This window comes from Ictidomys tridecemlineatus, chromosome X (assembly GCF_052094955.1).
Source record: "Ictidomys tridecemlineatus isolate mIctTri1 chromosome X, mIctTri1.hap1, whole genome shotgun sequence".
NCBI lineage: Eukaryota > Metazoa > Chordata > Mammalia > Rodentia > Sciuridae > Ictidomys > Ictidomys tridecemlineatus.
The window spans coordinates 69727133-69871311 of NC_135493.1; the positions used below are offsets into that span (position 1 = coordinate 69727133).

The window sequence follows — 144179 nt, forward strand, 5'->3', positions numbered from 1 at the left end:
CACAGGGTTCAGCATGTTGGGGACCCTCAAGAAATATTCTTCCCTTTCTCATCTTCCCTGCAGGGAAATTTTGTGACACTGTCAGCACATGGTGCAAAGCAAAAGTCAGAGGCAGTGCCCTGGCATAGCTGGTGCCCTGCTTTATCTCGAGACCCTTGGATGAGCTTGCGCTTAGCAGATCTTGAAAAGAAGGCCTGCGGGGGGGAAGGTGGAGGGGCATGGGGAAGGGGCTGTGCCCCAGAAACCTCACCTCAGACTCCACATGTCTGAAGCCACAGCCCTCCCTTTTCACGCCCCATCACCACTCCTAGCCAGCGACTCCACCACACTCTGAAAAGGCTGCTCTCCATGGCTGTGATGTGTGACTCTCCTGGGCTCCTCTGGGGACCCTGGGAACACTGTGTGGTGCTTGAATTCCACTTGCAGCTTCCTCCAGTCCTCAAGGCAGTGGGTCTCAAACTTGAGGGTGCATCAGATTCCCTCCAGGCTTGTGAACACCCCAGGCTCTGCTTCAGTGGGTCCTGGGTGGGGCCAAGCAATTGCATTCCTCACAAATCCCCAGGGGCTGCCTCAGCTGCTGTCTGAGGACCTTGCTTGAAAGGCCACTGTGGCTCTAAGGGACCCTGGCTCTCAAGCTGCTCACTGCATCTGCAGACTGACCCTTGAGCTCCACTCTTCTGGCCTTCAGGTGTCCGTTCTTTGGGCTTGGGTCCAAAACACATTTTCTTCCTTCCGTCTCCTGGTTCTTCATTCATGAGGAGTCTCCCCAGGAGTCCTCCCTACCCGCTTTGGCCCAGCCCTTCCAGCCTGCCTGAGTGAACCCCCCTTCTCGCTGCCTGTTCAGTGGCCATGTCTTCCTTTCCAGCTGCCTGTCTCTAGCAGCTCTCTGAATCCCTTCAGCTCCTCTTTCCAGCTCGCCTCCACTTTTTTATCTGGCTTCCTGATGGTGGGTTCTGGCCATGGCAAGCCTGCTTTGGAACTTGGCTCTGCCTCCCCCTAAAATGTGTGAAGTAGGGGAAGTCACAGGGTTCTCTGAGCTTTTGTTTTGTCATCTGTTGAATCCAGCTGTGAACATAAAATGGAAGAAGGTCTGTAAATGGCCTGGTGTGGCACATGTCACACAGTGTGTGCTCAACAAGTGCTGGTGTTTTTTTCCTCTTCTTCCTCTAGTTCCCTTCCACCTGCCTACCCTCCCTCTGCCACACCCCTAAAGAATTCACAGCATGCACACATGATAAACAATGCACAGTACAGGTTTTAATTAGTATGTGTAGACATGGAGGAAGAAGTCATTTAAAATGTACATTAGAATAAGTTTTTGGATGACTGAATCACATCAATATCACTCTAACTCCCATTTCAGAAACCTGTTACCCGAGATTACTGCCTTCTCTCACTCTCTCCCCATTTCATTGGCAAATCCTATCATATTTTATTCTAAATATCTTTTGAATCTACTACTTCTCTCTGTCTCTGCTGCCATACCTTTGTTCCATCCACCATCATCTGTTAATTGGAGCATCATAATAGCCTCTTCACAGTTCTTTGTGAATCTACCCTTATTTCCTCCCATAATGTCTTTTTTTAAAAAAAAATAATGACCAAAGCTATTTTCCCCAAAACACAGATGTAATTGCAAATCCTTCTGGCTGAAATTCTCCAGCAGTACTTACCTTATTGACTGAAACGACAGTAACATTTTCTAGCAGGGTCCTTGGGTTAAGATAACATTCAAATTGGTGAGATATTCCTTTTGTGTGTACATGAGCACAAACATGGTAATATCAAGAAGTTTTATTAAATGGGGGTGTTGCTCAGTGGTAGAGAACTTGCCTTACATGCTTAATGTCCTTGGTTCTGTTACTGACAGCCTAACCCAGGGACCCTGCCTGAATTCACCCTAGTTGTATTTTGTTTTCCACTGGCATAGCAAGTAGATGGTAAAAAGAAAAATGAATATTTCTGCATATTTCATTGGTGCATTATAGTTGTACACAATGGTGGGATTTATTGTTAAAATTTGTACATGTACACATATATCAATAGCATTTGGCCCATTTCATTCCTCAGTATTTCCCCTTTCCCTACCCTTCCTCCTCCCTCAGGTGTGTTTCTCCTACTTTACTGATCTGCCTTTGATGAGAAGCAGTTAGGTTTTTTCTTTACAGGTTCCATAAAATTTATCAAAACAAAAGCCATGTGATATACATATGCAGATTTAACTAAACTGGGCTAGCCACCCTGGCAGAGAGCAACAAGGACTGTCCTCCCCTAGGGGATGGGGGTGGAGGTTGGGGGGAGAGGGTGCAGAGAGGGCTTTTGTTCTTTACTCTGAGAAAGTTGCTGTCAATTTCAGAGGGGTTCTTAATTCCTGCCTGTTTGAGTTCCATCCCTAACCCTGTAAATAAATAAATAAATACATACATACATAAATAAATAAAGGCTTGTCATTTTGCTAAAATAAAGATCAAACTTCTTAACATGATGTACATAACCCTTTGTGACCCTGTCCCTTCTGTTTTTCTAGATTTCTACTTGCCCTTTACTCCACACTCTAATCTCTGCTCACACTAGAGGGTTGTCAATTTATTGGTTTCTGATGTACTATGTGCTTTCTCTTACCACTACACCTTCTTACATGTTCTTCCTTCTGGCCCATTTATTCCCTAGTCCTCTTTCCACTCAGCTTATGTCAGTTTAGAAATCTCTTTTTCCATATTCCCTGATTTCCTGTGCTTCTGAGGTAGGTACTCTTTCTCTGTGTTCCTGAGGCACTCTATATCTAGAACCACAATTTTAAAAACTTGCTTTTTAGCTACCTCTAGCCATAAATTCTAATCAAAGCTCTGTGGGATCAGAGGTCATGACTTTCTTGCTTCCCACTGTAACCTCAGAACCTATCACAGCATTTGATACAGAGACAGTGCTCCTTAAGTATTTATCTGATGAACGAGTGCATGCATGATGCATGAAAAAAATGAATCAGACTTTGAGCTGGTCTTCATGATTGGAAAAATCATACTAGAAAAGAAGCTACATTTTTAACTGTCACCTTTGTAAAGATGGCTTAGGTGAGGTTTTTTTTTTTTCCATTTTCAAGATTCACTTCATTGTAACTGATAGTTTTACTATTTTACCGAGTCCATTTCTAAAAAGCCACTATGTATGTCACAATGAGCCCCTGAATTGTTAAAATCAATCCATTATAACTGACCCGGTCTCTTTCTCTAAGCATCTAATCCCTGAAATCTTGTAGGCCATGTTGTTTAGAAGAATAGAGAGCAAGACTAGCCATGAGCATGGAGGCATTTCCTTTTAGAATTAAGTTGCCTCACAGAGGCTGGATTTACCCATATTGCATTCTGAGTCAGGCAACCATGTAGTAAATTTTCATGTGAAGAAAGAGTTATTAGCAAAGTAAATCTAAAAACTTCCAAATATAGGGCGGGGGTGTAGCTCAGTGGTAGCATACTTTCTTAGCATACAGGAGGCCCCAATTTGATCCCCTGAAATAGAAATGACATTAATTTCCATGTACCTACATTGTTATAGTTACTGTTCTTGTCCCTGAGGCACTGGGGATTGAACCCACTGAATTACATTCCAGGACTTCTTAAAATTTTGAGATCGTCTTGCTAAATTGCCCAGGCTGATCTTAAAATTATAATCCTCCTCACATTACAGCACTTTCAAATGACTCTACAAACTCTGCTTGTATCTCTAGTAACTGAGACTTCATTATCTCCCAAAGCAACTCATTTCACTTTCAGATGATTTTTCCTTATAGTAAGTATCCTAACACATGCCTTCTCTTACATTTTGTTCATTATACCTCCCTTTTTTTCAAGTTAACTCAACACTCCTCTGCAAAAATGCCAAGCAGTGTCACCTCCCTCCTCCCTATTTTTTTTTCTTTTGGTATCAGGGATTGAACCCAGAGTACTTTTCCACTGAGCCACATTCCCAGCCCTTTTTATTTTGACACAGGATTGCTTAGGCCCTTGCTAAATTGCTGAGGCCGGTCTTGAACTTTTGATCCTCCTGTCTCAGCCTGAGTTGCTGGGATTACAAGTGTGCACCACCATGCTCAGCATGGTGAGATTTTTTTAATTGTTCTTTTTAAATTTGTTTTAATTAGTTATACATGACAGTACAATGACCTTGTTATACATTTGAATCAGATGGGATATAATTTCTCATTTTTCTGAATGTACAGGTTGCAGAATCACATTGGTCATGCAGTCACATATATACACACAGCAATAATAATGTCTGTTTCATTCCACTATCCTTCCTATCTCCCCAACCCCTCCCATCACTTCTCTCTACCTAATCTAAGGTAACGGTATTCTTTCTATTCTTTTTTTCTCACATGTTCATAAATGTATTTTGTATAACAATGAGGGTCTCCTTCCATTTCCGTGCAATTCCCCTTCTCCCTCCCTTTCCCTCCTACCTCTCTTCCCTATCTAGAGGTAAGATTTTTAACAGCAAAAGGAAGAACCCTCTTGAGAAGTGTGTGTGTCTTCTTTGGGGCACCTACATTTTAGTGTTGGTTCCCAAATTTTTATAGGTAACCAAGCCCAGGAACCCTGCTTGGATCTCAGCTGGCTGGATCCAGACATCTGCCTGCATAAAAAAATAAGCAAAAGATGGAAAAAGTAAAAGAAAAAAAAAGAATTTTACAGTTTAACCAAAATGGAGAGAAGCAGCCAGATTGCTTCCCAGCGCCCCCCCCCACCCCCCAGCATTCACAATTTACAGAAACAAAAGCCAGGTTATGTACATATGTAGATGGAGTTAGCTAGTGTCAGACAGGCCTGCCAAGGGCTGTTTCCGTTCTCATCTTCCCTGTTGTTCCCCAGGCCAGGGGGGTAGGTCTTTAGCCTTTGCTCTCAGCATGAGGTAGTTGTCTTCAATTGCAGAGGGGTGCTTAATTTCAGTCTGTTTCAAAGCCTCTTCATTGTTTTGTGTTCAAGCCCAATTCTGTTTTCATTCCCAGAGAGATGTAGTAGAAAACACCATTACAGTGGCTGGCCTAACCACAACATGGAGGAAGTGGTCATAGAGGAAGTAGCTATGATTTAAGAGGCAAACAACAACATCAAAAACCCCACAAACACATGCCCACTTTGCTATCAAACTGATAGTTTGCTTTGATAAAATCGGATCCAGTAGTGAGAAATTCATTCCAGTCAAACTTCTGGCACAAATCCATGTGTGACCTGAGGTGGGCTGTATCTTTTTTTGGGGGGGGGCGTGGGTCAGTCTTCCCACTGGTGAAATGAGATCCTTATATTAGCAGATCTTTGAGGCCCCTTCTAGCTCTACCACCCCATGATTCTATGACTCAGGCTTTTGGATTAGAGTCCACAAACATCCAGAAGGCATAGGCAGGTGTCTGAACAGAATTACAGGCTTCCTATATTGCATGAGTGAATTTATGGCATGTTTACCATTTGAGAAATGAATTGTGCTGGATTTCAAACTCTGACTTTCTTTTTCATGTGCAGAAAACTCAGATAGTCTTACAACTGCTCTTCCATGAAATGAGAATACAATGAAAGCGCAGGACATACCCCAGGCAGTGGAAGGTGTGTATCTTCTTAGCTTTATTTTCCAAACCAATTGATCTTAACTCTACTACTACTCTGGTAATTAGTCTGTTAAATGGAAAAAGAGAATGGATTGGAGAGTTGAACTAGGCAGAATAATGCCTCCCCCAAAGATTTTATGTCCTAATATCTGAAAGCTGTGAATATATTACATTACATGGCAAGGGAGAATTAAGACGCAGATGGAATTAAGATTGTTAATTAGCTGGTAGTAAAACAGGGAGAATACCCTAGATTAAATGGGAGGGTCCAATGCCATCACACGGGTCCTATAAAGTGGAAGAGGGACACATGGGAGAAAATCAGTGAGGAATTGAGAAGGAATCAACTGATTATTGCTGCTTTTAAGATAAAGGAAGGGGCTGTGGTCGTGGTTCAGTACTAGAGCACTTGCCTAGCATGTGTGAAGCACTGGGTTAGATCTCAGCACCACATAAAAATAAAGTAAAAGTATTGTGTTCATCTATAACTAAAAATATTTTTTAAAGAAGGTAAAGGAGAAGGGCTATGAACCAGAGAATTTAGATCTCTAAATTGCAAACAAACAAATAAGTAAATAATTTTCTAGAGCTTCCAGAAGAAATAGACCCCTAATGACATATTGACATTAGACTGGTGAGACCCATTTAGACTTCTAACCTATTAAAATTGTAAAATGAGTAGCAGGGGGCTGTGGTGCACCCCTGTAATCCTAGCTGCTCAGTAGGGTAAAGTGGGAGGATCCTGAGGTTCAAAGCCAGCTTCAGCAAAACCAAGGCATTAAGTAACTGAGTGAAAACCTGTCTACATAAAATACAAAATACAGCTGGGGATGTGGCTCAGTGGTCTAGTACCCCTGAGTTCAATCCCTCATAGTAAGATGATAAATATGTGTTTTTTAAATTACTAAATTTTTGCTAATTTGTGATAGCAGCAATAAGAAAATAATCAGGGTCAATAGCCCTGATTCTACCTGCTGTGTTTTTTTTTTTTTTTTTTGCTACCCAATAGGTTTCTTTATCTTTCTTAGATTTAGAGTCCTAATCTGTAAAATGAGCATAAAACCACCTTGTTTGCTAATATTACAGGTAGCTGGGAGGATTAACTAAAATAAAAGTGCCATATAAATGTAATATGGAATAATTCTCTATGACAAACATACCTCAAGTGGAAGAGTAACAATAGACCAGGAAAACAATCTCCCATATAAATTACAGACAAGGAACTGGCTCTGGAGGCACACACCTGTAATCTCAGTGACTTGGAGACTGAAACAGGAGGATGCAAGTTTGAGGTCAGTATTGTAGCAATATCTTGTCACAAAATTTTAAAAAACCAGAGCTAAAAAGATAGACAGAGCTGGGAATATGGCTCAGTGGTAAAACACCGTTGGAGGTCAAACCCCAGTACAAAAAAAAAAAAAAACCAGGTAAAAAAAATGCTAATAAAACAATATTATGGGCTGGGTGCCATGGTGCATGCTTGTAATCCCAGTGGCTCCGGAGGGAGAGGCAGGAAGATCATGAGTTCAAACCCATCCTTAGCAATTTAGCTAGGTGCTAAGCAACTCAGTGAGACCCTGTCTCTAACAAAATAAGGCTATGGGGATGTGGCTCAGTGGTTGAGTGCTCCTGAATTCAATCCCTGGTACCCCAAAACAAAAATTTTTGAAAAACCAAAATTATGCGTTTTCTTTAAGCAAAACATATATACATACTTGTTCAATTATAAAACAATAAATAAAACTGTATAATTACATATTCTGTCACAAAAGACAAATTATTTATGTAATACACACAAGCACACAGAGACAATGTAGTAAAATCATATCAAGACCCTAAAGGGTATGGGACAGTGTATATATATACTAGGATTGAGGTGTTAGTCAAAGAGGACTTTGTCTCATCTGCAATGCTTTGATATTTTTTTTCAAAAATAATGTTGTCAGAGATTACTTTAAAATAAAAATTAAAGGCTGGAGATGTATTCAGTGGTAGAGTGCTCACTTAGCATACAGGAAACCATGAGTTCTATCCCCTATACTTCAAATAAATTAAATAAAAATTTAAAATATATTAAAATTATATTTATAAACATCATTCTCCCCTTTAAGAACCCAAGCTATCTGTGGCTGGTGTAATCTATGAATATTTGTTGCTCCCTAACACTGAGCCTTCCCTCAAGTATCCCTCTCCTTCTGAAGCCTAACACATGGTCTCTAGCCCTTAAAGATGAAACCTTTGTGCCTTGGTTAAGAGACACCAACCTGGAACTGAATCTTTTAATTTCACTTTGATGTTCTGCCACTTCCTAGGTGTGGACTTTATGCAGGTTTTTTACACCTCATTTTGTGCTTCAGTTTCTTCATCTATGCAATGGACATAATAGTATTACCTATCTCAGAAGATTGTTGTGAGGATTACATGAAGAAATACTTAGAAGGGACATGTAATGTGTGCTAGCACACAGAAATTTCTCAACAATGTTAGCTGACATTATCTGTGAAATCTGCCATAATTTTGACTACTAGTTCTGACTGCTGTGTTTTAGTCAAAAGAAGCCATTGTTATTCATATGATTCATTTTGGTTTTATGAGAAATTTTAGCCAGGTGAGGTAACGCATGCCTGTAATCCTAGTGGCTTGGGAGGCTGAGGTAGGAGGACTGAAAGTTCAGGGCCAGCCTCAGCAACTTGAGGAGGCCCTAAAAGACTTAGTGAGACCCTGTCTCAAAAAAAAAAAAAATTAAAAAGGACTGGGAATGTGGCATAGTGGTTAAGCACCCCGTAGGTTTAATCCCAGGAACCAAATTAAGAAAGGAAGGAAGGAAGGAAGAAAGAAAGGAAGAAAGGAAGGAAAAAAGGAAGGAAATTTTAGAACACTTTCTTTCTTAGACATTGTTTATATATAAAAATAGTGTAAGTAGTTCTGGGTGTAGCTCCGTAGTAGAGTACTTCCCCTGCATATGTGAGGCCTTGGGTTTAATTCCTAGTATCAAACACATATTAAAAATATAAGAAAATTTTATATATAAAATATAATTTTAATAACCAGATCTTAACTTAGTGGTGTAAATATCTTTGCCCTACTATATCCATCCCACCTGAAATGCTTTTCCCTTCAATTTCTACTAATCCAAATTCTTCTTTTTTTTAAAGAATAAATTGAAGTCCCACTTTTGTTCCAGTCTTCATTACATGTTTCCTTTGTCAAATTCCTAGAACACTGTGTTTTGTTTTGATATGGGGTCTCACTATGTTGCCCATTCTGGTCTCAAACTTCTGGGGTCCTCTGGCTTTGACTCCCAAGTAACTGGTACTACAGGTCCAGGCCACGGGTCGCTTCCTAGAGTATATTTATTTATTTATCTATCTTTGGGGTGCTGGGGATGAAACCCCAGGTCTTGAATGCAAGGCAAGTGCTCTACCTCTGAGCCACATTCTTAAACCTTTTTATTTTTATTTTGAGACAGGGTCGTGCTAAGTTGCTGAGACTGGTTTCGACTTGGAATCCTCCTGCCTCAGCCTCCTGAGTAACTGTGATTACAGACATGTACTCCTGTGCCTGGTGCTTCAAGTCTTTAAAATAACAACTTTTTAGTAGGCATGGTGGTGCACACCTATAATCCCAGCAGCTGGGGAGACTGAGGTGGGAGGAGTGAGAGTTCAAAGCCAGCTTCAGGAACATAGTGAGGTCCTAAGCAATTCAGGAAGACCCTGTCTCTAAATAAAATACAAAAAAGGGCTGGGGATGTTGCTTAGTGGTTAGGTGTCCCTGGGTCCAACCCCCTGGTACTAAAAAAAGCAAACAAACCACCACCACCACCAACACCAACAAAAATACTTTTTAGTAAATAAATATTTATATAGAGAAGTTTTTGATCTACAGAGTGAAATTTCTACAAGTAAGGCTGAATCTCTGCTATGTTATAGTTTTGATCAACACAAGGAACTTTCTGGAATGAAAGGACTTTTATATGAAATAGGAAGGATTATCAGTGTAAAATAGAGAATCCAAATTCCCATCATACACTCAACGAAACACTTCATTTCATTAGAAGACTGGAGAGAAAAACACTGATGTAATGTATAAATACATATAACAATGACTTGCATTTTTATACTAGTTTTTCTTACAAATTCTCTGTGAATTCACTGTTTCTTTAAGAGCTTTCAACTGAAAATAACAAAAGGAAAAGGTTATAAACTCTCGGCACTTGAAGTAAGTAATTTCTATGAGATAATGTGTTTGCGGGACTTTGTAAATTTAAAAGTGATAACTTATAGTGATATATAGACTCAAGGGACTTTTATTAGTATTTTTCCACTGTTCACTACCCCTAGTCACCTATATGCCCTTTTGTGGCCATGGTTATAAACAATAATTCAGTGCCTGATTACATAGCTCTATGTCTGAAATGCATTAAAAGATAAAAATAAAAAGGACCAACATATTTTCTTTTTTGGTACTGGAGATTGAACCCAGGGTCACTCATTTAACCACTGAGCCATACCCCTAACACTTTTTATTTTTCATTTCGAGACAGTGTCTCCCTAAGTTGCTTAGGGTCTCGCTAAGTTGCTGAGGCTGGCTTTGAACCTGTGATCCTCCTGCCTTAGCCTCCCAAATCACTGGGATTATAGGTGTGTGCCATCACACTTGCCCCCATCTGCCTCTCTTTTTCCCCCCACTTATTCCTCTCTCTTACTTTTATTCCCTACACCATTTTCTTTCTTTATTTGTTTTGGTACTGCAAATTACCAGTACAAAACCCTGGGGCATTTTACCACTGAGCTACATCCCCAATCCTTTTTGTTTATTTATTTTTTAAATTTTGAGGCAGTCTTTCTAAGTTACTAAGGCCGGCCTTGAACTTGTAATCTTCCTATCTCATTGTCCTGAGTTGCTGAAATTACAGGCATTTGCTACTGTGCCTATATCCCTGTACCACTTTCTATGTACTTTTTCTTTTTTCTCCATTTTCTCTTTCTTTTCTCCCTGGATTCTTTGTGTGTGTGTGTGTGTGTGTGTGTGTGTGTGTGTGGTGTGTGTGTGTGTGTGTGTGTGTGGCGTGGGGATACCGGGGATTGAACTCAGGGGCAGTCAACCACTGAACCACATCCCCAGCCCTATTTTGTATTTTACTTAGAGACAAAATCTCCCTGAGTTGCTCAGGGCCTCGTTAAGTTGCTGACATTGGCTTTGAATTAGAGATCCTCCTTTCTCAGCCTCCCAAGCTGCTGGGAATACAGGCATGTGCCACTGCAACTGGATCTCCCCAGACTCTTTTTTAAAAATATTTATTTTTAACTTTTAGATGGACACAATATTTTTATTTTACATTTATGTGGTGCTGAGGATCAAACCCAGTGCCTCGTGCATGCTAAGCGAGCACTCTAACCACTGAGCCACAACCCCAGCCCCTCCCCGGATTCTTAATTCTCATTTTCTCTTTCTTCAACCTTGTTTGCTATCTCAGTTCATGCTATTCTGTCATCACACAACTCTCATCTTTTTCTGTCATCACACAACTCTCTTCTGTCTCCAGGTTTTGTGTGTATCTCTGCCTCAGTTTCTTTGTATCTCTCTTTGGTCTCTCTGCTCCAGTCTTTCTTTGTCTGTCAATTTCTCTTTAACCAAACCAGTATTAATATCTCAAATACTAGAATACTTACTATGAAGTATGTACTGTTCAAGACTTTTAAAATTGTAATTTTTTTTCTAATATTTCACAGCAATGTCCACACCTTAATAGCCTACTTACTTTTACTTATGGTGATTTCATAAGGATTTCTCTGTAAAAAATTAGCTTTATATTTTTGCAAAGTTTGTGACACTAAATGGACTTGCTCTGGGTATTGACATGGGAGGACAACAAATAGCTGCCCAAGATGCAACAAATCATTCGGGAAGGCTGCTTCAGGTGAGTAAGCAAACTTGTTTCAGTGGTGCAAGCCTGTAATTCCAGTGACTCTGGAGGCTGAGGCAGGAGGACTGCAAATTCAAGGCCAGCCTCAGCAAGTTGATGAGACCTTGTATCAAAATTAAAAGGGCTGGGCATATAGCTCAGTGGTAAAGCACCCCTGTGCTCAATCCCCAGTACTCTATCCCTTGCCCGCCCCCCCCCCAAGAACCAACACAATGAAACAATGATTTAAGGCATTTCTGCTTGATTTTCCATCTTTTGTGACATCACACTGAAGTAGAATGTTGTGGGTCTGTATTCACTTCCTGACTTTGACATTTTTTTTCTCTTTCATTTTGACTTTTGAATTTTTTTAAATCAAGTGCAAACTTTTATTTATTTATTTTTTAGTGGTGCTGGGGTTTGAACCCAGTGCCTTGTGCTGCAAGGCAAGCACTCTACCAACTGAGTTATGCCCCTAGCCCATGACTTTAGAATTGAATAGCAAGAGCCATGAGGAATAACAAACCCTGGCTACCAGACACACATTCTAAGATGTCTTAAAGTCAAATGAAATGATGGATATGAAAGTGTTATGAGAAAACAGACTTTTATATAAAATTTCAAGATTCTTGTGAACTCGAACAATTTATAAAACTTAGAAAGTTCCTAGGATTCTTACCTAAAAACTTGAAGTTCAGAATGGAAATTTAGCTCAATGGTAGAGTGCTTGTCTGGCATGTGCGAGGCACTGGGTTTGACTCTCAGCACCACAAAACAGAAAAGAAAAAAATGAATGTTCACCATCTGTGAGACTATATGAAAGAATTTTGAAATAGAGAGAATGGTGAACTCTGAGCTGAGCATATTTCCAATCCTGAATCCACACCCAAGGCTGGAATGCTGAAAGTCTCCCTGGTGACTGTGACTTTGATGAATTGGCTGATGGTTAGTAAATGGCTTTCTTAAATAGATACTTGGAAAGTAAATAAGCCTTTGCTCTTTTTCCTTCATTTCCCTGAATGTGTGTCACCATCATCATCATTTAAAGGTAGCAATTGTATTACCTTGTTCTTCCTGGTGCTATATCAAGCCTAGTACAAATGAAAGTGTCCTTTGATTACTTATAACCTAAGAAAAAATGAGTTTTTGAAATGAATACATTTGCATTTTAAGATAATAAAGGGCAAAGATGAGAGAGGCAGAATATATTAGTGTAAAAGGGCTAGGAGTTCAAATGCCTGGGTTCTAATCACAGGTATTGGGGAGGCAGCTCAGTACCATTCCTCTGGCATAGACAAGAGATTGATCCCCAGCACTGATAAAAAAACAAAGAAATAATAATAATAATAGAAAGGAGCTCTGGAGAGTAGAGCAAATGAGCACATGTGGATCACAGGGATAGAAGACAGGAGAGAAAGGCATGGTAATGGCAATGATATTGAGCAATTATGTTATATACATGTATGAATATGGCATAATGAATATCACTATTATTATACTTTTAATGTACCAATAAAAATAATGGCTTGATATTCTTTTTTTTACAATACTGGGGACTGAACCTAGGAGAATTTATTACTGAGCAACATTCACAACTTTTTTAAAAATATATATAGCTGTCAATGAACATTTATTTATTTATTTATTTATATGTGGTGTTGAGAATCAAACCCAATGCCAAGCAAGTGCTCTACCACTGAGCCACAACCCCAGCCCTCCACAACTGTTTTTAATTTTTATTTTGAGAAAGCATCACACTAAATTCCCCAGGCTGGCCTTGAACTTGCCATATCAGGCCTCAGCCTCCAAAGTCTCTGGAAATTTGGGCCTTTTTGTGGAGGGGGATCTGGGGATTGAATCCAGGGTTACTTCACCACTGAGCCACATCCTCAGTCTTTTCTATTTATTTATATTTTAAAATTTCAGACAAGGTCTGGGTAAGTTGCTTAGGGCCCCACTAAAATTGCTGAGGCTGGTTTCAAACCTGAAATCTTCTTACCTCATGTTCCTAAGTCTCTGGAATTATGAGGGTGCACTACCACATCAGGGTAGTTTATTATTCTTTTTAAAAAAAGCAAAGGGAGATCTTGAGTCAGACCTTGGCCCAGATAAAGGATATTAATGAGACAGTTGACAAAATTTGAATATGATCTATTTATAGAATTATATCGTTATTAATTTCTGGTTGGATAACTGTACTATGGTTATGCAAGATAATACCCTTAGGGAAAACTGGGTGGAAGGTACAGGTACATAGAAACTTCACTTAGTATTTTTGCAAATCTAAAAGTATTCTAAAATTAAAATAAAAAAGAAGAAAAAACAATTGAACAGATGAGGCATCTATGAGCCAAACAATACCAAAGACTGCCAGCAACCACCTGATGCTTAAACACACAAAGGAGGATTATTCCCTGGAGCCTTCAGAGACTATATGGCCCTGTTAACATTTTATTTTCGGGTATCTAGCTTCCAGAACTGTGAAAAATATATTTATATTATCTTAGGTCAACGATTTTGTGCTACTTTGTTATGACATCCCTGGAAAACTAATATATGCCACTTTCTCAACCAACAACAGCGTGGAAAACAAATTTACTTAGTGTCCTTGGTAGTCTTAGTGTTGACAATAGTTTACTTCTTGACAATAGAATATTCAGTCAATTTTTCTTGCACTGGAAAGAGAGAAAGAGAGAGAACACACATTTGTGTGGCTGTTTGTCACCTCAATCACTATTATGGAGAAATATTTGAAAAAATGATGATTAAATGCCTGAGAAATATTTTTTGTAGTACTGGGGTTGAATGTAGGGCCTCCCACATAGTAGTCAATTGCTCTAGCACTAAGTCATATCCCCAGCTTAAGTACCTGAAAAAAATTCAGACTATTGTAAAAGTGATTCTTAATTTTTGTCCTTATAGATGGACAGACAACATACCTTTCTTAAAAAAAATTATTTTTGTTTAATGTGGTGCTAAGGATCAGACCCAGTGCCTCACACGTTCCCGTCAAGTACTCTGCCACTGAGCTACATCCCCAGCCCATAAAAGTGACTCTTAAAAGATTTCTTTAAAATATTTTTTTTAGTTGTAGACAGACACAGTACCTTTATTTATTTATCTGTTTTATGTGGTGCTGAGGAAAGAACCCAGTTCCTCCCACATGCAAGGCAAATGCTCTACCAACTGAGCTACAAGCCCAGCCCTATAAAAATGATTCTTGATCATTACAAATGATCTGTATGAATGGTTCTACACATGTTCATGGGCTGAAATTTTATTGTTTAGCTATTCATTGCTTTTGCCAATAAAAATTAGGAAAACACGAATATTACAGGTGAAATTTGGGAAACTTTAGGCCAAATCTGAGTGAAAGCTATTAATTCATCTTGTTCCTCCTCCTCCTCCACTTGCAAGTCCTGCTCTAACTTAAATCAGGGATGAAAGAAAGGACTGAGGGCTGCCTGTGACAGCTCTATGGTAGATGAGTTATTGTAAGAAATATCCAATTAAGGGACTCAATGATGACAAGTCAATTAAAATACTGATATAAAGACTTATTTATGTTTACTCTACAATAAATGTAAAAGGGAAGATCTCTAGACAAAAGCAGGATGAGGAAAATGAAGTGAGAAAAAACACCCTGTAATGTAAACTTAGAGGAACTGTATCTAGCATGCAGGAGGTCCTGGGTTAAAACCCCAATAGGGGGTAGGGGAAGGAAGTGGAATTTTGTTTAGTTTTTGTGTTTGCAAGGAATTAAACCCAGGGATTTATGCATGCAAGGAAAGTACTCTACCAACTGAGCTATATCCCCCACCAGGCAGTGGAATTTTTAAACCTTTGTTTTTGTTTTCAGTGCTGATGATGAAACTCAGTGCTTGAGGCATGTGAAGCAAGTGTTCTACCACTAAGCACTACCCCCATCCAGAAGTGGGATTAACATAAATAGAATGGGACACTTCTTTACTAAGGATCCAACAATAGGTAGTTGGCTTATCTGGAAATCAAAATATTTAGACATTAAAAGGACTTTTCTGAGAACTAAATACTGATAGATATTTGCAAATAGCAAATATATATATACTGAATGTGTAAGATGAATGGATGGAAGGGTTATTGTACTGCAAGTGAATGAAAAAGTTCACTGGAGAATTTTATGAGGAGACATCAGGAGCACCTATGAAATGATTACATAAAGCTTACTAAAAAAAGAGGAATGGAGGTGTAGCTCAGTGGTACAGGACCAGACTAGTGCTTAAGCAAGCCCTGGGTTTGATCCCCAGCAATAAACAAACAAAAAACAGATCCCTGGCCGCGTGATGTGGCACAGGCCTGTATTACCAGCAACTCAGGTGGCTAAGGCAGAAAGATCACAAATTCCAGGCCAGCCTCTGCAATTTAGTGAGACCCTGTCTCCAAACAATAATAAAAAGTGCTAGGGATGTAGTTCAGTGGTAAAACACTCCTGGGTTCCATCCCCAGTAGTGGAATTTGTGTGTGGCAGGAAATCTATAGGGAGAGGCCTTAACAGAATAGCCAGCTGGGATCCAGGCCCTATGCCTATAATTCCAGGGGACACAGGTGCCTAAGGCAGGAAAATCACAAGTTCCAAGCCAGCTTCATCAATTTAGCTAGGCCCCTAAATAATGCAGTGAGTCAGGAGACCCTGTCTCAAAATAGAATATAAAAAATGATATGCCAGGTATGGTGCTGCACGCCTGTAATTCCAGAGGCTCTGGAGGCTGAGGCAGGAGGATCAAGAGTTCAAAACCAGCCTCAGTAATTTAGCAAGGTCCTAAGAAATTTAGCAAGACCCTGTCTCTAAATAAAATCCAAAAATGGTCTGGGGATGTGGGTCAGTGGCTAAGCACCCCTGGTTCAATACCTGTTATAAAATAAAAAAAAAAAAAGTATCGGGGAGCTCAGTGATAAAATACCCTGGGTTTAATCTGTAGTACCAAAACAAAGCAATACAACCAAAACCATCCAAATGTAGGTTACCTATTGATCACAAACTCTTTGTACTTGGAAAAACAACAAGCCCCCCCCCCCCCGCAAAAGGAAAAGAAGTTGATATCTACAGAATGAGAAGTAACCATGGGCTCTGGGTTTCCCATCCACTCTTTTTCACTCTGTATTCTGCCTCTCTCTGAAAAAAGTAACTGCCAAAGCAAGTTGTTCTTATTTAAAAAGTCTTTTAAATCTGTATTAAAGCATCCATTTAAAAATCAATTACCTACTTTCTTTTTTATTTTTACAATTTTTATTGGTACATTATAATTATACATACCAGTGGGATTCATTATGCCTTATTTGTACATTCATATATCTTTGTTTCTTTTTAGTTATATATAACATTAGGATTCATTTTTACATACTTAAAAACATGAAAAATAATTTGATCAAATTCAGTCCCCTAGCCACACATGGAGGCACAAGTCTATAATCCAAGCAACTTGGTAGGCTGAGGCAGGAGGATCCCAAGTTCAAAACCAGCCTCAGCAACCTAGTGAGTTCCTAAGTAACTCAGCTAGACCCTGTCCCAAAATAAAAATAAAAAGGGTTGGGGATGTGGCTCAGTGGTTACGTGTCCTGGGTTTCATCCCTGGTACCCCCCCAAAAAAATTTAGTTCCCAGTACTTCCCCTTTCCTACTCCTCTCCCTCTGTCTGTTCCCTTTCCTCTATTCTACTGATCTTTCTGCTATTTGCTTTAAGATTTTTTTTGTTTAGTGTCTTGTGGATGTACATGATGGTGAGATTAACTGTGGTATATTCATATATGTATACAAGAAAGTTAGATCAGATTCATTCCTCTGTTCTTTCCTTTCCCCATCCCTTCTCTCTCTCTCCCTCGTTCCCCTTTATCTAGTCCACCAGTCTTTCTTCTCTTTTGATAGTTTCTCCTTTCCTTTTTGTCATTATTCCTTACTTATTTTGGACTAGTATTTGCAAATCAGAGAGAACATCCAGCCTTTGATATTTTGAGATTGGCTTATTTCACTTAGCATGAAACTCTCCAGTTGTATACATATATACCAACAAATGCCATAATTCCATTCTTTCATAAGGAGGAGTAATACTTCATTAGTATATATACCATATTTTAAAATTTTCTGCATCATTTAAAAATTTTTGTAGTTGTAGATGGACAACAGGATCCGAATACCTCACAAGTGCTAAGCAAGTGCTCTACAAACTAAGTTACAGCCCCAGCTCTTTCTGCATCAATTAATTGCCTTGAAAAACAGGTATCCTTCTTTATGATATTTTTTTCTGCCTATAATTCACATACAACTTGAAAGTATCTATTGAAAGCAGTAAGGAATTATAAATTGGCTATAACAATGCCAGTTTTTGTCAAAAGGAACAGAATCCCAAAACACATATCTGACTTAGTAACCTTACTGTTATCCTTGAAATTTAAGTATTCAGAGTACACAAGAGATGTTTATATAAGGTAAAAGACCACCAGCACTTGTTGAGCACACACTGTGTGACATGTGCCACACCAGGCCATTTACAGACCTTCTTCCATTTTATGTTCACAGCTGGATTCAACAGATGACAAAACAAAAGCTCAGAGAACCCTGTGACTTCCCCTACTTCACACATTTTAGGGGGAGGCAGAGCCAAGTTCCAAAGCAGGCTTGCCATGGCCAGAACCCACCATCAGGAAGCCAGATAAAAAAGTGGAGGCGAGCTGGAAAGAGGAGCTGAAGGGATTCAGAGAGCTGCTAGAGACAGGCAGCTGGAAAGGAAGACATGGCCACTGAACAGGCAGCGAGAAGGGGGGTTCACTCAGGCAGGCTGGAAGGGCTGGGCCAAAGCGGGTAGGGAGGACTCCTGGGGAGACTCCTCATGAATGAAGAACCAGGAGACGGAAGGAAGAAAATGTGTTTTGGACCCAAGCCCAAAGAACGGACACCTGAAGGCCAGAAGAGTGGAGCTCAAGGGTCAGTCTGCAGATGCAGTGAGCAGCTTGAGAGCCAGGGTCCCTTAGAGCCACAGTGGCCTTTCAAGCAAGGTCCTCAGACAGCAGCTGAGGCAGCCCCTGGGAATTTGTGAGGAATGCAATTGCTTGGCCCCACCCAGGACCCACTGAAGCAGAGCCTGGGGTGTTCACAAGCCTGGAGGGAATCTGATGCACCCTCAAGTTTGAGACCCACTGCCTTGAGGACTGGAGGAAGCTGCAAGTGGAATTCAAGCACCACACAGTGTTCCCAGGGTCCCCAGAGGAGCCCAGGAGAGTCACACATCACAGCCATGGAGAGCAGCCTTTTCAGAGTGTGGTGGAGTCGCTGGCTAGGAGTGGTGATGGGGCGTGAAAAGGGAGGGCTGTGGCTTCAGACATGTGGAGTCTGAGGTGAGGTTTCTGGGGCACAGCCCCTTCCCCATGCCCCTCCACCTTCCCCCCCACAGGCCTTCTTTTCAAGATCTGCTAAGCACAAGCTCATCCAAGGGTCCCGAGATAAAGCAGGGCACCAGCTATGCCAGGGCACTGCCTCTGACTTTTGCTTTGCACCATGTGCTGACAGTGTCACAAAATTTCCCTGCAGGGAAGATGAGAAAGGGAAGAATATTTCTTGAGGGTCCCCAACATGCTGAACCCTGTGCCAAGAGCTCACACAATTGCCAGCATTTTGAATCCTCAGAAGATTCCAGTCATGCGTGTATTAATGTTCCAGTTAAAGAGCTGAGGAACTAGGGACAGAAAAGTTAAGTGACTTTCCCAAAGTCACAGTTCAGGACACAGTCAGGATATAACCCCTGATTTTTCTCTGTCTCTCTGTGTGTATGTGTGTGTTTATATATATATTTACACATAATAACATTTGTACATCAAATGTGGTATATGGTATAATATGATATTTGATACATTTATACAATGAGTAATTACCAAATAATGGTAATAAGCAATTTCCTCACTTTCAACATTAATCATTTTTACATGTTGGGAATTTTGTACTCTCCTGTTATCATTTTCTTATATCTACTTTTTAGTTTTAGGTGGACAGAATATATGTATTTATTTATTTTATTTTTTAAAGAGAGAGTGAGAAAGGAGAGAGGGAGAGAGAGACAGAGAGTTTTTAATATTTATTTTTTAGTTCTCGGCAGACACAACATCTTTGTTGGTATGTAGTGCTGAGGATCGAACCCGGGCCGCACGTGTGCCAGGCGAGCGCACTACCGCTTGAGCCAAATCCCCAGCCCTATTTATTTTTTTTTATGTGGTACTGAGGATCGAATCCAGTGCTTCATACTTGGCAAACTCTACCACTGAGCCACAACACACCCCCTTATCTTTTTTGATCCTTCTCATTCTCCTTCTCCTTTTTCTTCTTCCCAGAAATTGAACCCAGGGGGCGCTAAAATACTGAGATACATCACTTCCCCATGCCTTTTTTAAAAATTTCATTTTAAAAATTTTGAGACAGGATACCTCTAAATTGCTCAGGGTCTTACTAATTTGCTAGGCTAGCTTTGAACTTTCGATTCTCGTGCTTCAGACTCTCAAATCACTGGGATTACAAGAGTGTGCCCCTTTGTCCAGTTTCCCCTGGTTATCTTGAAATAAATTACAAAAGGCCAGGCTTGGTGTTCCATGACTGTAATTCCAGCTACTTGTGAAACTGAAGCAAGAGGTTCACAAGTTCATCTGTCTCAAAAGAAAATATATTTAAATGACATTGAGATGTATCATAGATTGTTGTAATCAATAGTTACCTTACTATGTTATAGAAAATTAGAATTAATTACTCTTCTCTGTGGTTTGATGCTGTTTATCCAACTTCTTTCTGTTCCATCTCCCCCTTGCCTTTTGCAGTCTCTAATGACTATTATTGCTCTCTATTCTATGAGATCAACTTCTTAGTTTATATAAATGAGTGTGAACATATGGCAACCCTAGTCTTTCTAACTCCAAACCCCACACTTTTCTCACCAGTCAGTGTTGCCCTAATTATGAAGTTTCTGGGATCATCTTGTCTTTGAAGTTACCCTAGGGCCATGCCCTTCTGATGGTCTATACTGGAGTAACCTGGAAATGTTGATTAAATAGATGAATAAATGAAGGCATTGATTAGTGACAGACTTAAGACTTGAAGCCCCATTAAAAACCTTCTGATCTTGTGCTTCTCATAATGTGCTTTCAGTGTCCTGGAGGTTTATTTTTGGGGCATCAAGTTTAACCACATTGTCTGGGAGTGCAGGCCTACCAAGTATGCTGCTTACCTGGGTCCTTTTGGTCATACCCATTTCCTCTCTCCCTCCCAGGTTACTAGAATAACCCTGCTTTCATCTATTTTGTTTGTTTATTTACTTATATTTTTATTTTTGTTTTAGTAGTGGAGATTGAACCCAGGGGTTATTTACCACTGAGCTACATCTATAGTCCTTTTTAATTTATATTTTGAGAAAGGATCTTTCTAAGTCACTGAGAGGCTTGCTAGTTTGTTGAGTCTGGCCTTGAATTTGTCATCTTCTTGCCTCAGCCTCTCTAGTTGTGGGGATTGCAGGCCTGTGCCATCATGTTCAGCTACCATGGGCTCTTTAGTAGCATAAGTAGAATGCAAAGCCAACATTCTTAAATCATTCTTCCTTTTAGTCATAAATTACAATAACTTGCATTAATAAGGAAATGATAATTTAGATTTATTTATTTATCATCAAAAATTAAGCTGGGTGCAGTGGTGCACACCTGTAATCTCAGTGGCTCTGGGGGTTAAGGAGGAGGATCACAAATTCAAACCCAGCCTCCGCAACTTATTGAGGCCCTCAGCAACTTAGTAAGACCCCATCTCCAAATAAAAAATAAAAAGGCTGAGAATGTGGCTTAGTGTTTAAGTACCCCTAGGCTCAATCCCTAGCAAACCCCCACAATATTAAAACAACTCCAATTTTTATCTCTTTATTGTGCCAGTCATTGTGTTAATATGTAATAGTATGTGTATAATTTTATTTGTTTCCTCAAAATATTCATATGAAATAGTTATTTTTATCCCCATTTTACAGAAGTTAAAATTGAATTTAGAGAGATAAACTACTTTTCCAAGGTTGTAGATTCAGGAAATGCCAGAATTGGATTGCAATCCAAGATGTCTCATTCCATTTTATTTATTTATTTTTAAAAATATTTTTAGTTGTAGATTGACAAAATCCTTTTATTTTGTTTATTTATTTTTATGTGGTGCTGGGGATTGAACCCAGGGCCTCACATGTGCTAGGCAAGCGCTCTACCACTGAGCCACAACCACAGCCCCCTCATTCCATTTTAGTGATAGTGATGTCATATTTCAAATGGCTATATTATAAAAGAAGTCTATGAGGAGCTGTCAATTCTTGCCTGATGCTTATTTTTTGTAGTGAATTTATTATTATTATACATATATACTTTATGGGTTACACTACAGATTTGAGTAATTATGACATATAGAAACTTTATGTTCTCCAAATAAAATATTTACTAAACTACCTTCTACAAGAAAAATTTTCAACCCTTCATCTACTTAAAAATGCTTTTCAAGTGACTCCTGAGATCAGGCAACAGACAGGTGCCTGGGATTTACAGAAGAGGTGGGCACCATGTGTCCTTTCAATGAAATTGGTGAATAAATAATACAAGTCCGGAAATCTGGCCTAGCTGGCCTTCCGCAGTCTTCCCTGTGTTGACTCAAGAGCGTCTATAATGACCTGTTTCTTGTTGTCTTTCATGAGTCAGAGGAGAGGCCTTATCCCTTCCCCTCCCTGTCATAAATGCCTTAGAGCCTGGACTTGGATCCTAGGTTAATGGGTTTGGTTCTCTCCTTCCCTCTTCAGCTTCAAGGTCCACATCTGTGCCAGGCAGAGATAATCCCAGGCGCTGCCGTGGCCTGATTCAGCTTCCTTTGACTGACCACTGAGCTTTTCTGAGGGCTGAGGCTAGTGGCTCCTCCCTTTTCTTTACTGGAGTGTTCACTTTATTTGGCCTGGGCTGCAATCCATGGGGCAGCTCCTAAGTGTCTGAGCACTCTTAAGAACTTCTAGAGTTTTATTACCTAGACTTTGCCCCACCAGCTCAGTCTTCTTTCTGAAAGTCCTTTTTCCCTGGACCCTGCTCCAGACTCTTTAAATCTGGGAGACGAAAATGTGTCGGCTTATCTGAAGAACAGCATCTGTTCCTAGCCAAGATCTCTTCATTACAAAGTAAGGATACGAGGTGGTAGGACTACCATTATACCTGTCATCTTCCTAGACCTGTGTCTGGTGAGTAAATGCTGTTCTTTCCAAAGAATGGGGTATTCCGGCTTATCTCCATGAATTATTCCCCACCCATTCTTTCCTTATACCTTGCATCTTTGTACACTGCTTTCTCTTCTACTCTTAATATTTTAGAATGTGCCTTCTTTATGGAATCTGGGATATTTAATTTTACAGATCTGGGAGTCTCCATATCTAATTCAAAGCCTTCTTTATATAAATAGAAATAGGCTCAGAGAAGAGAAGGTCCTGGGCCAAAACCACATAGCAGTATTGCCAAAGCAAGATCCCAAAGCAAGCTGGGACCTAGGTCATTTTATTCAGGCCAGTCATTTTTCACTAACTTTTCTTTCTAGCAGGAAGAGGGATGACCTCGGAGTTTAAATAAATCCAGATTTCAGTTTCACCCTAAAGTTTTAAGGCCTATTTTCTTTTTAAAATTATTTCTAATTTTATTGGGATGTCTTAGTTTTCAGGCTGTTGGCAAACCTATTAATCTGGGATATCTTCTAGTTCCATCTGATTCCATCAGACAGAAAATGTTATTAAACAAATCCAGTGGTGACTGGTGGTCACTCAATAATTAAGTAAGCCACCTCAGTGGAGCTATTTCTCTCCCTAGTAGCACAGTATGGTAGTGCCAAACCTAAGAGTCTAGTCAGATTCAGTACAAGTTCCCCCTTTTACTTCTTAAATGTGTGACCTTGAACAAGTTACCTTTCCTCTACAAGCTTCATTTACCTCAGTTGTAAAACATGGAGACTTACAATACCTAGTTCACAAGATAATTGTGAGACTTAAATGAGACAATGCACATATATTGGACCAGCTGTTTGTTTTCTTGCTAGTTTTATTTTTATCTATTACTAACCAGCCATGACTATGGATAATAGACAGTGCTGTTAATTGTTCTTCTGAGCAAAAGGAAGTTGAAGCTGATGGAGATTCTTCCCATATCTAGTAATTCTTATAAAGGACCCATTTCTCTTTTTCTATCTCTTCTTGTGTTAGCTGGGGCTTGAACCGAGGGCCTCCAGAATGCTAGGTAAGCACTCTATCATTGAACTATATCCCCAGCACAGCCTACTTTTTAAATGGGACTGTTGGAATCTGCCTGCGGGCTTGGCTGTCCCCTCTGACTGTGCATTCCCTTCCTGGCTCAGCAAAAACCAACTAGTAAGCTGCGATAACAGAATGCAGCCCACCTCCTTGTAATTCCTCTTGTTCAGATCCTAACCAGGATTTGGAAAACACCCGGATATGGTCAAAGAACCATCCCGGGTTTTGTACCAAACCAGGCCCCGGAACAGGACATTCCTGTAGTTTAGTTTCTGGAAAAGAGGGCACCCAGCTCTGTCCCCTCCCCCATTCCACACACCCCAGTAATCCCCGCCAAACTGGAGTCCCGGACTTAATTTATGAGAAAGGCCCTGTAACCCAGGATACTGAGTGAACAGGGCTGGCAGGCTCAGGCTGGGGTCTGCAGTTCAGCATCATTGGGCCGCTGACATGAATATGGAAGGGTTTTCTCTAGCAAAGGTAAGCTTTCTTTGCTCTTTCCAAACAACCTCATCGGTCTTCCTATGCAAAAATCCTTATTCAGCTGGGGTTAGGGAAGTCCTGGGCTGGTGGAAGAGAAAGTCAGTTGGAAAGAAGTTAGAGGAAGTTTGGCTGGGTGCAGAGGGAAGTTACAGGAGACAATAGGCTCCTTTTGTCTCTCCAAAATGGCCAGGATCACACTGGTTTGACTGTTTCTGGGACAAGTCTGGAGTCATACAAAAGAGATCATTTTCCTGTCGAAACAGCTTGCTCATCTTCTGTCTCCTAGGTTGGGGAGACTTTTTTTTAGGGAAAGAACCTAAAGACTACGTAAATGGGAGGTGCAAACCCTTGAAATCATTCATGCTTGGTTTCATATTTTAAGACCAGTTAGTCACAGAGTAAGCCAATAACTGATAGTTGAACTAAATTAAAAGTCTGAACTAATTTTTCACTCTTACTGTCTAAATAGCAGGGATCTTTTAGTAAACATGGGTTCAAATTCTGGCTTTGCTAGTAACTGGCTGTGTGACTTTGAACAAACCCCTTTATCACTCAGTTTTCTATATATATCATCAAAAAAGATGGTTTCTAAAGATTTATTTGAATGTGTGGATCTATAATGCATTCAGTTTCTCATCACTGAGCGTCTATTATATGACAAACAAGTCCTTTGTTGGGGGCTCAAATATCCATTATTTTGTTTGAGCCTCAAAACTACCATTTTTGGGATGAGAAAACTGAGCCTCAGATAGATGAAAATAATTTATTGAAAGATCATATAGCTCTTATAGACAAGAGATGGTATTTGAATTAAGGTCTTTAAATTCAGTATATTTTTTATCACAGGGTGAAGAAAGAGCAACAAAGAGTTAAGAAAGCAGAGAACCACAAGGTGAAACTTTATTTAACTTTTTTAGTTGTAGATGGACACAATACCTTCATTTATTTATTTTTATGTGGTGCTGAGGATCCATCCTAGGGCCTCACACATGTGAGGCAAGTGCTCTGCCACTGAACCACAACCCCAGCCCCCTAAAAGAAATCTTGATGGAGAGTGTTATTAGGAAGACTTCTGAGAAATTGGAGACAGGGTCCCAAGGGTACCTCAGCCATCTTATTTACTTGAGTGGTCTTTTGTCTGAGATGAGCCTGTTCAGTCCAGTGTACCCACCTTAGAAAGGGAAATGGAGAGAGAGGGAAAAGAGAATTGTCACATTAAAGGAACAACTTGCAAATTCTAGGGAAAACAGTGATGCAAATCATGATGAATGATGATGACCAGGCCCAGGTGACACTGGGGATGGATGACAGGAAGGAAAAGCTGGGAAAGGCTTGACTTATTGTGGTTGACCTTCTCTCCAGGTTGAAATAAGGTCTCAGTACACATTATTTAAAGTATGTCCTATTCCCAGAAGCCCAGAAATTCTCTTTAGCTTTTCCTTTCTTTGAATGTCTCTTCTTTCTGCCTTCATTTTGAGTTTAAAATTTTTCCTTTTACTTTTTCTGAGGATTCTTGCTCACCTTACCTATTTCATTTTTCCTTTTCTCTTGCCCTTTTCCTTTTCTAGGGGTTTAGAAAAGAATAGTATGCTTGCCCAAGTGAAAAGTTTGGACACAAATTTCTTTTTTAAAAATATTTATTTTTTTATTTGTAGTTGGACACAATACCTTTATTTACTTTTTAATTTATTTTTATGTGATGCTGAGGATTGAATCCAGGGCCTTGCACATGCAAGGTGAGTGCTCTACTGCTGAGCCACAACCCCAGCCCGAGGAATTTCACATCTTTCATCTCATTTGAACTTCATAACCTTCTAATGAGGGGCCTAAGGTAGATATTATCCCCATTTAAGAGATGAGGAAACTTAAGCTCAGAAAGTTAGATGACTTGCTCAAGGTCATATAATGAATAAACATTGAATCCAGAACTGGCACCAATATATTTTCTGGTGCCTGAACTCTTTCCACTTTACTATGAAATAACCAAGTATTTCTCAAGGAGTTTATGTATTCTTTCTTTTTTCTGCTCTTAAAGTGTATGATTGTACCAAATTAAACAACAACAACAGCAGCAGCAGCAGAAGCACCAGCAGCAGCAGCAACTATGACAAATTCAGCCTTGGGGAGAAGAAAGGAAGTCATTAATTAGAAGGAAGAAAAACCAATATTTATCAGGTGCCTACTAAGTCCTGGTTACTGTATAAAGTTACCACATATAAACACAACTGAAAACAGTACTCAAACCTAAGTTTGTCTGAATCAAAAGTTCTGGCTTTCCCTCCTCTTCCATACTGAGGATTGAACTCAGGGGTGTTCTACCACCAAGCTACTTCCCCAGCTCTTTTATTTTACTTTTGGTACCAGGAATTTAACCCAGGGGCACTTTATCACTGAACCACATCTCCAACCTTTTTTAGTTTGAAGACAGGGTCTCAGTAAGTTGCTTGGGGCCTTGCTAAATGGTTGAGGCTGGCTTTGAACTTGCAATCCTCCTTTCTCAGCCTCTGGAGCCTCTGGGATTACAGGAGTGCATCATTGCACCTGGATTAATTTATTTTTTTTTTTTAATTTTGAGACAGGATCTTGCTAAGTTGCTAAGGCTTGCCTGGAACTTGTGGTCTCCTGCCTCAGCCTCACAAGGCACTGGAATTACAGGTATGAACCACAGTGCTCAGCTTGATTGTGTGTATTTTTATACCCATATTCATGTGTCTGTATGGCTAGAATGTTTCACTGTATATCATAAATTTAAGAGTATATACATATTTGTGACTGTTCATAAAATGGCAAAGCTCTGGGCTAGGGTATATAGTTCATTGCCTAGCATGCACAGACCTTGAGATTGATTCCTAGCACCACAAAGCAAAGCAAAGCAAAACAAACAAAAAGGTAAAGTTTTTTTTTAGCTTTGACAGGTTCCATTTCTATATCGGCTCTGTCTCTCTCTTCCTCTGTTTTCCTCTCTCCCTTTCCCCCACTCAACCCCATACTGGAGAGTGAATCTAAGCATGCTTTACCACTGGCTACATCCCGGTCTTTTTATTTTATTTTATTTTATTTTATTTTATTTTTTTAATTTTAAGACAAGGTCTCTCTAGTAGCACAAACTGGCCTCAAACATAGAATTCTCCTGTCCCAGACTCCTGAGTAACTGAAATTATAGGCATGTGCCACTGTGCCTGGCTATTTTCTTACTTGTAATAGTAACAGCCACTAAAAATTTTTGGCCACTTGTGCACTTAAGCATTTATTTGTGTTTTTTGCCCTTAGAGGTATTAATTCATTTTATCCACACAACTTTATGAAACAGCTAATAGTATTAAAGATGAAGACTTCTATGGCTAGAGTAATAAACCATAACTAGGTCACAGTGCTAGGTAGTGTGATTTTCAAGCCTGTGTCCAGGATACAAATGTGGACTCCTTATCTCACAAGATTTTGAGAATTAAATAAGATGGCAAATATGAGGAACATTGTTAAGTGGAAACTGCTAGGTGAATGCTAGGTAGCATTTTCCCCAGGTTCTATTGCCTAAGCCCTTTGGACCCTTAGTCACCACCTATGAATGCTTGTCCATTGTATGCTGCAGGTCTGTACTAGTTTCTCCTGGGAATATTTCCAAGCTTACCATGTGCTTCTCCAATTGTGGAACTCTTACCTGGGCCAGTTTTCTCTCTAGATAAGTAAGTTCAATGCACAACTGTCTTGCTGATACCTTTCTGAAAAGGAAGCTTGAATATGGTCATGTTGCATTCAGATTTATAATGAACAAAGAACACTCCTTCCTGTTGAAGTTTCCAAGGAATGGCTATTTGTGTGACCATATATGGTCCTGTATGTAGATGCATGTGAGTATATCTATATTTTATTAGTGAATATGAGTATTTTACATCATGTGAGAGCTGGAATAACTCTGAGAACTCATTCTATATTATATTATTTTTGTACTAGAGGTTAAACCAGGGGTGCTTAATCACTGAGCCACATTGCCAGCCCTTTAAACATTTTTTTTTCTAATTTTGAGTGAGGGCCCCAAAAGTTGACGAGGTTGGCCTCAGACTTGTAATACTCTTGCCTCAGCTTTCCTAGCCACTGGGATTACAGGCATGTGCCACTGTGCCTGACTAGACCACATTTTTTATATTTCTATATTTGTGCATTTTTGTGTGTGTGTGTGTGTATATGTGGGGGGGGGTACTTGGGATTGAACCCAGGGCCTTGTGCATGTGAGGCAAGCATTCTACCAATTGAGCTATATCCCCAGACCTCATTTGTGCATTTTTTTAGATTGTAAAATTTTGATAACTCTCAAAAAATAAGAACTATGTCATTTAGCTATATATATTCCATTATTTATTTATTTATTTAAATTTTGAGTCAGGATCTTACTAAGTTGCTGAGTCTGGACTCAGATTTATGATCTTCCTGCCTCAGTCTCCTGAGTTGCTGGGATTATTGGCATATACCATCACACTTGGCTATTGTATTATTATTATTATTATTATTATTATTATTATTATTATTATTAGTTTTGGTACCAGGGATTGACCTCAGGGACACTTGACAACTGAGTCACATCCCCAACTCTATTTTGTGTTTTATTTAGACAGTGTCTCACTGAGTTGCTTAGGTCCTCACTTTTGCTGAAGCTGGTTTTGAACTCGTGATCCTCCTGCCTCAACCTGCTGAGCTGCTGGGACTACAGGTGTGCACCACTGCACTTGGCTATTGTATTATTTTATACATGGGAAACTTAGCTTAATTAAGGTGAAAAAACTTGCCTAAACTCACTCTTTAAACTAGTGGCAGAACTTGGACTAGAGCCAACATTAGCAATAATTGTTATGGCCCACTACTGGGCCTTCATCACCACATCTGGCAATAAATACACAGAGATCTCTATGACATGATATCCACTCTCAAAGAGTTTGTAGGCCAATCTAGGAGATGAAGATATTTATCAGGCAGCTCAGAAATGTAATGATAGAAAGTCTGGTTTAATTCAGTTGAGTGCTATACAGAGTAAGTAGCTTTTCAAAGGGCAGTGATATGGAGAAACTGGAGATGACCTTCTGGAATAGTTGAAAAATAAGTTAGCTCTTGAAGTAGAAATACAGAAATTATGGTTTGTGGGAGACAGTAAGGAAAAATTAATAGACTGTATCCAGGATTGAGAAGGTACAGAAGGAAACTAGTAGTGACTATCTACCACGTTCCAAACTGATTTCACCAGGGGCCTTTCATGTAAGTTTTCTGATTTGTTTCTCCAAGGTTGATATTATTATACCAACTTCACAGATGAGAAAATAGTTCAGAGTTGTAAAATAATACCTAAGGCTAGAAAAACAATCAGTTCAAGAGCCAGATTTTAGAAAGAAGAACCCCAAAACAGATCCTCCCTTACATTAAGGGCTTCCCTCCTCCTCCTCCTCCTCCTCCTCCTCCTCCTCCTCCTCCTCCCTCTTCCTCCTCCTCCTTCTTTTTTTTTGGTACTGGGAATTGAACTCAGGGGCACTTTACCACTGAGCTACATTCCTGGCACTTTTTACTTTTTATTTTGAGAAAAGATCTTGCTAGGTCGTTTATGGCCTTGGGAAGTTGCTGAGGCTGGCCTTGAACTTGCAATCCTCAGCTTCCTGAGTTGCTGGGATTACAGATGTGTGCTACTGTGTCGTTCATCAAGGACTTTCTGAAAAATGTAATTTGGAGACTATGGAATAATACTTGTATGATTGCTGTATATGGAGAGACCTGAGAGTTTGTAAGGAAGTCTATTGTTTTTTTTTTTCAATCAGGGTAAATAAATGGGCCTAGCTGGGGTACATTTCTGGGACTTTCCTATCCATATGTAAATCAGTGCATAGCTTTTAATTTCTTACGGTGTGTGTGTGTGGTGTTGGGGATTTAATTTCTATTTAATAGTCACTATTTCTGGGCTGGGCAGGTAGCTGACTCTCATGTATAAGGTCCTGAGTTCCATTCCCAGAGCCAGAAAAAAAAAAGTCCCTCTTTCATGTGCTTGAAGATTTAGTGAAATAATTTTTATAATCCACTGAACATGGTATTTTGTATGTGGCAATCTTGCAATGAATGGTAACTATCATCATCATTATTATTATTATCTCTATGTATGTATGTCTATTTCTAATGTGATCCCAATCACATGTAATTGTGTATTTTAGAGGGTGTGTATTTTTTCCTAGATATAGCTTGGATTTGGGCATATGCATGTTTTCTGTGCATATACATGAGTGTCCAACTACGGTTTCATGGAAGGTAGTAGGACATGGCAATTAAGATCATAGGTGCTGAAGTCATACTCCCTGGGATCAAATCCCAACTCTACTGATTGTTAACTAGATGGCCTTGGGCAAATTACTTTACACCTCTGTTCTGCAGTTCCTCCACTGTAATATGGGGATAATAATAGGCATCTATTTCATAGAGTGGTTGTGAGAATTAAGTGATTTAATCTATGCAAAACACCTAGAATTGTTGTACCATGAACACACAAAAAATACTGATTTATTATTATTATTATTATTACTCTGAAGGTGACTAAGTCTCTTGTGACTGTGGTTCTATATATTATGCAAATGTCTTTATCTCTACCTTTAAGTAATACCACATATGCCTGAGTATGCAAATATGTGTATATGTGTGTTTATGTGATGTTGTTTTTGTTTCTGAGTTTGACTAGCTATGAAATGATATGAAAGCTTTATTCAAATATAATATATAATTTTTTTCAAAATTTGATTTTGAAAAAAACCAAAATATAATTTTCTGGTTTATAATGCTGAAATAAGGGGTTAGGAAGCATGGGTCTAATTCTGAGTCTGAATTGGACCTGTGAAATGGGTTTATACATAGCCTTTGGGATCAGCAAAGAACATTTCTTCTGAAAAGTTCAATATATTTCCTGCATATACTCTTACTTTTTTGTACTGGGGATTGAGCCCAGGATTGCTCAACTGCTGAACCATATCCCCAGCCCTTTTCATTTTTTAATTTCAAGACAGGATCTCACTAAATTGCTTCAGGGCTCACTAAATTGATGAGGCTAGTCTTAACTTTCGATCCTTTTGCTTCAGCCTCCAAAGTTGCTGGGATTACTGGTGCCACCATGCTCAGCTCTCTCTTTTGTTTTTTATTTCATTTTAAACTTTTAAAAATAACTTTATTTATTTTAATATTTAGAATATTTTCTTCTATTATTTTTATTAATTAATTAATTTTAATTAGGTACATATGACAGCAGAATGCATTTTGATTAATTGTACAATTGCAGAACAACTTTTCATTTCTCTGGTTGTATACCATGTAGTATCACACTATATGTGTAGTCATACATGTACCTAGAGTAATGATATCCATCTCATTCCACCATCTTTCCTGCCCCCATACCCTCACCCCTCTTTTTCCCCCCTTTGCCCCATCCAATTTCCTCCATTTTCCCCATGTCCCTCCCATTATTGAATCAGCATCCATTTATCAGAAAGAATATTTGGCCTTTGGTTTTTTGATATATGCTTACTTTGCTTAGCATGATATTCTCCATCTTCGTCCATTTACCTGCAAATGCCATAATTTTATTCTCTTTTAATGCTGAGTAACATTCTATTGTGTATATATACCACCATTTCTTTATCCATCATCTATTGAAGGGCATCTCGGTTGCTTCCACACTTTAGCTATTGTGAAATGAGCTGCTAAAACATTAATGTGGCTGTGTTACTATAGTGTGCTCAGTCTTTTGGATATGGACCAAGGAGAGGGATAGCTGGGTCAAATGGTGGTTCCATTTCAGGTTTTCTTTTTTAAAATATTTTTTTAGTTGTTGATGGACCTTTATTTTATTTATTTTTTTGTTTATATGCAGTGCTGAGGATTGAACTCAGTGCCTCACACATGTGAGGCAAACACTCTACCACTGAGCCACCACTTCAGTGCCCGCCCCCCGACCATTTCAGGTTTTCTAAGGAATCTCCATACTGCTTTCCATATTGGCTGCAGCAATTTGCAGTCTCACCAGCAATGTATGACTGTGCCTTCCCCCCCACATTCTCACCAACATTTATTGTTGTCTGTATTATTGATAACTGACATTCTGACTGGAGTAAGATGAAATCTTAGAGTAGTTCTGATTTGCATTTCTGTAATTACTAGAGATGTTGAACATTTTTTTCATATATTTGTTGATCAAATGTGTATCTTCTTCTGAGAAGTGTGTGTTTAGCTCCTTAGCCCATTTATTGATTGGGTTGTTTGTTTTTTTGGTGTTACATTTTTTGAGACCTTTATATACCCTGGAGTTTAGTGCTCTATCTGACTTTTGTGTGGCAAAAATTTGCTACCAAAATGTAGGCTCTCTCTTTACCTCATTGATTGTTTCTTTTGTTGAGAAGAAGGTTTTTAGTTTGAGTCCATCCCATTTATTAGTTCTTGATTTTATTTCTTGAGCTTTAGGAGACTTGTTAAGGAAGTCAGGGAAATGAATGAAATTTAAACAAAAGAAACAATTCAAAAAACTGACAAAACAAAAAGCTGGTTCTTTGAAAAAAATATATGTATTTATTTTTATGGGGTGCTGAGGATCAAACTCAGTGCCTCACATTTGCTAGGCAAGTTCTCTACCACTGAGCCACAACTGCAGCCCTCATTTTAAACTTTTTTGAAGTTTTGCATGTTAATGCATGCAAAATATGCATAAATCCTAACTTTATAGGTCAATATATTTTTACCAAATTAATATACAATCTAACTGGCATATAGTTCAAGAAACCAGATATTAGAAGCATTACCCTCTTCCATGATGCTACCTCCTCTTCTTCCTCCTCCTCCTTTTTCTTTTGTGGTGCTGGGAATGGAACTCCAGGCCTCACATATGCTAGGCAAGTGCTCTGTCACTGAACTACCCTCCCCCTCTACCCCCATCCTTAATTCTAATAGCATAAATTACTTTTCTGTGATTTTGTATTTTATATCAAATAAACAATACAGTATTTATGCTTTTGTGTCTCATTTGTTTCTGCAACATTACATTTGTGAGAATTATCCATATTGCAAGCAGTTGTACTTTTGTTTATTATTATTGCCATATAGAATTCCATTGTATGAATAAAATGCAATTTACTCATCATTTTAGTATTCTTGGACATTTTGGCTGTTTCTATTTTGGGTTTTATAAATGTCTTTTGATGAATTTTTATTTGTTTCTCAACACAATTTACAAATGATGAGAAGTGGCAGCAATGAGTCTTCCCTTTTTGCCTATGGGAAACAGGCAAAAGAAGAATTAGTGACTTGATATAAGTACCAAGTGAGTCTATGTGACTTAATCAGACATTTGGTGCCTCTTTCCTGATCCCTGGGCCAGGGCATATTTTTCCTTCTATATTTTGAAGGAACAAAATCAAGATTTCTGTTCTGAAGGAAGTGATACATGACTTGCAGTACAGGTGACTTTTTAACTTTGTCCTCCAATATCCCATCTTTAGAGATCACTGAACATTTGTTGAATTGAAAGGAATCAGGTAAGATCAAGAAACTGGGCTAATTGGGATTTGCTCTTTTAGTCACTCCATCTGGCCTTTGTCTTTTCAGTTTTCCAGACATATGCAAAACCCTTTTCTTCTCTTTCTTTCGTACCAGCAGCTTTCATTTGCCAGAATAATGTGGCCCATGGAGCCAGGTCACCTCCTTTGGGCTCTGTTGTTTATGCAATCCTTGTGGCCTCTACTGACGGATGGGGCCACTCGAGTCTACTACCTGGGCATCCACGATGTACAGTGGAACTATGCTCCCAAGGGAAGAAATGTTATTACAAACCAGACTCTGGACAGTGACTCGTAAGTTAAATCTCTTATGGTATTAGAGTTGGAGTTGGAGATGAAGGGGGACACCACTGATGTTAGGCAATGGCCTATTGTTTGTTTGTTTTTGCTGTGTGTGTGTGTGTGTGTGTGTGTGTGTGTGTGTGTGTGTGTGTGTGCGCGCATGCGCACGTGGTGCTAGGAATCAAATCCAGGGCCTAACACTTGCTAGGCAGGTACTCTACCAGTGAGCTACATCCCCAGCCCTTTTTATTTGTTATTTTATGACAGGGTCTCCCTAACTTGTCCAGCTGGTCTTGAATTTGTGATCCTGCTGCCTCAGCTTCCTGAGTAGCTGGGATTACAGATGTGTAATACCATACCTGGCTAAGAGGTATCCTTTGTCTTTTTTTTGTGTGTGTGTGTGTGTGTGGTAACTGTGGATTAAACCCAAGAGGGGATTAACTACTGAGCCATATCCCCAGCCCTTTTTTATTTTTTATTTTGAAACAAGTTCTCATTAAGTTGCTTAGGACCTCACTAACATTCTGAGGCTGGTTTTGAACTTTTGAACCTTCTGCCTTAGCTTCCTGAGTTGCTGGGATTATAGGTGTGTGCCACTACACCCGGCAGAGATGCCCTTTTGAGGATCCTTTCCCAGGATGTGGTAGCAGCCAGCTCCCAATTTCTCTAGGCCATACACAAAGAAGCTGGCTTCCTGGGAAGAGAGCTACTTAACTCAGGATCCAGCATGTCATTTGAAGTCTACTTTTCCATGCCAAGGTGCCTCAGCATTTTTAGACTCCTAAAGATAATTCCATATTTCCTTGATTCTAATAGACTTATTAAAAACATGGAATACATATAGTTTTTGAGAGATGTATGTGGTGGAGTAATCCTCCCATAGTTTGTTAAAATTATTCGATTTTAGATATGTGAAAATATCAAAAAATAAGGGAAGTCTTTTTTTATGGTACTGGGGATTATAAGGTAAGTCTTATAAGGAAGGAAATGATAGTAATAGTTATCACTAATGTAACACTCTGTGGCAGGTACCATACTAGACATTTACAAACTCTGAGGCCTTTAATTTCTACAACTCTAGAAAGTAAGTATGAAAAAGTATATATATATATATATATATATATATATATATATATATATACACACACACACACCCACACACACACATACATACATATGTAAGTATGATATGTATATAGGTATATGTATGTATATATATTTATTGCAGTGTTAGGGATTGAATCTGGGGCTTTTCATATGCTAAGCATGTACTATATCACTGAGCCATATCCTCAACCCCAGTGTCCTCATTTTATAGATAAGAAAACTGAGGCCCATTGGGGTCAAGTGATTTGTCCAAGTCTTACAATAATAAAGACTTAGAATTTGAAACTAGGTAATGTAGTTTCGAGGCTGGTATTCTTCTCACTGTTCTGCCTCTCACAGGATTAATGACAGACCAACCTTTCTTTTACTTTTATTTTATGGTACTGAAGATTGAGCCCAGGGATGTTTTACCAATGGGCTACATCCCCATCCCAACACTTTTTAAAAAAAAAAAATTGAGACAGGGTCTTTTTGAGTTGCTTAGGTCCTCACTAATCATGGCTGGACTTGAACTTGCATTACTTCTGCCTCAGTCTCCTGAGTCATTGGAATTACAGGCTTGTGCCACCAAACCCAGCCCTGGCTAATTTTTTTTTTCCGTACAGGGGATCAAACCCAGGGCCTTGTATATACTAGGAAAACACTCTACCACTGAGCCATATCTCCAGCTCCTTGGCTAACTTTTCTTGATCTTAGAAACTTGCTGGTTTTCCACAAATATCTGTTGGAAAGTATTAATGAATGTTTTAAAGAATGTTTTGTTATCATGACTCACTTTATTTCTCCAAAGCCTCAGAGTTTTTTAAACTTCACTATAACTTTTCTGAGCTCTCTTGAAGAATTATAGCGGGAATAGCAGCTCTGCATTTTTTTCTTTTCTTACTTTACTTCTTTTTATGATGCTGGTGACTGAACCCAGGATCTCATGCATGCTAGGCAAGCACTCTGTGATAACATCTGACCCAAGCATTGTCTTTTTTGACACAATCCACCCATTTAATTTTGGAGTCACAGTCATTGTATTAAAATTTTCCTTGAGGGAATAACTTTGCTGTCCTCATCCCTGAGGCAATAGAATTTATTGAGCTATTGCAGTTTTCCAAGGACTGTCTGACTCTTTAGTATTTGTTGTTATTATTATTATTATTATTATTATTATTATTATTTTGTGATACTGGGAATTGGACCCAAAGCCTTGCCAATGCCAGGCAAATACTCTATCAATCACTGAGCTACATCCCAGCCCTTTATTTTGTGAAGGGTCTGTCTAAATTTACCAAAGATGGCCTTAAATTTGTGATCCTCCTGCCTCAGGCTCCTGAGTGGCTGAGATTACAGATTTGCCACCATGTCCTGCTCCTAAATTCTTAGTTTTTAAAATATATTTTTAATACCAGGGATTGAATCCAAGGGAATGTAATCATTCAGTCACATCTCCAGCCCTTTTAGATTTTTAAAAAAATTTTGAGACAGAGTCTCACTAAATTGCTGAGGCTGGCCTTGAACTTGTAATCCTCCTGCCTCAGCCTCAGGAGTCACTAGGATTACAAGTGCGTCATCATGCCCTGCTCCATAAATTCTTTATGTATTTTAATTCTTTTTTCTTGTTGGGCTAGGAATCAAATACAGAGTGCAAAGCATGATTTAGCCACTGAGCTACACCCTTGGCCCTATATTTTAATCCTTTTGTCACCAATAACAATTGTCTGACTTAGATACAGTGATATTCTTCATTTTACAGATAGGGAAATTGAACACAGACAAATAACTTGTTCCACATCCCACAAATTTGGAAGTGGTAGAACTGGGATTTAATCCAAGTGGCCTGGCTCTAGAATTTGTGGTCATAACCACTATGCTCTAAGGCTCTCCAAATATAGCAAGATGATGCTAAAACCACATCAATGGGAAATTGATCACTCAAAAAGAGTCAGTGCAATAGTCTCCATGACTATATATCAGGTTGTACCATATGAAATTGCCATTTGAGGTGGTTAGAAAATAGTCAAATATCATTAATTTCATATGCTTCAACTTATAACTTCGCATTTTTTCTCACAGTTAAACCTAAAGGTTTCCTCTTGCTTGTCCTAAACAATGTTGGAAACATTTTTGTCAGCCTTCTCTGGAAATGAAACCTCCAGCAGTTTGAAGATAGTGAAAAATATTGTAACTCTCTTTTCTTCTTTCCCAGAGTGGCTTCAAGTTTTCTCAAGTCAGATAAGAACCGGATTGGGAGCACTTACAAGAAGACCATCTATAGAGAATACAAGGATGACTCATACATGGAAGAAGTAGCCCAGCCTGACTGGTTGGGCTTCTTGGGGCCAGTGTTACATGGTGAGGTGGGGGATGTCATCCTTATCCACCTGAAGAATTTTGCAGCTCGTCCTTATACTATCCATCCCCATGGTGTTTTCTATGAGAAAGATTCAGAAGGTAAACCAGTTCATCCTTTGTTTCTCTCACTAGCAACAAATATTTTTCCTTTATTGCCATGTGATAAGGAAGAGCTAGGAACAAGAATGAACTTTTCTTATTTATTTATCTGAAGTGGCAAAGACTTTGCTCATAGTAAACATTGCTGGAAACTGGCATCAGTTCTGTTTTCATATATTGTGTGACCAACCAAAAAAAAAAACCCACACACAAAAAAATAAACCCTAAAAATAGAACTATCTTACTATCTAGCAATCCCATTACTGGGTATGTGCTTAAAGGAAATTAAATCAGCAGGATGTAGAGACACCTGCATTTCTATTTTTATAGCAGTACTTGTCACAATAGCCAGAGTATGAAATCATCGTAAATGGCTATCAACAGATGAATTTTTAAAGAAAATGTGGTATAGGGCTGTGGATGTGTCTAAGTGATAGAATGGTTACCCAGCAGATGTAAGGCCATAAGTTTCATTGTCAGCAACACACACACACACACACACACACACACACACACACACACACACACACAAATTGTAGTATGCATATACAATGGAATACTATTTGCCCCTAAAAAGGATATCATGTCTTTTGTAACAACATGAATGGAACAAGTCATGCACAGAATTAGACCAGGCACAGAAAGACAAGTACCTCATGATTTCACTCATTTGGAATCTAAAACAGTTGATGTCATAGAAGTTGAGAGTAGACTATTAGTCACCATAGAATAGAAAGAGCAGCCAGCTAGTGGAGTTCAGGAGAGGTTGCTAAATGGATACAATGTTACAGTTAGGAGAAAAAAGTTCTGGTTTTCTATGGTACAGCAGAGTGACTATGCTAACAATAATGAATTGTATATTTCAAGAGTTGCAAAGGAGAATTTTGACTGTACTCTCTATAAAGAAATGATAAGAATTTAAAGTAATTGATATGGAACAAAGACAGAAGATCCTAATTTGGCCATTAAATCTTTAGACTGAAATTCTGTTTATCTGCGTTTTGTTTTCCAAAGTGAGTGCTTGAAGGGAGAGGATTCTGATTTCTCTCTTGCTTCTATGCTGGCCTCTGCTTTGTACTAGAGTACTACTAGAGTAGGCCACGTAACACTTTGTCCTGCCACAGCTTTTTCCCCAATGGCTATCTCATCACGCATCCAGGATATGAAGACTGCTGTACTGGACCTTAGAATCTAATGTTCCTCAAGACTGGACCTATATGCCCTATATGTCTGCCTTCTCTTGGTTTCTGTATTTGCCATGCTCCCTCTCACTCACCTTGATACTAGGCATGTACACTTTCATTCTTTAGGTTCCTTGTATCCAGATGGTTCTTCTGGGCTGCTGAAAGCTGATGACTCTGTTCCCCCGGGAGGCAGCCATACCTACAACTGGACCATTCCAGAAGGTCATGCACCCACCAGTGCTGACCCAGCATGCCTCACTTGGATCTACCATTCTCATGTAGATGCTCCACGAGACATTGCCACTGGCCTCATTGGACCCCTTGTCACCTGTAAAAAAGGTACAGGCCCCTAGGATAAACTATGAGATACAGTTTGCAACATCTGAGAGAAGCAATGATGCGGTTGAACTACCTTCATGTTGGGCAGTGGCTTGAGGAGTATTATATCATCACCCTTGTTTATTTGTAGAAACAACCCTGCCAAACTCATTTTCCATTATTTTTTTCTATCCATTATGTTTTTAAATTGACTTATTTTTGTACCAGCAATTGAACCCAGGGGGTCTTAAACTCTGAGCAACATCCTCAGGCCTTTATATGTTTTAATTTGAAACAGGGTCTCACTAAGTTTCTTAGGGCCTTGCTGAGTTTCTGAGGCTGACTTTGAACTTGTAATCCTCCTGCCTCAGCCTTCTAGTTGCTGGGATTATAGGTGTGCACCACTACAACTGTATTTAAATTGATTTTTTAAATTGGTGAATTATAATTATGCACAATACCGAGATTCATTATGCCATATTTGTATGTAATATAATTTGATCAATTTTGTTCCACATTACCTTACTTTTCCCTTCCTGCCTCCCTCCCTTGATCAATCTCTATACGCCTATTATTTTTAATTAATGAATTATAATTATGTACATAAGTGGAAGTCATTGTGGCGTATTCGTACATGAACATAGTGTAATTTGGAATATTTGGTTCTCCATTACTCCCTCATGAACTCCCTTCTTCCCTCTCTAAAATAAAACCAAAACTAAAACCAAACCCCCCCAAACAAAAACAAGAACACAAATTTGTTTCTTATTTTATTTTTTTAATATTTATTTTTTAGAAGTAGTTGGACATAATACCTTAATTTTCTTTCTTTATTTATATGTGGTGCTGAGGATCCAACCCAGTGCCTCACACATGCTAGGCAAGCACTCTACCACTGAGCCACAATCCCAGCCCCTCTTATTTCACTTTTAAAACTCAAATTAGTGATGATGGGAGTCTAGTCACTTTGAAGTAAGAAATATGGTAAGAGTATAGGTGAGGACAGGATTGAAAATATGCCCATCAGGGTCTGCAAAAGGATTAAAAACTTGATTGGGCATAGGATATGCTCAAGGAAGAATCAGGCCTGGAGATTAGGGTATGGCAGGGTGTGGTCAGGTTTAAGCCTTGGGTTGAAAACATAGGCAAGGATGGTGGGAGGGAGTTTGGAAATGGAAATTAGCATCGGAAGGCTTTATTTTTGCTTTTCTGTTGCTAACAGAATTTGAAAGCCCCATTTCTTCTTATTCTTTTCTTCTGAATACTTTTTGGAGCTTACTTTTGCTAAGGAAAGGAAGTTCTTTTTTCTTTTTGTGTGTGTGCTGGGAATTGAACCCAGGGGGCCTTGTGCATGCAAGGCAAGTACTCTACCAACTGTGCTATATAACGCAGCCTAAGGAGGTTTTTAAGAGCACCTTTCATACTTGCCCTAGGAACCTTGGTTGGGAATGCCCCTCCTCGGCGGCAGGATGTGGACCATAGTTTCTTCCTGCTCTTCAGTGTGGTGGATGAGAACCTTAGCTGGCACCTTGATGAGAACATTGCCACTTACTGCTCAGACCCTGCCTCAGTGGACAAAGAAGATGAGGCCTTTCAAGACAGCAACAGGATGCATGGTGAGCTCCAGTGAAGTGGCTACCTTGTGACAGTAGACACTGATGGAGAGTCTCCATTGGGGGTTACACATACTTGGTTCTTCTTAATGCTCACAAGGACCAGGAGTAGATGGCTTCTCTGTTTTGCCTGGAAGACAGTGAGGTTTCCAGCATTATGAATCAGATCAAGGGCACAGCTAAAATTCCATCCCTGATCTCTGTGTGGACTATGTTCCTGCTATTAGGCTACCCTGCCTCATAATGTGGAATAGCCAAAGCTATTGATTCCAAAGTCATATTCTGTGCCCTTATTTACTTTAGTGAGTGTTGCTCACTAATACAATTAATTAATATCACTCTATTTTTTTTAGAAAATATAAGCTGGAAGAATTTTCCACTTGAGAAAAATGATTGCTTTCAAGATACTTGCTTATATTCCCCATCCTATTCTGGGCTTATGTTTATAAGGGAAGTGGCTCTATTAATTAAATTAAAAACAAACTAAGGACACGAAAGCCCAGAGGCATGAGAAGAGAACCGATTTTAAGAATAGAAACAAGTTGACTTTGCTTTTGTTAATTAAAGAAGTGTGTGTGTGTGTGTGTGTGTGTGTGTGTGTTTTACCTTTGGTGACAGGGGTAGGCTCAAAGCCAGACAGCCTCAAGAGGAGCTGAAAGCTCAGAGGAAAGATGTAAAGGATGGCTTAGGCAGTTCAGATTTCTCTTGGGCTTTATAAAAATTGATTATAATAGCCATGATAATTAGTCAGCTAATGTGACACTTGTCCTGTAGAAATTTCAAAAGGGTTGAAAGGAAAACCTGAAAGGAAGGAACAGCCAGGAAAATGACCCCATTCCCCAGAGAGCTTCCTCAGATTGCTGGTTTGGAATATTGGCTTTCCCACTTAATAGCTCTGTGGTCTTCAGAGAAAAGTAACTTCAACCTTTTTGAGTTTTGGTTTTCTCACTATTTTGAGTGACACTAATGATATTTGTGTACTTCCCAGAGCTCTTTGTAATATTTAAACGATATAATGCATGTATGGTCAGTACAGTGTGTTCTTCAAAACCTCATTTAAATGTTATCAATTGTTGTTGTCAGATGGAAAAGCTTCTCCCATTGGTTTGTCCTTTTGTAATACTGGTATTTCCTTTGGGTTTTCTTTTGCAGCAATCAATGGCTTTGTCTTTGGGAACTTACCAGAGCTGAGCATGTGTGCACAGAAGCATGTGGCCTGGCATTTATTTGGCATGGGCAATGAAGTGGATGTCCACACAGCTTTCTTCCATGGACAGATGCTGACCACCCGTGGACACCGCACTGATGTGGCTCACATCTTTCCAGCTACTTTTGTGACTGCTGAGATGGTTCCTCAGAAGCTTGGCACTTGGTTAATTAGCTGTCAAGTGAACAGTCACTTGCAAAGTGAGATCCACCATTTCCGATTCTTGACATACAGGAATGAGGAGTCAATACTTGTTGATAGAAGGTTGGGCTTCTGGGTTGGGGCCATGAGATAGGTCTTCCAGGAGAGGCATTTTGTTATAAATGGTGAAACATTAAACTAGAAGTCAGGGTCCCTTGGTTCTTTCTTGGCTCTGCCATTAGCTTACCAAGTAACCTGGACATATATCTCTTTGGGTTTAAGCTTCCCCTTCTTGAACAGAAGATGGCCCATGGTTGGATAGATAGGCTTTCAAGCTGCTTTTCTTTTTTGCTAAGCATTGTAAAGGAACTAAGGTCTGGAATTTTTTTCAGTTGATTAAATGTGCTCAGAATGGCAGATTAAAGGAGAGTAAGGTTTCTGCAGGTCATCATGGAGTATTGAAATGAAGTTTCAGAGAGAAAGTAATGAATGGCACTCTAGTTTGGACCTAACAGCAAGAGGGCTATAAGGTTTTGTGTCAGAGGAAAATAGTTAAAGTAATGTTATTGTGCATCAAGGATCATCAGAGGGGAGAAAAAACACATGAGGCAATGTAAAGAGCACTAGATAAGTGATTAGAAATTTTGAGTTGTAAACTCATTCTTTTTTTTTTTAAGAGAGAGAGAATTTTAATATTTATTTTTTAGTTTTTGGCGGACACAACATCTTTGTTTGTATGTGGTGCTGAGTACGAACCCAGGCTGCATGCATGCCAGGCAAGCGCGCTACTGCTTGACCCACATCCCCAGCCCTGTAAACTTATTCTTATGAAAAATTTACTCTAATGATTTTGGTCAAGTTCCTTCCCATTTCTAGTACTCATTCACTCCTTTGTAAAATGGGGGAGTTGGTTTAACTAGCCTCTAAAATATTTAGCTATTACTCTCTAGAATTATTTGATGTATGATGAATTAGGAGGTTACTGGGAAAGTTCTATGTGAATATGTGAAATATTTTAGAAGGTGAGGAGTTACAGAGTGGTAGGATAATGAAATCCTGGGTGTAGCTTTGAGAAAATAGAGGGCAGTTACATGTGCTCCATATATCTAGGATCTGTCCTTGGTCCAAAACGTACCTGGGTAAGAGGGCAAATATGGATTTGGGTTAGAGATGCAGCATAATAGTGGAACAGCATGGACTTAGGAATGAGAGATCTGGATTCAAATCCTAGTGACACCACTTGCTTACCCACCTTGATAAGTTTGGAAGATGGTAATAATGATTCATTCCTTCCTCATAGAGCTGTAATTAGGTTACAGATATTAATATGATTTTAAATCTGACAGACTAGGGAAATTATGTGATGAAGATAGTGGATATAAGAGAAGAAAAGGAGAATCCAGGATCTGTACTTAAAAGATGGGAGCTTAAGTCTAAACACTTCTACTGACTAGCTATACAGTTTGGGAAAGTTAATTAGCCTCTCTAATGAATGCTTAGCTTTATTCATGTGTAAAAGGAGACTGTTGAAAGTATACAAAAAGTGGTTAAGAAGATTAATAGCAATAACATGTAAAGCACTTGACAGAGGACCTGATATATGTAGTCAACAAAAACGAATATCCTTTCCTTCTCTTTCTTCATATCTCAGATTTCTTTCTTTCCTTGCTTTCTTACTTCCTGGTACTATGGATTGAACCCAAGGATACACTACCACTGGGCTACATTCCAAGCCCTTTTTAATTATTTTATTTTTATTTAAAAAAATATTTTTAGTCATTCATGGACACAATACCTTTATTTTATTTCTTTCTTTTTTAATGTGATGCTGAGGTTCAAACCCAGTGCCTCTCACATGCTAGGCAAGTGCTCTACCATTGAGCTACAACTCCAGCCCCCTATTTTTTTTTTTTTTAATTTAAGACAGGGTCTTGCTTGGCCTTGAACTTGTGATCCTTTGGACTCAGCCTCTGGAGCAGCCACTGAGCGGAGCCATGTGTTATATTTCTTTTTTTTTTCTTTGCTTTCTTTTTGGTAGTATGTGGGTTTGAACCTAGTGGGAATTCTACCATTGAGCTATATCCCCATTCTATTTTATTTTTTACTTTGAGATAGGGCCTAATTAAGTTGCCTAGGCTAGCCATGAACTTATGACCCTGTTGCTTCAGCCTTCCTAGTAGCTGGGACTAGAGTGTGTTCCATTGTACCTGGCTACATCTCAGAATTCTAATGTACATTTTAAAAATATTTTTACTTGAGAATGGACACAATACCTTTATTTTATTGATTTATTTTCATGTGGCTCTGAGGATCAAACCCAGTGCCTCACACATTCTAGGCAAGCACTGTACCCCTGAACTACAACCCCAGTCCCCATATTTTTTTTTTTTTGGTACCAGGAATTAAACCCAAGGGCACTTAACCACTGAACCACATCCAAGCCCTTTTTATTTATTTATTTATTTTTAATTTTGAGACAGGGTCTTACTAAGTTTCTTAGGGCTTCACTGAGTTGCTGAGGCTGGCCTTGAATTTATAATCCTCCTGCCTCAGCCTCCTCAGTCCCTGGGAGTACATGCATGAGCACGCACACCTGGTTCCCAGTCCCCCTTTTTTATTTATCCACTCATTGAATTTTATACCAGATTTGTTTCAATGTAGTTAAAAAATGCTTCTGTTTTTCTTCTTTCACTTTATTCATATCATACTTGTATGTTTTTAATTTTTTTGAATTATAAAATTGAGTTTACATATTCTCCAGACTTTTAAAAATTTTTTATTTTGAGGCAGGGTCTCACTAAGTTGTGGAGGCTCTCCTTGGACTTGTGATCCTTGTGGCTTGGCCTCCAGAGAGCTGGGATTACAGGCATCAACCACCATGCTCAGCTTACCTCTCTTTTAAATTTGATGTGCTCAGGAGATAAAGTGGCCCATTTTGATGTTGGGTAAAAAGATTAGTGCAGGGTGGGAGGAAAAAACAATTAGAGGAGCAAGCTGAGTGCTCTGGGTAGAAATCCTGGTAGAATGGGATCAGCCATGATGTTCTTCCTCCAGATGGCATGCAGGCACTCTACAAGGTCAACTCTTGCTCCACGGCTCCTCCTGTGGACCATCTTACAGGCAAAGTCCGGCGGTACTTCATTGAGGCCCATGAGATTCGATGGGACTATGGCCCAATGGGGCGTGATGGCAGTACTGGGAAAAGTTTGAGAGAGCCAGGAAGGTAAGAGGCAGAGGGCTTTCTCTTCCTGTTCCTGCCTGAACATCTATTATCTCCCTACCAGAAATATCTCACTTCACTTGGGGATCACAGTGATTGTCTGGCTAGGGTTACTGTTAACCAATTTCTTTTTGGTCCCTGGGAGAGCTTGCTTTTGGGGAAGCTATAGGTAGCAAAGCTTTTGGTAAGGTTATGTCATATCTGCAGCAAAGGATCCAAACATATTTTGAGACCATTCCTGCTGTAATCCCTGGAAATGTTCAGAAAGGAAAGCCCAGGTGGGACCAGTTCCTGCATGAGTTGAAATGACTTTTCTCTAGCTCTTCTTTACTTTATCCATTACTTACTTCCTTGTTCCTTCCTTTTTTTTTCTTTCTTTTTTTTTGCATAATCCAAAGGAAGCATTTGAGGAGGGTTATAAAAATCACTCTATGATTTTGGGTATAGCTATTCCATACCATCCTTTTGGGGGGATTTCTCCAGGTTTTCTTGCCTCATCCATGACACAGATGTGGACAAATAGAGCAGGAAGTTAGTGTCCTATTTTGTAGCCAGGATGTCAGTTATACCAATTTACTAGGTAATTGGCGATGCCAGGTTTTTTTTTTTTTTCTTTTGTGGTACTGGGGATTGAGCCCAGGGCCTCACTCATGCTAGACAAGCACATTATCAGTAACTACATCCCCAGCCCTTTTTATATTTTATTTTGAGCCAAGACTAATTTGCTTGATGTCTTGCTAAGTTACTGAAGCTGGCTTTGAACTTGTGATCCTCTTACCTCAGTAACATGAGTATCTGGGATTATAAGTGTATGCCAACACATTTGGTGACACCAGTTCTTTCACAGAACAGGCACATAGTAGATTACTAGGAGAGGACATAGGGGAAACTCCTCAGGCATCCATTGTGTTTATTCTTTTTTTATTTTAAATATTTTTTTAGTTGTCAGTGGACATTTATTTTATTTATAGTATGTGGTGCTGAGAATCGAACTCAGTGCCTCACATATGCTAGGCAAGTACTCCACCACTGAGCCACAACCCCAGCCCTATTGTTTATTCTTTCAGGAGGAAATAATGAAGTGAGTCTGAAGAAAAGTAAGGCAAGTTGGCACTTGAGTTTCAGAATGTTATCTAGTCTCCACCTGGGCTTGCCCACTTAGTGGGCTTTCATTTTGGTGTGAAAGCCTATTAAAAATTTTGAGATGGGATCTCACTATATTGTGCAGGCTCATCTTGAGCTCATGGGTAGAATTGATCCTGCCTCACATCTTCTTAGGTGCTGGTATGATAGTCACATGCTACCATTCCTGCCTAATTTTTGTGGTGCTAGGGAATTGAACCCAGGACCTCATGCATGCTAAGTAAGCCCTTTTACCACTGAATCACATCCCCAGACCCTGGACAGTGCTATTCTTTTTTTTTTTTTAAAGAGAGAGTGAGAGAGGAGAGAGAGAGAGAGAGAGAGAGAGAGAGAGAGAGAGAGAGAGAGAGAGAGAGAGAATTTTTAATATTTATTTTCTAGTTCTCGGCAGACACAACATCCCCGCCTGCATGTGGTGCTGAGGATTGAACCTGGGCCGCACGCATGCAAGGCGAGCGCGCTACCGCTTGAGCCACATCCCCAGCCCAAAAGTGCTATTCTTGATTAAGGAGAGAAAGTATTCAGAGTACCTGAGGATAATTAAGGACACTGATATAGGCTATGTAATTTGGGAGGGCAGAACTGATTCCAGTGCTTACAAGGAATAATTTCCCAGCTCCTGATAAAGAATAACTTCCATAATTTAAATTATCTAATAGTAAAGGGTATTATATTTTCTGAAAATGAATTCTTTGTCTTTGGAAAGGTTAAAACAGAAGCCATATATCACTTATTGGTGGAGAAACCTTCAATGGTGGGAATTAATCTGGAAGATCTCTGAGGTCCTTCTAATCATAAAGGTCCATAACTTGATAAGATTAAGGGTGAGGTGGGATGTATTTGATGGTCAGTGAAGTTGTGAGACATTTACCTCCTTATATGCCAGTGGTTCAGATAAGTTCTTCCAGAAGAACTCCACTCGAATTGGAGGTACTTACTGGAAAGTTCGATATGAAGCCTTCCAAGATGAGACATTCCAAGAGAAGTTGCAACTGGAAGAAGATAAGCATCTTGGAATCCTTGGTGAGCAATGTTTTATTTATTTTTGTGAGCAAGATTTTAATTAATAAAATTTATTGCCTAGGCCAGAGAAGTAAGAAGGATATGGGAACTAGAACCTGAGAGTGGTGAAAAAGGATTATGGATCTGAGTTTGTTTGAAAAACACTAGGTTAAGCATAGTCAAATAGTGATCTTTGCTGTAGGATTTCCAAGAGCCTTGAATTTATTTTTGTTCATCATGAATCTCCAAGATAGACAGAGTATGTAGAATTTTTCATACTTACTTTACTACTGATCGTTTCTTGGTAATATATTCTAGTACCACTTTTGTACAGACCATACTTTTAGAATTGCTTCTCTAGGGTCATTCCTGAAAGGTATAAGACAGTAAGCTTGTTCAGATATTTGGCAATCTTGGACCAACCAGGACCAACAGATGTGCTTGCTGTGGTGAAGGTTGCAGAAATAAGCTTAGAGTCTGACCTTGAAGAAAATATTCAGAAGGTTGATAGCATAGTATTGAAAGAGTTTATAGCAAGGTTATATGTGGTTTAGTCACTTGGTGGAACCAGGAAATAGAATAGGTCAGATGGGACAAAGCTTTGGAAATGAAAGTACTGTAATGAGCCATACTCTGGAGACAAGCATGTGTCAAGTTGATTCTAGATCCTTAGGGTGGATAATAGTCCATATACCGGAAAGATAGAATAATATAAGGAAGAGAAATTCACTCTAAGGAAGAGAAGTAAGTAGAGTATGAAGGTGTTGTCTTGACTTGGGCTCAGGATAGGTCCCCAGTTTTTGAGCAGAGGTAGAGCTTCAGGTATGGAAATTGAGTAGAAAACCAAGCCAGAGACTCTGACCTTGGGTTAGAGCCAGCATAAATGCTTACATGACTTCTTGGTACTTTTCGTTGGCTTTAAAAGTGACCCAAATATGTTAGAGGTGGGGTGAGTAGTGAAGCATAGAAAAGTTCAGAAGCTGTGACTAGACTAGCTAGTCCAGGACCTGGATACAGAATATACTAATTATCTTAACTCAGAATTGGTTTAAGACTGAGATAACCCACTCGGATAATAAAATTAGGGGAAACAGGTTTGGATCTGACAGTGATTGGGAGAAAGACCTGGTATTAGATCTTGGCTCTGCAACTAACGTGCCATTTGAATTTGTGTAGGTCAGTTCCACCTCTCTGAGCTGAAGTTTCCTCATCCGTAAAATGGAGATAATAACCTCTGCCCTGTATGCCTTAGAATGATATTTGAGGATAAAAATGAGATAGTGGATTTTACAGTGCTTTTTATAATTGTAAATTGCAGTATACTTGGAATGGATTATTCTTATTCTTTCCTGTTAAGACTAGAGTTTTTTCTGCTTTCACTTACCTTTTCTTTTCCTTAATCTCTTTCAGTTTCTCTCCTTCATCTTTGTCTTCTTTCTCATTGTCTTCCCTTCCTATTTTCCAGGGCCAGTGATCCGGGCTGAGGTGGGTGACATCATTCAGGTGGTCTTCTACAACCGTGCCTCCCAGCCATTCAGCATGCAGCCCCATGGGGTCTTTTATGAGAAAAAATATGAAGGCACTGTGTATAATGATGGTGAGCTAGAAAGGTTTTCAATAAATGTGGGCTGGCTGGTGGTAGCTGGTGGTTGTAGAGAGCGAATCAATGTCTCTTTTCCCATGCCATTATTTTGTTATAAACATTTTAATGAGTATATAATACTTTATCACATAGATATGTTATAATTTATTTAACTAATCTTCCATTGTTTCCACATACAGGTTTTTTTGTACTTTTGAACATTGTGAGTCAGATTACACTGTGTGAATATATACACCCTAGCTTAGATTTCTGAGAATCTAATATTTTAGATTCTTAGGAAAGAATCCTAGAAGTGGAATTATTGGGTAACTATTTTTTTTGGTTTTATTTTGTTTTCATTTTTCTTTTTTGCAATAGATTTTTTTAAAAAATATTTTTTTAGTTGTAGGTGGACACAATACCGTTTTATTTTACTTTTGTGGTGCTGAGGATTGAACCCAGGGCCTCACACATGCGAGACGAGTACTCCACTGCTGAGCCACAGCCTCTATTTGTATATTTTATTTGATACCAGGGATTAAAACCAAAGGCTCTCTACAACTTAGATATACCCCTAACCCCTTTTTCAAATTTCAAGACAGGGTTCTGACATGTTGCTAAGGCTGGCCTTAAACTTGACCTTCTCCTTCCTCAGTCTCCTGAGTCATTGGTATTATAAGTATATGTCACAATGTCTGGGTTAATTTCTTTTTTTTTCTCTGAGAATATTAGCACATTGCTGATTCTAACCCAAAATGCAAAAAGAGACACTGAAAGCATAAAGGGCAAATTTTCAGACAAGTCTAAAATAAAAGAACATCCTGCAAGGCAAATTTTCTAATCTTAAAGAAGGAAATACTGAGTGGGGCCACAATTAGGTATATGACAACCAAATGTGACCTACAAACCTTGCTTGGTCCTGGTTATAAAAATAGATTTAAGAGACATTTTGGTGATAATTGAAACATTTTTATATAGACTAGATATTAGATATTATTAGGAAATTTTCGTAGGTTTGGTTAAGATATTATAGGAACATAGGAGATACTTGCTTTGAGAGTAAAATGTTGTGACATTTGCATTTGCTTCAAAATGATGCAACAAGCTGGGCACAGTGGCACATGCCTGTAATTCCAGCAGTTTGGGAAGCTGAGGCAGGAGGATCACAAGTTTGAGGCCAGTCTCAGCAAATTAGCAAGGCTCTAAGAAACTGAGTGAAACCATATCTCAAAATAAAAATTAAAAAGGCTGGGGATGTGGCTCTTTGGTTAAGTGCCCTTTGGGTTCAATCCCTGTATCCAAAAACAACAATAACAACAAAACAAAACAAAACAAAACAAAACAAAAAACTCAACAAAAGCAAACAAACAAAAACCATGTTTGTGTGTGGATTTTTGTACATAGATAAATTAGGATGGCAAAACATTAATAATAGAATTTAGGTGGTAAGCTGATCATTGTACCATTCTTTATATATATATTTTTAGTTGTAGTTGGACACAATACCTTTATTTTGTTTATTTATTTTTATGTGGTGCTGAGGATCGAACCCAGGGACTCTCACATGCTAGGCGAGTGCTCTACTGCTGAGCCACAACCCCAGCCCCATTGTACCATTCTTTAAAGTGTCCAAAGCTTAGAAAATTTAAAGAATGAGGAACAATGGATGAATATGAAAAGTTGAAAATATACCAAATTATACTCCTTTGTTATAAGCTATACTACAAATATTGTTGTATATGCTTTTATGCCCACTTTTATGATTATTTTTCAGCATATGTGTGTGTGTATGTATATATATATATATATATATATATAATATATATATATATATTATTTTTAGCATGGGGTCTCACTCTGTTCCCTAGCCTTTTTTCCAGCTTGGGACCTCAAGAGATCCTCTAGTTTCAGCCTCCTGAGAAACTGATACTAAGACATTCAGCTCCATGCCTGGCCCAAATATATTTCTAAGATTTAGACTTGATGAATTAGAGGATGCATATTAAAATTTTACACCTATATCCAAATTGCTCTCTGAAGAGATTTGTAGTCTCAACAATTTGGAGTTCCATCAACAGTACTTGAGAGGGACCCATTCTTTATAACCTTATTAACATTGGGGCAGTTTTTGTTGTTGTTTGTTTGTTTTGGGGGGATTGAGCCCAGGGGTGCTTTACAACTGAGCTACATCCACAGCTCTTTTTATTTTTTGAGACAGGGTCTAATTTACTGAGCTTCTTGCTAAGTTGCTGAGGTTGGACTGGAACTTATAATCTTTTCTCAGTCTCCTAAGTCACTAGGTTTACAGGCATGCACCTGTAATCTTTGGCAAAATGAGAGCATTGTAGGCAGATAATTCAACAAAATCATTTTTTGGCAGGCAGATTAAACCCAGTGGTACTTTACCCCTGAGCTACATCCCCAGGTTTTATTTTTATTTTTTTTTTTAATTTTGAGACAGGATCTCACTCACTATGTTGTTCAGGGTCTTGCTAAATTGAAATCACTATTGTTTTGATTTTTTGATTTACATTTTTTGATTATGTTGACATTCTTGTCAGTATTTAATACATATCTCTTGTTCTTTTTTAAATTACTACTATGGATTGAACCCAGGGGCGCTTAACCACTGAGCCACATCCCCAGCCCTTATACATATCTTATTTATTTCTGAGCATGAAACTTTTTAAGGCTCTTTCTTTTCTCTCTCTCTCTCTCTCTCTCTCTCTCTCTCTCTCTCTCTCTCTATCTCTATCTCTATCTCTATCTCTATCTCTATCTCTATCTCTATCTCTATCTCTCTCTTTCCCTCAATACTGGGGATTGAACCTGGGGGTGGTGTACCACTCAGCTATATCCCCAGCCCTTTTTATTTTTTATTTTGAGAAAGGGTCTTGCTTAATTGTCCAGACTTGTTTGGAATTTGTGATCCTCCTGCTTCAGCCTCCAAAATTGCTGGGATTACTGGTATGTACTACCATACCTGGCATTTAAGGCTCTTGATGCATTTTGTTAGCATATTTTCCAAAAGGGTTATTTGCATTTACACCTTAAAAAGATTTTCTTTTTTAGTTGTCAATGTGCCTTTCATTTTATTTATATGTGGTGCTGAGAATTGAACCCAGTGCCTCACATATGCCAGGCAAGTGCTCTACCACTGAGCCATAACCCCAGCCCTGAATTTACACTTATCCATTTTATAGGTGGGTGAGAAAGATAGGTGCCAACATTGATTATAATTTATAAAATATTTACTAATCTGACAAGCAAAAAAGTTATCTAGGTACTTTTCATTTGTACTTCTTTTATTTATTTTGGTGCCAGGGATTGAATCCAGAGGCACTTTACCACTGAGCCACATCACTAGCCTTTTTAATTTTGTTTTGTTTTGTTTTGAGATGGGCATCTCAGTAAATTCCTGAGGCTGGCTTTGAACTTGCAATCTTTCTGCCTCATCCTCCTGAGCTGCTGGGATTAAAGGCATGTTCCACCTGTGGTGATTGATTCTTTGATTAAATTTGATTTTTTTTTTTTTTTTTAAATTTCAACCGGAGGGTATAGGTCTATGGTAGAACTATGCTTAGCATGTGGGTGGCCCTGGGCTTAGTCTCTAGCACCACTAAAGAAAAAAAAAATCTGTGTGTTGCTTGATCATGTCCTGTGTTCACTGAAGGAATTATAGCCTTAGTGTTTTTTGTATATATACATATACATACATACATACATACATACATATATATATATAAAAACTTATACATGCCCACACATGCATACCTGCATATTGAAAGGAAAAAGATACTCAACAATTAGAGTTGTTTAAAGATGAAATGAGCTATGATGATAGGTAGTGAGTCTCCTATAACTGGAGAGTTTGAAGCAGAAGTAGGAATATAAGAGTAGATAAATGTATATTTTCAAGTATGGGGTATTCAAAGAAGTCTTAAAGTCTCTTTTACAATATACTATTTTGCTGCTATTGCTGCTTATGCTCCAAAATGCCTTTGTTTATGATCTTTATCCCTCTGTTTGGAACTGATGATCCTCACACTAATCAATGTGATTAATGAGTTCACAATTTCCCTGCAGGCTCATCTCATCCTGGCTTGGTGGCTAAACCTTTTGAGAAAGTAATATACCGCTGGACAGTGCCTCCTCATGCTGGTCCCACTGCTCAGGATCCTGCCTGTCTCACCTGGATGTACTTTTCTGCCGCAGATCCCATAAGAGATACAAACTCTGGCCTGGTGGGCCCCCTGCTGGTGTGCAAGGCTGGTGCCTTGGGTGCAGATGGCAAGCAGGTATTGCCAGAGATGTCTGGCTGGGAAGCCTGGTGGGAGGAGGATGAAGCTGAATTGTTAATAGGAGTCCTACATGAAAGTAGGTTTTAGAGGTAATGGAATAGAAAAAAAATTACCAAGCTGTTGCATCAGAAATTAATAATTGGAGACTTCATGCTATCTTTGTATGTTATTTTTTAAATTACAAACATACATCTTCCTTAACCTGTTTTTTCCTATTTCATATCCTCTCATCATCACTTCCTTTTTTCTGCTCCTCCTCCCTCTTCACCTCTTGCTCCCTCTCTTTATTCTGTCCTCTTCCCCTCATCTCTTCTTTCCCTATCCTTTCTCCTCCACCCTGTCCCTTTCCCTATCCCTTTCTCACTTCAATGGCCCCTAAAATTTGTCCCTAACCCCTAAATGTGCTGTAGTATTTGATAGTCTTCTTTGGTATCTAGCCCACCATTTCTAGCTATGCAACCTTAGACAAATTACTTAACCTCTCTGATTCACTTTCCTGTTCTCCAAAAACATAGGCTTAACAGTGGAGGAATCTCAAGATTCTGTAAGGATTAATGCAAATAATCCATATAAAGTCCTTAGCATAGTGTCTGGCACATAGTAAACACTTAGCAAATGTGAACTATAACAATTATTATTACTACTTTTATTTTCAAATTTCCCTCCAGAGCCTTCGCTTGCTCTCCTAGCTACTATCTGTCATTTCTCTCCCCAGGTGTCTCCAGGTTCTTGGCTATCACACTCTGTAATGCTGCTCCCTATGCCTCTTCCCAGCTCCTTTCATGCATTTCTCCCCTCAAGGCTTTTTATTCTGACCTTATTCTCCCATCTACAATTTGAAGTTAACCTGAGGAATAACTGCCTAGCAATAATTGCAGCTCTGGGCAGGAGTTGTGGGCTTGACTCATCTGGAAAAGGAAATGGGAAAAATGAGGGATTCTTGGATCTCCAGCTGCAAAGTACATACCTGCTGACACCATTTCTATTCTTCCCTCTGCCTTCTTCCACTGGGCCTGCAGAAAGGGGTGGATAAAGAATTCTTTCTTCTCTTCACTGTGTTGGATGAGAACAAGAGCTGGTACAATGAAACCAATCAAGCAGCTGCTATGTTGGATACTCGACTGCTCTCAGAAGATGTCGGCTTCCAGGACTCCAATCGGATGCATGGTATGGGGAGTACTTTTGACTTAGGCTACAGCTGAGAAGTCCCAAGTAAAATCGAATCAGACCAGTTCCCCAAATACTCACTCCATTGGTTAGATCCATCAAAGACACAAGTTGTATTGAGGGATTCAGTCTACAATAGGAGATCTTATTCTTAGTGCCTTCTTTTACTGTGCCCTGTGTTACACAGTATGGGGATATTTAAAGTCAGGTGAGGTGAGGATTATGTATAAGGAATATTCTAGAGAATGTGAACTATATGCTGGCATGATACCCTTACAGTTTTGATTTTCTTTTGATTTTTTTTTAAGTCTTTGGTACTGGGGATAGAATCAGAGACATTTTACCATGGAGCCATATCCTCAATCCCCCCCTTTTTTTAAAATTTTGAGACAGGGCCTCACTAAGTTGCTGAGACTGGCTTTGAACTTGCAGTTCTCCTGACTCAGCCTCCTGCATTGCTGGGATTACAGGCATGCACCACCATGCCTGGCTTGTTTTTATTTTTACCTTTTTGTGATGCTTGGGCTCAAACTCAGGGCTTTGTGTGTTAGAGAAATGCTCTACCACAGAGTTATTCCCCAGTTCCCTTTCCCGTCTTATCCCTCTCCCTTTTCTCTCATACCCTTGCTCCCATTTCCCATGCTCCAGCCCAGCTGGGTGTTTTTCATCCCTTAAGCATCCTTTATATCTTGCCGATTTCATGCCTTTGCAATGCTGTGCTCTGCATTTAAAAATTTTTTTTTCATTCCTCACATATTTGCCTGCAGCCTATAGAAATTTTGTCCATTCTTTGAAGCCATTCTTTTTGTGCTAAAAAAATATGTCTTCCACGTAACCACTTTTTTGGGGGGGTGCTGGGGAGGGACCTGCAATTCTGGACATTGTACCCAGGGACACTTTAACAATGAGCTACACCCCCAGCCCTTTTAATTTTTATTTTCAGAAAGAATCTCTCTAAGTTGCTGAGGGTTTCATTAAGTTGATAAGGCTGACTTTGAACTTTTGACCCTTTTGCCTCAACCCCCCGAGTTGTTGGGATTACAGGCCTATGGTATTACATCCAGCTCATGTAACTGCTTTTTAGCACTCAAGTGAAGTGATGACACCCTCTTCTGAACTAGTATTGTATTTTGATTAGATAATTTTAATATAAAGTTCCACACACTTCTCATTATTATAGTTATTTGTTACATGACTTTGACTTCTGCTAGAGTATAGTCTTTAAAGGTGAGTATTGTATGTTGCTTATCTCTGCATACTCTATGTTATCTAACACATAGCAAATGTTAACTGAAATTAGTGAACTACCAAATGAAAGGGTGTGTGGCTGGGTGGGCTGGTGAGGGGATGAATGGGAAAACATGGTACCATTTTCCACGGAGCTCCCAGCAATTTGTAATGAGATGAGAATAATAACACCCATGAAACAATTATAGAACAATCCAAGACAGACTATAATTAAGTGGCTAAATTGTGTAGAACAGCTTTTAAGTTCAGAGGAGGAGAACATTAATGAGGAACAATCAAGTTAAAGGATTCCTGGAAGAAGGGAGCACTTGAGCTGGGTCTTGAAGACTGAATAGGTTTGCAATCAGAACATTACAGGCAAGGAATCAGGGGGTTAGCAATGTTCCCATCAGCATCCCAGGGGATTATCAAATAAGATGACTCATTAAGGCTGATTCCAGTGGAGGTGGTGATATAGAAAAGGGGTCAGCTTTAAGCAGGTCTTACTGTACTTTGTGTGTGTCTTGGGGGTGGGGAGAGTGTACATGGTGGGAAGAGAATGAGCATGATTGTATTATCTTTTGGCTCTGTCTCTTGGTTCCCATTTCCGGTTATTTCCATCATCTGGCAAAAGCAAGTCAATTTTATAAGCCAAGTGCATTCCAGTTTGAATTTCCTGAGCACCTAATTGGTATAAACAACATGCCAGATGCTTATGCAGTTATATAGATTCAGAAAATGTGCTAGGTCAATCTAGTACAGGAGATAGATTTTCAAGTAAATCATTGGACTCTGTAGTAATTGGTATTATGCAAATTTTATGTTAAATTTTATGGAAATTAGGGGGAGGGAGAACAAACTCTTCTTCACAGAGGAGATGATATTTGAGGTAGACTATGGTAGATGAGTAGTAGATTGCCATAGAACAACACTGGAAGGTGCAGTCTGTTCCAGGCAGAGGTTACAGTTTGTGAAAAGTCAACCATTGTTTTCTAAGCACCTACTATATCTAATGTCTTGGGGATGTAGAGACTAACAGAGCTCACAAGACAATGGTATGTGTGTGTGAGAGGGTAGGAGGACAGAACTCAGGTAAAGGTGTAGGAGGAGGCTCTCACAAGAGTTTGGGTCAGAGAGGATAATAGCCAGAACTTTGGCAATAGCAGTGAAGATACAGAGAAGAGGACATTTGGAGCTGCAGATGGAACCTTGGGGACATAAACACTTTGGAGGAATGGAGAATCAGAAGAAGATGGAGAAGAAACAGAGAGGTGTCAGAGAACCAGAAAGCATAGTGCCACAAAAATCAAAAGAGGAGGGTTCCAGAGAGTGGGAGTAAGAGAGGTTAGGGTATATATGTGTATGTGTGTGTAGTTGTTGTTCAGAGTAGCTCAGTGTTGCCAGTGTGTGGTGGTGAAGGAGGAGAGTTGGGAGGTGAGGCCAAAAAGTCCAACTGAGCTCCCATCCCAATGACAGATATTTATGAGTAGAACTAAACTGGTTTAGAGAAGAAGACAAATTGAGGATGATCTGAAAGTTTCAAGCTGTAGGAAACCATAGTACAGAACTGATATCATACTTCTGGCCAGTGTTCAACTAGTCTGATCTCATCTCCCCATCTTGTCTTGTGTTTTTGTTTTCCAGCCATTAATGGGTTTCTGTTCTCTAACCTGCCCAGGCTGGACATGTGCAAGGGTGACACAGTGGCCTGGCACCTGCTTGGCCTGGGCACAGAGACTGATGTGCATGGGGTCATGTTCCAGGGCAACACCGTGCAGCTTCAGGGCATGAGGAAAGGTGCAGCCATGCTATTTCCTCACTCTTTTGTTATGGCCATCATGCAGCCTGATAATCCTGGTAAGTACCTTAAGAGGTGGCCCTAGGCTTATAGGCTTTATTAAGTTGAGGACCTACCTGGGGATGCAAGGTGGGATGGTTTTTGATGAAAAAAGAAGTAGCATATTGAAGGTAGTATTTTCAGAATACTTTTCTCTTTTTCTTCTTCAGTGGGTCCTCCGTGTTTTAGTTATTTGGCTTCTCTTCTCAGCTGCAAGCAGAATACAGTGAGAAGGTTGAGGAAGGTCTTTCCTGGAATAGTGGGAGAGAAGTGAGGGTTCTGCCCAGCTTCAGGGCAGTTTCTTACATGGAAGAAGGTGAAGTAACCACATAGAAATTTTGCAGATAAAGTCCTTGCAGTGGGAGAAAGGCCAATGACATATACCTGTAAGTGCTTTTATCCCTTTCGATATTCTGTGAGGATTTCTGCAAATTTTTCTATTTCTGGTGTGTATGTGAAAGAGAGAGAGAGAGAGAGAGAGAGAGAGAGAGAGAGAGAGAGAGAGAGAGAGAGAGATGGATGGATGAGAGGAGAGAGAGAGAGATGAGAGAGAGAGAGAGAGAAGGGAGAGAGAGAGATGAGAGAGAGAGAGAGAGAGAGAGAGAGAGAGAGAGAGAGAGAGAGATGAGAGATGTGTGTGTGTTGTAAACAGTTTCAGCTCAGAAATCAGAACACAGAGACTCTTAGATTCCTTTCTTACTTATTTTTTCTTAATTCCTTCCCACACTCCCTTTATCTATCCTTTCCTCCTTTTATCCATTTCTTCTTTAATGAAGAAATGTGACTAGAATGTTCCACCAGCTTCCATTTATTTCTGGCATTTCATAATGCCGCAGTATTTTCTCAGTCCCTAGGGTGTATTCTTTTTACAACCAGTAGGTGGCGATAGTGTTTGCAAGAAAAAGCTGTCAGTTCTACGCAGTTCCAGCTGAACTTATTTTAGTCATATGAATTCTATTCATGTTTGGAATAACAATTCTTAAAGAAAATAATTCCCTTCAACAATTTAATAATTACAGTCTGGCTCTGAGTTTGACAAAAACATGAAGCTTTTTCTTGAGTCCTCATTGGTTCTCATCTACTGGGATATTTTCTTAGTTAGGGAGAGTTGTTAGAAAATTAGAAATAGCATTAATGGAGCAGAAGGGAACAAGAGGAACACATGATTTTAGTGAGGTACGAGTGGAGAGCTTTTGAATAAGAAAGCCAAATCCCAGATTTAATTGCCTTCCTGCAAAATCAGTCAAGCTCCCTAGTCAGGTTTACATGCTTTCTCAGGGCTCACTCTTACTTTAAATGAATGAAATTATTTTGGTGCCCTGCTGTAGCCCAAAGAAGGTGGCAGAGTACCTATAGCTACAGCTACTTGGAGGCTGATGTGGGAGAATCACTTGAAACCTCAAATTTGGGGCCAACCTGTGCAACATAGCAAGATTCCTTCTCAGTTAAACGTAAACAACAACAAACCCCATTATAGTGGATAGTCTAGAGGGAAAGGAAGAAGATGAGTTTACAAGAGTAAAGGCTTGAAATGTTACTTTTGGTTAAGATCCCTGGATTTTGTTATTAGCAAAAGCACAAACCCTTTTATACCTTTCTTTATATTTTCAGACCTTTAAAACAGTTTCCTTTTTTTTTTCACAGAGATTCCAGGTCATAGAATATTGGAACTAGTAGAGTATCTTCTAGATCATCTTAATTCATTTATTTTACTAATAGGTGCAAAGGACAGAGACCTGGAGGGGGAAAATTACTTGCTTAGATAAGAAATGTTGGCTATATTTTTTTCCTGCTTCTCCTCTCACTCCTCTTCTTTCAAATCTTGTTGATTCTTACTCCTAGATGATTTCTTGCATCAGAACTCTCCATTCATCTCATGGGAACTTGCTCTGTGATTAAGATAGAGACCATAGTGACTAGTTCTCCAAAAACAGGGCAAAAGAATCCAGTTTAATGGATGAGCCAGGACCAGAATCTGACATTGGGATTTTGGAGAGACAGGTAGTAATAGGCAACAGCAAATGTATATATGTGCCGAGGTGATTTAAAAACATCACTGTGACCAGATGTGGTGGTGCGTGCTTGTAGTCACCACTACTGGGAAGGCTGAGGTCAGAGGATGGCTTGAACCTAGGAGTTCTAAACCAGCCTGTGCAAAATAGTGAGACCCAGCCTAAAAAAAATAGTCACTTTGGAGATTCATCCTGCTATGGGTTGAATGCTAATGAATATGTTTAAAAAACTAGAAAAATAAATGTCTTTAAAAATTCAGCAAAATATTAAGAGTTTGAGTTATGTGGGTTTGTTGGTAATTTTTAATCATATTTTTTGCTTAAATTTAATAAGATTATACTACCTTTAATAAAAATGACATATTGTTTTTTAAAAATATCACCCTGCATACAATACCTCAGCTCTTCCTATACTGATAACTAGAGCTTTAATAGTCAGGGAAAGTGGCAGATAAAAAGGTCAAAGCTTGTAATATATTATTTTCCACTAAATTCTTATTAGATTTCTCAGCAGAAAGAGACTATTTATTACTGCACAGGACCCTCATTAGAGTTTCTTTTTCTCTCTTTTGCTACTGGAGCTCTATTGCTTACTTTCTTCTTTCTTTCACAGTGCTGAGGATTGAACCAGGGCCTGCTCACTTGCCAAGCAAGGGCTCTGCCACTGAGCTATATCTCCAAACCCTGGAACTCCTTCCTTATTCATTTTTTCTCTGCTTTACCACCCTCTTTTTTCCCTATTCCTTTTTACTCTCTTCTTTTGTTTTCCCTTTCTTTTATCCATCTTTTTTTCCTTTTTATTTTTCTTTTCCTTTTAAAACCTTCTTCTCTCCTCTATTTCTTTTTCTGTACTCATTTGTCTCCCATGTTGTCTTTTGTTTTTCCTTCTTTTTTATTTTGTCCTTCACTTCTTTTCATTTCTTTTCTCTTTCATTTCTTATTTGTCCCAATTCCTTCTTCCCATATCTCACCTCTCTTTTATTTTCTTCCTTTTATTTCTCTCTCCTTCCTCTTTATATCCCTTCTCCGTTCTTCTCCCTTGTCTCTTTTTGTTCCTTTGCCTTCTTTTCTCCATTTTCTTTGTATCTTTATTTCTTTCACATTTGCCTACCTCTTTCTTTTCTTTTCTCTCTTTTCCTTTACCTTCATTCTGTGTCTTTCCTTTCCTCTCCACTTGAATTTCTCTATATTTTCTTTGTTTTTCTTTCTCACTTCTTTTTATTTTCTCTTTCTTTTTCGGTTACATTTTCCCAAAGCACTGTAAACAACTATTCACTCATTGGCTTATATACTAAGGATGTGAGGATGAATTGGGCAGCTCACAGTTAATGTGAAAGGGAGATAGGGATGTAAACATTATTATTCAGAAGGCTACGATGATGCTATCTGCTAAGAGTTATGGTAACACACGGGGAGCTGTGACAAATTTTTCTTGCAGAGTGAAGCTCTGCTTGGAAGGCAGACATTTAGACTGAGCTTTTTGTTTTCTTTCTGTTTTTGTGGTGCTGGGGATCGAACCCAGGGCCTTGCTGCCTGCTGGGTAGGCACTCTACCACTGAGCTACTCCCCCAGTTCCAGATTAAGCTCTTGAGGTTGAATAAATAGTTATCAGACAAAGAAAGGGGGTGGTTGATGAGGAGGACCTTACAGGTAGTAGGAAACTTATGGGCAATAGTTTGTAAGCATTACCTGTCTAGAGAAGATTGAATCAAGTGATTTGATTCAGTGAGCTTCAACTTGAGATAGTATGCTAAATAATATTTGTAAATGTGGAGGTACTTTTAGTTATCACAATGACTGAAAATGTGTAGGGGTGATATTGGTATATAGAAAATAGGAGTCCAAAAGTTGTCCTAAATATAGAATAGTGATTAGTGTAGGTTTGGGAAAGTGAGAAAGGGTGGATAAAGAGAGGCTGGATTTATTTATTTTTGGTACCAGGGATTGAACCCAGGGGTGCTTTATCACTGAGCCACATCCCCAGACCTGTTTTATTTAGACACAGGGTCTCATGGAATTGCTTAGGGCCTTGCTAAATTGCTGAGGCTGGCTTTGAACTCTCAATCCTCCTGCCTCAGCCTCCCAAGCTCCTGGGATTACAGATATGTTGCACCACACCCAGAAAGAGGCTGGATTTAATTAGTGCATGTTGTATGCATGTATAGAAATACTGCACCAATCCCCAATAATATATATAATTAATACACGTTAATAAAAATTAAAATAAAAAATGTTGAAAAAAAGCCTGAAATGTGTAAGACAGACAGTCCTAAAAAATGAAGAATAAATCCCACCCCAAATGCTAATAGCACCCCTGTTGAACATGTGGGTATAAGAGAGATAGGAAGTGACTAAGGATGAAGTTAGAAAGAGGGAGGGCCTTGCTAAAGGAGCTAGGACTTAATCTTCTACGCTATGTGAACCCATCAAAGATTTTATTTCTTTTAACAAGATAATGACTGACAGGATGTGTTTTTCATTTTTGTAAGTTTACTATAGAATACTATGTGTAATGGCTCTGAGTCAGAAGGAATCAGAACCAGTGCAGCACAGCAGAAGGCTCTTGAAAGAGATGATGACAGTCTGCCAACAGTCAGGGCCAATGGAAATGGAGAGAAGGGCAGAGTTAAGGGATATTTGGGAGCAAAATGACAGGACTGAGAGGATGAGTAAGACAAAAGAATGGCTGAGGTTTTCAGCTTCTACATCACGTGGATGGTGATGGTAGCTAGATGAACAAATGCAGGAGCAGAGGAGGGATAATAAGGTGGTAAGATTTGGGTAAAAAGTATTCATCTGGAGGAATGTTAAATTTTAAGTTCTTGGTAAAAATCTATATTAGGTATTAGTGGATTGGAATCTAAAGGTAGAAGTGAAGCCTGGAGGGAGAGATTTGGGTGTTCTAATTGTTCAAGTCCTAGCATGGAGAATGATAGGAAAGGAAACTTAAGGCAGAAATCTACATTTGAGAGGAATGTAGGAAAACAGAAGCCAGAATAAAGGAAAAGCAAAGAATTGATTAACAGTAGGAGAACATTCAGAACTAAGAGCTTAAGAGTGTTGGGGGAAAAAATGGCTTCAAAGAGTCAGCGTGGTGGCACATGACTATAATCCCAGGGAGTTGGGTAACTGTGACAGGAGGATCACAGGTTCAAGGCCAGCCTTAGTAGTTTAGTGAGACTGTGGTTGAGTGCCTGTGGGTTAATCCCCAGTACCACACAAAAAAAGTGGATTGGACAGAAATACTCACATGAGAAAATTCATATAATGTGTCTAACCCAAGTCATATGACTTCTTCAGAATTTCCTCTACTTGTTTTTATCCCCACAGGTGATTATCAGACTTTCTTTTCACACTAGACCCTGATCCATAACGTTTGGACCATGTATATAATCACCTTTTGGAACACACATTAATTCACTCAGTATATATTTATGAGTAAACAAGATACATGATCTTTGCTCTTAGGTGATGGCCTCAGTAAACACAGAAGTAAAATAAGATAGTTTCAGATAGTGATATATGTCATGAAGGCAATAAAATACAGTGAGGTGATAAAATAATGGAAGTCTTACATTAGAGAACGGTGTTCAAGCAGGCATGGTGGCAAATGCCCATAATCCCAGTGACTTGGGAGGCTGAGGCAGGAGGGTTGCAAGTTCAGGTCCAGCCTCAGAAATTTATCGAGGCCTTAAGCAACTTAGAGATTTCCTATCTCAAAATAAAATTAAAAAGGGCTGGAGATATGGCTCAGTGGTAAAATAACTCTGGGTTTAATCCTCAGTACCAAAAAAAAAAAAAAAAAAAAAGAATCTGAGAAAAGCATTTTTAGCAAAGGGACCAGCAATTTCAAATATCCTACAGGGGGGACAATAATGGCTTGTTCAAGGATCAGAAAGAAGGCCAGTATGGTTGGAGATTAGTGAGCCAGGGGAAGACTGATGTGATGGAAGGTTATAAAGGTTGATGAAAGTCATACTATGTAAGGCCTTCTAAACACAGTCAGAAGCTTGGATTTTATCCTGAGTATGAGTAGAGCATTTAAAGCAAAGATGCAGTGTACTCTGAATTAAAGCAAAGATGCAATGTGCTCTGGATTATATTGTTAAAGAGCACCTGTGTGGATAATGGTTGTAGATGGCAGAAGAAGCAGAGATGATATTCAGAGATTATTGCAAATTTTCAGGTAAGACATAATGGTAGCTTGGACTATATATATCTCCTTTCATAAACACACACACACATATTTATTTATTTGTTTATTTTTATGGTACTGGGGATTGAATTCAGGGGTAGTTAACCAATGAGCCACATCCCCAACCTTTTTTATTTGTATTTTTTTCAAATTTTGAGACTGGGTCTCACTAAGTTACTTAGAGTCTTACTAGCTACAGCTGGCTTGCTGGCTTTGAACTTGTGATCCCCCTGACTCAGTCAGCCAAGTCATTGGGATTACAGGCATGCCCCACTGCATCTGACTGAAAGAATTATTATTATTATTATTATTTACTGAAGATTGAACTCAGTGGTACTCAACCACTGAGCCACATCCCCAGCCCTATTTTTTTGTATTTTATTTAGAGTCAGGGTCTCACTGAGTTGCTTAGTGCTTCACCATTGGTGAGGCTGGCTTTGAACTCGCTATCCTCCTGCCTCAGCCTCCTGAACTGCTGGGATTACAGGTGTGTGCCACCATGCCAAGCTTGAAAGGACAATTTTTGATGGAATAACTTATAGGATTTAGTGATGGAACAGATGGGAAAGGTCAAAATAAAAATAGAGTTTGAAAGTAAGTATGGAAACAAAAGTGGGCACTCTTTTTCTTTCAAGGTGTATATAAAATAGTGTAATTGACTATTTTTTCTAGTACTGGGGATGAAAGCCAGGGCCTCACACATATACCACTGAGAAACATCCATAGCCCTTTTATTTTATTTTTATTTTTTAAATTTTTTTGGTACCAAGGGTTGAACTCAGAGATACTTAATCACTGAGCCATGTCCCCAGCCCTTTTTTAATGTTTTATTTAGAGACAGGATCTCTCTAAGTTGCTTTAGGGCTTCACTAAATTGCTGAGGCTGGTTTAGACTCATGACCCTCTACTCTCAGCCCTCCCAAGCTTCTAGGATTACAGGCATGTGCCACTGCTCCTGGACATAGGCCTTTTAAAAAATATATTTTATTTTGAAGCAGGGTTTTGCTAAGTTTCCAAGACTGGCCTCCAACTTGTGATCCTCATCCCTCATCCTCCTGAGTAGGTGGGATTATAGAATTGTATCACTATTCCTGGTATAAGGGAACATTTTTAAAGACAGGATGACTGAGTCCTTAACTATGTTTTTAGATATAAAGTATATTAGGAATGGAGAGGCCAATAATGTAGAGTCAGTTTGGGATGGAATAGTCAGGGAAGGCTTTCTGGAAGAGATGAAACATGAATTGGGTCTTAGAGAATAAATGCGTCCTCATAGCTTTTGAGGGTGGGGTGAACAGATGCCTTCCAGAAAGAGGGTAACAGCTTGAGTGAAAATTCCCAGATAGGAATGAGATATGGCAGAGGAACAGTCAGAGATTGATTTAACTGGAGCAATAGTTGACTTTGGAGCAGTGTTTGAAAAGTTGTACTGAGTCAATAGTTTGGGGGCAGCTAATTAGAAAGCTTTGAAAGCCAGGAAGAAGAGTTTGTCATGATGGGATAGGCAATGGGTAGCAATATAAAGGAACAATGTGAATAATGTTCTAAGAAAGTTAGCTTCTTTTGATCAACATTGTCTGAGCCCAAGTGTGTCCTTGACATAAAAATCTTGAGATCAGGTCCAGACAACTCCACAACACAGACATTAAGACCAATATCTCAACATTCTATTATAAAAACCTAGGGAAGGGCCTTCCAAAGCTCTCTTATGTAATCATTCTTGTGGTTAAAAAGTTCCTTTATTAAATAGCTATTCAGACCCACCTTTATTTCTTTGGTACTTGGTAGAAAAAGGAGACAACCTGTGGTCAATGCCATCCTTGGAATCATAAGTATAAAACTTTGTTTACTTATTTGTAACTTTGCTTAATAAACATTTACTATACACTGTGCTAAGAACTTTACATACATTAATGTATTAATTTTATTTCTAAACAATCACATGAAATAAGCAAATTTATCCTAGTGAAGGTGTTGAAACACATATTTAGAAATTGCTGCAAGGTTATATAGATAATAAGTGACAGATAAGGTTATTAATCACCCCACTTTGCCCAGATCTGAGGTGTTTACAGGGATATGGATATTTAAATGCTAAAACTAGGAAAGCCCTCAGCAAACAGTGAGGAATTGGTATATCTAATGGCAGACTTTAGATTCTAATCCAGACAGTGTAGATTTGGAGCTGAAGTTCTTAATATATGTGCTCATTTTTCTCAACAAACTTGTAATACGCTTTTATCTAATGCATAGAAGATCTTTATCCTGCACTTCCCATTCTCTACAGAACACCCAGGGAGAGGCAGGAAACCTCGCCCCCCCTGGGTACTTCTCAGGTGTCAGATTTTTCCCTCTGATCTTCCTTTAGGGACATTTGAAATTTACTGCGAGGCAGGCAGCCACCGAGAAGCAGGGATGAGGGCAATTTACAATGTCTCCCAGTGTCCTGGCGGCCATGTCAGCCCTCGTCAACGCTACCAAGCTGCAAGAATCTACTACATCATGGCAGAAGAGGTGGAGTGGGACTATTGCCCTGACAGGAGTTGGGAACTGGAATGGTATAACAAATCTGAGAAGGACAGGTAAGGTGTCAGAAAAGGAGAGATCATATTTTCTTAGTTTTTTTTTTTGTTGTTGTTGTTTTGGTTGTAGATGCACACAATACCTTTATTTTATTGATTTATTGTTATGTGGTGCTCAGAATCAAACCCGTGCCACACACATGATAAACAAGCATTCTATCATGGAGCTACAACCCCAGCCCCCATAATTTCTTGAAAAACATTTTTTTTTTCAGGTGAGGGTACTGAAGCTGAGAGGAAGAGGCACTTATCCAAGGTTACTAAAACAATAGCAATAGAATTGTGACTAGGGTGTAAAATGCAGGTTTTTTAAATTCCAGCTCAGTGCTTTTTTTTTTTTTTTTTTAAATCTTGGCTTATTATGGAGCTGAAGAGTAAAAGACCTTGCCCACACTCTCCCCTTCTAAGTCTTTGCCTCCATTCTTCTAGTTAGCTGTAAATACTTACTCTGGGACTTGAATTAAATTTTATGGAGAATTTCTTTGAGAAGTAAAATACCTCAAGCTCCTTCATTAAGGTAAAATCTAAGCTGTGTAGCAAAAAATGTCTAAAACAGAGCACGGTGGCACAGCCTGTAATCTCAGTGGCTTGGGAGGCTGAGATAGGAGGATTGGGAGTTCAAACCAGCCTCAGCAAAAGTGAGGCACTAAGCAACTCAGTGATACCATGTCTCAAAATAAAATACAAAAAAGGACTGGGTATGTGGCTCAGTGGTTGAGTGTTCCTGAATTTAATCCCTGGTACCCCCCCCAAAAAAAAACCCAGTATTTTATTTCTTGTTTATGTAATAGTATTGATATGAGCAGTCCAGGGCTGGTAGGCAAACTGTGTCACCCTCAGTACTTGTGTTCAACTCTAGGACCAAAGTGTCTCTTCTGCTTATAGACATTCCTGACTATCAAGTCAGGGCAAGTAGCATTGTCTGTAAATAGAAGTTGCATACATAATTTTATTTCATGCCCCATTGTCTTGAACTTATTCCTATGGCCATACTTGTAAGAAAGCCATGTGCTCAGCTAGAACCTAGATGGTTCTATTACTAAAATGGAAGGAGGAGAGACTGGAAACTGAGGTACATATTAGCAATCTTTACTCATTGGTTCTTGTCACTCTTATTGCCCTTTGACAATTCTTGTCCATTATGTTGGTTGTTTAAAATTTAAGTCTTCTTGCTAACCTGGTGTGGGAGTTAGGAAAAGTAAATTTCCTTTTCTGAACCTTGGTTTTTTCATCTATATGAGAAGTGGTGAGAGAAGGGGCAGCAGGCTTGATTCTAAGTCCTGGCTTTCTTTTTGGCTGACATTGTCTCTAGATATATCCTGTCACTTCCATACTACTGAGTGCACCTTTGAGACCACCTATTTCATAGGCCTATTTGGAATGTCAAATAATGACATGAATAATAAAGCTATTTATAAGCTGGAAAGCATCCCATAAGGAGAAATATGTTAATATTTCATTTCCTTCCTATCTCTTCTCATTCTTTATCATTACCAGCAGCAGTAGCAATAGTTAATTCTCTCCTGCCACCTTTTACCTTGTCCTTTGTCAAATTAATTCTATCTAAGACCTCATTAAGGCTGGAGCTAGAGCCCAGGGCTTCTGATTCTTAGTCCAGTGTTTTTTGTCATATTAACTGTACTACAGATTTTTATCTGAATGATGGAAAACAAGGAACATAAATGATTCTGAGGCCTGCCATCTGTAATTTTGGTTATACAGCCAATGTGGGGAACAATCTGATATTAGAAAGAATAGATCCACATCTTTCATTTGTGATATGAGAATGGTTCTGACATAACTTCCCCATATCTGGCAATGAAGGGTTGAAGGTCAGGTGCTGATAGCTTTCTTTGGATTCCTCTAGTTATGGTCACATTTTCCTGAGCAACAAGGATGGACTTCTGGGTTCCAGATACAAGAAAGCTGTATTCAGGGAATATACTGATGGCACATTCAGGATCCCTCGGCCAAGGTCTGGATCAGAGGAGCACTTAGGAATTTTGGGTAAGGAAATTGCATTTCCCTCCTAGTGTCTAGAAGCCTGAGCTCCTTCTAGGGGAGCTATGTCATATCAGAATGATATTCCTATTCTTCATTCTCAATTTTTCTTGGTAATATAAAAAAGTATGATGATATTTTATGATGTAGCCATGAAAACAAGCACTAAAGGTAAAGGGGAAGTATGAACTCTGCAGCAACTAGAACCAAGTTTTTCCAGGTTTTCTACAACTTTGAGGTATAGTGTGTCTCTGAGGGTGGTAGATTTTTAAAGATGCAATGGTTAGGGGAATTTAGGTATATTAAAAATGGAAAAACGGTATAGGGAACAGTTATTCCCACTCATGCCATTTTAATGATTACAGTAGTTTTTATTATTCCACTTTTTTAGGGTCTAATGGGTTTCCTCATTCTTTTCTTGGAACAGAAGGGGACCCACTGGCCTCTGAAGAGATCCCAGCTATTCAGCATTCTGTGCCTAACTCTAAATCCTTATCATCGACTATTCCATAGAGTTCTGATTATCTAGAGCCTTGAGCTATTATTAGGTAGAGACATGGGGTGGGAAAAATGGGGGTAAATAGAAGCATAATCTTGGCATTGAAGTATCCTTATGCTGTGGGTAGCAGTATCAGTTAAAGGGCTCTTAATTGAAGAATGGAGCCAACCATGACTTAAAGTCTCAGAAGATCCTTGCTCAGGGACTCCCAGATATCTTCCTTTTCTTAACATTTCCTATTCCACTTCCCACTAATGAAAATTTATTTCTTTTGTATGTACTAGGTCCACTTATCAGAGGAGAGGTTGGTGATATCCTGACTGTGGTGTTCAAGAATAATGCCAGCCGCCCTTACTCTATGCATGCTCATGGAGTGCTAGAATCTGGTACTGGCTGGCCACGGGCTGCTGAGCCTGGTGAGTGAGAACACTTAGTGAAGGGACAAAGGATGTATAACACATATGCTTAAGTCTTTGGGCTTGATCCTTTAAAAAAATGACACTCTTGCAGGCTGGGGGTATATCTGAGTGGTACAATACTTGCTCAGTATGCATAAGGCTCTGGGTCTAATCCCTAGCACACATAATCACACACACCAAGACTGGGGATATAGCTCAGTGGTAGAATACATACTTCCCATGCATAAGGCATTGGGTTTGAACCCTAACACTGAAAAAGAAAATACTCTTAGAGACCTGATCCAGGAATATTAACTGAGACTAGGCCATAGGCTGAATTTTTCTCTATGAAATACTCAGTGTAATTCCAGAACAGGGTATGGTATGGTTTTGGTTAATATTCTTATTTCAGGTTTCTAACAGCATAGCTTTGGCTCCAGTGTGAGCTCCTGATCTTATCTAGAGAGTGACCTGGCCTCAACCACAGATTTACACTTAAACCCAACAACAGATAAAGTACATGCCCCTTTAAAGATTTAATTCTAACCCCAGTCACATACTAAACTCCTAATCTTGTAGAGTGACCATAATCATGGCCACATTCTCTTCATGAATTCATTCATTGAATAAATACTTACTGGAGTCCTACTAGATGATGTGAGCACCTTTAGAAGCTATGAATATAGTGGCAAGTATTATTTTTCCTACCTTAAAGAACTTAGGCTATTATGAGAGAAACAACTAAGCAGGAAATTATAATACAGTGTAATAAGTGAAAGATAGGAGGTTTTACATTGTGATAGTTAGGTGGAGTAAAGGGTACTTAATAGAATATTTGTATGATCAAACATGGTTTCCCAATCAATCATGGTAGTGTATAACTTTGTAATCCTGGTGACTCAGAAGGCTGTGGCAGGAGGATTGTAAGTTTGAGGCCAGCCTATGCAACTTAGGGAGAACTTGTCTCATGATAAATAAAAAAATGGTGGGGATATAGCTCAGTGATATCAGCAGTTGTTTTAAATGCATTAGGCCCTGGAGTCAATCCCTATACAAAAAATGTTTTCCAGAATAGATGGTATCATAGCTGAAATCTAAATTTCTAAATTGGTAGTTTTTAAACTTACTGTGTATCAGAATCATGCACTTGTTAAAACACATATTGCTGGAATCAATCCCCAAATTATTTGATTAGGTAGGTCTGTGATGAGACTCAAGAATTTGCTAGTTTAAACAAGTTTTCAGGTGATGCTTTTGCTGCTAGTTCACTAACTGGACTTTGAAAAGTGCTCACATAAAGAATAAGAGGCATATGGGTGAAGAGTAGTGTGGAAGAAAATCAAGGTAAAGGAAATTGTAGTTGTAGGCTATGCAATGTGTAAAATTCCAATGGTAAGAGAGATGAAAGTTGGAGTAGGGGAAAAGAGAGAAACTCTGGTGAAAAGATAGATTAAAAAGATCAATGAGGTAAATTAAACAGGATTTGTGATTATTTAGATATTGGAAGTAAGAAAGATAAGACTCGTTAAGGGCTGGGGTTGTGACTCAGTGGTAGAGCATTTGCCTTGCACGTGTGAGGCACTGGGTTCAATTTTCCACCCCAAACTTACATAAGTCAATAAATAAATAAATAAAATAAAGGTCCATCAATAATTAAAACAAAGACTCCTTAAACAACACCCACATTTTGGAGGAAACCTTTTGAGTAACGTCCCAATTTTTTTGTGTGGACAGCAGGTATGCAGTGATATCATTCATCAAGGCAGGGAATCTGGAACCAAGCTGATTTGAGTTTACTTTTGAGTTTGTTGAATCTGAGATGTCTGTACTATGGCCAAATGCAGATACCAGACATAAAGATCTGGAGCTCAAGAGAATTGTATGCTCTTCAGGAATAGATGTGGGAGGCATTAATATTTAGGTAGTTGGAGTCATAGAATGAATATAGTCACTGGAAAGACATGAGACAATAAGAATTCTAAGATGAGATCCTGAGGAAAACCAATTTTAAAGCAAAGTACTGATTGAAAAGTAAACATGTTGCTTAGAGAAAAACCAGGAGAAAATAGTAACCATAGACATTAAAATGACTGTCATTTTAAGGAGGAAGTGGTCCAAAGATTTCAGCTGCTTCAGGGAGGTTAAGTATTGTAAAACCAGAAAATATCCCATTTGATTTGGCAACCAGGGAGTAGTTGATAATTTTGATAAGTGGTAGAGAAAGAAGTTTTATTAGATTAGAGGAAAAGGTGATTGGGAGATGTGAGATTGGAAACAGGGAGTGTGGTTTAATGTTAAGACTTAGGCTGTTTAAGATTTACAAGTTAAGGTGATGAGAAGATCAGGAGTGTGATCAAGGGCTAAAGTGGAGGTGAAGCACACTGGACTTGAGATCAAGTGACTGATAGATTGGATTGTTGATTGAAGGCATCTACAGGAACCTTGAAGCCACTCAGAAGGATGGTAGGAATTTAGGTGCAAAGGAAGATAGAGATTCAGGTACAAAAATTAACAACAAATGACTGAAACAAGAGAAAGGATACATTAGAAGCCAGGATTGGAACATTGTTGTAGTAATCCATAGAAATGATGAAAATGGGGCTGGGGTTGTGTCTCAGTGGTAGAGCACTTGCCTAGCATGTCAGAGGCACTTGGGTTCAATTCTCAGCACCACATAAATATAAATAAAAAAGTATTGTCCATCTATACCTAAAAAATAAAGATATTAATAAAAGAAATGATGAACATGGCTTTAATAGAAGTGGTAGAAAAAGAGGATGGAGAGAATTAGATGGATTGAGAAGATGTTATGATAAAATCAATAGGATATGATGATTGAACAGTGTTAAGGGAATAAAGGTGACAGTGGAGCCAAGGATAATGAGCAGGTTTTGGATTAAGCCCTTGGATAGGGGAAACTCCTGCAAAGATAAACACATAAGGAAGGAGGGAGCAGTTTTCTGTTTGTTTGGTATTTTGAGGGGGTTATTTGAAGTTATATTTGTATGGCTCAATATGAGGGATGTGTTAACATATTCTGGTGGGATTGAGAGAGCCAGAAGAACAGGAGGGTATACTCAGTTGCAGAAATGAGCACATAACTTCAGAGACACCTTGAGTAGATCTGGAGATTACTAGACATCAGTAACTATAATGGATGACAGTTGAAATGATGAAAATGTATGTGATCAACCAGTGAGGAGTGTGTAGAGGAAAATAACATTAAGCTGAGAGTGAAACTTTGAAAAATACCATTATCTAGGAGGAAGTAATCTATGCTAAATAATTTATAGATTTAAAGCAGTTATAATCACAGTCATAATTGGATATTTTTGCACTGAAATGCAATGACTGTATGTAAAATTCATTTGAAAAAATAAAGAATATCTTGGCAAGAAGAACCAAAACTTTTTAAAAAACTTATTTATGAGAGAAGACTAGCACATCCCGATCGTTTAGCATTATTATAAAAGTACAATAATTAAAGCAGCATGGTTCTGTAAAATAAATCAATAGAACAAAATAAAAATCCCTGAAACAGAACCAAGCTTCTGCCTTTGTCAATAGCAGTGGGAGTACTTCTGTTCCATGACTAGCCCTTACTTTTGCTTCTGCCTCCTTCTGTACTAGCTCCTGACTGGGAGAAGTTATTAATCAGAACCCAGGATATTTGCTGGACAGTGTCTCTGTTTCTTTTATCTTACTACCTATCCTGCCTACTTCCATATGGTAGGTTTATTTGAGTCTGCAACTGGGCGAGCTGGATATGTGAATCAGGGCAGCACTTGCATTTCAGATCTTAGCAATACAGCTAGAAAGAGGAAGCCTTGCTCAGACCTTTAAGTCAAAGCCTTATTCTTCAATTCATGGCTTCTCAGAGTTCTACAATAGGGGTTAGTGGACACTGACTAAGCTGTTATATAAGTGATACTTCAATTTCATTTCACTACTATTCTTTTTTGTTGTTCACTACTATTCTTTATAATTTTCTCAGTTAACACTCAAATAGAAGGAATGAGTAAGGAAAACCAGGTTTCTTATAGTCCTGGATTAATACCCACATGATAGCATTGAAATCTTGACTCTTACCTTTAACACTGAGTATATATAAGAGAATCATATTAGAAAAAGCTAGTACTTCAGTGAAAGAAAGGAAAAGTTAATGAATAAATGGTTTTAAGATGAGTCATTATCGTTTGGGGAAAATAAATTAGATTGCTGTCTATTACCACATGCTAAAGTAAATTACAGGTGGATTAAAGGTAAGAGAACTAAAAGAAAACGTAAGTGAACATTTATCTGGACTCAGGGTGAGATAGCCTTTTTGACTTTAAAGGCAAAAGAGGAGATATACATATTTTTTTTTTCTTTTTGTTACCAGGGATTTAACTCAGGGGCATTCAACCACTGAGCAACATCCCCAGACCTATTTTGTATTTTCTTGAGAGATAGGGGCTCACTGAGTTGCTTACTGCCTCACTGTTGCTAAGGCTGGCTTTGAACTTCTGATCCTCCAGCCTCAGCCTCCTGAGCTGTTGGGATAATAGGTGTGCACCATCATGCCTGGTGAAATACATAAAATATTGTTACTATATGAAATGTTCTTACAAAATAAGTGACTATTGTAAAAGTGAAAATAAGTGAAGTATGTAGGCAGGAAGTGTATAAAAGAATAAATATAAATATCGACTAGAACATGGAGGAATTTTGGGGTCACTAATAATATATTGTGCTGGGGACGTGGCTCAAGTGGTAGTGCGCTCGCCTGACATGTGCGGGGCGCTGGGTTCGATCCTCAGCACCACATAAAAATAAAATAAAGATGTAAATAAAAATAAACAAAGATGTAAAATAAAAGAGAACTAAAAAATAAATATTAAAAAATTCTCTCTCTCTCTTTAAAAAAATAATATATTGAAAATCAGTGAATAAAACCAATGTAGTCCCTGTCCTCATAAATTATACAGTCTATGTTGTAAAGGCAGGTAATAAGCAAGAAAACAAGTACAGACATGTATACTTTGGGAATAAGTGCTATAAGTGTGGCAGAAGGGAAAAATAGGTATATATATATATATATATATATATATATATATATATATATATATATACATATATATTTTTTTGAGGTAGTGCCATTTAATGTGTGACCTGAGGCCTGAGAGTGAGCTAGTTCAGCATCATTGAGAAAAGTATCAGAGGAAGGAGTGAACATTTCAAGGAAAAGGAATAGCAAGGCTAAACACCCTGAAGCAAGAATGTATTTAGCCATATCAAAAGAGAGAGGCAGCCAGGTAAGGCAGTATAAGCCTGTAATCCCAGAGGCTTTGGAGGCTGAGGCAGGAGGATCATGAGTTCAAAGCCAGCCTCAGTAATTTAGTGAGGCCCTAAGCAACTTAGCAAGACCCTGTCTCAAAATAAAATAGGGTGGGGATGTGGCTCAGGGGTTAAGTACCCTTGGGTTCAATCCCTGATACCAAAAACCAACTAACCAACCGACCAACCAACCAACCAAACAAAACAAAACTCTAAAACAAACAAAATCAACCTAAAACAAACAAACAAAAACCAGTGAGGCAGTTAGTATGGCTTGACAGAAAAAAAGGTCAGAAATTAAAAGTGGAATGACAGAGGGGAGTAGATTATGTTGGGCTTTATAGACAATTGTAGGGGTTTCAAGTGGATTGGCAAGATATTCAAGGATTGTGACATGATGATCTGACTTACATTTTAGTGTGATCAATCTGTTTGTTTTTGATGGTGCTGATGCTTGAACCTAGGGTCTCAGCCATGGCAAATACTTTATCACTTAGCCCCAGCTCTACCCCCTAACATTATCAGCCTAGTTGTTGTGTTGAGAAGAGACTAAGAAAGCAGGGAGGTATCTACAAATGATGCAGTAATCCTGTGAGAAATGATGGTAGCTTGGACCAGGATGGGATGATTAGAAATGGTAAACAGTGGTTAGATTCTGGATATATTTTAAAGATCCAGTAGGACTGGTGGATGGTCAAGATGTAGGTAGAAAAACAAAGAACAGTGAAAGATAGTTTCAAGGTTTTGGTCTAAACCCGTAGAAAAATAGTTGGCATTTAATGAAATGGAAAGATTTAAAGCAGCAGGTCATGCATGGAAGATAGAGTTTCACTTTGGGGCATGTGAAGTTTCAGGTATCAGATATTCAGATGCACATATCCAGAAGGTAGTTGGCTATTCAAGTGTAGAAATTAAAGGAGACATGTGGACTGAGTATAAATATTTGAAAGTCATCACCATGTAATTGATCTTTAAAGTCATATTACATATGAAATCAATCAAGGAGTGAGTTCTACAGTAAAGAGCAATGAAGAGGATTGTATTAATCTAGGTAAGAGATGACAGCAGCTCAGATCAGCCTCATAGAGTGAAAAGAGTAAGAAATATTCTAATTCTGGATGTATTTTACAAGAAGAGGCAATTGGCTTCTTTAGTTTGTTTTTATTGCAGTCCTGGGGATAGAACCCAGGCAGTTAGACGTTGAATTGAGATTTCTAGGTAGCTTTTTGTTTATTTTTTCCTTTTTAGTAGTTTCTATATTTTAGTAATTAATACTTGTATGTTTTACACATTGCAGATATCTTTTCTGAGTTTATCAACCACCTGTTAACTTTAATTGCAGTATCATTTCTTGTATAGAAGTCCTCGATTTGATGTGATCAAATCCATGAATTTTTAGGCGTTATGGTTTGTGCTTTCAGAGGTTTGTTTATGAGGTCCTTCCCCACACTTGGCCACAAAATATTCTGTTGCATTATTTTTATTAACTTTGTAATTTTCTTTTTTTTTTCAAATTCAGATCTTTAATCAGGCCAGAGTTTATTTTTCTATGTTCAGTTAGCTGAGGATCTGTTTTACATTTTTTTTAGCAAATTTTCTCAATACCATCTTTTAAACAATTCAGCTCTTTCCCCTTAGAATTGTTTTGCCACATTTATTGTTTGCTTAGTTTCTCTAAATATATGGATCAGACTTTAAGCTGTTTATTCTGTAGCATTTGTCTATTATTCTATTCTTGCAATAATATACTAATTTTATTGTAGTTTTGAAATTTGCCTTAATGTTTAAGGATAGGTCTCCTATATTGAATTTAGGTTTTTGCTCTTGTTCCATATAAATTTTAGAGTAAGTTTATCAATTTGCTCAGTTGAGTCCAACTGTAATTTTTTTTTTTTTTGGTACCAGGGATTGAACGTAGTTGAACGTAGGGATACTCGACCACTGAACCACATCCTCAGCCCTATTTTCTATTTTATTTAGAGATAAGGTCTCACTGAGTTGCTTAGCATTTCGCCATTGTTGAGGCTGGCTTTGAACTCATGATTCTCCTGCCTCAACCTCCTGAGCTGCTAGGATTACTGGCGTGCACCACTGTGCCTGGCTCTAACTATAATTTTGATGGACATTGTTTTGAATGTCTCACAATAATAAAATATGACACATTAAAAATTGGGCATTCCTCATTCTACCTCATGTTAACCAATCCTGTAACTCACGATACAGACAACAAAGTAAGATTTAATAAGGGCTCTAATACACAAACTGCTCATGTCAGAATTCTGAAGTAATTATTCCAACTTTTCAAAAGTAGTATGGTTAACCTCATAACTAGGTCTTTTTTTTCTAGTTCAAGGAAGCTGTATTGAATATAGGAGAAATTCTATACCTACTGGAATATGCACTATAATACTCTTAGAATAAATTATCTTTGGCCTGGCACGGTAGCATATGCCTATAATCCCAGCAGCTCAGGAGGCTGAGACAAGAGGATCGCAAGTTCAAAGCCAGCATCAACAAATTAGTGAGGCCCTATGTAACTTAGCAAGACCCTGTCTCAAAATTAAACAAATAAATAAAAAGGGCTGGCAATGTGGCTAAGTGGTTAATTGCCTCTGGGATCAATCCCTGTTTTTTTTTTTTAAAGAATAAATTATCTTGGGAGTACAAGAAGGTACAAATTCCAAACTTATTAGAACCTATGTCATTTAAGATGCTTGTTGATTGGGATATGTCTGGTATCATCATCTTGGAAAAATCACTTTATAGAAGTTAGTCTTCAAAGTGGTTTTAGAATTTTCCTTCCACTGGAGGACTATTTCTGTTAGTTATGATGACTAAATATTTAAACAGATTTATCTCCCTCTTCCAAAAAGTACCCATAGCAAACAGAAAAAAAAAATTTAGATGCATTCCCTTAGAATTAGGATTAAGTCAAGAATGACCACCACCATAACTAGTATTAGAGATAATGGAAAACACAAATGGTGAGGGAGAAAAAAAAAGAGTCTTGAAAAAGAAAAAAAAAGAAGTTCTAACACTTACTAGCGTAATTATCAAGATACAACATATGCTGGGGTGGGGTGGATCTTGCCTGTAATCCCACTGATTTTGGACGCTGAGACAGAAGGATTGCAAGTTCTAGGCCAGCCTTGGCAATTTAGTGAGACCTTGCCTCAAAAAATAACGAAAGGGTTGTGGGTGTAACTTGGTGGTGGAGTTCCCCAGGTTTAATTCCCAGTATCAGTATCAAAGCAAATAATCAAATCTATACATCCTTAAATATACAATATAAGATTACTGACCCCCCCCAAAATGCTGAAAATAGCCAGAAAAAATCACATATAAAGGAATAGAGATAAAATTTAGAATAGATTTCTTATCAGAAAACAGAAGCCAGAAGACAATTGTATATTTTTAAAGTTCTGAAATAAAAACACTGAATTCTAGGGGCTGGGATTGTGGCTCAGTGGTAGAGCACTTGCCTAGCATGCTTGAGGCACTGGATTGGATCCTCAGCACCACATAAAGTAAAATAAGGATATTGTCTTCAGTTAAAATTAAAAACATAAGTATTTTTTAAAAAACACTGAATTCCCCTTATATCAATAACTAAGGACAGGGTAGGGACGAAGAGCTAGAGAAGAAGATTAACATTAAACAGGGATGAGATGGGGGAGGGAAAGGGAGAGAGAAGGGAAATTGCATGAAAATGGAAGTTGATCCTCAGGGTTATACAAAATTACATATAAGAGGAAAGGAGGGGTAAGAGAAGAATAATACAAGTGGAAGAAATGATTTACAGTAGAGAGGGTAGAGAGAGAAGAGGGGAGGGGAGGGGAGGGGAGGGGGGATAGTAGAGAATAGGATAGACAGCTGAATACATCAGACACTAGAATGGCAATATGTTAATCAATGGAAGTGTAACTGATGTGATACAGCAATCTGTATACGGGGTAAAAATGGGAATTCATAACCCACTTGAATCAAACTGTGAAATATGATATATTAAGAACTGTGTAATGTTTTGAACTACCAACAATAAAAAAAAAACACTGAATTCTGTGCACAGAGTTCTATACATAGGAAAAATAAGAATAAACACATTCTCATAAAAAAAATCTATGAGAATACATTTCCCCCAGACCAATACTAAAAGCAATGTCAAAAGTGTTTTTTGGGGGGGCTGGCATTGTGGCTCAGTGATAGAGCACTCACCTAGCTCGAGCAGGACCTGGGTTTGATCCTCAGCACCACATAAAAATAAATGCATTGTGTTGTGTCCATCTACACCTAAAAAAATAAATATTAAAAAAACAGTGTTTTAGGAAGAAATGACACGACAAAGCAGGATGCATACAATGAAATGATGAGAGTGGGAAATAGAATAAACAAAGGTAAAACTCAAATTAATTGTATTGATTGTTCTAAAAGAAAATAATAGAGTAAATATCAGCAATGTGTATTCAAAAGTAAAGCATATGGCCAAAAATAGAATAGATGAAAGGGATATGATTGTATACAGTATAATATGAATTGAAACTGGATTCTTGGGCTGGGGATGTGGCTCAAGCAGTAGCATGCTCTCCTAGCATGCGTGCGGCCTGGGTTCGATCCTCAGCACCACATACAAACAAAGATGTTGTGTCTGCCGATAACTAAAAAATAAATATTAAAAAATAAAAGAAACTGGATTCTTACTAATAGATGTTGTAATATATTGTGAACTGTAGAGCAACTTGTAAATTTTTTGAAAGATCTGTGAAGAATAAATCAGTGGTAGAAATAAAATTGAATCATCTAAAATGATCATTTAATGCAAAAATAGGCTGAAAAAGAGGGTAAGAAAGAACAAATGGAAAAATAGAAAAAAATGAATTGCTATGATTGATTTTGTTCGAACCACAAAAATAATCATATAAACTTTAGACAGTCTAAACACACCAATGAAAAGACATTGCCATATTGAATTAAAAGACCCAACTATATATTATTTAAAAGGAAATTGCTTTAAATATAAAAACATAAGAATTTAAAAATATGAAATATGTAAACATTAACACAGCTATACTACTATTAGGAAAGTAGATTTCAGATTAAGTAAATTCCTGTGTATAGAGTTATAAGATAATAAAGCAATTGGTTTTCAAAAAGAAAACAAAACAAAATCACAAAAATTTTTGGTACTGGGGTTTGAACCCAGGGTGCTTAACCACTGAGTCACATCTCTAGCCCTTTTTTATTTTTTATTTAGAAATAGAGTCTCACTAAGTTGCTTAGGGCTTTGCTGAGGCTATCCTCTAACTTGTGATCCACATGCCTCAGCCTCCCATGTCTCTGGGATTATAGGCATGCTTGTAGTTACCATTAATAGAAGAATTTATTTCTTCATATGACTTCAAGTTAGTAATGTTCTTTCAACCTCAGGATCTCCCTGTAACATTTCTTGTAGGACAGATCTAATGGTAAGGAACTTCCTCAACTTTTAAATGTGTAAGCTATTGATTTTCCTTCTTACTGATCTTCATAGTCTTAGATGAAAAATTAATGGTTAATCTTGGGCTGGAGATGTAGCTCAGTAGTAGAATACTTGTCTAACATGTATAAGACACTGGGTTATATCCCTAGTACAGTAAAACAAGCAGACACAAAGCAACTGTTAATTTTATTTGAGGATCTCCTTTATGGGATAGATCTCTTGACACTTTCAAGATTCTCCCTTTTTATTTTTCTACAGTTTGATTGTAATTAGCCTTGGTGTAGATGTCTTTTAGTTTATCCTACTTGGACTTAGTTGATTTAGATTTTTTTAATCAAATTTGGGAAAATTCTAGCCATTATATCTTCAGATATTTTTCCCCTTTTATTTTTTATTTGACTCTTATAATGTATACATTAATCTGGCTAATGTCAAACAGATTCCTTATTTTCTATTCACTTCTTTTTATTAATTTTTCCTTCTGCTTCTTACACAGAATACTTTTTTCCATTTTATTCTAATCAAATTCACTGATTCTGTTTTTTGCCTATTCAAATCTGCCATCGAACCCCTGCAGTGAAATTTTAATTTTATTTGTTCTGTTCCCTCCCTCTCTCCTTTCTTTCTTTCCTTCCTTCCTTCTTTTTTTACTTTCTTCTTTTTATGGTACTAGGGATTAAACCCAGAGGCACTTAACCAGTGAGGCACATCCCCAGCCCTTTTTAATTGTTTTTATTTTGATACAGAGTCTCATTAAATTGTTAAGGCTGGCTTTGAGATTTTGATCCTCCTGCCTTAGCCTTCAGAGCAGCTGGAATTACAGGAGTGTCATGACCTCTGGCTCATTTATAATTTTTAATTCTGGAAATTCATTTTTATTTCTATATTTCCTTATTGGTGTTATAATTTTGCACATTCATAGCTTTTAAAAAGTTTTAAAATCGTTTTTTGCCAACCTGTAATCCCAGTGGCTCAGGAGGTTGAGGCAAGAGGATTGCAAGTTTGAGGCTAGCCTCAGCAATTTAGGAAGGCCCTGTCTTAAAATAAAAATGGTCTGGGGATGTGATTCAATGGTTAAGCATTCCTGGGTTCAATCCCTGGTACCTGGTACCTTTACTTTTATCTATATTTTGCTTTACCTCTGTGTGTGTGTGTGTGTGTGTGTGTGTGTGTGTGTATGTGTGTGTGAAACTTATATACTATATATATTAGTGTGTGTGTGTGTGTGTAACTTATATACTATATATATTAATGTGTGTGTATATATATAATTTTTTTTTGGTACCAAGAACTGAACCCAGATATTTCTGAGCCACATCCTCAGACCTCTCTCTCTCTTTCTTTCTTTCTTTCTTTCTTTTTTTGGTGGTGGTTCTGGGGATTGAACTCAGGGCCTTGTTAATGCTAAGCAAGCACTCTACCAAATAAGCTATATCCCCAGCTCCAGCCCTTTTTATATTTTATTTTGAGAAGGGTCTCTTTAAGTTGCTTAGGGCTTTACTAAGTTGCTGAGGCTGGCTTATGATTTACAATCTCCTGCCTCAGCCTTCCAATCCAATGGGATTACAGGCATTCACCAGTATACCTGGCTCTTTGTATTTATTTAAACAGTTGAAGCATTTATTTCAGTGGACTGGTGAGAACAGAAGTCAGATTAAATGGATGAAAGAATAAAAAGGAGGTGTGGACATGAAAATTGGGAATATCAACAGCTTTTATGGGAGCCTTATCTTTGAATGCTCGCAAGAAAATGGGATTTTGTAGTTGGAGAGGAATGTGGGATCCAGGGAAGTTTTTTAAATAGGATATTCTCGTGCTGAATTATTCAATACCATAGCCATTAGTCACATGGGACTATTCAAATCTAAATTAATTAAAATTAAACTAAATTAAAAAATCAGGTCCTTAATTGCACTAACCACACATGGCTATTATATTTTATAGCACTGCAAGCCTCTCTGATTGGCACCAAACTTCTATTTATTTTCTCTGGTTGCAAATGATAAGACATCTCTGCTCTCATCAAATATTAATTCCTCTCATTCATGCTCTGGATGCCATACCCTCTCCATTTTTTAATTACTTTAATCTCTTTGCTATTGTGTATGTGTGTGTGTCTGTCTCTAACTCCCTTAATAGTCAGTCTTTCTCTCTTGGCTGGATCATTGCCATTAGCATACAAACATGCCTGGTACAGTGAGAGAGGTTTGCATATTTTTACAGTTGATAAAAGTTCTCTTCTGGTGGCTTCAGTTTTCTGATTCATGTCTGAGGCAAGGCCATCAGTGCTGTGGCTATGGCTATATTGGGGTGGGAGGAATGAAGCAAAAGAGAAAAATATAAAATTACTGATTCAGAGTGTAGAAAAGCAAGCTTTTATTTTTTATTATTTATTGACGCAATAATTGCACATATTTATGGGGTACAATGTGTTACTTTGATACATATAGATATTATGTGATGATTGAATCAGTGTAATTAGCATATACATCACTTCAAATATTCATAATTTCTTTGTGATGAGAGCATTCAAAATCCACTCTTCTAGCTATTTTGAACTGTTTGTTACATTATTATGCGAAGTTACAATTAGATAGGAGGAATAAATTCTGATGTTCTATTACACAGTAGAGTGACCATAATTAAAACAAGCTTTTAGGGCTTGGGGTGTAGCTCAGTAGCAGAACCCTTGCCTGGCATGCTCAAGGGTGACCATAATTAAAACAAGCTTTTTTGAGAAACAGAATAAGACTGCCAAACAGTGTAGAGGACCCATTTGAGGTTTCACATAATGAATTCCAAGTCAAACCAATCTTCCTGTTTATTTTTTGTATCTTTGTTTTTTATGTTTTAATTTTTGAAATGGCAAAGATTTTTAAAAAGTATACTACTGTTACTGGGAATTCAGTATAATGTACATTACTGTGAGGATTTAAATTGTGTAACCTTTCAGAAGGGAAATTTGGCAATGTAAGATTGCTACACATTTTTACTCTTTTTGACTCATTAATTCCACATTTAGAAATTAATTCTAAGGAAATAGTCATAAATGTTTTTTAAATCTCATGTGCAAGGCTGTATCCTATAGCATTATCCATAGTAGCAAAAAAGTGGATGTACATCAAATGCCCGGGAAGATACAAATATCTTTAATGGGCAGGGTTATATAGTCATTAAAATCATGTTTTTGATATAGTTTAATAATATTGAAAGTGCTAATGATATAAAGTTAAATAAAAGTCAAGCTGTGTATTAAAATGATTCTAATTTTCTAAAATGAGAGAATATAAATATGTATCCATACATATGTATATCCCCACATACATTTATTTATTTATTTTTCACTCTTTTGTGGTGCTGAGGATTAAACCCAGGGCCTTGTGCATGTGAGGCAAGCACTCTACCAACTGAGCTATATCCCCAGTCACATATATTTATTCATATGTAGCAAAATGCAGTTTAATCTAAGAGAGTACTGATTTCTAAATAATTGGATTATAGTGATTTTAATGTTCTTTTTATACATTTCATAGATTCTGCAATATTCAGCATTGAACATGTTTTATTTGTATATATTTTTAAAAATTTATTTTTAATCATAGAAGTAATACATGAATGCATTCTCATTATAAAATATTCAGATAGCACAGATAAACAAAATTCCCCATGGCTGTACTGTCAACCTCAGCTCTCTTCCTAGAGGTAGCCCATATTACTAGTTTTGTTTGTTTCCTTGTAAATATTTCTTCTCTGTATTTTTACACACTTATATTTACATGTATTACTTAACAACAATAATTATTTATTACTATTATTTTAGACAAAAAGAGATGGGTAGAGAAAGATACACTAGTGAAAGGGACCACAGGGGCATGTCCAATTAATAAGTGGTATATAGATGGTCAAAATAGAAGGGAGTGATCTAAGATGTCAGCTACTTCAAAGGATAAAGATAATGTATGAATGCCACCCTTATCTTCACCCCAACCCCTCATCCTTGGGAAGCCAGTCAGTATTCATCTAGGGGGCCAACTTGACAGGTTGGCTTTGAAAATTATTTTAAGATAATGAATCTAGAAGATCCTATTGTAGACTGGAAGGCAGTCCAGTGTGGTAAATGCCAGAAGGAACTGTGTTGGAATTCACTATCTCTAATTCTTTCAAGTACTAACAAAACAGTAATTTGATCTACAAGAACACCATAGCTGTAGCAGTTACTCTAATATAGTCAGACCCACAGTATCTCATTGGCTCACACGTTTTAGACATATTTTCTTGAGATGGATGCTTGACATTACTGCAAGTGGATCATAAGTGTCATATGGTTATTTTTCTCAACATTTTACACATTAAATGAAAAAGTAACTCAGGGCAGAAAAATGGATGAAGTCAGGTTTGGGAACTTCAGTGAAGATGAGAGATGTCAGACATTGCCAGTTTCATTCATTCAGCTGTCAAAGCTGTATTCCAAGGGCAGGCCCCTAACAGCAATGGGAGACAAATTTAATAGGCAGAAGTGAAGAAGAAAAAGAGGCCTGGTTTAGGATAAGAGGGTATCGGGAAATAAGTAAGGAAGTTAACTTCTGAGATGCTTCTGGGGATACCATCAGGGTGTGAAACCTTTGCATTTTTGAGGGTTTTTGTTAGCATATTGGTTTGGCTTAAGCTTTGAGGCATGAGGTCAGGACAGACACACAGGCCTCTAAATTATTTATTGACTCTTCTAGTATGGAAGTTGTTGGAGATTGTGTTTGCTACTGCTGCTATAAGGAAATATTACAAACTGGGTGATATAAACAAAATGAATTTACTGTCTGAATGTTTTGGAAGCTAGAAAATCAAAATCAAGGTATTGGTGGTTTTGTTCCCTCTGGGGGCTGTGAGGGAAGGCTGTATTTCAGTCCTCTCTGGATTTTTGCAGAAGATTATTTTTCCCGTGTCCCTTCATATCATTTCCTTCTATTGGTCTCTGTATGCAAAGTTCCTCTTTTTTTTTTTTTGTAAAGACATTAGTCATATAGGACTAGGACCTACCCTAATGACCTCATTTAAAATAAATTACTCCTTTAAAGACTCTTTTCCAAATGAGGTCAAATTCTGAGCTACTAGGAGTTAAGACTTCAACATATATTTTTTTTTTTTGGATGGGGACTCAATTCAACCCACACCAGTTATGACAAGAACAATTCTGATGGAGTGGTACAAAAAGAAGCTAGATTGTAGAGGATTAAGGAATGAACATGAAATGAGAATAATATATATTGATAAAACTTTTAAAAAGCTTAGCTGTGAAGGAAGATAGGGTGGAGAAAGGGGTCACAGAAGAAAAGGGGGTCACAGAAGAAAGATGAGACTTGAGCATGGTTTAAGTGGGGAGAGGAACCAGCAAAGTAGAGGTTGAAGATCCAGGTGGGAGAGAGAATCTGAGTGTGAAAAGTGAGATTAAGAACTCTCATGGAGTTGGAGGAGGGCATTTCTCTCCTTGAGCCTGGAGAGCTTGATGGATATGAATATAGATATGTTGGGGATAGGAAATGGGAGTATGAGGCAATAGAGCCTTTATAGAGTGGTGGTTAAGAGCAGGTTTCAGGAACCACACAGAATAATTTCAAATTTCAGCTATGATGTCTGATCTTTGGAAATTGATTAATAGCCACAAGCTTCAATTATTTGACCAAAACAATGGAATTAATAATCATATTTAGGCTGGGCTTGGTGGCACATGACTGTAATCTCAGTGGCTTGAGAGGTTGAGGCAGGAGAATCCCAAGTTCAAAGCCAGTCTCAGCAATTTATCAAGGTCCTAAGCAACTTAGTGAGACTGTCTTAAAACATAAAAAAGACTGGCAGTGGGTCTTTCTAACCCACATGTGCCTCAATTGTTCTTGTGGTTTTTGCCTTTATAAACTCTGTGCTTTCAAAATTCAGGTGCTGGGAGTTCTTTGAGGCACTAGCTTGCTCCCAGCTGCTTTCCTGGCATGCTCATAAAAGACCTTTTTTCCATTAAAAAAAAAAAAAGATTGGGATCTGACTCAGTGGGTAAGCACCCCTAGGTTCAAACCCCAATACCAAAATCATCATCATCATCATCATCATCATCATCATCTCAGGGATTTTGTGAAGATTGAGTTGTTATGTTTCAACTTTGTCAGTTGTTTTCTTTAAAACAAGTCCATTATTCAATCAGTCATGTGGCACATGCCTGTAATCCCAGACACTCGGGAGGTTGAAACAGGAGGTTCACAGTTTAAAGGCCAGCCTTGGCAATTTACCAAGGCCCAAAACAACTTAGAGAGACCCTAGTTAAAAAAAAATAAAAAGGGCTGGGGATGTGGTTCAGTAGTTAAGCACCCCTTGGTTCAATCCCTGGTACCAAAATAATTAGCTAACTAACTAAATATCCATTATTAATAGTTATTTACTGAGGACCAAATCTTATCTACCAATGGTTCACTGTGTCCAGAAATATGTTTGAGTATTTCAACTTACTTACCCTTCCCTTTCCTGTGCCAGAAGTGTGATTTTGATTTGTATTTTCTTAATGGTTGATGGTGATGAATACCATTCATATGCCTTTCATATGCATATTTGTCTTTTTTTTTTCTTTTGGTATGGGAATTGAATCCAGGGGCATTTAACCACTGAGCCACATTCCTAGTCCTTTTTTTCAAACTCTATTTAGAGTCTGGGTCTTGCTAAGTTGCTGAAGCTGACTTTGAACTTGCAATCCTCCTGCTTCAGCCTCCAGAACCACTGGGATTATAGTCATGAACTACTGCACCTGGCATATTTGTCATTCTTACAGTATCTTTTTTTTTGTGGTACTGGTTGTTGCAAAAACCCAGGGCCTTGCATGTGCAAGGAGCACTCTATCACTGAGCTACATTCCTAGGCCTTATAGCATCTATAATGAAGTATCTGTTCAAATTTTTGCTCATTTTAAATTGGGTGGTTTGTTTTCATTCTGTTAAGTTTTAAGTTACTTATCATTTTATTGTCTAAAAACAAATAACCCAATTAAGAGTGAGGAAAGGATTTGAATAGACATTTCTCCAAAGAAGATAATAAAAATGGCCAATAAGCATAAGAGACAATGCTCAACATCATTAGTTGTCAGAAAAAAGAAAATCAAAATTGCAAAAAGATAACATTTCTCATTTACCAGGATGGCTAAAGTAAAATTATGAAAAAAAGACAATAATTATTTTTTAATGAGGATGTAGAGAAATTGGCACCATAATAGTGCTGTTTGTTGGAATATAAAATGATGCAGCTGCTTTGGAAAGCAGTTTGGCAATTCCTCAAATGGTTAAGCATATTGTTACTATATAAGTCAGTAATTTTGCCACAAGGTTTTCATCCAAGAGAAATGAAATTACAGGTTCAGTCAAAAATATACACAAATGGTGATAGCAGTATTATTTATGGGGGTGCTGAGGGTTGAATCCATGGCTTCCTGCATGTTAGGCATGTATTCTACTAATGAGTTACAACTGTAGTCATTTTTACTTTTTATTTTGAGACAGGGTCTCACTGAATTGCTGAGGCTGGCCTCAAACATATATTCCTCCTGTCTTAGCCTCTTGAGAAGCTGGGATTATAAGTGTGTAGTATCAGGGCCAGATTCTTATTTTAATTGTACATATTTATGTGTTACACTATGATAATTCACTATATGTATTAATTAGAGTAATTAGCAATGGGTGAATTATATGGCATGCAAATTCAATAAAGCTGTTAAAAACATTAATATAGGAGCAATTGGAAGTTGGGTTGGTGAAAGCGAAACTAGAAGCAAAGAGACTTGTTAGGTTTTGTAATAGTCAAATTGAGAAAATAGGGCAGGAAATGGAAAGAAGAGAGGTGGCTATAACACATTGTAGAGGCAGACTCAATAAGAGGCTATTTGGTTGGTATTTTGTTGGATGTTGAATGTTGAAGATGTTGGATGTTGAAGGTTTAAGTAGGCAAGGAAGACTAAAGGTTTTTTTTTCTGGTTAACTAAGAAAGTTATGTTATTTCTAGACATTGGAGGTGCAATTTGCAGAAAAAAAGGTTGTAAGTTCATATGAGTTCATAACATTTTTTTGGTGCTGGGGATTATGCTAAGCAAATGCTTTTACTACTGAGCTACACTACCAGCACTTTTTTTTTTTTTGTACTGGGGATCAAACTCAGGGAAACTTTACCATTGATGTACATTCCCAGTCCTTTTTAGTTTGTTTTGTTTTTAATTTTGAAACAAGGTCTCTCTTATTTGCCCAGACAGACCTTAAACTTGTGGTTCTCCTGCCTCAGATTCCTGAATATTTGAGACTACATATGTGCAGCACTGCACCTGGTTCATTTTCAGTTTTTGACATGATATCAGTACAATCATCAAATCATTAACAGTATTTATCTGAGAAATTGGGGTTGGAGCTTGGTAATAAGAAAGGTCTGGCTAGTTGTAGTATTTAAATTTTATGAAAACATAGATCACAGTTTATGTCAGAAATTTACCTGAAAGCATCCATAGAGAGTATGGGGGAAAAAAAGGGAGAAGAGGGATAGAGTTGGAGTTTCATGGAAACAGGTGCATTTAGGAGGTAGCAACAGGAAGAATAGACCTAAACAGAACCCAAAAAGCGGGTATACTACAAGCTTAGAGATAAAGTAAGGATATTTTATAAGAGAATTAGACTAGGGCCTTTAAAGAAGGGGAGAGTAGAAGAGAACTGTTGAGGGTTTCCAACAAGGAAGAAAAATAAAGTCATGATAAAAATGGCTACTGTTACGGAAATGATGGAGAAATATTTTAAAAGGTCCTGTGACTCATCCACAACAGCCTTTTGGGGATACATTAAAATTGAGAGAAATTTCTGATCTGGTCCCCTATTTATTCTTCCTAGGTGAGGTGCTTACTTACCAGTGGAAAGTTCCAGAGAGATCTGGCCCTGGACCCAATGATTCTGCTTGTGTTTCCTGGATATATTATTCTGCAGTAGATCCCATAAAGGTAAAAACAAGATTGGCTGGCTAGAGGTGGGTCTTAGAAATGGGGAATTGCCTTTGAAAATGAAGTCACTGGGCTGGGGTTGTAGCTCAGTGGTAGAGCATTCACCTAGCAAGACATGAATTCAGTCCCCAGTTCCTGCAAAAGCAACTACAAAAGAAGCTGTTAAATAGGTGTAGTGATAAGCCCAGGCTTAAGATTCTAGAGCCTAGGATTTTAGATTTTCCTCAAATGTTGGGTTTACTTTAAAAATCAGGTGAAGGGAAAAGGCAGCTCCAGCTATTTGTCCTGAGGAATTTCTTCTTGCCTTTTCTTTTGGATCCTGTAAGGCAAAATGCTCTCATTCACAAAACCTGACAATGCTTGCCAGGAGATAAGGATTCTAGTCAAATATTTAGCTCTAGCTTGCTTTGAAGTTACTTTTAGAAAAGTCATTCTGTCTCTATTTCCTCATCTGGAAAATGGGTTTTTCTGTCTACCCAATCACTCATAGCAAGCCATCAGCAATCATTTATTGTCTGCTACATTTTGGGCATTTTACTTGGTGCTTTGGATGATAAAAAATGTAAGATATAATTCCCCACCTTCGAAGAACATGGCCTAGCTGAGCAAGAGAGAAGTGAAGAAGGCATTACAATGGAGGTACTTGTGCTCTGACCCTTGAAAGCTGAATAAAATCATGTCATCAGACAAGGAATGTGTTGGAGGGGAAGGCATTGCAGGCAGAGGAAACAGCATGTAAAGGCATTGGGTTGTGAAAGTTGCTTGGTGGATTTGAAGACCTACAGATATTAAAGCATAGGTTAGAGAAATAAAATAGGGTGCTTATAAATATAAGACATTATGATGAAGTTTTGAGTACAATGGACTCACATGTAAGCCATCTCCCTGCAGAGTATGGCCACACAGGAATAACCAATAACCTGATTTTTCTCTCTTTCCCTCTTATTCCCTTATCAGGACATGTACAGTGGCTTGGTGGGGCCTTTAGCCATCTGCCGGAAGGGTACCCTGGAGCCCAATGGAGGACGAAATGACATGGACCGTGAATTTGCCTTGTTATTTTTGATCTTTGATGAAAATCAGTCTTGGTATTTGAAGGAGAATGTGGCAACCTATGGGCCCCAAGAGCCAGACCACATTAACCTACAGGATGAGACTTTCTTGGAGAGCAATAAAATGCATGGTCTGTAGAAAAGAGGCTACTTCCAAAGAAGTTTCCATTAATTGCTTGAGGGTATCTGATAGTCCCATCACTAAATAAGAGAGCATAATTCCAGAAGAAATGGGAAGATTAGAAGGCAGAATGGGGATGAATTAGAAGAAATATTTCCTATTATTGTACACTTATATGCACAGATATGTGATCTAGATGAGCTCAGGTGCCCAGAAAACAGCAAGCTAATGCTATAAGGTTGCCATGGTGACACAAGCAAATTTTAACATATTAAAGAAGGCAAGATGGACATTTTCGACCCTCTGTGTACCTTGTGAGCTAACTGCCTGGGGCCTCTTTGTTTTAAAATTCTGACTTAAGTCTCTCAATATCATGTTATTTCATTAGGTTTCTTAATTTGGAATCTGCTTTCTCAATATAGATAGATGAAGGATAGTTTGTCTTTTACTATGTTTATTTTTTAATTTGTATTTTTGGTACTGGGAATTAAACCCAGCAGGCCTCTACCTCTGAGCTATATCCCCATCCCTTTTTATTTATTTATTTTTTTAAAATTTTGAGACAGGCTCTTTATAAATTGCTGAAGCTAGCCTCAGATTTGTGATCTTCCTGCTTCAGTCTCCCAAGTTGCTGGAATTATAGGGGTGCACCACCATGCCTGGCTGGTCTGTTTTTAAAACAAAGTTTCAATCTACAGATGAAACAATTGGGACTGGGGGTGTAGCTCACTGCTTGCTTAGCATGCACCAGGCCCTGAATTCAATTTCCAGCACCACAAATAAACATACAGATTAAATAATTGGAGAGAAATAATTGAGGAGAGCCTCAGGGAGTAGTGTACTGGGTTTATAATAGATATAGGAAGAACTTTTTGATTCTTGAATGGATTTGGTGGGAAAATTGTGCATCAAAGCCTTCCCTTGCTCTAGAGATTGGGGTAGCTTTTCAAAAACAGGAGAAAGTCTCAAATAAGAAGGAAAGCTTAAGTGCAGTGGAATGTATGAAGTGATCTCTCACAACCCCATCTAGCCCAAGATTTCTTTGATCTGAGAATGAGGTGCAGCTTTAATAACGACTCTAATGGAACTCAAAAGGAGTATCTCATTGTCCCACAGATTTTAGCTATTTCCTCTTGATGGAGAGATGAGTGATTCACATTAGAACAGATGATTCACAAACTTCACAAAGTGAACTTTTTAGTTCTCTCAAATCAGAGAAATAAATGGTCCAGGGCAAAAAGTGAATGAGGGCAAGTTTAGGTCGTGCTAATAGCAGGAGTTTGTCTAATGCCCACTTTCATCTGTTTGTTTATATGTCAATTCATCTAAACTCTTCAGATCAATCTACCTAGCAGGTATTTTTGAGCAATTTCTGAGTGCTGGCATTAGAAATATAAAGATAAATGATGTTGGGGTCCAAGGACACAAATAAATAATATTCTTCCCTTCCATTCTGGATTTTTGAACTGAGAAAGAGAGATATTGAAGATTGCATGTAAGCTTTATTACTGAGAAGGTTAATTAGAAAAATGAATTTAGTTCTACACTTAAGTGTGCCTACTGATACTCCTCTTGCAATAGACAGATTTTTCTACCTTGTCATTGGCATAGATGGACAACAATAGCTCTCCCTCTTGACAGAGGCAGAATCTTACCAACAATGAGACAGTGAATCAATTTGCACCCTTTTCTGTGATCAGACTGATCAGAGAAAGAAAAGATCTAGAAGGGCCTTAACTTGAGCATGCTTAGTCCCTTCTGCCAAATTCAGTTTGGTGGGGGGTATACAAAGACATAGACTATAAATAATTCTTCTATTATTTCCCCTCTAGAGGAGTAAAATAAAAATTACCTTCCCTCAGTGAGAACATAAGAAGTGGGAGGAAATTGTTCTGGGCAAAGTCCTGCCACTGTGAATTATATAGCAATGAGTAGTTTGTGAGTGCAGCGTAGGACATGGCCTGGGAAGAAAGAGATGATAAGGCTCATGTATTAATATTATTACTAATTATATGGAAAATGACAAATTAAAAAATCATTTGTTGTAGGCCAAGGTAACTTGCTCGTTGTTCTGAAAAAAAATATATAAGGAACCTATAATACTGTAGTATATGCAATTATTTCCTGCTTACTGGTAACTGAAGTCTAGTTGAAGATGTAAGCTTCTATAATTTAAAAGATTGGCAAACCTAGAAGACAGCTTTTATCAAGTTCCAATGAGATTAAAAATAGTACTGGTGGAGTTTGGAGGTGGAAAGAATGAACAGTATGGAGAGAAGTTAGGAGGTCAGAGAAGTTTTCTTGAGGGAAAACATGGAGGTTGAGCTTATGGGAGGGAAGCTCAGAGATATAAAATCACAAAGCACATACATGGATCATATGGGGGATGGAGAAGAAATGACCCTAATTGGAATAAATGTGTTGAGTAGTGGTAGATACGTCTGGCAAGGTACTCTAGAGTTGGACTTTGAAAGACCTTTTTAGCTGGACTATGGAGCCGTAGGCTTGCTTTTTTGGGAAAGGGGGAACTATTAAAATATTTTACATAGCAGAATGGCATGAACAAATTAACTATTTAGAGAGATAACAACAATGTGGAAAATAAATTAAGGGGAGGTATATGGGATAGAGATGAGGAAAACAAGGAGCCTATTGCTATTATCCGAGATGATAAGGACCAGACCTAGGACAGGGGCAAAGGAGAATCAAGATGAGGAATATAAGAGACATTTTCTTATTTTACAGCCATCAATGGGAAACTATATGCCAACCTCAGGGGTCTTACCATGTACCAAGGAGAACGGGTGGCTTGGTACATGCTGGCCATGGGCCAAGATATTGATGTACACACAGTCCACTTCCATGCTGAGAGCTTCCTTTATCAGGTGAGCTGGAAAAGAGGGCTGAGACCCTCAGGAGTGATCAAAGGAGTTTCTTGATAGCCATTGAGGAAGAAGGGAATAGCAAGGAATAAGGTATTAATCAGTTGAAAGATCAGAGGTCTAATACATGGAGAATATTGAGCTAGAAATTATCATTCAGCTATTAGGATAATAATAGCTGAGGATCTGATACTTTCATTTAGACCTTAACTTCCCTTTGGAAATGGAAGAGAATGGCTCACTTATTGGGTAAGGAGATTGAAGGAAGCCATGTCACTGAGTCTCAGTCAATGACTTGAAAGTAAACAAGGATTCTAAGAGCAAGTAATTTCAGAGTAACATCTCAGAGTCTATGAAAGTCAGCAATCCATTATAAGGAAAGTTTCAATTTAGTAACTATATGGAACAATATGTAGATTTTTGAATATTTAGCCTAGAAAAAGAGCAGAGATTTGAAGATTTGGATCCAGACTTAGAAATCTAGAAGTACAGATACGGGTGATAAGGAGGAGAAATTAAGGAAATTCATTTCTAAGGAAAACATATGGCTCCTTTCTAGGTGTCAAGGCTTAATATAAGTTTTCCAGATTTCAGCATGCTAAAAGACATCCGAGGATACTAGTTTTGAGTCTTTTAAAGGAATCTAGAAGATCTTTTACATTGGTACACTTTAAAAAAGAGTAGGAGGAGAGAGTCTTTGGTTGATTTAGTTTGTGTGGGTGGATTCAAGAAAGATGAGTAAAGTGGACTTTTAAAGCAGTTTTCTGGTCTAGGAATTTTGGAGTCTCATGTCACTGATGTGAACATCATGCACTTTATTTTGTATTTTTTAATTTGTTCATTTAGTTATACGTGACAGCAGAATGCATTTCAACTCATTGTACACAATGGTGCACAACTTTTCATTTCTCTGGTTGTACATGATGTAATGTTGTATCATATATGCAACATCATAGACTTAATTCCTGTAAGCTCTGAGATGGTTCCTTTACCCTTCATTTTCTCTCCTTCACCCCCAATCTCTCTTTCAGAATGGACAGAGCTACAGGGCAGATGTGGTGGATCTGTTCCCAGGGACCTTTGAGGTTGTGGAGATGGTGGCCAGCAACCCTGGGACATGGCTGATGCACTGCCATGTGGCTGACCATGTCCATGCTGGCATGGAGACCCTCTTTACTGTCTTGTCCCCAAAAGGTAAATCCTAACTCCATAAGATGTATCATTTTATCATTCCTATAGACTATCGGAATCAGTTCATCCCCTACAAAACTCTTTGTATCTCCACTTTTGATCCCAGAAGAAACACATTTTTTTAAAGAACCATGTCTCAGCAGAACATTCTCCCCCTCTAGGCTATTCCTTAATCAATATACTCACCCTCCACTGAAACCTTGAAACCTATATCTCTTATAATTACTTTGACACCTTTTGAACTCACATGGGTTGGCCCAGCTTGAATCTTGTTGAGCTCTAGGCTTAGTGCAAGTTTGCATCCTTTGAAATTAATTTATATGTAACCTTATTAATTAGAGTGCACTAGAAGCATTGGTAGTTAACAAGGAATATTACTAATGGTTACTTTTTGGTCATGCTGGGGATTGAATACAGGGCTTTGCACATGCTAAGCATGCACTTTACCACTGAGCCACACCTCCAGCCCTGTGAATCTGTTTTTAATGAAAAGAAAAAGAATTCTAATCTCACTTCTTAATTTATTTGTTTTGTGAGGATTGTGAAAGGCAGTTCTTTCTATCCTGTCAAAAGGTAGAAATAGATATTGACCTTCAATTCTGCTTATTCCAGACAGAGTTGCTACTAAGGATGGAAGAAAATTTTTTCCTCAGGTTGGGAATGCAGCTTAGTGGTAGTGTACTTGTCTGGCATGTGTGCCTGGTTTTGATCCTCAGCACTACCAACAAAAGAAAACAAATCAAAAACAAAACACCCCCCCCAAAAAAAACTAAAACAAAGCATGTTTTTCTTTTAAAAAATTTTTTTGGTAGTTGTAGATGTAGTTATAGATGCCTTTATTTTATTTATTTATATGTGGTGTTAAGGATCAAACCCAGTGCCTCACACATGCTAGGCAAGTACTCTGCCACTGAACTACCGCTCCAGCCCCTGAAGCACATTTTTCTCATATTTTTTTGTTATATTGAGAGGGACTAGCTTGGCAATTTCTTTTCCAATCACTCTTGTTCTTCACTAAGGATATAGAAGGAAGGATAGGCTTTGTTCGCTTTTTTTGTTGTTAGAGCATTTGAAAGTTCAGGATTTCACTTCTGTTTTTGAGGAGAGAGGTTACTGGAAATTGAACTCTAGGTGCCTTACCATTGAGCCACATCTCTACTCCTTTTTTCTTTTATATTGAGACAGGGTCTTGCTAAGTTGCTGAGGCTGGGCTTGAACTTGTGATACTCCTCCCTCAGCCTCCAGAATCACTGGGATTATAGGTGTGTGTCACTGTACTTGGTAATGTCTCACTTCCTGACTATTTGACTTGAGTCCAACCACCAGCATTATCCCCCTTGCAAGAAGTCCTATAGAGCCTTCTGGGGATGAGAGAACAAAGTTGTTTTAAAAACAATGTCATACTGCTTTGAAACATGATGACATCGAAGTGAATATTCTAAGGTTGTCAGCCACTGACACTTTATCAGAAGAATTAGAGAGTGGGAAAATGCCTTTGGAAATTCAAACAGACTTAGCAAACCAGAGTAGAGAATTTAACTCTGCTCTTTACCCCAGGGAGAGAGACAAATTACAGTACATTGTGATTTCTGGAATCATTAAAATACTTTGTTTTCTGCAAGCCATAATGCTGGAATGTGACTTCCAATTATTAACTCTAATACTATTCCCTAGGACCCAGATGTTGTTGTTGTGTTCTTTTAGTTCCTAGAACAATAATAGTACAGTGGTCAGTTGATTTGTCATCAAGTTCCTATGGTTCGGGGACAACAGAGTGTGTGTGTGTGTGTGTGTTTATGTAAAATATATTTGTTATACATAAATATTTACATATATATATATATATATATATATATATATATATATATATTAGGATGTAACCCCCACAGGCACATTATCACTGAGCACCATCCCCAGTCCTTTTTAATTTTTATTTTGAGACAGTGTCTTGCTAAGTTGATAAGGGCCTTGCTAACTTGTTGAGGCTGGCCTCAAACTTGTGATCCTCCTATCTCAGCCTCCTGAGATGCTAGAATTATAGTGATGTCTGAAGTCTTCATATATTACAATATGTCATCCTAAATGGGACCAATTCTAAATGTAAGAGAGCATTAATATATTGTCACTGGGTGCTTTTATTTTTTTTTTAAATAATGTGGATATAAAACAATATATTTATTTATTTATCTATTTTTTATTGTGCTGGGGATTAAACCTAGTGCCTTATGCATGCTAGGCAAGCAATCTACCACTGAGCCACAACTCCAGCCCCCTCACTGAGGTACTTTTATGAAGATAATTCATATCTTCCTATGACAATCAGCCAGCCTTATTATAGTCTAATTCAATATTGCTCTAATCTCATATATGCTAACAGGACAATCAGAAGGAAGAGTTGAAGTTAGATAGGGGGGAAAGGACTAATGGTTGAAATAAAGTTCCTGATGAGGCAGCAGGGGATGAGAGCCAGAGATAAAATGAAAGATTAGAGCAAGGCTGGAGGATAATCATTTTTGTACTGTAAAAAGACAGAAGGCTTTAAATTAAGGATCAATGAATAGGTTGGGAGGAGGGTCTTGACAGACATGTAAAGGATTTTTACTGTAAGATCTTTGTTTCCACTGTAATGGAGTACATAGAATCATCTGCTGAGAGTGAAGGGAAGATGTCCAAATAAAGGACTTGACAGAAGTGGGCAAAGGTTTGGAATAGCCACTCTGGGGGATTGGAAATAAAATAATTATTGCCAGGCAGCTTTGGAGGCAGTTGAACATAAACAATACTACTCTTTATAATTGTGTAACTTTTTTCTGGCAGCACTCAGCATATCAGACAAAATACAAGGAGGGTGTAGTTATTGTGGTTTCACTCGATTATTATAACACTCTTTTTTTTTAAGTTAGCATTTGGAATGATAGACTATGGAGTCTAAACTGACCAGGAATGGAAAGGAAGAGAGGATGAAGCTGGTAGGTTGGGAAGAAATGGAAGGGTTCAGGAAGTAGAGGTCTAATGAGGGGAGAATAACAGAGTTTTTAAATAAAAGGTAATTATTAGTTACCAAAATTAGCAATTAGCAAATGATTGTTAGATTTTGAATTTCTGAGGTGGAACAAGTCTGGATAACAAGATCAGGTGACCATGTGAGTGGTTGGTAAAATTGGAATGGAAATGAAAGTCATTAGAGTTCAGAGGTCCAGCCAGGTGCAGTGGCACATGCCTGTGATCAGCCCAGCAGGCTGAGGCAGGAGGATCGTGAATTCAAAACCAGCGCCAGCAAAAGTGAGGTGCCAAGCAACTCAGTGAGACCCTGTCTCTAAGTAAAATACAAAATAGGGCTGGGGATGTGGCTCAGTGGTCGGGTGCCCCTGAGTTCAATCCCTGGTACTTCACCCCAAAAAATGAAAAACAAAAAACAAAATCTCCCAAAAAAACAAAAAGGTCCAGAAAATATGAGGGTTCAGTGTTGGATGGAAACTGAGGAAGACTGACAAGGTACCAAAGACTTCCATGAATGAAGAGAACTTCTGGGTAACAGTAACAAGAAGTGCTTGTGTTTTTTTTTTTTTTTCTAGTCAAATAATATGAGCCTCAGAAAAGATAAATCTTTACTAAAAGGAGAGGAATAATGGTTGCCAAGCAGTATTGTGAGAATGTAAATGAAGCACATACCTTAGAGAAGAGCTCAGCTTCACAAGATCAAAATGAAAAACAAGTTTTCTGAGAAAAGATTGAATCTGTAGGGAAGTACATTTGGCAAGGGGCAGGAGCTTCCCAAAGGGAGGGTGGGAAATTGTGGAAAAGAAAGAAATAATGGGAACAGAGGAGTTACCAAGAAATGTGAATAATGCCAGAGGAGTCACTTAGATTTTAGACTTTAGATTTTAGAATTTAGATTTTAGACTTAGTCTCCTAAGTCTGTGTACTCACCCATATTTTTTCACCACTCATAATCAAATTGGCATACCAATATTGATTTTGACTATGAAGTAGTTGATTTTACCTTTCTCTTACTTAGTATATATCACATAGAAATTCCCTCAACCAATGCCAGACTCCCACAGGAAACCTATACATTGATAGAAAGAATAACAGGACTAACCTTTTGTCTTTTTTCCTTTAGATCATTTAAGCACTATCACTGCTATCACCAGAGAGATTGGAAAAGGTACGTAGAAGGGTTCATAGACTGGGTAGATACATGTGGGAAGCGGGGAAAGGGAAAGAGGGTATGTGTGGAGAGGTACCTCTGACATTGGGAATTACATGACAGAAAGTTTGGTACCAATGAGTGTCCTGAGATCTGTCTAAGATTTCAGAAGCCAGGGAACCAAGGTTTGTCTTCCCTCAACATGTTGATTCTCTCTGGCTCCCATCCCCAACTTATGGAGTCAGGGAAAATAACCTCATTCCCAGTTGGAGGCTGCTGTCTTAGCTTCCTACTTAATGTGTGAAGGAGAAGAAAATTGTAAGTCCTGCTGGGTTAGGCATGAAAGACTTGTAGCACAGACATGGATTCCCACAGGGACAATGTAAGACTAGAACAAACACCAGACGGTCTTCAATAACTATTTTAATTCTTGCCTCTTTACCCTTCATCTGTGAAATACCAAGCAGCTGAACTTTTGGAACCAGTCATTTCTGTTGTTTGAGAAAGTAGAGATTGTTGACTGTACAGTGTATATCCAAATATTGCTCTCATTCTCTATCCCATTGGTCGCTGGGCTAGGAAATATTCAGAGAAGTTATGTGAGTTAAAAGGGACATTGTAGAACATCAGTTTACTCAGGAGGTTTTTAGCTGTGCTTGGAGAATTCCTAATGATCTGACTAAATATCTCATGAACTATTAACCAAGGAACTAGGGTATGTCCTGGAGGGGTTGAAGAGAGGTAAGGTAAGGTTGAGTGGAGGGGGCTTAGAGACCACATCTTCCAACTGAGCACTCATATATTTTATATACCTACATTTATATCTATATATAAACATGCTTGTGTACATGCATATTTGCATTTATTTATTTATTTATTTGTGATACTCAGAATTGAACCCAGGGACACTCAACCACTGAGCTATATCCCTAGTCCTTTTTCATATATATATATATATATATATATATATATATATATATAAATTAGAATCTCACTGTAGTCTAGAATGACTTTTTACAGTATTAGGGATTGAACCCAGGGATATTCTACCACTGAGCCACATACCCAGACTTTTTTCTTTCTTTCTTTTTTTTTTTTTGAGATAACTTCTCCCTAAGTTCCAAAACTGCCCTCTAACTTGTGATACTCCTGCCTCAGCTCCTGAATCAATGGGAGTACAGGTGTGCACCATGCACAGTCTGGCTTTGAATTTGCAATCTTCCTGCCTCAGCTTCCCAAAGTCATGAGGATTATAAGTGTGCCCCACCACAGCCAACTACATAGATATTTGAAGTTTATATTTTTATATACATACATACATATTTTACATGTATACACATATTCCTCATAAGGTCTCACTTATTAAAAATATTCTACAATGGGGGAAAAATCCTCAAAAATGTTGATCTAATGAAACTCAATAATTTTCTACATGAGAAGCTGAGAAATGGAAAGTGATTTATCTGAGGTTACAAAATAAGTGGTAGAGGACTGGGGATACAGCTAAGTTGGTAGAGTACTTGCCTCATATGCAATGAGACAGAGAGAGAGAAATGGTAGAATGTTAACTCAGAACCAGGATGTTCTTCAGCATCTGTTTGAACTCTTTACATTTCATCTTCTTTCCGTTCTGTTAGAACATTCATTCATCTAATTATACATCCATCAAACAGGTTTCAAGTATCAGGGATAATAAAATAAATAACACATAGTTGCTACTTTCCAGTGTCTAAAAATGGAATGAAACATAGAAACAATAATTGCAATGCTGGATGCTAAGCACAAAAAGGGCAAGTGAAGATAACACCTAACATTTATTGTACACTTGCTATCTCCAAGGTGCCAAGCTAAATATGTTTTAAGTATTAACTCAGTTAAACCTAAGAACAATCTCTGTTAGATGTGGCTATTATCCCCATTTTATAAAAGAGGAAACTGAGATCCTTATGGGAAGGGGGGATTAGGTTTCTTTTCCCAGGGTCACACAGTAAGTATATTGTGGTAGTATAGACTACAGGTACTATGAGAACATAGCACAGGAAATTGTTACTGTTTTAAATTTAGCTGAATTTAAAACTTTCAGAGACATGTAACATTGAAGCTAAGTCTAGAAGAAGGAAAGGAAAGAGGAAAGGGTGTTTAGGTAAAGGGAGTGCCATGAGCAAGAAAGATCACTTGTTATTGGGAATGAAGATTGAGTTGCTGTGGCTGATAGAAGCATGCAAGAATAGAAAAGTAGGTGAGAGCCTGATTGTGAGGGTAAGAATATCTGGCTTAAGATTTTGACCTTTACTTTGTTGGTCAATTGAGAAGCATCACAAGTTTGTTTGTTAGGAACTAATACAATCAAGTATTTTGCTTGTAAAGATCTAAGTGACATTACTCTTAGTACTACCCACATAGGTGAAAGATTGGATAGCATAGTGGCATTTTGTTGTCATATTCTAATGGTCAAAATGAACATTGATAAACTGGATTATTGAGTTGGTCTTCTTTCTGGAGTTTCCTCTATTGCCCCTAATATTACACTCAGGAACCATGCAGATCAAGTCTAATCTTTTTTTCTCTAAAAGGAAATGTATTAAGGATTTCCCAATCTCAGTCTTACCTCTTTTTTTGCCTGAGTGGACTATGGTCTCAGTGATTCTAAAGGACCCTTCCGGCTGTGACATCTTGTATCTGTGATTCTTTGTAACCTTCGAATCTGTCTTTATCAGCTAGTATTTCGAAGGATAGGGACAGGTGTGCTGACCTATTTGGACTTGTTTCTCCAAGAGATGACAACCAAAGGTGACCCTTTAGAGTACTCCCCATCCTTGGGTACCCATTTTCTCTTCCTCCATTTCAGCAGTGAGCCTAAAAGATATTGGAGAAGGCAATGTGAGGATGCTGGGCATGCAGATACCCATAAAGGATGTCGAGATACTGGCTTCTGTTTTGATTATCATGGGCATCATCCTTCTGCTTGCTTCTCTGGCTCTTGGTGGTGTGGTCTGGTACCAGCATCGACAAAGAAAGCTACGCCGCAACAGGAGGTCCATCCTGGATGATAGCTTCAAGCTTCTGTCTCTCAAACAGTAATAATTGGAGCCTGGGGATATCCTCAGGAAGAACATCTGGTTTGTACTCCCAGAACCCCAGGAGGCCATGGACTAACAGCTAACTGTACTGTCAAATGGGCATGGGTGGTGAAGGAGGAGAGGAGGAGATCAAAATTACCTGCATATTTCTTCATTTATTTATTTACATGAAAATGATATTCACTCAACTTTTTTGAGTTTCTTTTCTATACTTTGGCACCCAGGACTAGGTAAGTCCCCTCGAATCTTACAGCATAAATTGCAACAACTAATCAACCTCCAACTTTTGGAAGGCCTGGAAATTCCTAAAAAGTAATCCTCTTCAGAAAGTAGATATCAAAAGAAAAACTCATCAATTGGGTTTCTGTTGCTTTCTACGATGCAGGCAAGTTCACTCTGAACTGAGCTAAGTGAGCTATGAAGAAAACCCACAATTAAACTAAGAACTAAGAAACATAGGCATGATGGGGAATTGGAGGTAGGGATTGGGGATCCAAATTATATTTTTATTCTCCTTGGCAGTGGACTATTTTGGAGAAATGAGTGGATGGTTGGTTGTTGCCATGATTACCAAGATCTGCTGGAGTCAGAAGCACCCTAGAAAGCCAGTCCTTCAAATTTCTACACAGTGGAACTGAAAGGAATATTGAGGGGCTTCTTTGTGTTTTAGGCCATACATTGTGTCCATTAAAGTACTTGTTAGAACACTTACAGATTGAATTTGATTGTTTTGATGGTCCCTGTGGATTCTGGGAGGCGACTGGGGAGGTATAGAATGGGTCTGTCCATCTTATGTAGATTCTATAGGTTTTTATTTTGGAAGTTGTTCCAGAAGAAGCCTCAAGTCAGAATGTTGGGCAACATTCTAGAAATGGAAAAATCCCATCGATGACAATATTTAAAAGGCCAATTAAAAACTTTAAATGTTAGTGGCAGATTCAAGACTGAAACCAGACTCCAACTTGGACACTAGGCAAGGAGACATGGGCATATAACTGCAGGGCCTTTGTGGATAAGGTACCATGAGAAGTCAACTTGCATTTTGAGGGGGGTCTCTATTTTTAAAAATTTTATTTGTTCTTTTTAGTTATACATGACAGTGGAGTCTATTTTGGCATATTTAAATAAACATGGTATATCTTAGGATCCCAGTCTTGTAGAATGTTAATTAGAATTGGGATTTTAATCATAGAGTCTCAATAAAATGTTGAGATTCACTGTGGTGTATTTATATATGTACATAGGAAATTTTGTCAGATTCATTTCATTGTCTTTCCTATTTCTATCTTCCTCCTTTTCATTTATTCACCTTTGTCTAATCCACTGAACTTCCCCTTCACTCCTTTGTTGTGTGCTAGCACTCACATATCAGAGAGAACATTTGACCTTTGTTTTTTTTTGGGGGGGGGCGGGGATTGGCTTATTTCATTTAGCATAATAGTCTTTAGTTCCAGCCATTTTACTGGCAAATGTCATAAAGTCATTCTTCTTTATGGCTGCATAATATTCTATTGTGTATGCAAATAGTATTTTCTTTGTTCATCTGTTAATGTGCACCTATGTTGGTTCCATAGGTTAGCTATTGTGAATTGTGCTGCTATAAACATTGATATGGCTGAGTGTTGTGATGCACATGTATAATTACAGAGCCTTGGGAGGCTGAGGCAGGAGGATTGTAAGTTCAAAGCCAGCCTCAACAACTTAGTGAGGTCCTAAGCAACTCAGTGAGACTGTGTCTCTAAATAAAATATAGATATAAAGGGCTAAATATGTGCCTCACTGGTTAAGCACCTATGGGTTCAATCCCTGGTACAAAGAACATAAATCAAAAAATTGAAACATTGATATGACTTTGTCACTGTAATATGCTGATTTTAAATTCTTTGAATATATATTGAGGAGTGGGATAACTGGGTGAAAGAGTGGTCATACTAATTTGCAGTCCCACTAGCTATGTATGAGTGTATCCTTTTCCCCACATCCTTGACAACATTTATTGTTACTTGTATTCTTTTTTTTTTCTTGGTACCAAGGATTGAACTCAGAGGCAGTTTACCACTGAGCTACATCCCCAGCTCTATTGTGTATTTTATTTAGAGACAGGGTCTCACTGATTTGCTTAGAGCCTCACCATTTCTGAGGCTGGCTTTGAACTCTCGATCCTCCTGCCTCAGCCTCCTGAGCTGCTGGGATTACAGGTATGCACCACCACTCTTGGCTTTATTACTTGTATTCCCGATAATTTATATTCTGACAGAAATGACATGAAATCTCATTTTAGTATTTTTTGGTGCTATTTTATTTTTCATTTTAGTTTTAATTTGCATTTCTCTAATTGCTAGAGATGTTGAACATTTTTTCATATGTTTGTTGACCATTCATAAATTCTTCTTTTGAGAAGTATCTGTTTAGTTCCTTTGCCCATTTATTGATTGGGTTATTTTTATTTTTCATGTTAAGCTTTTTGAGTTCTTTGTATATCCTGGAAATATGCCTTATCTGAGGTGTGGGTAGAAAAGATTTTCTCCCATTCTGTAGGCTCTGTCTTCACACTCTTGTTTTCTTTACTGTGAAATGGGGGTCTCTTTATAGGACAAAATCATTTATAGTGCAACATTCCCTTTTTACCTGCAGGTTTTAGCATCTGTGAAACTTTGGTCAGAGAGCACATACAAGAGAGACTGGGGAAAGTGTAAAATGGCCCACCCCAATGGTGTATCCATAATACTGTACATAGCAAATGCAAAACAGAAGAGGCATCAAAGAAAATAATGTTTTACACATTACAAAGCATTCTAATACCTAATGGAAATTGACTTATCTCAGCTCTATTTGGGTGCTTTCCTGTTTTATATTTGAGTAAACAAAGCTCATGGAGATGATTACTCAGTTAGAAGCTGAGCTGAGATTCAAGTAATCATCTATTTAATTCCAAAAACCTGTTCCATTCCTCTTTATCACAGAAATAATTATGAATCTTCATCCTTCTTACCAATATTGATTTCAACTTTCCTGTCTGGCCAGCAAATTGTATGCCTACTTAGCAATCCCATTGCAGATCAATTGTAGAAACATACAGGATTGGTGTTTAGTTGCCATATGATGTTGAAGGTTGGAAGGGGAAACACAGGCCAGAACCTATCATTCATCTTGAATCATCGTAGTTGATGGCTTTCTGAAAATCTTTTTTTTTAAGAGAGAGAGAGAGACAGATAATTTTTTAACATTTATTTTTCGGTTTTCGGTGGACCCCAACATCTTTATTTTATTTGTATGTGGTGCTGAGGATCGAACCCAGCACCCTGCGCATGCCAGGCAAGCACGTTACCGCTTGAGCCACCTCCCCAGCCCTCTGGAAATCTTTACTAGAAATTTTAGAAACATAGTTGGGGTGGCAGGACATTTAAATTGCTAATTACTCAAGTGTTAGTAGACTATTTAAGCCTTTGTACAATCAATATATTTAGCAACAGCAGAACCCTTTTGGCCTGTTGTTAATTGTGGAGGTTAATGATAATCTGATGTTCTCTGGAGACTCCAGTCACTTCATGGTTATCATTTACTTGCAACTGAAAGATCCTTAGCTTGGTTCCAGTTATGAATCTGAGAGAATAGGAGTGGTAGATGGGATGGGATGCATTTTATTTCTGATTGAGTAATTATGATTCACATCAAGGAATGGAAATTCAGAGCCTATGTATTTCTTTTTTTTAGAGAGAGAGAGAGAGAGAGAAAGAGAGAGAGAGAGAGAGAGAGAGAGAGAAAGAGAGAGAGAGAGAGAGAGAGAGAGAGAGAGAGAGAGAGAGAGAGAATTTTAATATTTATTCTTTAGTTATCGGCGGACACAACATCTTTGTTTATATGGAACCCGGGCTGCATGCATGCCAGGTGATCGCGCTACTGCTTGAGCCACATCCCCAGCCCAAGCCTATGTATTTCATAAAGGAATGAATTTGTGTGTGTGTGTGGGGGGGAAGTTGGTCAAACTGTGGATGTAAAGGGTTACAGTTAAGTGACAGGTTTATTCAGTTACTCAATTTGAAAATTCCCAGGATAAATGCATCAGTGAGTCTTGTTTATTTTATCCCCTAAATATCTTTAATCTATTTGTTTCTGTCTCCATTGCTACAACCCCTGTTTATAATGCAACCATTTAGTAGTCTCCTATTTATTTTCTTCATATTCTCTCTAGCTCCTTACGACTGTTTTTTACATAGAAAAGTGATGTTTGGAACAATAGAGGAACATCAATTTGAATGACAGTGGGTGTCCATCTGAAACCCTTAAAAGCCAGAAGAGAGTGGCATGATATTTTTCAAGTGATGAAAGAAACAGACTAAGAATCACAAATTCTATATCCAGTGAAAGTATCCATCAAGAATGAAAGAGAAATAAAAACATTCTTAGACTAAGGAATTCTCAGAGATTTTTTTTTGTTGTTGTTATCAGACCTAGCCCTAAAGAATGGCTTATAAAAGTAAGTTATTCAAAAAAAAGCACACAATAAAATAAGGAATATTGAAATGTCTTAAAGAATGAGGTAAATCAGGTAAAGGAAAAATAAAGGGTAGGGGCTAGGATTGTGGCTCAGTGGTAGAGCACTCACATAGCATGTGTGAGGCCTTCGGTTCGATCCTCAGCACCACATATAAATAAATAAGATAAAGATATTGTGTCCATCTACAACTAAAAAAAATTTAAAAAGGGTAAATTAGGATATAGAAATATTCAAACAGTACAACCAATCAACAGGATACAAATGACATAAGAACAGCAGATCATATATTTTCAAACAACCCTGGAGCATCAATATAGATAATATTATGATCCATAAAACAAACATCAGCAAATTTAAAAGAATTGAAATTATACAGTATATCTTCTCTAGCTGTCACAGTACAAAAGTAAAAATCAGCCACAGAAAGACAGCATAAATTAAAAAACACTTTATTTTTTATTTTATTTTTGAAGTATACTTTTTGTTTAATTCCATGCATTTAAAAGATTTTATTTAAAAAATTGGTACCAGTGATTGAAGCAAGGAGTGCTTAACCACTGAGCCACATCCTCAGCTTTTTTTTTTTAATTTTTAATTTTGAGACAGGGCCTTGGTAAGTTGTTGAGGCTGGCCTTGAACTTGAAATTCTCCTGCTTCAGCCTTCTGAGCTGCTGAGATTACAGGCATGTTCCACTGTACCTGGCTTAAAAACATATTAAGATAATGCATTTTACAAGAGGAAGTCTCAAAGGAAATTAAAAAAAAATACGTGGAACTTATTGAAAATGAAAATATGACATACCAAAATTTGTGGAATTCAGCCATATGAGGAAATTTATTTTGTAGTTATAGATGGACACAATACCTTTATTTTATTTATTTTTGTATGGTGCTAAGGATAGAACCCAGTGCCTCACATGTGCTAATCAAGCACTCTACCACTGAGCTACAACCTCAACCCTAATGAATTTTTTTTTTGTAGTAGGGATTGAAGTCAGGAGGGTGCTCGCCCACGGAGCCAGCCCTAGCCCTATTTTGTATTTTACTTAGAGACAGAGTCTCTCTGAATTGCTTAGTGCCTTGCTTTTGCTGAAGCTGGCTTTGAAATCTTGATCTTCCTGCCCCAGCCTCCCAAGTCGCTGGGATTACAGGTGTGTGGTGGAGCGCCTGGTCCTAATGAGAAAAAATTTATAAAACAAAAAAATGTTTACATTTAAAAAGACCAAGCAGGGAGCATTAGTGGATACCCATAATCCCAATTAATTGGGAGACTGTCACGGGATGATCAGAAGTTCCAGGCCAGCCTGGGCAACTTAGTAAAACTCTATTTAGCTAAATAAATAAATAAATAAATAAATGAATAAATAAATAAATAAATAAATAAATAAAAGAAAAAGGGACAGACCAAGACAGGGCTGTCCCCTCCATACCCTCCATAAAGCCATCATGACCATTCCATTCTACAGTGGTGGAAACTAAAAGTAGGTAGTAGGTATTAATCATTCAAGATTCACTTATTGGGATTATATAAATACTAACAAATTTCATTTTGCCTGATGGGGAAAGAGACTCAAAGAGATTAAAAATCTGCCTCAGGCCACAAAGCCAGAATGAGTTTTAAATTGAAGTCTTTTGGCACTGTTGAGGGTTCTTTCTACATTCTACATTACTTTTGATAAGGCCAAATATAAATCTATTGTTTGATGTGACACAGGAAAAGCAGTACTTACTTATAGCACTAAACAGATATATTAGAAAATTTAAAAAAAATTACTTATCAAACTCTCCACTCTAGGGAACTAGAAAAATTTTTAAAAAATTAAATCAAGGTAAGCCATAGAAAATAAATAATAAAATTAGAGCAGAGATCAATGAAATTGAAAACAGAAAATCCATAGAGAAAATCAACAAAACCACAATTAAATAGCTAGGCTAAGAATAGAAAGAATATACAAAGCACCAATATCAGAAAGGAATGAGGAGATATCACTGCAGATAAGAAGGGTAATAAATGAATACTGTGAATCATTGTCCATAAAGTTGATAACATAAATGAAATGGACTAATTCCTCAAATGCAAAATCTGGCAAAATTTACAAAGGAAGAAATACACAAGCTAGGCATGGCTTATGCATGCCTGTAATTCCATAAACAGAAGATCTCAAGTTCAAAGCCAGCCTCAGGAATTTAGTGAGACCCAAACAACTTAGCAAGACCCTGTCTTAAAATAAAAGATAAAATGGGCTGGGGATGTAGCTCAGTGGTTAAGCACCCTGGGTTCAATCCCTGGTACCAAATAAATAAGTAGAAATAAAAGAAGAAATAAAAATCTGAATAGTCCTATACTTATTAAACTAATCAATAATTAGTAACCTTTCAAAATAGGCCCAGGTAGCTTCACTAGTGAATTCTATCAAACATTTAAGAAATAAATTATACCTATTTACCACACTCTCTTTGATTTACACATTTTATATTGCTAGCATTACCCTAGTACCAAAAACAGATAAAGATATTGCAAGGAAATAAAACTGCTGACCATGCTGTCTCATGAATATAGATTTAAAAATCCTCAACAAAATATTAGCAAATCAAATCTAATAATGCATAACAAGGAAACACTATGACTAAATGGGATTTGTTCTAGATACATAAGTCTGGTTCAAAATTTGAAAGTCTGTCCATGTAATCCATCACATTACTATGCTAAGAAGAAAATTCACACAATTGTGTTAATAGATGAAGAAAAAACATTTGAACAATAAAATTCATGATAAATATTTAATCAAACTTGGAATAGAGGGATCATCTTTAACTTCATTAACATCTACAAAAACACGAAGCTAACATCACACTTGATGAGATACTAGAACTGTTTCCACTAAGATCACAAATAAGGCAAGAATGTCTCCTCTCACCACTCCTTTCATGCAATAAGATGCAATAAGACAAGAAAAAATAGTGATATAGACTTGGAAGGAAGAAACAAAACTGTCTGTTCACACATGGCATAATTGTCTCTAGGATCTGAAAGTATATACCAAAAATCAAACAAAAAACCCAAATCAATCCTAGAACTAATAAGTGATTATAGCAAGGTTGCAGGATAGAAGAATAATAGTCAATTACTTTCCTATTACCAGCAATAAAGAAGTGAATTTTGAAATTAAAACACATGCCCATGTATATTAACACACCTTCATATGAAATGCTTAGCTATAAATCTAACAAAACATGTACAAAATCTATATTGTAAAAACTATAAAACTCTGATGAAAGCAATTAAAAAAGAACTAAATAATTTGAGAGACAGATAAGAATATTGATACTGTCAAGGTGTCAGTTCTTAAAATTTGATATATAGAGTAAGTACAATCCAGTCCAAATCCCAACAACTAGGGGCTGGGATCATAGAGCACTCAGTGGTAGAGTGTTTGCCTAGCATGTGTGAGGCACTGGGTTTGATCCTCAGCACTGCATAAAAATAAATAAAATAAAGTTATTTTGTCCATCTAAAAGTTAAAAAAAAATCCAATTATTTTGTTGACATCAACAGTCTGATTATAAATTTTAAATGGAAAGGAAAAGGATGCAATAGATAGTATAGCATTGATGGGATGGAACAAAATAGGAGATTGATAGTAGCTAACTTAAAGACTTACTATAAAGTTATGTTAATCAAGGCAGTGTGTTATCAGAAAGAATAGACAAATAGATAAATGGAGCAGAATAGAAAGATCATGAATAGACTCACATGAATATATCAGATTATCTCTGACAAAGGAGCAAAGAAAATACATAAATGGTGCTGAAACAAATACTGAAAAAAAAATGAAAAATAACATTTCCTATCAAAGAATCAGGGAGATGAATTCTTACTGCAATGCAGGTTTCTTCTGCAGGATTGTTTCTGCTCTTAGCAAATGGGGGCCCAAAGATGCAATAATATCTCTCTTTCTTTGCCTCATTGGTATACACAAGGATTATTAAGTCTTTTTTTTTTCTTCCTGCTGCATCTACTCTCAGGAACATCCTGGCCCTATAGGAGAAATGCCTGATACCCGAGTGTCTTCTTCCTGGACCTGGACCAGCCCTGGGATCAGACATGTTTCTTTTTTCTTGCTAGGGGAAAGCCCAACCATATTTGATTGACATTCAGAAAATCCTGTCCATGAACATCTGTGACACATTAACAAAGGCCAGGGTTTTCAGGATCAGATTATAAATTGAACTTAAAAGGCCTCCTTGGCAGAAGAGAGCCCTACTTTGGGTCTGGGTTACACCTGGAACCTTTGTAAAGGAAAGGGATTACTCAGAGTCACTATGCAATTCATCTGGCCTTTATGAGATGTATCTAGAGGATGGTATTGAAAATAACTAACAGGATACAAAATCAATGCCCATAAAATAATTGTGTTCCTATATTCCAATGATAAATCTACTGAAAGAGAAATTAGGAAAACTATCTCATTCACAATAATCTAAAGCAACAACAACAGCAACAACAACAACAGCAAACCTTGGGAATCAATCTAACCAAAGAGGTAAAGGAAGTCTACAATGAAAACTATAGAACTCTAAAGAAAGAAATTGAAGAAGACCATAGAAGATGGAAAGATCCCCCATGTTCTTGGATAGGCAGAATTAATATTTTCAAAATGACCATACTACCCAAAGTGCTATGCATATTCAATGAAATTCTCATCAAAATTTCAATGACATTTTTCACAGAAATACAAAAAGCATTCATGAAATTAATTTGGAAAAATAGGAGACTAAGAATAGCCAAAGCAATCCTTAGTGAGAAAAGTGAAGCAAGAGCCTCTCAATAGCAGACCTCAAATTATACTATTGAGCTATAGTAACAAAAACAGCATGGTAGTGGCACCAAAACAGGCATGAAGACCAATGTAATAGAATAGTAGACACGATGACAAACTCACATAAATACACTTATCTCATACTAGAAAAAGGTGACACAATGGAGAAAAGATTGTCTTCAAAAAATAAAAAAAAAAAAACAGGGGCTGGGGATGTGGCTCAAGCTATAGCGTGCTTGCCTGGCATGTGTGCGGCCCGGGTTTGATCCTCAGCACCACATACAAAACCAACCAACCAACAACAACAAAAAAAACCCAAAACAAAGATGTTGTGTCTGCCAAAAACTAAAAAAATAATAATAATAAAAAATCAAAAAAACAGAAAATTGTGCTGGGAAAACTGGAGACCCATATATAGCAGAATCAGATTTAACCCTTATCTCTCACACTGCAAATAAGTCAACTGTAAATGGATTAAACACTTGGAAAATAGAACAGAATCCCTGCACTGGCTAGAAGAAAATGTAACATTCAAACATGTTGGCTCAGGAACTGATTTCCTTAACAAGAAGTAAAATTTTAAAAATTCAATAAATGGAATGACATCAAATTATAAAAAGTTTCCCAGCAAAGGAAACAATCAAAAGCATGAAGAAAGAGCCTACAGAATAGGAGAAAATCTTTACCACTTGCTCCTCAGATATGACATTGATATCCAGGATATACAAAGAACTCAAAAAACTTGACAAAACAACAACAACATCAAATAACCCAATCAATAAATGGGCAAAGGAATTAAACAGACACTTCTCAAAAGAAGAAATATGGTCAACAAACATGCAAAAATGTCCAACATCTCTAGCAATTAGAGAAATGCAAATTAAAACTACATTTAGATTTCATGTCACTCCAATCAGAATGGTAATTATCAAAAATACAAGTAACAATAAATGTTGGCAAGGAAGTGGGGAAAAGGGTACAGTCAAACATTGTTGGTGGGACTGCAAATTGATGCAACAACTCTGGAAAGCAGCAGGGGGATTTCTCAAAAAAACTGGGAATGGGCTGGGCATGGTGGCACACTTTCATAATCCCAGCAGCTCAGGAGGCTGAGGCAGGAAGATTATAAGTTCAAAGCCAGCTTCAGCAAAAGCAAGGTGCTAAGGAACTTAGTTAGATTCTGTCTGTAAATCAAATAAAAAATAGAGCTGGGGATGTGGCTCAATGGTTTAGTGCCCCTGAATTCAATCTCCTGTACCAAACAAACAAAAACACCAAAACTAGGATTGGAACCACCATTTGACCTAGTTACCCCACTTCTCCATATATATTAAAAGGATTTCAAATCAGCACACTATAGTCACACAACCACATCAGTGTTTGTAGCAGATCAATTCACAATATCAAATCTATGGAGTGAATCTAGTTGCCCTTCAACAGATGAATGGATAAAAATGTGGCATATATACACAATGAAGTATTACTCAGCAGTTATGAAAAATGAGTTTATGACATTTGCCGGTAAATGGATGCAACTGGAGACTATCATGCTAAGTGAAATAAGCTAGTCATGAAAAGTCAAAGTTTGAATATTTTCTCTAAGATGGGGAAGTTAATCCAAAATGGGAGTGGGTTAAAAAAAAAGAATAAAAGAAAAATTAGTGAAGTGGACTAAGTGGAATGAAGAGAAGAGGGGAGGAATGGGATAGGATTAGGCAGTGGATCTACTATGTACATATATGACTATACCATAATGAATCTCACCATCATGTCCATCCACAAGACACTATGTAAAGAAAAACTAAATACATAGCAGAAAGATCAGTAGATTAGTAGGAAGGGAATAAGCACAAGGAAAAAAGGAGGGGAAGGGGAAGTACTGCAGACTGAAATGGAAAAAAAATATTCCATGCTTTTATAATCATGTGAAAATGAACTCTATTGTCATGTATAAGTAAAAAGAACCAATAAAAAAGAAAAGCAAGGGCTGGAGTTGTGGCTCAGTGGTAAAGTGCTTGCCTAGCACATGCAGGACACTGGGTTTGATCCCTGACTCCACATAAAAAAGCTAAATAAACAATAAAGTCATTTGTCCATGTACAACTGAAAATATTTTTTAAAAAGCAAAGCAAAAAAATATAACAAAAATACTTCTAGGTGTAAGCTAGAAGCTGTTCAGGATGATGGAAGATACTGGCCAGGCTAGGTATTAAGCTGTTAGCTGCCAGTCCTGTTGAACCTGGGGAGGATCCTTGGATGAGCTGAAGGCAGTGATTGTTTACCACCAAGATTGGATACGCTTCGGTATTTAATTGATAAGGTTGTATTCATGTCCATGTACTGACAGTCTTGGTGGCATCCCACTGCAACTCCCTTGTCACATCTTTCAATACTCCCCACAGGAGAAGTTCAAACCACCCCAAGTCATAACCAAAGCACAAACCTGGATAGAGATCACAGCTGCTTGTGGTGTGGGGCCTGCATCCTCTAACACCTAATTTCCTAATTACCCTTTAGAACAAGCCAGTACCAATCCAGTTGTGTCTATAAGCTAGTGATTGCCCTAGACTTTGGACTTTAGAAACACATGACCTTGAACTTCACCTTGGCCAGTAAGGAAGAACTTGAGAGGTCCTGTGCTGGTAAATGATAGTAACTTTCTCCGGACAAACTAAATCTGACCCTGGATTCATTAGGCTTTAGCCAGGAAGGAGTTGTCATGATGTGTCTGAAAGAAGTTGGGGACATTCTAGGTCATTTCTAGGTTAAAATATTTGTGCAAGGAATTTCAGGGGTGCTCTAAATCCTATTTCAAAAGTAGCAGGAAAGCAAAAGGAATGAGGCCCAATTTTAGCCATAAATGGTCAGGACAAACTCCTTCTCTGGACAGAAACATAAGGGAAAGAAATGGTGAGATCAGAAAGAAAGCTTTCAGGAAGATTCAAATATAAGGTAAAGGGTTAACCCCTTAAGAGGAATATTGGGGAAGTAAATTTCTGCCTCACCTTAATTTACTGGCCAGTAATTTTCCTTAGTCTTTCCTTTCCCCATTGTTACGTTTGATGTTCACAGTTTTTCCCTACTAGGTGGTGATGGAATTCCATAGGTTGACCTTGAAATATACAGGTTCCTAATTGGTGGTCAAGAAAAAACTTCAGCAAGGTAAGTAGAAACAGTTTCTTTCCCTTTAAAATTGTAAAAAGGCATCCATCATCCTGGGACAGAAAACGGTTCTTGATTGTTAGAATTCAAGACATTCAAATTTCAGAGGTTGCTGTTATGTTCTATGAAAATTCCACCAACCTCAATCCCTTAAATCCCAAGTTTTCATTTCTGTGAATGTTTCAATGAAATTGACACAGTGTATTAAAATAGACTGGAAATCATGATCTAGAGCTTCTATAGCCTTTATTTATTTATATATGTATATGAAAAATATATTCATACATGTATATATGTGTATATATTGCTCTAATTTTTACTTGCCTACAAGAATAGAACTCCGAATATAATAATTATTTTCAAGTTACCATAAGTGGTATATTTGTTGTTTAGTTTAAGTTTTTAAAATGTTTTGTTAGTGAATTATCATTGTATATAATATCGGGGCTCATCAATTTAAGTTTTTATTAGTTGTTCCGTACTTGGGATGATGGGACAAAATGAGTTAATTCTTGGAATTATGAAGGACTGTCTCAGAAACTTGCCTAGGTTAAGAATACTGAAATATTCTTATGAAATTATTTAATGGCTTAAAAATATCTAAAAATCCTATTAGATTTTTTAAAATGAATACAGATTGAGGGAGTCTGTATTTCATTTAAATTCACATAAAAAAGAACAAATCTGCTATCCCTAGGCTATAGAGAAACAGGACCTTAACATAATTTTCAAGTGTAGCCTTTCTATTTATACAAATATATATTGCCCCTCCTTAAATGGTTTACAAACTATACATTATCAAGAAATGAGAAGTCAACTGCAGACTGGGAGAAATTATACAAATTTTGCAAAGATCTCTTAAAACTCAATAAAAGAAAAAAATTAAAATGAGAACAAGAATTGAACAGACATATTATCAGAGAAGATGTGCAGATTGCAAATAAGCAAAAGAAAACATATTCAACTTCCCATGTCATTAGGAAATTGAAAATTAAAATAACAATAAGATACCAGTACATACTTTTTGAGTGGCCAAAATCCAAAACACCAACATCACCAAGTGCTAGTGAGGATGGTCAGCAATGAGAACTTGCTAGTGGAAAATCAAAATGGCACAGCCACATGGGAAGACTGACAGATTCTTACAAAATGAAGCATACTCTGACCATATGATCCAGTGATCATGCTCCTTGGTATTTACTAAAATGAGTTGATGATTTATGTCCACACAAAAGTCTGCACATGGATGTTTATGCCAGCTTTATTCATAATTGCCAAAGTTTGGAAGCAACTAAAATGTTATTAGTAGTTTAATGGGTAAATGACCCGTGGTAAATTCAGAAAATGAATTATTATTCAGCACTAAAAAGAAATAGCTATCAAATCCTAAAAAGACATGGAGGAACTATAAGTTCATATTATTAACTAAAAGTAACCAATGTGAAAATGCTACATACTGTATGATTTCAGATATTCTGAAAGAGGCAAAACTACAGAGTCTTTGAAAATATCAGTGTTTGCCAAGAGTTAGTGGGGAAGGAGAGAAAAATAGGCAGAGCACAGAGGACTTTATTTTTTAAATATTTGTTGGTGCATTATAATTATACATATTAGTCAGAGTATGCTTCATTTCATAAGAATCTGTCAAACAGTTTTCCCATGTGGCTGTGCCATTTTTATTTTCCACTAGCAAGTTCTCATTGCTGCCCATCCTCACTAGCACTTGGTGGTGTTGGTGTTTTGGATTTTGGCCACTCAAAAAGTATTATGCTATACTTGTACATGTGCATAACATTATTTGATCAGTCTCATTCTCCAGTATCTTCCCTTTTCCTCCCCTTCTCTCTATCCATGATCCTCTTGCACTACTTTGCTGATTTCCCTTCTATTATTATTTTTAATACTATAATTAGTATAATATATATGCATATATGTATACACATGCACACATATATGCAGTGTACATGAAAATGGCATAATTTTGTAGATTTCATTCCCCTGTATGTTCTCCCTTCTTCCCTCCCTCTTGATCTCCTTTCTCTATTTGTCTCCATTTTATTTTCTGAGATTCTTTTTTGGTACTGGGGATTGAACCCAGGGGTGTTTAATCACTGAACCACACCCCCAGGCCTTTTGAAAATTTTATTTGGAGACAGGGTCTCGTTGAGTTTCTTAGGGCCTTACTAAGTTGCTGAGCCTTGCTTTGAACTCACAATCCTCCTGCCTCAGCCTCCCAAACCACTGGGATTACAGGTGTGATCCACCACATCTGGCCATGAGATTCTTTTTTTTTTTTTTAATTATTCCTTTTTTCCTCTCTTTCTCCAGCTTCCTCATATTAGAGAAAACATTCAACCCTTGGATTTCTGAAACTGGCTTATTCTACTTAGCATGACATTGTCTAGTTCCATCTGTTTACCAGCAAATAATATAATTTAATTCTTTATGGCTGAGTTAAGACTCCATTGCAGCTATATTCCATATTTCTTTATCCATTTGTTTGTTGATGGGTTCCTAGGTTGGTTCCATAACTTGGTATTGTGAATTGTGCTACTGAAAAGATTGATATGCATGTATCTCTCTAGTATACTCATTTTTTGATAAATACCAAGGAGTAGGATAGCTGGGTCAAATGATGGTTCCATTCCTATTTTTTTGAGAAATCTTTATACTGCTTGGCAAAGTGGTTGCACTAATTTGCAGTCTCACCAATAATGTGTGGGCGTACCCCTTTCCACCACATCCTTACCAGCAATTGTTATTTGAATTCTTGATGATTGCCATTCTGAGTGGGATGAAATCTCAGTGTAATTTTGTTTTGCATATCCCTAATTGCTGAAGATTTTGAACATTTGTTTATGTATTTGTTGGTCATCTGTGTTTCTTTTTTTGAGAAATGTCTGTTTCATTCATTTACCCATTTATTGATTGAAATTTTTATGCTATTAAGTTTTTTTGAATTCTTTATATAATCTAGATATTAACCACTTGTTGGAAGAGTATCTGGCAAATATTTTTTTTCCTATTCTATAGGATCTTTCTTCATGTTCTTCTTTACTTTGCTGTGCAGAACCATTTTAATTTGATGCCATCCCACTTATTCATTCTTGGTTTTATTTCTTGAGCTTTAGAAGTCTTATTAAGGAAGTTGGTGCCAATGCCAATATGTTGGAGTGTTTATCCTGTTTTTCCAAAAGTTGCAGTGTTTCTGGTCGAATACCTAGGTCTATGATCTCCTTTGAGTTGACTTTTAGAGCACAGAGGATTTTTAATTCACTAAACTATTTTGTAAGATACTGTAACTCTGTATGTATGCATTATACATTTGTCAAAACCCACAGAGTATAAAACATCAAGAATGAACCCTAGTGAAAAATATGGAATTTGGGTGATAACGATGTATCAATATAAGCTCATCAACTGTGAAAAATGCACCATGTCAGTGTGGGATATTGATAGGGTAAGAGGCTGTGCATGTGAGAAGATGGGAGGTATATGGGAACTCTCTGTACTTTGTGCTGAATTTTGCTCTGAACCTAAAACTGCTTTAAAAATAAATTTCACTGAAAAAAAGGATGTTTCCTAGAGACTTCAGAGGAAGATGTTCACTCTTGATTAGAAGAGAAGTGAGCAAGGAGACATCCCATTCTAGCCTTCTTCCTCTTTGCTTTGCATATTGTTCCAAGGAAATTGTTGCTTGGAGCTGCCACTGCTATTAAGAGGAAGGCCAGTTTTAAAGATGCTGACTCAGAGGCCTGACATTGTTCAGCCTCTGAACCAACTCCTGCAACCACATACTCATGGGCTTTTTGCTATGAGAGAAAAAATAAACTACAATGGTTTAAGGCCAATTTTAATTGTATATTCTGAACCATGTAACGGAAAGTGTTCCAAGTACTGTGCAGCAGACATTCTTTTTCTGGATAGTTCTAAAATATACCACAAAACTACTGTCACACTGAGAGAATATTTTCTTGATTCTGAAAAAGTGTGGATTGCCTCCCATTCATTAACCAAGTTTCCCTACCATGTGCCTGTTCCATCCAAGTGGGATAATTTATTTCCTGTTTTAGCATTAATGCTTGACTGCCCAGTGATGTTGCAAAAAGCACTATTCATCAGTTTTTATATTCCTTTGTTCTGATCAGTGTTCTTAGTTGCAAATAATGGAAACTTTCTCTATTTAAATTATAAGAAAGATAACTTGTTGACATGATTTGGATGGTTAAAAAGATTGATGAAAAGGGTCACTGTAGGATATGCCAAATAACTGAATGTGATTTTTGCCATCACTGGTTGAATGAATTCTAAATTGTTCCCTGTGTCTTTGGCTATCATTCCATTTTTAACATTCTGGATAAGAACATCTAATTAGCCAAGGCTTTCTACCTTCTGAGACTCACACAATGATGGACTCCCTAAACATAAGAAGGAAGTTTCAAGACTGAGCATCCCCCTCTACAAAGGTAAAATAAAGACAAATACCCATTACACACTTCGTGATGCTTTCCCTACTCTCTCTCAAGATTCACATGCTCCTTTTTAAATGGTGCCCCTAGATGGCACTCTCCTGGAGTGATGACCAATGTTTCAAATGAATCCTTCCCTCTCCTCATCAGCATTCTTATTCCAACAGGGCACTGATCTCTGCTTTCCGATTACTAATTCACAGTTTAGAATTAATGACTGTTAGCAGCTGAAGGCATGGTCTGACTCAGAAATATTTTCCATTTTGAAAAATAAAGCTTGTTGTGATCACACAATAACCAAAGGGAATGGAACCCTAAAAATGAAAGACAAGTGACATAAAAATTTGATTATTTCCTATTGTCTGACTCCCCTTTGATTCTCTTTCCTGCCAAGGCCTAGAGTAGGATCCAAGTATCTGGAGTATAGGTCTAAGAGCTGAAATTGAGCCAGAGTGGAATGAAATTTTGAGAATGATTGTGTGGAGCTGAGCCTGAGAATTATAAAGAAGTAATTCCAGGTCCAATGATTTGATTGAGGTTCAGAGAAGGGACTTTGAGGAATTCTGGCCCCAGTAATGCTCTAAAGATTTTTAGAGAGAATCTGCAGCAGCAATCAACATAGTTCCAAGATCTCTTTTGGGGGCTGCCTATGTGCAAGATTTTGTTGTTCACTACCAGAAGGTTCTCAACAGATACCACATCCTCAGAACCCTCTGCTATAAAGAAGATACCAGGTTTATTAATTATATAGTGTAAGTGTTGACTAGATTGTTTATTTAGTTGTGAGGTATAAGCCAGCTGCCTGATTTCATGGAGTCAGGGGACAGGACTCTTTTGGAAAGTAAGTGGGAGCTAGAAAGGGAGCCTTGACCTGAAGATAGGAATCATACATTGCTGGAGGAAGAGTAATGCTCATTTTTTCCTGCACCTTCTTCCATGTAGAATGTCCTCTTGCCGTTGGCATCCTTCTGTCTATCCAGAATAACTCCAGCCTTGGAAGCAGTCCTTCCTGATTACACCAGTCTTCAGCATTGTTTTTTTTTTAAAGAGAGAGAGAGAGAGAGAGAGAGAGAGAGAGAGAGAGAGAGAGAGAGAGAGAATCTTTTTTGTAGATGGACATAACACAATGCCTTTATTTTTAGGTGGTGCTGAGAATCGAACCCAGATCCCACCCTTGCTAGGTGAGCACTCTACTGCTGAGCCACAATCCCAGCTCCAAAGCATTTTTTTCCTATTATCTGAGCTTCCCACACTTATATCCTAAAAAAAAATCTGTGCCATATCACTGATCACTTTGTCTACAGTGTTGTGTGCTGCTTATGAATTCTGTCCAGCTTGGCATTAGGAGAATGGTAAAGATGAAACTTTTTTTCAGGCAGATCTGTAATTAATTCCAACCCAACATTAGGAGTTTCAATTAGGGTTGCATTTGACTGTAAGTAAAATAAACTCAACCATAATAGTTTAAACAAATAGTTTTCTCATATATCAAGAAATATGAAGTGTTACTAGTGATTCAGTAACTCAATGATTTCAGGATTGAAGTCACTGGCATTTTCCTTACAAACTCAAAATGATTACTTCTGCTATAGCCATCATGACTGTATTTAAAGTAGAAAGAGGGAGGAAGAGGTAGTGTTCACTCATCTGTCTGCTTTAATATGCAAATAGATTATTAGATTTCCTAGACTCTCCAGCACCCTTTCCCTTAGGTCTCGTTGTCAAGAACTGTTTTAAATAATAGCTTTAGCTGCAGGAAGTGTAGAAAGCAAATACTCAGCTTTCTAGTCCCTGTGGAAGGAAAAAGTTGTGGAGAGTTAGTGTGTATTCTTTATGTTCCATTGTTGACTTTTCCCCACCAAACTCTCTGCCTATGTTTCTCCAGTTCTCCATCTTTCAGAGATACCAAGGTATGAATTGATATTATCTTTTATAAGCAGAAACTGACCCTGGAGTAAATATGTCATCCAATATCCATCTCTCAGCTTCATCCTGATAACTGAGCTAAAGAACTCTTATTTAGGGCTGGGGATGTGGCTCAAGTGGTAGCGCGCTCGCCTGGCATGCGTGCGGCCCGGGTTCGATCCTCAGCACCACATACCAACAAAGATGTTGTGTCCGCCGAGAACTGAAAAATAAATATTAAAAATTCTCTCACTCTCTCTCTCCTCTCTCACTCTCTCTTTAAAAAAATTAAAAAAAGAACTCTTATTTATTATAACCTTTAATAAACTGGAGTTTCCAGAGTGTACCCAGTTTTTACTATCTGCCCCCCAATGAATGTCAGGACAAAAGCTTTTCTGTTGCTAAGTGCCTTATGTCTATAGTTGTTCTAAATACCTTCAAGAACTTAACTTTATTTCTAGCAAATGAGGCAGCCACCCTCTTTTCCATTTCTGTCATTCCTCACTATTTATTTTCCAGGAAGACGGTTGCCTTTTGGTTTCAGTCTTGAGGCTGATATCAATATCCAACTTTGAGAACAACTGATGATTAAACAGTACATTTTTAATTTTTGCTTTCCTATTGAGAAACTAAGGAGGTATGAGACATAAAGTGAGCAGCAGAAAAGAGATTATATATGGAGAAGTGAATATTTCCACTGAACCAATATTTGCATATGTAACTGTCTACTTATTACTTCTAGTTAAAGATCTATGAGATACATCAAACTCAATAGGACCTGAGTTTTACCCATTTCCATGAAGTCTCCATCAAGCACTCAGTTTCTTAGGCCAGAAACCAAGAGGTCATCTGGGCATTTAATCTACTGGCCTTCATCAACCATTTCTAAACCAAATATACATTCAGTTACTTTTAAAAATTTCCATCACTGTTGCAATTATTTATTACTGATTAGTACAACAATTTCCTACCTTGTCTTTTCTTTCTGCTTTTTTTGCCATCATTTAATAGCAGCAAAAGTCATCTTCTTAAATTTTAGATCAGATCATATTAACTTCTTGCTTAAAATACTCCAATGAGTTTCTGCTATATTTATTTTCATGGATTAAAGACCCTGGATGATTTGATCTGTGCCAATCTCTCTAACTTCATCTTCTACCTGTCTACTCCTCATTCACTCTTCATTCTCACTAGCCTTTCTTTTCCTCTAGCATTCGAAGATAATTATTGCATTTGAATTTTACATTATCTGTTTCTTCTGCATGGGATGTTCTGTATTCCAATATCCATATGGCTATTCCTTTGTACCCTTCAGATCTCAGCTCAAATATCACCTGCACAAGCTTTCTTTGTCTATCTTGATAGACTGTTTGATCTTCAGTAAGAGCATATCACAAATTGGGTGACTTAAACAACAGAAGTCTATTTCTCATAGTCCTGGAGGTTGTGAAGTCAAAGGTCAATGTGTCTGTGTGGTAGGATTCTGGTGAAGGTTCTCTGCTTGACTTGTAGATGACCACCTTACCGCTGTGTTCTCATATGACCTTTCCTCTGTGCATGAATGGAGAGAACAAGAGAGAATGGAGAGAACTCTCTGGTGTCATAAGAACTTATGACACCAATTTCATTGAATGAGGGTTTCTCCCTCATGACTTAATCTTACCCAAATAACTTCCCCCAAACCTCATTTCCAAGTACCATCACATTGGGATTTAGGGCTTCAACATATGAATTTTGGAGGGTACACAAATATTGCATCCATAACATTGCCTTAAGTAGTTCCTGGACCACTAATCAACCCATTCTTAGTCACGTTACCAAATTTTGTATTGTTTTTTTTTATTTTGTATCACTTCTGACATGATCTCTATCCTATATCTGTTTACTTATTTATTGTCTGTTTCCCTCTGCTAGAATATAAGTTCTGTTAAGATAGGGACCACGTCTCTTTTCCTTGGTCCCTGGAAATATCCTCAGTGCTTAGAATGGTGCCTGACAAATTGATAAGGGTTTAATAAATAGTTGTTGAATTAATCAATTAATTAGTTCCGAGCATCACCTCCATCTGTTACCTGATAATCACTGTGATCATCATGACTGCAGTAAAGGAAAGTGAGTAATGTTAAAGTTTGTACTTTGTTGTGTTTGGACTTCCTGATACAACAGTTTCCTCAGAAGCTCCAGGGAGCTTTTATATGGTTATTTGAGAATTAACTTTATTCTGCTTCCTCCATGCCAAGGTTAGGCAGATGCTGTCCCTACTTCTCTTACTTCTCTCAAAAAAATCAGCCTACAATTGTTACCAACAAATGGCTTCATCTTTTTCCCCCCATGGGAACACAGTGTCTCTGAAAATCCAACGTGCTAATAATCTTCCTGGAAAAAGAATTAAGTGCTTAATGTAGACAATAAGACTGGAGGTGTTTAGAGGTGGGAGGGATCATGGTGTGGACAGAAAGTTTCCTGGAATGAGGGAGATTTCATTTCAACCTTAAAAATTGGTGAAAATGTAGGTAGGCTAGGAGGAGTAGGGAGAAATCTCCATTGCTGGAGAAGGGGAAATGGCATTACAAAAAGGCCTGGAGTTTTGCAATACATTTGCATTTGCTGGGGACATGTTAGCAACCAGCCCCATGATTCAAAGTTCAGTTGGCTTCTGCAACCACAGAGCTGGCTCATGGCTATTCCACTGAGTGTCTCCTATGGTGAGGAGCTAATCACTGATCAGGGAAAAGGAATGTTTGTTTCATGTTGATGTATGGGATCACTATTTTTCCCTCAGCTTTAGGACAAGATTTGTGTCTTTGAAGCTTCACATATGAAGGAACATTTTGGAATGTATGGTTATCTCAGCTCTGCAGCTCAGTTCAAGATTAGTAGGTGGCTGGAGCATGATGACTCACAAATGTCATCTTCAGTTGCTCCCACCCTCCTAGGCCCCCTCCAATTTGTCCCGAATGTACCTACCTCCCTTTTCTCTCTCCATTAATCTTTTTTCTCATTTTTATAACCTGAGAGTTCCTCATTGTGTTTCCTTAGCAAACACCCAGTGTCCCTCCACCACTACCCTGAAGGAAAAAGAAGAGAGGCATCTTTCTCCCTGATGCTCTTACTGGCCTTCCCTGAGGCCTTAGGCCCTGAGGTTTATACTACTTTTCAAGGTTACCTTAAGATTATTTATGTGACATGCTTTTAAATATATCCACTTTCCTGGCGACACTAATTTATTGAATGGAACATTAAGCTAATTATTTTTGTCAAAAGCTCTGCAGTGTTTAGATGCTAAATTCAATGTATGCGTGGACATACTTGCACATATGTGTTTACACTTATATGTGTCCACATACTTGCATTCTCATTAATTTTCCTATTGCATAGTAATTGTACAATAGTGTTCTGTCCAATGCCTAAAACAATTCCCATGATTAAATAGTATGCTGCTACAAGAACCGCCTTTGCATTTTTCTCAGTCCTGTAAGTCAGCCACTACTTCACTTTTTTTTTTTTTTTTTTTTTTTTGTGGAGTAGAGGCCAGGTTCATCAGCTTGCAATGCCCATAGACCTGAGGAATTCAAGCCAATTCAGGCATAATTTTCAGTGTTTCTATTATAAGCAAATGCAGCTTCAGTAGCTTCAGGTGATGGAGATTGAGATGTTCAAGAATGCTTATTCTTTGAAGAGAGGCAGAAAAGGCTTGGGAGTTCCACGAGGATACAGGGAAAGATGACAACCACATGGGAATTATGACAAATTTCAGGAAGGAGGTGACATTTCATAGGTATTGAATTTCATTAATATTTTTACAGTCAGTTTCCAATTACAGGTGATATAATTACATGGTTCACAATTCTAAAACTACAATAGGGTAAGCAATGAAAATTCTCCCTTTTACCTCTATCCCCCAAACATGTAGTTCCCTTCCATAGTGGCAGTCAATGTGTCTAATTTTCTAAATAACTTTCTAATAATATAAATATACAAATAAACATGCATACATGTTTATATATCTATGTTAACTTCCTTTTTCTCTATAATGAAAGAACAGCTACCATACAAACTATTCTATATCGTTGCTTTTTCCCCTATTTACTATAGCTTTGGAGATTGCTCTAATTCAGTACATGCAGAAAATTCTCATTCATTTTGTGATTTACAATAAGATGCAGAAAAATATAATTTTGAATGCAAGTTATAATTAGTCAGATTGAACATGTCTCTGTGTTCTGGAGTCATTTCTGTTTCTTTTCTGTGGTCCATTGGATACAACTTTTAACTCAGAGTATGAAATGGTAGAACTGAAACAGTAATGGTTTGGGAATCAGAAGACCTTTCTGAACATGAGTGTATATCTGAGCAATAAAAATGTTAGATTGAATTTCCTCTAAGGATCTTTAGTTGCTGAGATATTGTAGAAGTGTAGGAGGAGGAAGTGCTGCAGCAGCCATCCAAGACAAAGAGAGCAATAGGTAAACAGAATTTTACAGGAGAAAATGTAGAGCACTTTCGAAGAGCAAAAGTATCCATTTGGTGGAAAGGCAAAAATCTATTACCCTGATGGTTTGGCATCATTATAGAGTAAATCATTCCTACTGGCTGAGTGTTTGGACACTCATCTAGGAATTTTAGAGGGTATGAGTAAGGCCCTTCTGAACCAAATAATCTCAAAACTAACAATTCACCATCACTGAGACATTCACACATTTGTAGAATCTCACAATTGAAAAGGTCCTTAAAGGCCATCTAGGCCAATGCCCATGCAATGTTTGCATCACTGCTACAATATTGTGACAATTACACATGTAGGCCCACATAACTATAGTAATGGTGATTTTATAATTTCATATTCTACTACATGACTGATGGATCCTTCTCAATGGTTGGAAAGGTTTCCCTTGCATTGAGCATTAATATTTCATCTGCTCATTCAATCAACTAACGTCTCGCAAGCCTTTTTTTATGCCACACACGGTGCTCTGTCCTAGTATATGGCACTTAACAGGTCTTTTACTTGTAATCCTAGTTCTGCATGGATGTAAGAATTATTTGAAGTGCTTTTTTCATAAATGGCATCTGACATTTTAAGACAGTATCCATGTTTCTTCTCTCCCCACTCCACCAAGTCCAAGCTAAAGTGCTGCAGAATAAAGTTCGGCGTGTCCTGACTTCTCCAATTCACACTCCTCTTAACAAACTCCTGTTTATTTGTGTGTTCCATAACAGAACCCAAACTCCAGGTGTAGTTTAAGAGGTACAGAGTAGAGAGGAGCAATTGCCATCAATGATGGTAGAACTCTTTTTTTTGATAATTATTTATTTTTTAGTTATAGGTAGATAACATATTTATTTTTATGTGGTTATAAGGATCAAACCCAGTGCCTCTCACATGCTAGGCAAGCACTCTACCTCTGAGCCACAACCCCAGCCTGTTAGAACATAGCCTAAGATGATATTAGCCTTTTTAGCACTCCTGGCTTATAGCCAGCTTTGTAGCCAACTAAACTCCCATGTTCACATGAACATTTTTTTAAAGAGAGAGAGAGAGAGAGAGAGAGAGAGAGAGAGAGAGAGAGAGGTTTTTAATATTTATTTTTTAGTTTTCAGTGGACACAACATCTTTATTTTATTTGTATGTGGTGCTGAGGATCGAACCCAGTGCCCCGCGCATGCCAGGCGAGAGCGCTACTGCTTGAGCCACATCCTCAGCCCCACATGAGCATTTTAAGCCACAAACCACATCTTACCCTCCCTGTACTTGTGTAGTCGATTTTTAAAATTAAAGTACATGATTTTATATTTATTCCTATTAAATTATGGGGCATGGAATGTAGTTCAGTGGTAAAGCACTTACCTAGCAGGCAGTGAGTTTGACCCCCAGCATGGCAAGAAATAAAATGCAACCTATTAAATTTTATCTTGCAAAAATTGGTCCATCATTTCAGTCAAGATCTCTTTGAACACCAATTTGTCTTACCTTTGATTACTTCTTTTCCCATCTCTCTGTCAGATGCAAATTTGTTCAGCAAGTCTTCAGCATCTTTATCCAAACTGATGATACAAATTGAGGTTGGATTAAGCCAGAATCTAAACTATGTCTTGACAAGTCATAAGCTATACCTTTTGGTGTTCTCAGCAGGCTTACAGATTCACTAAACTGGGCCATTATCTAATCCACTTGAAATTCAAGTTTATCCACTAGTCTGCCACAACAAACTTTGTCAAATACTTTTCTGAAACCCTGAAGCCCTAAAGTTTTAATCATTCCTCTCATTTACCAGTGTAGGAACCCCATCAACAAAGAAAATTTGATTGTTTTGGCATGGCTTGTTCCTAGTGAAACCATTTGAATCTCTGGCGATCATTGCTTATCCAAGTACTCACAAACCATCTGTTTAATAATCTGTTCTGGAGTTTTGCAGGCAATTGACATCAAGCTCACTGGGCTTTAGCTTCTGGAATTATCATTTTTCCACTTTGGAAAAAAGAAGCAACATTTGCTCAGTTCCAATCTTTTGGCATCTCTCCCTTTCTCTACAGTTTCTCAAAGATGATCAATTGTTGTGCCATGATTACTTGTTCAAGCTCATTGAAAGCGGTTGGTGATGTGATTCATAAAATTCTAGACTGTTTGAGTTTGAAGGAGCCTTAGAGATTATGCAGTTCAAGCTTCTTATTAAAAGGAGGGAAACCTGAGTTCCAGAGAGGGTATAGAATAAGTAAGTTAGAGGCCCAGTTACACAGCAAGGTGAGATGGAGAACATGGAAGATGTATGTTCCTAATATCACCACTTTTCTAGGGAACAACTTTGTCTGAAACAGTCGTTCACCACTACCACTTTAAGCAAAGTCTCCTAAATTTAAGGTCCCAGAACATTGGAGGTAATGTTGCGGTGCAGGCAGAAACTTGTGACAAGTATTGATCCCTCAATTTTTCCCCATAATATAGTATAGTGAGAAAAACACTGGACAGAAAGTCAAGAGCCCTGGATATTAATCCTTGCTCTGTTAGGAACCTGCTGTATGAAGTTACAAAGTTACTTGCCCTCTCTTGGCTTCAGTGTTCTCATTCTTTAGGGGTTCTTCAGATTTTATGTCTGTTCATTCACTCAATAAATATTTCAGTCTCTGTGCTTAATTATTTCAACCCAAATAGTAAAGTTTAACAAGAATATGGTAGGAGGGAAAGAAAGGTCTTCTTTACAATCATTTGCTCTGAGATAGATACACTTGAATAAGGCCCACAGTGAAACTGTTACAAGGGTGTCAAACAATTCACCAGTCAAGGTAGCCTGAAATGAGGAATAGACTGTGGAGGAGGTATCAAACCAAGATCATGGGGCTGGGATTGTAACTCAGTGGTAGAGTGCTTGCCTAGCATGCATGAAGCACTGGGTTGGATCCTCAGCACCACATAAATGTAAAATAAAGAGATTGTGTCCACCTAAAACTAAAAAAAAAAAAAATTTAAAAACCTCCTCCCTCTTCTAGGTCTTCTGGTAATTAAAAAAAAACAAGATCAGGATCTTTCTGCACTTTCAAAACCTTAGGACCTTAATTGTATAGTCTATCTTCTATTTTTCTTTCTACTATCCCATTCCCTCCCTTCACGTCTATTTTCCCCCTTCTTTCTACTTGTATCTCTCTCTTTTCTTTTAAATTAAATATTTATTTGAATAACATTGCCTTTCTTTTTGTCTCTGATGTCAGTATTTCCCTCCCTTGTGTTTCACATCCACACTCCATGCTTAACACCCATTATGTTCTGCTGCTCCAATTGCTCTTCTCCCTTCTCCACCAGAACACTCAGAAAAATGCCCATTGGTATAAATGCATCCATTTTCTTTCTCTCCTCCAGGTAAGGTGTCTAAAAATAGCTGTGATAGCAGGGTGGAAAGAGAGCAGCTAAATGTTCACAGAACATTAGCTTAGGTAAAAGTATTCTTGGCCTTGAAAGTGGGCAGCACCAAGGCTCTATTCATCCTCTCCTCCCATGCAGTCCCTCAACTCCCAATATTTAAGCTTGCAAGGCAAGATTTCTAGTCCGGGACGAACAGGAGAAATTCCTTTATTTACTCATCCGAGTTGGGCAGTATAGTCTCTGGGAAAAAGTTTATCAACCTTCATGTTTGTATAGTATTCAGGGCCTCACAAAGAGCCTTCTGGTCTGCTACTTCATTTCATTATCCTACAATCTAGATAATGAAGGGAGGTATGACATAGATTTTAAGTTTTTGTTTTATTTTTCTCAATGAATAAAGCAAGGCTTAGAGAGGGGAAAGAAGTTATCTGAGGTCTCATATCCACGAGTTAGTGGCAGAGAATCAAGGTCCTTGATATTGATCTGTTGTTCTTAACTTTATGCTACAGGCTTTGGAGAGGCTATGTGCACATTTTCTCTGAAGCTCATCTCTTTCCATCAATAGTGAAGGAGTTGAGAATATAGACTTTGGAGTGAGATTTCTCGAGATGGTATCTCAGCGATTTAACAGCTAGCTGTGTGACCTTAGGAAAGTTAATTAACCTCTTTGTGCTTCAATTTTTCTCATATGTAAAATGAGGACAAAAAGGATCTTTTTTCTAGGACTTTGGTGAGAATTAGATAAATTAAATGAACTCATATTTGTAAAAGACATAGAGCAATGTCTGGTCAGAGTAAGCCTCCTATAACAAAATGTTACATTAATCATTAAATGGCCTTATGAGTCTTCTACTCACAAGCTACTAGAATCTTAATGCATTCCTTTCTGTCATTATTGCCTTCATCCAATAAGCTTTCAGATTTGGTCAAATGTACAACATAGTTTTATGGTAAGCACACTGTGTCTGGAGATTGGGTTTGTGAATTTCATTGTTGGTTTGATTGTTTATAAGTATGGGACAAAGAGTAAATGATTTTCCCAAAATTAGCCTTGATTTTCTCTTCTGTACAATGGGATGTATATTGTATGTGTATAGCAGATAATGTATATGTTATTATATATGATATTTTATATATGTACATATATAATATCACATAGTGATAAGTGCTGTGAATAAAATAAAAAAGAATACAGGAACAATGGGTGTCATATTGTAGTTGTTCTTTTGGATAGTATGGTTAGGGAAGGCATTTTCAAAGAACTATCATTTGAGCAGAGAACTGATGGGTCAGAAGGAGACAAACATGGGCAAATGTAGGTCAAGAACATTCCAGGCAAATGGAAAAGAAGATTCAAAGGTCCTGAGACAGTCACATACTTAGAGTATGGAAAAACCAGCAAAGGAGGCTTAGTAAAGCCTGAGAATTGATACAGAAACCACATCTTGCAAAACCACACTGTGAATCACAAAATAGATAAACTATACCAAATCAAACCATGATTACTTGCTCCTCAAGCTCAAACTCTTTATTTATTTATATTATTATTTTTTATTTATATATGACAGCAGAATGCATCACAATTCATATTATACATATAGAGCACAATTTTTCATATCTCTGGTTGTATATAAAGTATGTTGACACCAATTCGTGTCTTCATGCATGTACTTTGGATAATGATGTCCATCACATTCCACCACCCTTGCTAACTCTTTGCCCCCTCCCTTTCCCTCCCACCCCTCTGCCCTATCTAGAGTTTGCCTATTCCTCCCATTCTCTCTTTCCTTATTCCACTATGAATCAGCTTCCTTATATCAAACAAAACATTCAGCATTTGGATTTTTGGGATTGGCTAACTTCACATTATCTTCTCCAACTCCATCCATTTACCTGCAAATGCCATGATTTTATTCTCTTCTAAGGCTGAGTAAAATTCCACTGTGTATATATGCCACATTTTTAAATTCATTCATCCACTGAAGGGCATCTAGATTGGTTCCACAGTTTAGCTATTGTGAATTGTGCTGCTATAAACATTGATGTGTCTGTGTCCCTATAGTATGCTGATTTTAAGTCCTTGGGTATAGACCTAGGAGAGGGATAGTGGGTCAAATGGTGGTTCCATTCCCAGTTTTCCAAGGAATCTCCATACTGCTTTCCATATTGGCTGCACCAATTTGCAGTCCCTTCAGCAATATATTAGTGTACATTTTTCTCTACATTCTCGCCAACATTTATTGTTGCTTATACTCTTGATAATTGCTGTGTCATTGTATGCTGATTTTATGTCCTTTGGGTGTAAACTGAGGAGTAGTATAACTGGGTCAAATGGTGGTTCCATTCCAAGTTTCCTGAGGAATCTCCATACTGCTTTTCAATTTACAGTCCTACCTTGACTGGAGAACTTTAATTGACTAGACTACAATGAGTATTAGTAGATTATAGTCAGAGAAGTATTGGAATCCAGATCATGTGGGGTCTTGTAGGCTTTAATAATGATTTCAGATTTATTCTAAATGTGATGGGGCTATTGAAGGGTTGTAAAGATGAAAGTGATATAATCTTATTCATATTTTGATGAATCATCCTGGTTTCTGTGTGTAAATCAAATGAGATAAAGAATATGAAAGTGTTTTATAAAAACTACCATTCCATACATATCTGAGAGATTATTAATAACAAGGTTATAAGTCCAAAAGATGATCTATATATATATATATCAGTCAGAGTACTGTTAGGAAGCCCAAAAGCACATTAAAAAATTTGCAGCCAGTTTAATGAAGGGATATCCATAGATGTCAGAGAAGAATTAAAGGAATCAAGGAACTGAAAAGTGATGGTGAAGAATCCAGGTTGTCACCCATAAGCCTGAAAGAATAAAGGGAGGAAATGTGGATACTAGAATGCAGAGGAAGTTTTTAATTGTGGGAGAGGGGTTGCCTAAGAGCAGCTGTAGCTGTTAGTAGAAAAATGCAGTGACAGGGAGACAGTGAAAAGGGTGGATTTATACATTAACTTCTCTCTTCTAGTATTTTCCAGCCCTTAGCCAGTGTCTCTCATAGACTGAAAACAACCAGGAAATAGAAAGCAAGAAAGCTTGAGTGACGCAGACCATAGATGTCAGCCTTCAGGGACACAGTGCAGGAAGAAAAGGGTTGGAAATTGATCTAAAGGAATATACAGAGGAAAGCAAGCATAAACTGGTTATAAATAATTAGCTACAACACTGATTTTCTAGCCATTTCTTCCTTAGATGACTGCAATAGTTATAAGATTTTTTTCTGTTTTTAATCTCTTTTTTATGCACAAGCAGCTTTCAGAGATATTTTTCTAAAGCACAATTCTCATCAAGTCACTTACCTGCTCAGAATTTTTATAGCTCACTTCTGTCCTGTACAAATCCATAGCCTGGCTTTATGAAGTACTGAGTACAGTGTGTAGTGGGACACTCAGCAGATGCTCATTAAGTGTCAATTCTGCCAATCTCGTACTTGACCACAAACTATGTTAGTCTCTAATTTTTTTTTTGTCTACCATATCCTACCTTGAAAACAAAGCTCTAGCTGATGAGTTCATATCCCCCCAAATATATAGTCCTCTCATACTTTTGTGCCTTTGCATGTGCTATACTCCTCATCTGGAATACCCTCCCTCTCTTCTCCACCTAAAGAAATCTGATCTTGACTGTAAGAGCCAGCTTAAACCATAAAAAAATCCCCTGACATTCCTCTAAGCATAAATAAAACTCCACTAGTCTTACTTCTGTTCTCTCAGGGATCTATTCTATGCTGTTCTTACAGCATTCAGCACAGTCTCTTTTGAGCAAGGCATTATCTGCATAAATGCCTATCTGCTTGGTTAAACTGTGAGCTCTTTGAAATGAGAAGTTATTGTCTACTTCCGTTTCTTTGTACTGTGGTGTTAGCTAGCTCAGTGCCTACTTCCCAAAAAGTATTTGCTGAATTAAAAGTGAATGAAACTTTTCTTGCAATCTTGTGTCCCCATAGCTAATGTTCATCACAATAAACCAGGAGACTTTACACGACCTCAAAATGCCTTCTGACTCACCAAAGCAAAATTCAATTAGCTTCCATATTGTTCAAGTGTTTTGTGTATGCCATTGTATCTCATTTTCTGAGATGTGGTCACCCGGCTTTGTTAGACATAGCAACCTCAGTCTGAACATTCATTATTAAGCTCCGCTCCCTAAGCCCTGTCCCGGTCTCTTGTCATCAGGGCCCAGTCCACATTTGTCCACCTCCACATTAATTTTCAGTTAAAAAAATGTTGTTTTGTTTCTCTGCCTCAGTACAAAGTTCACAGTATGAGTAGTCTAAGTACTCTATACACAGTAGGCACTCCTTAGAAACTTCTGAGACACAGTTCTCTGGTATACCTACTGGGTGCCTAAGCAAATGCTAGATTACATAAAGTAGAAACAGGCATAAGAGGCAAGAAGATCCTGAGCTTTGGCTTCTTATGGTTACAGACAGGGTTAATCTTCCCAAGTAGATCACGGCTTTAGTTATGGGTACCTTCCTACCTTCCCTATTGGGAATCTGTTACACACTTTTCCTTCCACAAGCAAGGAATGCTCTTTATTAGAACTACTAGCACCTACCCCATAGACAGATAATATGCCCAATATTGGATTGGTGCAGAAAGGTACGCAGGGATGGTGGAAGTGGGAACAGAGATGTGCAGCAATGGATAAAGCACTATTGTTGTGTCATCTTTCATATGGGTAGATTGGACTTTTAAATGGAGAAATCTCACCTGAATCCAAGTATTCCTGCCACAAGCTCGCTCCAGACCCTTAGATTCTAATTAGTAAAGTAACTTTTGTGGTAGTAAAATGAAAACCCTATATCCAGAATGGATCTGTTAAATGTAGTGACTCTTGATTCCTGGGAGTAGCTTATTCTTATTCTTAGCTTACTCACTGTTTTTAGCCCTCATAGGACATTCTCAGTTCAAAACACATCTAGAATCCATTCACCTCTAGTACCCTACTCTATACCCTGATTTTCACTTCCTTGGATTATATCAGTAGTCCTTCAACTAGCTTTCTTGGTTCTACTTTTGACAAGTATTCTCCACATAACAGCCAGGTTAATATTTTTGAATAAATCCATCATTGAAATCTCCTTGAATTAAATAAAATAGTTGTCCATTTATTTAAAAAAACAAATAAATCCATCATATTATATCACTTTCCAGTTCAAAACCCTGTCTCAGAATAAAATCTAAGTCCCTATACTGGGTTCAAAGGTCATATATGATCTGGTACTTCATCTCCTTATCTCCTATTACTCTTTATTCCAACTATACTTATTTCCTGGTATTTGTAGAAAGCTGTCCCTGTAGGGACTTTATATTTCCTGCTTTCTATGCTCAGAATACTCTTTCCCCAATACTTCCCCATTTCACTCTTTAACTTCATTCATTTTTCTTTCAGATGTTATTGCCTCAGAGAGGTCTACCATGGTTACTCTATTAAAAACAGCTATTCTCAGCAGATTGTGGTAGTGAACATCTTTACCCCCAGCTACTTAGCAGGCTGACACAGGAGAATAATAATTTTGTAACCAGTTTGGGCAATTTTGGGAGACTCTATCTCAAAATAAATTTTAAAGGGGGGCTGAAGATGTACTTGAGTGGTACAGTGCCCCTGGGTTTGATTTCAGTACCAAAAAATAAATGAATAAATAAAAGCTATTCTTGTGGCAATCATCAAGAATACCAATAACAGTAATTGCTAGTGAGGATATCCAGGGAGGGTGTACAATTACACAATTTTGCACAATAACTTTGGAAAACAGTATGGACATTCTCAAAAAAGTGTAGGAATGGGACTGGGCATGGTGGCGCATTCCTGTAATCCCAGCAATCTGGAGACTGGAGCAAGTTCAAAGCTGCCTCAGCAATTTAGCAATATCTAAAGCAACTTAGTGAGACCCTGTGTCAAAATAATAAAAAAGGGATGAGGTTGTGGCACAATGGTTAAGCACCCCTGTGTTCAGTCCCTTATACAAAAAAAGTAGAAATAGAACTAATGTATGACACAGCTATCTCACTCCTCAGTGTTTATCCAAAAGAATTAAAATCAGCATCTATTATAGTGATTCATGAATACCTATGTTTATAGCAATACGATTCACGATAGACAAGTTATCGAACCAGCCCAGTTGTCCATCATCAGGTGAATGGATAATGAAAATGTGATATATATATACACAATGGAGAGAATATGTGATACACACACACACACACACACACACACACACACACACACACACACACTAGAGAGTCATCCATAAAGAACTAGAAACTAGAGAACATTGTAGGAGAACATTGTAGTAAGTGAAATAAACCATACTCAGAAAGTCAAAGTTCAAATGTTTACTCTCATATGGGGAAGCTAAAGAGAGAAAAAGAAAGAAAAAATGAATAAATAAATAAAAGAAAAAATAAATAAAAAGGAATAATATAAAAAGGGATCTCATAGAAGAGAGACCAATAGAGAAAGGGAACCAAGGAGGAGGGAAGAACAGAGGGCATGGGGGAAGCCCTAGGAAACAATAATCTACCAAATTATGCTTCATCCATATATGAATATACCACAATGTATCCTGCTTATATGCATAATTTACTAATTAAAATAATAATAATAATGAAAGGGAGATCAATAGAATAGGGTAAGCAGATAAGGAGGGGGACAGGGAAAGGAAAAATACTGGGGAATGAGATTGATCAAGTTATGTTATGTAGTGCATGTATGGACATGCCATAATGAATCTCACTCTTATGTATAACTATAATGTACCAATTAAAGAAAGAATAGCCATTCTTGGATGATTCTCTGTCTCCTTATCCTCTTATTCATTTTGATTTTTACTGATTTTATGGAATTTTAATTTTTTTTGGATCCAGGGACTGAACTCAGGGGTACTTAACCACTGAGCCACATCCCCAGTCCTATTTTGTATTTTATTTAGAGACAGGGTTGCACTGAGTTGCTTAGTGCCTTGCTTTTGCTGAGGTTGGCTTTGAACTCATGATCCTCCTGCCTCAGCCTCCCAAGTCACTGGGATTTTGTGCAGGCACCACTGTGCCAGGTGAGTTTTAATTTTTTGATAGATATATTTCTGTATGTTTATGGGATACAATGTGATGTTTTGATCTCTGTATACATAGTATAAAGGTTGAATAAGGCTAAATAACATGTCAAGCACTTCACCAAGTTATTATTTTTTGAGTGGGAATATTAAAAATCTGTTAGCAATTTTGAAGCATACAAATACATAATTATTAAATGTGGTCACCATGTAGAGCAAATGATCACTAAAATTCATTCTTCCAGTCTAACTAAAATTTTGTATCCTACTGTATTTTTATATTTATTTATTTAGGCACTGGGAATTGAACCTAGGACCTTGCTCATGCTAAGAAGAGCTTGCTTTATTTCTGAGTTATTTCCCCAGCTCCTGTATTTCTACTTTTTTCCCTATCCTAGGGATTGAACCTAGACCTTATGCATGTTAGGCAAGTTCTCTACCACTGAGATACATCTGCTGTCCTTTTTATTTTATTTTTAGATGGGGTCTTGCTACGTTGCCCATGCTGACCTCAATTTTATAATCCTTCTGTCTCTGTCTCCTGAATAGTTGGGGTTGCAGGCATGTGCCACTTCACCCAACTTCTATATTTTCTTTTTATTGTCTGCTTCCCCTTACAGGAATGTAAGCTGTAAGAAGATGGGACTTTGTTTTCCCTTCTCACCACTCTACTCCAGTGGCCAAAGTAGTATCTGACATATAGCAGATCTTGTAGAATGATTCAGTAAATGAATAGATGATGTACCTAGTGGGAGAAAGTAGTTCTACTAAATGTCACTGTTACATAAGCCTATTGAACTTGGGGCCAGATTAAACAAAAGAGCCCTGGCCCCCAACCAGCCTTTAACTGATTATGTGATGAGAAGGACAGGAGCCATCAGATTAAAGAAAGGGGTCACTGGAGGATTATAGTATCTTTGTGCCTAGCTTTCAGGATCTTGCAAACCATATTTAGAAGTACACCTATTCGAGTTTTTAGAACAGTAGAAAATTTGGACAAAAGTTCTCGGGTGAAAGGGAAAGAGGAAAAGAGATAGAATGATGGAAGAAGAAAGTGGGAGAATAAGTAAGAGAGGAGGGGGTGACTGACTGAGAGGGGTTTGAGGGCAATAAAAAGTAAAGAACTGTAGTTCTACTTCTTGCTGGGTTGGAAGGGAATTTCATAGGTGTATGGGGCAGTCAGAACTTGAAAGAAATCCATATGTCCTTTTAGAATTTCAGCTAGCTGAGGACTCTGGCTGAAGGACATTGTGGCAATGAAAAAAGTCTTGGCTCAAAGAGGAAGAGGGAAAAAGCAAAATTCATGATCTAACTAAAAAGCAGATGGGCAATGGTGACTGGTATGCTAATCACGAAGAGAGCAACAAACAGATCCATTGGCTGCCATATGTGTCAAATGTACCCTTGCCATAAAATGCCATCAGCCTTCCCTATGAAGCTGAAGTGTCATCCAGAGGATGTTGCTACCTTGAATACCTGAATTAATCCTTGCTTATACATATTCCATGTCAGGTAACTCATCACCTCTCAAACCAGCTTTCTGATCATGCACATCTGGCTGTTAATTTTTTTTTAAATTGACGTTTATCATTGTTGTGGTATCTACCTATGTGTCCTAGCTTTGACATTTCTGTCCTCTATATCTTCTGCATTGTAACAGCTCCTTAGGTGTATGAAGACATTAGTCATGTGTTCCTTAAGCTTTTCAAAGGAAAATAGAAACAACTCCTTCAATGTCTCTCCTAGGACCTGCATTGTAACTATCATAATCTTGTTCTCTTCATTACAGCATGAATCTATGTGTGGCTGTCTTTGAACATGAGGATTCCAGAGCCAAAAACATTATAATGAGTCATTATCAATTCAGAGGCAAGTTGAAAGTTATTTCCCATTTCTGTACACTTTAATTAAGTACATGGGAAAATGCAAGTTCTAAATTAGGAGCACTTCCAGAAGTTGGAGACAAAGTCACAGAAAGATACTCCTCTGACATCAAACCAATACAGCTACATAAATGATCTTTGATTCACATTTGGCCACATATTACTTACAAACTGATGGATACATGAAAAATTCCTAAATCTAACAACTCCAAATGCATACACTCTAGTTCCATCTTTCTGAACTATGAATATGTTACAATGAGGTGCTCAGTTCTAATGCCCCCCAAAATGCCTTGATTTCTTCCTTTTTTATCACCAGTTCAAAGGTCTCTACTTGCAAAATGTATGACTAATCCATTTACTTCTCTACCTCTGTTCCCACTACCCTATGAGAGAGATGGTCTGAGCTACCATCTCTCTCCTGGATTACTGCAATAGACTCCTATCTAGTTGCCTTGCTTCAACTCACCAGCAACCTTCCATCCTCTGCCCTACAATCTGTTAACAACAAGGTATCTAGAAATATCATTTGTAAACTTAACTCAAATAATGTTTCCTTATTGCTCAAAACCATTCACTGGGTTCTCTTCACGTTTTGAGTAGAATTAAAAGCTTTTATCGTGGTCTACTAGACTTAGCTCCTTCCTGTCTCTCATGACTTCATCTCATACCCCTTCTTCCTTGCTATTTATGTTTCACTTTACTGTTCCCTTTCCTTCCTTCTATTCTTCTCTGCCTTCATCTCTATTCCCTCCTTCCATTATTCTATCTTTCCTTTCCAATTGAGATATAAATTATACACAGAAAAAAATAAACAGCATTTTTTTATGATAGTGGGGTTTGAACCTAGCAGTGCTTCACCACTGAGTTACATGCCTAGCCCTTTTTATGTTATTTTGAAATGGCATCTAAGTTGTCCTGGCTGTCCTTGAGCTTGCAATCTGGGATTACAGGTGCGCACCATAACACCCAGGTTAAAATAAGCATAAGTGATAGTTTGATGAATTTTAAAATAAGTACTTTTGTGTACACAGTACTCAAAACAAGGTATAGAATATTACCATTGCCTCAGGAAGTTCATTCATGCCCCTTTTCAGTCAATACCCACACTGCAGCTCTATTGGTAACCATTGTATTAACCTGTTCTTTTACCTATTTGCATGCTTTTAAATTTCATGTGAATGGAAACATGCAGTATCTATTCTTTTGTGTAAACTTTGACTCAGAAAGATGTTTCTGAAATTCATCCTCATGGTCACATGTATCAGTGGTTATTGATTTTAGTACCAAATCCATTAATCTTCTTTTGGCTCATCAGACATGCTAAGCTCATACCTTCCTCAGGGCCTTTGCACATACTATTTACTCTTTTTGAAAACTCTTCTCCTCTTGAACAACAAATGACTCATTCTTTCTCAGTCAGGTCTTTTTTTTTTTAAAGAAAGAGTGAGAGAGAGTGAGGAAGAGTGAGAGAGAATTTTTAATATTTATTTTTTAGTTCTCAGCGGACACAACATCTTTGTTTGTATGTGGTGCTGAGGATTGAACCCGGGCCGCACGCATGCCAGGCGAGAGCGCTACCGCTTGAGCCACATCCCCAGCCCCTCAGTCAGGTCTTATATTAAATGTATTTTTTGCCTAGAAGTTCTTCTCTCACCACTCAGTATAAAGTTATTTTTCTCATCTCATACCTTAACCATAATAATTCATCATTAATTTCCTTCATAACATTCATTAAAACATGAAAATGTCTTGTTCATATGGATTTGTTTCCTCATTTATTGTCTACTCTTTAGCAAAACTTCACAAAGACAGACATTTTTGTTTTATTTATGCAACGCTGTATTACAAGCAACTGTTGTGATTATTTTTTGAATGAATAGATAACAGGGTCAAGGGAGTATACTCAAGGAATGTAACTGCCAGATCTATAATGTAAATGGCAAAAGTAACGGTGCCTTTCATGTGCACAGGTTGTCAGAATTTATGAGATCTTTTTAGCTGATTTAATCCTTTAAAAGTAGGAGAAAGTCAGACCAGTGATTGTTAATCCCTGTTGATGGATGAGAAAACTGTGGTTCAAAGGTGTGAGATTAGTTACTTGCTTAAGGTCGCATCAAGTGGTAAAACTTGGAGTAAGAGGACAACTTTGACCCTTGTTGTCCAAATTAATTCCTCAGCCAAAATGTTGTTAAAAAACACTGGCTTACTGCTGGGCCCACTGGAGCGCATGCCTGTAATCCTAGCATCTCTAGAATCTGAAGCAGGAGGATCACGAGTTCAAAGCCAGCCTCAGCAACTTAGTGAGGTGCTAAGCAACTCAGTGAGACCCCGTCTCTAAATAAAATACAGTATAGGGCTGGGGATGGGGCTCAGTGGTTGAGTGCCTCTGGGTTCAATACGTGGCACCAAAAACAAACAAACAAAAAACAAACCCAAAAAACAAAAAACAAACAAAAATAAAACAGCTTACTCAGTTGTGTTGCAAAATTGCTGTGGTTGTAGTTGTGCTGTTTTAACAGAAAGATAGCCTAGGGGTTCTTTTGTAGGAGACGGAGAAGGAAAAGCCAAAACAAAAGAATGTGTCATAAAATCTGGCTTTATCCAAGTTGAGGGTCCTCTGAATCTACCTCTTGATATGGACCACAGAGACAGAAAACTTCCTAAAATAGGGAAACACAATTTATTCTGGCTTTGAAACAGTTCTCCATAAGGGTTTCCAAACCCCCTTTTCCTCAATGCTTTACTGTTCTATGTGGAGTTTGCTCTCCTGAGCAGACACATCCTCAGGAGAAAGCAACCTGGATAAATGGCTCATGTCAGCAGCCCAGCCACCCGTGTCTCCCAGGGTCCATTAATAAATTGGCTATGTTCTCTGAACTGAGTTCCACTGAGTTTGGTGAACATGACTCAGTGCCTCTGAGTTTGTTCAACTTTGAGTGAACTGTTAAAATTGAGTTTTGGGCCATGTGAAGCCAAGCCTAACCCTTGATGCCCTGTATATCTCTGCCTGAAGCAGCTTACAAGCCTTTCTCTGATATCTCTTCTCTCCTGCAAACATTAAACTTCTATTAACACAATATAAAATCAAATTAGTTTTTTTGGTAGTCTCTTCTCACTGATGACTCACCTGGAGCTTGCAGGCAACTCAAATCTCTTAACTAATTTTTCACTGAGGCTGCTGTCAAGTCACATGTCATCTAGACTGGTGATAAGCCTTACACTAGATATCATATACATGTGTTAGGAGGTTTGGGGGCTGGAGGAGGAAAGAAATTGAAAATGTCATTCTGATCTACAGGGGCTTCTAAACTAGCTAAGGGAGTAGAAATTGATCACTACCATTTCCTTAAACCTTTATTGAACAGTTACTTTTAGGCAATCATGATAAAAGACATTTACCTGAACTTTTTTTTTTTTACTTTTTTTCAAAAATCTTAAACCATTTAATGACAGTGTATTTATTTTATTAATGGTAGAACTGAGGCTCAGCAAGTGAATCTATTTGTCTAAAGGTCATACAGAATTCCAGTTTGCCCCTGAGTTTCTTGATTTTCATTCTCTTTGGAACTGAGTTTCTTCATTTGTAAAAATGAGGCTTTAGTTGGAGGATTTCTAGAAGCTTCCCCACTGATTCCCCTCATCCTCCATACTGGGGATAGAAACCAGAACACTGTAACCCTCAGCTATATCCCCAGACCTATTTATTTATTTAGGTACTGGGAATTGAACCGAGGGGTGCTTAACCACTGAGCTACATAATCCAGCCCTTTTTGTTTTTTTATTTTAAGGCATGATCTCATTAAGTTGTTTAGGTCCTCACTAAATTACTGAGGCTGACCTCCAGCTTGTGATCCTCCTGCCTCAGCCTCCTGAGCTGTTGGGATTACAAGTATGTGCCACTGAACCTGATGTCCCCCCATTACACTGATTTTGTGGTAAATTAGTTATCTCTTATCTTTTTTAAGATATGAAAGTAACACCTTGCATTTATACATCAGGTCCTTTTTATTTAGAAGCAGCTGATATCAGAATCTTGGTTTGAAAAGGGCAAAACAGAAAGCAGTTTCTATTTCTTACTCTGTTGTTCAGAAATGATACCTGATCCCCTTATGAAAATACTCACTATGTCATCCATACAATTTGATGGTTCAGAATATGGTTACCACAACCAGAATGGTCTGGAATTCAATCCTAGCTCTAGTATTTATTGGTTATGGAAATACAGTTACCTAACCTTTTAGGACTTTAGTTTGCTCATCTCTGAAATAAGTTTAACAGTGCATTCTTCTTAAAAGTTGTTATGAAGATTAACTGAGATATTTATAAAGTGCCCAGGGCAGAGTTGATTCTTGTTAATTTTAGGAGCAGCTGTTGCTGTTGCTACTACTACTAATACCACTACTATTATCATTCAATTTTTCAAGTAAGTACTGAATTTTTAGGATAAAATATGTATAAAAATGTAGAATATGAGAAATTATTTGCTAAGAAAAGTTCTAACCTACGAGAGAAACAAAAAGATATTTGTTGAATGAACAAAGAAAGTTTCTGTTCTGGGAAGGACTAGCTCAGAAAGGGGAGAAAAAGGACTTAAGTATCTATTCTAACATGACAGGCAGTTTCCAGGCTCAGTCCTGTATTTATTTGAAAATATTAGGCATTTATTTTCATATGAAACTTCAATTGTTCTTATATTTGTAGAAAGCAGCAGCAGCAACAACAACAACAACACCAAAATGTCCAATTTAGGAGCACACAGTCTGGTGGAAGAGACAGGTAAGTTTTTGGCTAAGGTGTGATTAGCACTGTAGGAGATGATGCTTGAAGTATTAGGGAACTTCAGGGGAAAGGGGATGTGAAAGGATAGATGATAATCAGGTAGGCATCAGAGAAATGGTGTCATCTGAGTGGAATATTGAAAGAAGAGAGGGTTGAATACTACCAGTGGGCACAGGTTCAGAAAGATGATCCGAGTCAGTAAGAACAGCAAGTAAATTTTATGTGCTTGGAGAAAATGAACCAGAATGGTATGACATATATAGAGAGTTGTCTTAGAGTGGTTAAGAGATGGGTCTGGAAACATAAGTTGGGTGAGGGGACTATAGATGTTTGATCTTTATAATTTTGTGAATGAAACTGGCTTATAGAGTAGTCTGAACAATGGAAGTGTTGACATAAAACTAGTTTAAAATTTTTTTTGTCTACTTTAAACTATGTTTCTTTAAATTTTCCTTTTCTGTCCCCTGATATCTTAGGTGGGTATTATAGTATCATAGTGTTTGTTTGTTTGTTTGTTTTGGTACAGGAGATTTAACCCAGGGGTGCTTTACCACTGAACTGCATCCCTAACCCATTTTATTTTATTTTTTAATTTTGAGAAATGATGTTCCTAAGTTGCTAAGGGTCTCACTAAGTTGCCCAGGCTGGCCTTGAACTTGTGATCCCTCTGTCTCAGTTCCCCTAGTTGCTCAGATTACAGTTATGTGCTACTACATCTGGGTGTTCTGTGGACTTTTTAGGATGTAAAACCCACAGTGTCTGTTGTTTTCATCTATGGATCCCGGTGCCAACTCTGTGTGTGTGTGTGTGTGTGTGTGTGTGTGTGTGTGTGTGTGTTTATGACCAATGGTCTTAAAGTAGAGATGAAAAGTGACCAAATTTATGGGTGAAACAGAGATCTCTTTGGCATAAGTATGGAATTTGGTTTCAAAAGGGAGAGATTCCAATGAAGAAATCATTGCAATAACTGAGATATATAGTGATTCTCCCTAAATATTTTCTTGCCATCTTCACCAATTTAAAATCACCCATTATCTTCTTCCAAATCAGACAGACCTTTTTTTTTTCTTTCTGACTAAGCAGGGATCTAGGTTGACAAGTTTTGGGTTCACCTTTAATGTCTTTTCACTACCTCACCCATCATAGTATTCAATATGACACTAAAAGTTGTCAAGTTATAGAGATTACTGGGTTAGGAGTTCAGACATCTGGGTTCTAAACTATCTTTATCATTAGCCTGCTATAACAAAGTGCCATAGACTGGGTGACTTTATTTTTTATAGTTCATGAGGCTGGGAAGTACAAGATAAATGTAATGGTAGATTTGGTGTCTGGTGAGGGATCTCCCTGGTATTCAGAAGGCCACCTTCTTGCTGTGTGTTCACATAATATAGAGAAAGTAAGAGCATGCTCTCATGTCTTCTCTTTTCATGAGGACATTACTTTCATTATGAGGACTCCATCCTCATGACTTAATATAATCTCAATTACTTCCCAAAGTCTCTACCTTCAAATACCATCATACTTGGAATTAGGGTTTCAACATATAAATTTCAGGAGGGGACACAGAGATTCAGTCCATAGCATAAATCCTGGAGAAGTCATATTTTGGATTGGAAATTTTATTAATGATATTTCACTGACAGAGGTGTGGAAAAGGTTAGACTAGATTGTCAGAAAAAGTTCTGAGAGTCCCTAGGAATCCAGTTAGGATATATTTGCATCATCTGAGGGGAAGGCCTAGATTACAGGGCTCACAGCACCAAAGTCCCACTTTAACCTGAGATTGTATCTTTGTTGTATTTAAAATTAAATTTGAAGTAATCATAGATTCACTTGCATTCATAAGAAATGATATAAGGGGATTTTATCCATCTTTTACCCAGTTTCTAGTACACAGTATCATAGGCAAAATATAGATGTTGATACAAGCCATCATTCTTATTCAAGTTTACACAATTTAACTTCAACTCATATGTGTGTGTGTGTGCATGTTATATAGGTATATGTAGTTTTAATCACATGTATAGATTTGTGTGACCACTATTGTAGTCAAGATATATCATAGTTTCCATATAAGGACCCCTTCTAATATCCTTTTATAGCCACTGACACCTAA

At 37.9% G+C, this 144179-nt stretch overlaps 1 protein-coding gene across 7 annotated transcripts; it reads left to right on the forward strand.

Moving 5' to 3' along the window:
• Positions 1–22524: 22524 nt before the first annotated feature.
• Heph (hephaestin) lies at positions 22525–102276 on the forward strand. 7 transcript variants are annotated; one of them, XM_078034644.1, is made up of 24 exons: positions 22525–22749; positions 25132–25177; positions 26321–26460; positions 26865–26940; positions 33943–34136; positions 37426–37670; positions 38981–39193; positions 40606–40788; positions 41938–42192; positions 45188–45356; positions 47383–47519; positions 48964–49095; positions 53167–53378; positions 54401–54548; positions 57420–57632; positions 66188–66401; positions 68269–68408; positions 69186–69317; positions 88983–89089; positions 90047–90272; positions 93008–93147; positions 94176–94338; positions 98459–98503; positions 101334–102276. In XM_078034644.1, the coding sequence occupies exons 5-24, from the start codon at positions 33961–33963 to the stop codon at positions 101564–101566; spliced, it is 3483 nt and encodes a 1160-aa protein (XP_077890770.1). In that variant the 5' UTR covers positions 22525–22749; positions 25132–25177; positions 26321–26460; positions 26865–26940; positions 33943–33960; the 3' UTR covers positions 101567–102276. The 7 variants fall into 7 exon arrangements, with proteins under 7 accessions (XP_077890770.1, XP_040138121.2, XP_077890771.1 ...); XM_078034645.1 differs by lacking the exon at positions 22525–22749 and adding an exon at positions 24028–24282 and having other exon boundaries at positions 101337–102276; XM_078034643.1 differs by lacking the exon at positions 22525–22749 and adding an exon at positions 24029–24282 and having other exon boundaries at positions 33940–34136.
• The last annotated feature ends 41903 nt before the right edge of the window (positions 102277–144179 follow it).

Excerpts from the sequence above, each read along its gene's own strand:
- Heph (XM_078034644.1), top strand. The coding sequence starts at position 33,961 with ATGTGGCCCATGGAGCCAGGTCACCTCCTTTGGGCTCTGTTGTTTATG. Across the intron at positions 90,273-93,007 it reads GGAGAGCAATAAAATGCATG|CCATCAATGGGAAACTATAT; the intron begins GTCTGTAGAAAA and ends CTTATTTTACAG. Across the intron at positions 93,148-94,175 it reads CTGAGAGCTTCCTTTATCAG|AATGGACAGAGCTACAGGGC; the intron begins GTGAGCTGGAAA and ends TCTCTCTTTCAG.